General features: G+C 41.9%; 5 protein-coding genes and 1 long non-coding RNA gene across 6 annotated transcripts; 4 read left to right on the plus strand and 2 right to left on the minus strand.

The window, feature by feature from the left end:
- Positions 1-4,250: 4,250 nt before the first annotated feature.
- LOC124287620 (endoglucanase A-like) lies at positions 4,251-14,800 on the minus strand. Its single transcript, XM_046724121.1, has 11 exons — positions 14,668-14,800; positions 13,714-13,918; positions 11,777-11,947; positions 11,194-11,378; positions 10,491-10,650; positions 10,177-10,288; positions 9,517-9,667; positions 8,712-8,859; positions 6,523-6,691; positions 5,659-5,849; positions 4,251-4,343 (listed from the first exon to the last, which is right to left on the minus strand). Exons 2-11 carry the CDS (start codon positions 13,856-13,858, stop codon positions 4,282-4,284), a joined length of 1,494 nt encoding a protein of 497 aa, XP_046580077.1. The 5' UTR covers positions 13,859-13,918; positions 14,668-14,800; the 3' UTR covers positions 4,251-4,281.
- Positions 14,801-29,367: 14,567 nt separating this feature from the next.
- LOC124287594 lies at positions 29,368-35,664 on the plus strand. The gene is made up of 5 exons (XM_046724078.1): positions 29,368-29,413; positions 30,812-30,866; positions 31,329-31,446; positions 31,752-31,925; positions 35,130-35,664. The coding sequence occupies exons 1-5, from the start codon at positions 29,368-29,370 to the stop codon at positions 35,250-35,252; spliced, it is 516 nt and encodes a 171-aa protein (XP_046580034.1). The 3' UTR covers positions 35,253-35,664.
- A 10,447-nt stretch (positions 35,665-46,111) lies between these two features.
- LOC124287625 lies at positions 46,112-79,532 on the plus strand. Its single transcript, XM_046724123.1, has 5 exons — positions 46,112-46,578; positions 58,327-58,381; positions 76,621-76,738; positions 77,824-77,997; positions 78,679-79,532. The coding sequence occupies exons 1-5, from the start codon at positions 46,254-46,256 to the stop codon at positions 78,802-78,804; spliced, it is 798 nt and encodes a 265-aa protein (XP_046580079.1). The 5' UTR covers positions 46,112-46,253; the 3' UTR covers positions 78,805-79,532.
- LOC124287626 lies at positions 52,792-53,738 on the plus strand. Its single transcript, XM_046724124.1, has 2 exons — positions 52,792-52,913; positions 53,409-53,738. The coding sequence occupies exons 1-2, from the start codon at positions 52,796-52,798 to the stop codon at positions 53,690-53,692; spliced, it is 402 nt and encodes a 133-aa protein (XP_046580080.1). The 5' UTR covers positions 52,792-52,795; the 3' UTR covers positions 53,693-53,738.
- Positions 79,533-88,139: 8,607 nt separating the features above from the next.
- LOC124287627 lies at positions 88,140-93,368 on the plus strand. The gene is made up of 3 exons (XR_006901291.1): positions 88,140-88,230; positions 92,877-92,931; positions 93,280-93,368. It is a non-coding gene; the product is annotated as an uncharacterized LOC124287627 (long non-coding RNA).
- Positions 93,369-104,657: 11,289 nt separating this feature from the next.
- Positions 104,658-113,912, minus strand: LOC124287595 (uncharacterized transporter slc-17.2-like). The gene is made up of 10 exons (XM_046724079.1): positions 113,807-113,912; positions 112,973-113,133; positions 112,018-112,251; positions 110,083-110,170; positions 109,768-109,863; positions 108,474-108,550; positions 107,245-107,377; positions 106,352-106,476; positions 105,205-105,405; positions 104,658-104,681 (listed from the first exon to the last, which is right to left on the minus strand). Exons 1-10 carry the CDS (start codon positions 113,910-113,912, stop codon positions 104,658-104,660), a joined length of 1,245 nt encoding a protein of 414 aa, XP_046580035.1.
- Between the last annotated feature and the right edge of the window lie 8,508 nt (positions 113,913-122,420).

Genomic DNA, 122,420 nt, shown 5'->3' on the forward strand with positions numbered 1-122,420 from the left:
AGTCTTTCATCATCGGAAAATGTGAAGAGCTTCTGGTGAACTGTGTTTGCTGAAGTAATGCTCTTTGTCATTCCACTTCCTCTGTAGCGCCAATTCAGACGTATACATACGTGTTCAATACTTGTTGTTACAAAGTATGCTTTGATTCGTATTGTGGTTTTAGCGTTTGATTGATTCCCTTGACAATGACCATAATGACAATACTTTCTTACATCTAGGGAATTCTTTTCATATTTTAAAGTGACCACATAGACAAATATTAAAAATGACATAAAGGTCAAGAAAACATAAAACAACACAATTGACCAGGGCCGTAGGTAGCTGCTCCCCTAGAAATTTTTTACAAATTATCTTTATACATCAAAGTATTGATATAACACTCTTTAGAGTGTCATATCGCAACTGGCTCACAAAAATATTGAAAAATCAACCATTTATATTTGAGTGAAATCATTCCTTTGCCAAGGTAACATATTGGGCTGCTTAAAACCAACGGGAATTCTACAAGAGCTGAAGGCTTTTGAATATACAAGCTAACAAGATAGGTACCTTCGTAGAGAATCCTAACACTGAAATTTTCGTTATATCAAGGGCCCTTATTACCAAGCCTGTGAGTACACGTTTCCTTAACTCTGTAACTGTGTTCTTGCTAGGAATACTAACTAATCCCCAGCCAGTACAGTGCTGGATAGAACATACTGAACTTGGAAAAATTGGTTAAACTGTGTGAAAGCAAACTTTAGGAAAGCCGGATACACATGAAACAAAATGCCATGAAGTGACAAATCCTCTGAAAGTTCAAACATAAAATATGAACGTCTATTCAAGGGGGAAACATGGTTTAATAGTCTTCCAACCACTAGATATAAACCACTATATAAGTAATGAACATTTCAGACAATGTCATATCTTCAGAAACACTGTCTTGTCCTCAGATAGACTTAAACTGGGCAGATTTCAAGATATTAAAAACTGAATACAATCATATAAAGATATAATATGTATGTTTGGGAGCAATTTATTTTGCAAACTAAAATCTACATATCTTTATGAATATTAACTGTTTAAAGGCAGACTCAAATCTACCTATCATCATTCAATATTTTTTGGGTATTAATTTTATATAATTCGTACTGTAATTATTTAACATGAGACTATCAACACAAATTCTGGAAATAATAGGACTGTAGATCAACTTTGATTCAATCGAAGCGACAGAAATATCTATTACTAGGATGGAATGTTCCTTGTGGTTGTTATTGATGTTATGGTAATGTTTCTATTACCCAATTGTAAGTCTGTCTTATCAAATACAGAGTGACATTATTTTGTAAACTCCGAAACTTGACAAATAACTAAACAGTAAGTTATGGTGTCGATATTATATTTAGAAATGAAATGTTCGCTACATCATTACTTCCTATTTCCGATGACTCTCAACTTTACGTCTTTGGTGATTGTATGCATCCTCTTTGATTTTCCAGATGATAGGAGTGACGTGATATTTAAAAATAGTATCAGAACTTCACAAGCTATGTAACGGAGATTACATACTCTTGCAAAATAAAGCATTAAGTTACCATTAACCACACACAAGCTTTGGATATGTTTCCTTTTCCCATCTGGCATACTTCGTGTTCTAAATGTAACTCAAACGATGTCAAAAAGAGCACAATTCGCTAACTTGGCGGTGGTAACGGACATTTCACTCTTATTTCTACGCTTGGAATATTTTCTGTGTATTGAGATATGTTATGCAGAGAGATATTCTAAGCCCCAAATAATGACAAGTACCATTAACGTAAAGATAATTGTATTCATTCAAAGTGAATGGGTGAGATTATGCTTTGTTCTACACATGCACGTGTCTAGCTGAAAATTAGTCATGGTCATTTCCTGAAAACTGGCGACATGGCATTAGACCAAATTCATTTATCTAAAAAGAATGCATTGGCCTAACAATTTTCAGAAAATAAACTTTTGACCAATATCAATGTCCTAAGGTACTAATATCCAGGTATTTGTATACCAAGGTGCGTTAAGTAAACTGCAAAGTAAGGTTTTGCTACCGGCATCAGTAACAAACATTTCAAACTGACCTATTACCTTAGCTGTAACAAATATTCTCTTTGGGGGTTATTTGAACTGTTAATGTATGATGTATGTTGGGCAGTTGGTACCATTATTCAGCCACACTGAAAATAACATTTGCTAATTAGTTTAAGAGAAGCGTGGCGGCGACAGCATTTACACCCCATTTTTGAGAATGAGTGATATACCCTCACCGCAGCCCTGAAATCCACACCTCAATTAAAGACGCAAAGATTGCGGGCAGCCAATCTGACAGATGATCGGTACCAGAATGATACACCTAATTACATATGATTACAACAACCATTAATTAGTCCTAAAATAAGGAATCCAGGACAATGATATAGACAACCGCGAACCGTATGAACTGAAGGCATAGTGTGCAATACCTAATGATAATTAACGAACAAAAGACTTTTTAATTAGAAGGAGGAGTCAATCCACTTGACACCAGGTTAGACTCCGGGCAGGATAAACAAAATAGAGAATAACATACAAAACGATGAATACACAATCAAACATTGACTGGTGCAAACAAAAATAGTATTATATAAACTATCGACTATATTTTTGGAACTATGAACCCAATGAACATATGCTATATAATGAACCATTCTCTCATCCCAAAGATCATATGGTAACTTGATCTGACAGTGTTCATGACCATACCAGTTGACAGTGTGGCTTGTGAAAGGTCTTTCGATCTCCTCTCTTCGAGGCACAAGGTGTGGACAATGAGCACAGAACATCTAACTTGTCTGGCTATGCTGCACACACACAGAAGTACACATTTGATACCAAGTCCATGCACTATCTACTCTAGGACGACAGACTGGAGGAAATTCAAATACAGCTAAAAGTGTATAGTGAAGACAAAATCATTTTTGATATTCCTTTGGAACTGCAAATGTACGTGTTAATTTCATGGATGATTATAAATATAGCAATCTTTCTGACTGACTTATCTTGTTCAGGTGCAATGAGTAAACTGAGTGAGTGAGTAAAAATGGACAAACCTGAAGATATCATGTATATGATGTAAATATCACGTGCAATTTCTGGACTCTCAACTCAATTAAATAATACAACTATTTTATATTGATTCTTAATCTGAACAACCTGTTTCTGGTGTTCCCCGCCGTGATACTGCTGGATTATTGCTAAAAGCAGCGTAAAACCAAACTCACTCACTCACTCTGAACAAAACAGTTGTTTTGCATATATACAGATACATGTATGTCGAAACATATTTTAAAAGTTTAGTTCAGAACATTATGTACAAATGCTACAATTTTGAACAAGAAAACTTTATTAAAAATAGCATGAAAAAAAATGGTCAAACATAGCAGGGAAAAAACTTTGATACAAAATTGCAAATTACATAAATGGAGCCATTTTACCTTCAGAATTGCATTTGAGAACGCGGGAATTATAAAGACAGGGTAAATCCGAAATAGACACCCCGGAGATTTTCTTGCAATTAAAATGATTTTGTTAAGATAAGATTTGCTTTTGATATCAAGAGGACCATACCATTGAATGAAAAAAGTTAAAATACTTTCAACAAAACAACGATAAATCAACAGCATTCACTTTTGCTCACGTTAAAAGATCTCAGTTTGCGCATAAAATACAATCTTTACTGGCATTTCTTAAAAATATAATCAGTGTTTGGACCCCACTGTAGTTTATTGTCAATAATAGTGCCAAGATATTTGTACTGTGCTACAATTTCGACAGTTTCTGAATTCACTCTTGATTTCAACAAGCATAGTGCTTCTAAAATCCACGATGAGTTCCTTTGTTTTCGCAACATTTAATTGCAGGTAGTTGTCGTCACACCAGTGTACAGAATCCTTTACGTCGTTTCTGTAATACGCTTCTGTCCCTCTGATCAGACCGACCAAAGCCGCATCATCAGCAAATTTGACTGTCGGACAATCAGGGTTGCGGCTTACACAAACGTTAGTATATAGAATGAAAAGCACAGGTGAGATGACACAGCCCTGAGGTGTTCCAGTATTAGTGTACATTGTTGATGAGTTTGTCTGATTCATGTCAGGCAAACTCATCAACACGTACACTATATCAATATATATTGATATAAAAATAATAAAAATACATATAAATACTTGAACACAAATAAATACGACACATGATTATAGTTTCATGTTTATTCAGATCTAACGTCTAAGCTGAGCCACCGGATGTCTGTTCTGGGTGAAGTTTTCTAACGACAAGAGACTTGAGACCTGAAATAACAAACATTTCATTCTCAGTTGATTTATTAAATATTTCTATTTTTCATACTTTCATTCACTCATTTTTACCCATATTCATGCAAATATTTTAACTTTTTCATAACTTATCAAACGTGCATTTTCAAATAGGATTATATGTGGTATGCAAAGATATGGCAGACGGGATTAGCGCAGTTCAGAAACAGTGTATATGCTAAAACATCAACTTCTGTATACATGAGTCACAATAAGCATCCAAGGCAGTGTGCGTAATAGTTTCCAAATTGTGCTAACCAGTCGGGTTAGCTATGCCTGAAAGTTACTAGCCCACAAAATAATTGGCCCAAAATTTAATGTAGAAACAAAGCAAAAGATTACAAAAAAATAACATCAAAAACAAATATATATATTGACGAAATTAACTAGGTATTCTAGGTATTCTTAACCAAAAGTCCCTGCCACACCAGACCGGTAAACCTGATATAACGCATACAAACTAATGAGGAAGTTCCACTTTCATGTCCAAATGATTCTGCAAAAACTACTCAAAGTATCATTTGTTTTCAATTTGGACAGCATAGTGTGGGTTGTGCAATAAACAGACACCCCCGCACCCACGCTGCTAAGACCAAAAACACAAGAAACAATATCACCTAAATAACTCCAAATCAAAAGAAACAAATACAATAGAAAACATATAAACAACATAAAACGATCTATACCCCTAAAATAAAACAAACAAACAAAAAACAAAACCGAACAAACAAGAAAAAGAACCAAAAAACCCCCCACAACCCAAACAAACCTAAAGAGAAACAAATTCCCTCCACAACCCCATCTCCATATAAACATCCACAAACAACTAACAAACAAAAGAGCAGAACAAAATCTAAATTAAAAAGAAAGTTACATCATCATTTATATCCTGTACCTACAAACAAAGGTGCCGCTAAAATAGTGTCAACTAAAGCGGCCTGAGCTACCATTCGTTCACTTGAACCGTGGATCCCACACAATATTTAGAAAATGTGAACAAGTACTTTGCAAATTTAATCAAAACCTACTCTTCCCTTTTTGTAACTATCTCAATTCGCAAATTTAAAGTTTTAAAGCTTCCTTTCAAACTATAATCATGTGGAGTTATTAATCTACGTCACTCGCTTTAGTACACTGATTAGAACATCGCGCCAAAGAGAAAAGAGTGACTGGTCTGGAATGGAACAATATTGTCTTTTCCTTTGCCTACGGTTTAATGAAGACTCGTATGCTATGGTGAAAGACAGTACTTGTCTGTCTTAATCTTCCCTCGAGTATTTGTGTCACGCACCTGCAATAGCTGCCTGGAAGCCGGCGTTGTAGTCACAGGCTACCTCGTTGTTGACGTAGTTGGAACGGTCGTCCTTGTAGCCGTCACTGCTATCAGGTCCTCCTACCAGAGCTCCGAACAGGGTATGGACATTTGGTTTATGGCTGGACATGACGAACGGACCACAGGGAGCGGGTGCCCATGGACAGGAGCTGTGTGGAGAGGACTTAGTTACAATGATGTGTGTTGTTTAAACCAAGCAGGAGAGTCTTTATAACAATATACAAAGGCCTCTCAAGCCTACACTTTATTGATATGACTTTTTAAAAAGAGTTTAAACTATACAGCACTAAAAGTATACGTACACAAATCAGGCGAGGTATGTGAAGAGAGTTGCTGTCAGGTTTGCAACATTATCTACCAACATAGCGACGACTACCAAATTTTGTTGATTTCGTCGTAGAATGTCATCAAACTAAGAAACATGTCAAAGACCTACTTATATACTTAGTCTGGCAGTTTCAAAGATGAAGATGCATGACGGAAGTGCAAAGGAATGAAAATGTTATGGCTGTTGTAGGGGTTAGAACGTGTTCCATGTATACTTTGTTGAGTATTGCCTTACAGTTAAAAGCTGTGGAAGTTAAGCGCAGGTGATGGCACTGCGACTCACAAATTGTAACTTGAAATTAAACTAACTAGGTATCAATGGTTCACTGGCTGAGAATATATATTTGTAACCATTATATCAATTGTTATTTCTACTTTGTTAAAAATACTCGTGTTCTTTGAGACATATGCTACCACAGTTCCATCCAAGACAGAATAAATGATTTTAACAAGCTGACCAAGACATTCCTTTCCCGTAGGGAAGCTACCACCTACCTGGATCTGTGATGGGGACTGTGTGGAAAGTCAGTGTCTCCAAATCCGATGAGGTAGCTGAAGCCGGTGTCACCGAGAGCGTAATGGATCTGAGAAACAGCCCACTTCCGGTACTCATCGGGATAAAGACCTTCGTCGGCTGCCATCAACGCGATCAGGGCCATATTGGCTGTAAAGATATTGCAATGATTTATGTGCAATGATACGGTTTGTCATCTCTCTGACATACACCATTCAGTAGATAACATATCCGTTCCCTATATGAAACCGAAATATCACATACTAAATTCATAAAGCTCTGGTCCTTCCTGTCGCTGCTTCATTTCGGCCTGCCATCCTTCCACAGTTTTCTGTACCACTAGTGTGTTGGGTGTAGATCGTCACTTACTTCTAGAGGGCTCAGATCAACAAAACGTTTGGTTGCTGTTTAATACCGCACTCAACAGTATTCCAGCTGTATTGCGTCGGTCTGTAAATATTCGGGTCTGGACCAGACAATCCAGTCATCAACAGCATGAGCATCGATCTACGCAATTGGGATACGATGACATGTGTCAACCCATTAAGACAAAAACATGGGTTGCTGAAGACCACTTCTAACCCGGATCTGTGTTGAAAATGTTCGTAACGTTACGACCTGTCGTCGTAACTCTGTAGTTTATCTGGGCTTTGTTTTTGTTGATCGGGGCCAGGTGCATTGCAAGCCTCAAAACTGCTGCGTTCATCCACACCGCGTTGTTATTGAGTAGCTGCAGTCAGTCGGGGAGTGTGGAGGTTAGACTTTGGCGACTGACGGATATGGAGGGGGAGGAATGTTTATACAGTACGAGATACATTCTGAACACTTCGCTTGTTCATTTTCATGTGTTGACAACCTTGAATTAAACATACAAAAAACTCGACAAATACAAAAATGATGACGGATTTGAAAATGACACATTTCACTGTGACAGGATCTGTTTATTGCAGGCTTAATCACTGTTTCACCCTGATAATGATCGTTGACTTTTCAGTACGAAAGAAGTGTTAGCTGGTTTTACCAAAGTGACATCTGCAGTTGGCATGGCGTCGGACGGAACTTCCACATCAAGTTGACAAGTTATAATTGAAATAGTGTTTAAAGCTTGGTGTTATATCACAGCTTCATGATTAACATTGTGTATATGTATTAGAGTAATCAGTGATTTTATGCCGCCTTTGGCAATTACATTATATCACTAGAAAGCCGGGGGACTGCACGAATGGTACTCGCGATCGTTTCGGGATTCGAACCTAGCACTTTAACGTGACGAGCGACCGGTCTGACCACCAGTCTACCCCACCGCCCAAATATTGTTTGAGGATTTTGTCTGAATTGAATGAGGAGAAGCAAATACATGTTTTCTTCTTCTGTGGGTTATTAGTGACGCGACATTCCATGATCAGTACATCTTGAACACGTACAGATCGACTGGATGTAGTAGCTGACGTGAAGCATGTACAACAGACACTGATAAGACACTGATCGCATGTTGGAACATTGATTCCTTAGAGGTTGCTGTTTTTCTAAAGTCACACTCAGCAATCCTCCATGTATAGAACAAAGGTAAGTAAACAAGCACGTCTGGGTCATACGGTCAAACTGTTTGAAATCATTCAATCAAACAATGTACAAACAAATTGATTTAGTTGCCTCATACGACAACCAAGTCCCACAAATCCTGGGACAAACAAATTGATTTAAGGACAGCATGGGATGGTAGTTGTTGGACTCAACTCGACAAGGGAAAGTTTTAAGTCCCATTCTGGTTTGAGGTATCCTCCGCTCTCCAGGCTTTTCAAATGAACTGCAGATAATGTTAGACGTCAAACACTGTACACGTACGCTCTGACAGTCATGGTTCAAGATCCCAGTTTTAAGTCTTCTGACGAACCTCCACCAACCATCTAATCATTCACGTCATCATCATTCACCTTGTTATACAAGTGACAACAGTCCCTGTGTCTAGGACCTCCACCAGTTCAGTTCACACCTGTCCCAAACTGAGGCACGTTATACAAGACGACTCTCATGTGTGGACTACGCTCAGTTCACACCAAAGGGTTTAACTACAGCACGACAAGACGACTCTGTGCAGTGGACTACGGTCTCACCAAAGGGTCTTAACTACGGCTAGTGGGAAATGCCTCGACTAATGTACTTGACTTACAGACGTATCTGAGTGATCCCCACTGAAGACGCCATGCCAAGCCCTTGGGTGTGTACTTGATGACCTGTCCAGGGAACCAGTAGTGTTGGAAGGTATCCTCAATGTCCTGCTTGTATTTGTCGTCTCCCAGAAACTTGTAGAACAGCAACTGAAAACACCCGATGACCGGGAAGTGCATCTTAAAACAGGAATTTACCCAACATGACACGTCCTGTTCTTTGCACACCTTGCTTACTGGCACGCTTGCTTTTAATGAAAAATCTGTAAATGGCGGATAGGGAAGGTCAAACTAGTGTCATCACATATGTTTAGAGTTTTCTTATGATTTCTATTACATCTTACGTACTCGGGAATCTGTTTCGCGATTACTATCTGGCTTTGAAGAATAGAATGACTGGAAACTGGAAACCCTGTCATACAAGCTTTACACTGAACAGAACTTTTTCTATCGCCCCACTGTATTATAGAAATGTTTAATGCATCACCTACCAAAATGTCCAATGCAATTTCCTACTTTACTTAGTACCAGACGTTCTCATATTGTCTCCAGCCATCCATTTTGGTGGAAGCCACTGTGGCTGAGAGGGTAAGATCAGCTTGTGTGCTGGTGTTTAGGTGCCTTCTTCTGAGAGCATGAGTTCAAATCCCGGTTGGGACCCAACCCAAGAGGCGTACTAGAATCTGTACTATACTGATAAAGTGATATCCTAAACATCACGCACCCTGTCAGTCTCTGTACCAACTTGTCTCTGTTTCATTAAAAGATATGGAATCTAAAGAACATATGAAATGCTGGGAGTTGCACCTGATTGGCTGCCTGTTTGTCATCCCAAGACATCCCCCAGCATGCCCCATTCTGGTAAAACTCCTTGGCGTCAGTGAGGTACTTGCTGTTGTTGGTGGCCATGTACATCCACAGGCCGGCCCAGGCATGCTCGTCTGTGGTGTTGGTAGATCTGACATACAATCATAACATCACAGGTCCACATAATAACGAGGCAAGAAATACTTCACTGGAGGAAAACATATCCTTTACAAAGTATCAAATATATTTGTAAATAATAGTTCACATATGTTTTCATGTAAAGATGGGTCTGGGCTTAAGTATGTCACAATTACCTCAATTGCTCAGCCTTGTAAAAACATTTACTTTAATGCAACTTTGAGTCATTGAATGTTTTGAAGCAATCATCTTAAATGTGCGGCTTACTGATACAATTCAGTATCAGATCCTACCCTACTGCTTAGTCCAAACTGGTGAGTGAGTGAGTTTGTTTTTACGTCGATTTTAGTAATATTCCAGCAATTTCATGGCGGGGAACAGATTGTACCAATGTGGGGAATCAAAACCGGGTCTTCTATCGGCCCCAGTAAAAAATAACTAGGTTTAACACTGAAGTGTTTGTCGCCATAGGCCACTGGTCACGAACCTCCTTATCCAACCTTGTATTCAAGATATACTCACGGGTAGAAACTAGAGGCAGCTCCGACGCTGGAGCTGTACTTCCCCTTGTGTTTCATGGCGAAGTTGTACAGATCTGTGGCGTGACTCAGCAGCTTCGTGGAGTAGGCGGGGTCTGTTGAAAGAGTGAGATGATTTCAGGCCATACACTCCTAATACATTTGTAAAAAGGCATGGACGAAACAACTGGTGTTAGATCTTGTCGGTGTTGTTGACCGATGTCTCATACAGAAGTGAAATTGGATTTATTACTCCAAACAGTCGTCTAGTCTGGACATCAGCTGGGAATGCCACATGGTGTCATTCAATAAACTGACCTCTCGTCTTGAAGGCGATCGATCCAGCAGCCATTGCGGCAGCGGTTTCCCCAGCTACATCACTTCCGGGATTGCTGGCGTCGATCTTGTAGGAAGGTCTTGCCATGGTCATATCTTCAGGCCTTCCCCAGAAGTTGTGGTCTGTGTTGCCGTCGCCAACCTGAAGATTACAGCATTAGGGCGGAATATTGAGAGCGATTTGCTGTAAATCTCATCAGCAATTGAGGGAATACCTAACAAACCCAGGACCAGATATCCCACATGTATTACATCTTCTTTGACATATTCAATATCGTCATAGGTTTGTCACTCGGGCTGCGTAGTATTACTAGTTTATTGATTGTCGTACGACGTATCGGACTAAACTACGTAGTTCATTGCTTGCAATCGTCCAGAGACAACGTCGAAAAATCTTTCAATTGGATACATACTGTATCTGAACTACTATATGTTCATACTATTTGTTCGCTTTCCGTCATTATGCATTAAAACCACGTTTAATGTCATTGTATAAGAACAGTTGTGGGTTTTCAGCAGTGTTTACACACTATGTGTAGCATTGTACCCTTCAAGGCAATCGTGCCTGGGCCATCGGCAATCAAACGTTCAAAGAATATTCCATCACCGGGCACATCTATCCTGGCCTAACGACACTGGCCTTTCCTACCACCTCCTTAAAACAAAAGCAGACCAGTCCTCCCACCTGCACATACAACTCCTCCTTCCCCGTGTGACACTTAAGGAGGTAGTCCAGGGCCCACTTGATACAGTCGTACATGTTGTCCAGCTGACCGGACGCCTCGTATGCATCTCTCCAGTGGATGAGACTCCAGGTGAGGATGGTGGTGCTGTAGGCCATGGGGAAGTTGAACTTGACGTGGTCGCCGGCTGTCAATAACAGGCGCTATTTAAAGGGAGACAACTCATGGACAAACGCGCAAGGGCAGCCTTTAGCTAAATCGCTTATCCAAAACATTTTTTTCCAGCAGAACAACAACATAAATTACACCGGCTGAGGGTCGACTGAAGTTGGTTTATACCCACATCATGTTCCGCTGCTTACTGGCTTATGGTTATGGTTTAGCGCCATGAGCATGCTTACGAGCGTGGATTTGTGCGCACTATAAATAGGCAATAATATTATTATTATTATTATTATTATGTTAATGTCCGATATTGAACGTTTGCTCGAAGCCGTAAACACAACCATAAGATAGTTGTGTCCTCATGGAACCCTATAAAGTGGGATAAGTCATGTGACTATGCTCTTTAAGCGCCTCACTTACCGTCATACCATCCTCCAGTGAGGTCCTCCCCGTTAGCCCCCTTGTCCCCCAGGGCGGAGTCCCCCCTCCAGGGAATCCTGTTGGACGCCGGGAGTTTCCCGGATCTCTGAGCCTCGTAGAACAGGATGGACTTGTACAGGACATCGTCATAGTTGTACTTGGTGCCGTCCGCTGCATTAATATAACGTAAAGGTGACAGTGCAGTATCTCCTGGTTGCACAGCATCGTATTACAATGTCTTATACATTTGGCTCGGACGCTAGATCACTAGAACGCTGTATAACACGGTCACTGTAATGGTAATGGTAATGCTGGTGACCAATTATTGTTAATTATCCCTGTTGTTCAAAATAAGTGACTGTGTAAGATGCATACGTGTAGAAAAAATTCAAACGTAACTTGGCAACATCAACTGCACAGTCCCAAGTGATTTTTAATGTCATGTTGACACTAGAGGAACTACTTTTTATTACAGAACAACCTGATTCCTCCCTTTTATTACATCATGAATCATTTAGTCATTTATCGCACTCGACCGTATAACTTTTAACACGTGCAACAATTTGCAACGGTTTGCCACAAATGGCGTGATGTCCTCATGAATAAGAAGGAAGGCGTCCCTGAATGTCTCCATCCAACGCGGTTCGACTCGTGCAAACAACATTTTTATCACAAAAATGGTTTGCTACAACACTTACTGGCTTCCTGGTACAAACACTGATGTCTTTACAATTCTGCACTAATTACACCAAGAAATGGAATTGGTGGTCGATAATGATCATCGACTGATCAAAGCCAGCAACAAATGGATTGATTTAGCCATTTCATGTGTACGTACACAAGCTGCTCATACGCGCATACTGTCTCGGTACATATGACCAGAGGTTGCACACACGTGAGCTACTGGTCCATTACGCATGACGAGAGGTTGCACACACGTTGCGACCTGGTTCAGTACGCATGACGAGAGGTTGCACACACGTGGCGACCTGCGACCTGGTTCAGTACGCATGACGACGAGGGTTGCACACACGTGGTGTCCTGAGTTCAGTACGCATGACGTGAAGGTGCCTCGCATACGTGGCGTACTGTGCTCGTGGCGTACTGTCATATGATGAGAGGTTGCACACACGTGGCCTACTGGTTCAGTGCACATGACGAGAGGTTGCACACACGTGGCGTATTGGTTCAGTACGCATGACGAGAGGTTGCACACACGTGCTGTACTGGTTCAGTACGCATGACGAGAGGTTGCACACACGTGGTGTCCTGGTTCAGTACGCATGACGTGAAGGTGCTCATACGTGGCGTACTGTCTCGGTACATATGACGAGAGGTTGCACACACGTGGCGTACTGGTTCAGTACGCATGACGAGAGGTTGCACACACGTGGCGTACTGTCTCGGGACAAATGACGACAAGGGGGCCCACGAGTTACCCGTGCTTGTAGGGTATGAATTTGTCAACATTAGTGTACATGGTGTTGAAACATATACGACGATTGTATAGGTTAACACACAAAGAGTTTCGTGAACATCCAAAATATGTTCCAAATTCTGTAGTACTGTTTTGGACACATTTCCGAAATCATAAAACACATTAAATGCAAAGTCACAATGGCTATACCTGATATCAAAGGCGTGACAGAGTGAAATGTTATGTACTACAATCACATCCGGCTCAAATATTTAGCACAAAAATAATTCCTTATTATGGTGATCAATCCGACGTTTGAGACCATCATAAAATTATGAAATCGCATCCATTGCAAAACAATTGATCAAAACGCTGTACTTTAAATAGTTGATGAAGGAAGGTGTATCTCCCGGGAGATATTGTGTTATCTCACCCATGCAGTGATTGGTATTGGATAATCAGTCGATTTGTATCAAGTTCATGGAGTTCGAGATAACAGGGCGTAACGGCTTGAACTCACTGTTTCTTCTCTTGGCCACGCCGTTCTTGTCTACCCCCATGTTAAAGAACGTGGCAGTGCCCGTCACCTTGTCGGAGCCCTGGTGGTTTCCGAAGAAGCGGAGTTTCAAGGTTGTCCCTTTGTCGTAGAACTCGCTGTCCATCATGTTGATGAGCACCCACGTCTTCCCGTCAGCTGACTGCTTGAAGACTCGAGCATGTTGGAGCTGTAGCAGAGACCCACAGTCGAAACATGGGACAGTTTTCATTGAAATATATCAATATCTCGACAAATATACAGTAAGCATGAAGATGGGAAGTAAAACTAATGCTTGATATTATCTTTAACATAACTGTTCAATATCATTATGCAAATACGTACTCTTAACATACTACTTGTTTGTTATAATTTTGACAAGATCATTGAAGGTGCCGATGGATTCGGCCACAAATGAGATATTTCAGCTGATCTGAAAATATACTGAGGGAGACAAATAAGGAAAAACCATATTCATCCAATTTCACTCACGATGCAATAGAAATATTGCAAAGAAACCTGGAGGAGAACAACGGAAGACTTTGTGTGCTCCCTTAGTTGTTTCTCTCAGTATATTTTGCATATTACGATTGCGATATATTCGACACATCCATATAAGGATCAGTTCATGAGTGAGTGAGTCAGTTTAGTTTTACGCCACACTCAGCAATATTCCTATATTCCTCAGCTATATGGTGCGGTCTGTAAATAATCGAGTCTGGACCATACAATCCAGTGATCAACAGCATGAGAATGGATACGCAATTGGGATTTGTCGCCTCTTACGAGAAGCATGGGTTACTGAAGATCAGTTCCATCCCGGATCTTCACGGGTTTTGATCAGTTCATGAAGACAGAACATATGTGACAATAGAGTGTCCAGGCTGGCCAGTGTCTATTTGTGCAGATATATGGGTGGTAACTAAGGGGGAAGCTTACATCCAGCTTGGTGACGGGTATGTTGAACCTGACGACGGCCTCCCACCCCTCTACGTCCTGGGTGAGAGGGAAGTCGAACTCGGCCTCGAACCTGTTCCCCCAGTCATTGGCTACCTTCAGGACGGCATTGATGGACTCTCCCAGTCACTGAAACAAAGGCCGGGGCAGTCACTGAAACAAAGCGAGTGAGTGAGTGAGTGAGTGCAGTGGTTGAGCGGTTGTGCGGTTGAGTGGATGAGTGGGTGAGTGGGTGAGTCGGTCAGAAAACAATACGAGCATGGTGAAGGCGGTAATAAAAGGAATAAAACAGCTCGTTCTTATATAGTGCCAAATGAACTGAAGGATGTTCATCTAAACAAGGGTTTAGATACACTCATAAACTGGAAACTTCTATATACTCACCTGGGAACAATAGAGTCAGTGAGCGGGGGACCGATGAATGGAACTTGTTAAATGTTTGTCCGCATTTCCGAAGTCAATTGTAGGTATCATGTTTTATTTATTTGGCGTATAGGTAACAGTATCCATTATGTAATAAACAGAACCACCACATGATCATAAAACAGTGAACACATGTTTATGCCCGTACCCCCCAGGGCACCATCAATGTGTGTATATGGTGGACGGTGCTTCGACAGCAGAATCTCGCGCCTTGGCCTGTGACAATGAATGCTACGCTACATCATCGTCAGCGTTGCTCCTGAGATTCTTGCCATTAACATATCTGGTCTTATACATAGTTCAAAGTTACCTTATCGCTTTTATTAGTTTCAACAAAATCAGTAGACACATTATCGAGTTCAGGACTATATTTTGATTACCTGATTGACTAGTGTTACATACCGCATAGCAACAGTACTTCTAGATTAAGTTATGTTAGCCGTTAGACGATAAATAGTAACTGTGTTGATGGCGGATACTGCAGGGCTTTCTTACGGTGTTCGTGATCACCCAGTCAGTGGTCAATTCATGTCCCTCGGAATTTCAGTGTTCGGTTCATGCACTATCTTACAGATACTGAATGCCTGGGAGACGCCCCAAGTAATGCATTGATAACAGGTTCAACACGTAGCTGAACTGTCAGCAAAGGTATGGTGCTGACAAACCTAAAAATATATCTGAGATTCTGAGATTCGACCCCACGTCAAGGGAACACAACGGCAACATAGAACGTAAATGCAATAGAATACTCAGAACACCTTGGGAAAAGGACACCTTGACTGGCCCCAGAAACAGGTGCCTCATGGTGTAACGAGCAAAATAGCTGTGAAAGCCATATTGAATAGACCAATAAAAACAATGATGACACCGGGTGTTTACCGAAAGAAACTACCCTAGAAAAGTGACAGTCGTAATTTCATTACCTGTGCTTCACTCGTGAAAGGGTCTGCGAGTGGTTTGTATGTCCATTTCCCACTGAATGTCACGCTTGATATTTGTTGCAAAGATTTTCTATTAACATTTGTTTGGCATACGCAGAAAAACAGATCAATCGAAAACAAATTTTAAAAGCAACTGCTTGCATAGATTCGGTTGTCATCTGCCGTTGAAATTCCACTTTAATCTTAAGTTTCAAACGTTAAAGTAAGGATGTTACACATGTGGTTAGTGATGCGGCCATAGCTCTCCACGAAGCATTCCATTGTTAACTGAACGTTATAGATTTTATAAGAACTCAGCATGAATACAAATGTGTAGTGATGGAGCAGGTGAGGAGGAAACATTATTTCTGTATTCGGTGGAGGCTGTTACTCTCAGACAAAACATCCAAACATCACACAGAACTTGAGTGTTCGTATACCTTCGAGACTCCCATCAATCCATTAGGGTAATTTCGAGCACCTGCTATACGAATGTATTCAAGTACTTACAAAGACTAAGTGTGATTGTCAATGACATGACGGTTTAAACGTCTTGAATTTAGTAACAGTCTATTAGGTCCATAGATGTATTTATAAACTTTCAGTGTTATTGACATATGCGAAAGTACAGTTTATCTCAAGTTCTCTACTCGAGTTCTCTATCAGGTTCTAAGTTCAAACATAATCTTTCAGTGTATGTTGTGACTAACACAAGGGATTGTCAGTATATATATTGCCTAATACAAGGGATTGTCAGTATATATAGTGCCCAACACAAGGGACTGTCAGTATATATAGTGCCCAACACAAGGGGCTGTTGGCTTCTGAGTCAAGGCTCACTGACGGTCTTGAAAATGGTATGCCTAAATAGTTCCATGCAGTTCGATGTATGACGTGTAATAGGTGGGTTATAAGATGTAGGGAACTCACATAACACGCCTGTGAGATCAGTGTAGGTTACATGCAGAGTAAGTTTTACCAGATTTGTCTGGCTCTGTATAAGACAATGTATTATTGTATTTCTGTAGTAACAAACAAAGGAATTACTTCTAAATATCAAGAGTGTGATTCCGACGAGTTTATAAATCATTATGAAACAGTTACGACAATAGGTGTTTCGTGAAGGTATGCGTATCCTGCTTGGTCACAATCACATGCACGGTAAGTCACCTGACACGGAACAAGTCCAAACACCATATTACGGCAGGGATCATTCGTGTCACTGATGCCTTAAAGAGATAACGGAAGACCTACCTATGTTAAAGCCTTCCTGTGTTGTTTGTGTGGTACCCTCGGTCGTGGGTGGAGTTCGTGTACCCGCTGCAACGAAAACACACGAAATGTTCTGAGTGACAATATGGCAAGGGTTATCCTGACTTTCAGACTGATGCAGTTCCACATCCTGAATCCAAGGCTGGAACTGAACATGCTTCTAGGTTTGTGAGCACAATCCTCATGGGTTTACCTCAGTGATACATCTACATCCGCTCCCCTCCAACATCAAAGCATTGAAATACTCCCCATGGCGGCGCTAAACCCAGCTGACACTCACTACATGCAAGTTATTCGCAATATGTATTTGGAGATATAAAGCGTCTTTGTGAACGGAATGAGTGAGTGAGTGAGTATGGTTTTGCACCACTTTTAGCAATATTCCACTAATATCACGGCGGGGGACACCAGAACAGGGCTTCACAGATTGTACCCATGTGGGGAATGAGCGAACGCTTTAACCATTATGCTACCTCACAGAACGGATCTGCATTAAAAGAGAATCAATATGTGTAAATATATGCCGAATTATAATATGATCCTTCTTTTAGAAAATGTCAAGTGTTCGGCAAAGAATCTGAAATGGTTGTGAAAGTTGTTATTGACATATGTGTAAACACTTTGATCAAATCTTCTTCCGTGACAAAAGCATGGTTAGGGTGGATGAAAGGAGGCCGACCTTTGGTGTTTTCAGGATATTCATTGCTTATTGCGCTAAGAAACGAATTGTGTTTGGTCCATGTTTAACAACCCGTCTGATAACCTCTGTAACAGCCCGTCTGATAACCTCTGTAACAGCCCATCTGATAACTTCTGTAACAACCCGTCTGATAACCTCTGTAACAACCCGTCTGATAACCTCTGTAACAGCCCGTCTGATAACCTCTGTAACAGCCCGTCTGATAACCTCTGTAACAGCCCGTCTGATAACCTCTGTAGCAGCCCGTCTGATAACCTCGGTAACAACCCGTCTGATAACCTCTGTAACAACCCGTCTGATAACCTCTGTAACAACCCATCAGATAACCTCTGTAACAACCCGTCTGATAACCTCTGTAACAGCCCGTCTGATAACCTTGGTAACAACCCGTCTGATAACCTCTGTAACAACCCGTCTGATAACCTCTGTAACAGCCCGTCTGATAACCTCTGTACCAACCCATCTGATAACCTCTGTAACAACCCGTCTGATAACCTCTGTAACAACCCGTCTGATAACCTCTGTAACAACCCGTCTGATAACCTCTGTAACAACCCGTCTGATAACCTCTGTAACAACCCGTCTGATAACCTCTGTAACAACCCGTCTGATAACCTCTGTAACAACCCGTCTGATGTAACAACCTGTGTAACAACCTCTCTGATAACCTCTGTAACAATTTCTGTAATAACCCATCTGATAACAACCCGTCTGATAACCTCTGTAACAACCCGTCTGATAACCTGGTAACAACCCGTCTGATAACCTCTGTAACAACCCGTCTGATAACCTCTGTAACAACCTGTCTGATAACCGTCTGATAACCTCTGTAACAGCCCGTTTGATAACCTCTGTAACAGCCCGTCTGATAACCTCTGTAACAACCCGTCTGATAATCTCTGTAATAACCCGTCTGATAATCTATATTCAAAGTGTCTGTATATATCGTCTGATAATCTCTGTAACAGCCCGTCTGATAACCTTTGTAACAGCCCGTCTGATAACCTCTGTAACAGCCCGTCTGATAACCTCTGTAACAGCCCGTCTGATAATCTCTGTAACAGCCCGTCTGATAATCTATATAATCTCTCATATCGTCTGATAATCTCTGTAACACCCCGTCTGATAATCTCTGTAACACCCCGTCTGATAACCTCTGTAACGGCCCGTTTGATAACCCTTATCCGAATGATAGTTATGAAGGTTGACATATAATGCGGCTAGTTGTTTTCACACCGTGGGCACCATGCCATCTGCACCTAATAGGGCGTCCAACTGAAGAAATATGTGTGTATTGTTCCATTGCTGAAATCGAAATTCCGATGTGGTAAAGAAAAAAGCCGAGTCATTCAGAAAGCTCGAACATGAGTGACTGAAGGATACAGACATCATTCACATGGACTGAGGGTTAAACTCCTTATAAGGGTTGTTATGTCGTCAAAGTAGTCCGATCCTAATGAGATTGGGTACTGATACTGATGGCGGTTACAATGTACGCGGTACTCACTGTATCCTGGAGGGAATGTGACCGTGGTAGATGGTGTGGTGGGCGTGGTCGTAGGTGGGCTGGTCGGTATCGGCGTGGTGGCATCGGGCATGTTTTCAATGGTGAGCGTGGCACTAGGCGTGATGTCACCTGTGCCGTGTCCGAGGAAGGTCACGCAGAGCTTGTCGCCAGCGTGTTCGTCCCCATTGAAGGGCTTGTTGACCAGCACGTACTCCTGGCCATCAGGGGTCTGGGACTCAATATCCGCCAGATAGATCTGCGGGCAAACCATCCAAGGTCATGAATACAATGAATTAATACCCTTTGGCGAGACAACGTATTGTCACAGGAGACAAGTTGGATTTTGAATGGTCTGTACGTTGACAGAGATATTTTGAGAATGGGCTCACTATGGTTTTGTACGGTGGCAATATTTCTTTCTATAACAGCCGAAAAATCCAGATACTTTAAAATTTGAAATAAATACTGTGAGCCTTGATATGTTTTGTTGTTGTTGACATTTGATTGTTTTCCAAACGTAAGATCCTTACCCCAGTAGCCTGTTCAACACGGCGTTAAACCTCACTCACTCACTCTCACTGAAAGACCTTACCTCCAAGGATTTGAGTGGCTGGTCGAACTTTAGGTGTGCTTTCCAGGAAGTGACGTCAACAGTAAAAGGCATGCAAAATCTCCCTGGAAACCTCCGCTCCAATGGTTACCCATAGTAACAGGAACGGTTGAGGACATGGAGGACCCAATAATGGCCCCCAATAAGAATATGGCCAGCATTCTGGACCGTTCAGTCTGAAAGAAAGGAAGTTTGATTGAATATTAATTTGCGCATCAAATAAAATATTGATCCATCAATATCACACAAAGAATGGGATTCGCGCGTTGTACCCTTGTGAAAGTGAGACAACAGGTCTTCAAGGGCATAGCAATACATTATTTCACTGTACATTATGACCCAATATCATACACTTATTATGCGGTTTTGGCGTAGCTTGACATTAGTGTCAAGAAACGAAAGTGATTAGATGTCTACAAACATAGGCACAGAGATGAGGGATGGGAGTGTTTTCGTTTGATAAATAGGATTCGGATGTGTTTTTTCCTTTCATATGTTATTTACGATACTTAGGTACCCTCATTAATATACTCAGCTTAAAAGTGTCAGTGTATGACGTAGCAAACACTACATAGTGAAACTAGCCATTTGTTATCCACAATCGAACCATGTTGTGTCGAACTTCGAGACAACCTCAAAAGTGAGTTTCCTAAATCTTGCTATGAGTGATGTAATCGTGATTGTGCTTGTAATTTATGCTCAATTGGATATATCTTTATTTCAAACCGTTCGTGACATCAAGGAATAGTTTGTGTAATTTTTGATACTGGGGACTCCTAAATGAGTTCTACACATTCAGTAAACCAGATTCGAATATCCAAGGGACAAGGTTAGGTATTCTCGAAATGTTCGTAGTCCTACGAACTTCGTAAGCCCATTCTTAACACATTGGCTACGAACAAAGTTAAGAATTCTCAGGACTACGAATGTTTTTTTTAGAATATGGGCCCAGATGATTTCGAGACAACCGGGAATTAGACAAATCATCGTTCGACACAGCGAGGTTCTACAATATCGTCTTATGATCTACAGGAACGTTTACAGTAACACCGTGATGGGCAGTGATGTGCTATATTTAGACTTGTACTTTTTTAGAGAGAGTGCTGGAATGTACTAGAACCCTCCTCTGATACACAGAATATTTTCGATGGGCCTTCTTGGAATTTCCAGTGTACTATATCTCCATATCATTATGATAAATATATCCCGTCGTATCGGAGGTGACGCCACCATCTCCATCTGGTCTACTTCCGGTTTCTTAAATACAGTTGACTGGATGGCTATGTTTAGCGGCAACTGTCTCAGACGGAGCTAAGCCGTGGCGGATAACCCTAAAGTTAGTATCATATCTGGAGATAACATACCCTGGCCCAGCCGTGTCAGATAACCCTATAGTTGGTGTCACATCAGGAGATAACATACCCTGGCTCAGCCGTGGCGGATAACCCTACAGTAAGTATCATATCTGGAGATAATATACCCTGGCTCAGCCGTGGCGGATAACCCTATAGTTAGTATCATATCTGGAGATAACATACCCTGGCTCAGCCGTGGCGGATAACCCTACAGTAAGTATCATATCTGGAGATAACATACCCTGGCTCAGCCGTGGCGGATAACCCTGTAGTTGGTGTCACATCAGGAGATAACATACCCTGGCTCAGCCGTGGCGGATAACCCTATAGTTAGTATCATATCTGGAGATAACATACCCTGGCTCAGCCGTGGCGGATAACCCTGTAGTTGGTGTCACATCAGGAGATAACATACCCTGGCTCAGCCGTGGCGGATAACCCTACAGTAAGTATCATATCTGGAGATAATATACCCTGGCTCAGCCGTGGCGGATAACCCTATAGTTAGTATCATATCTGGAGATAACATACCCTGGCTCAGCCGTGGCGGATAACCCTACAGTAAGTATCATATCTGGAGATAATATACCCTGGCTCAGCCGTGGCGGATAACCCTATAGTTAGTATCATATCTGGAGATAACATACCCTGGCTCAGCCGTGACGGATAACCCTGTAGTTGGTGTCACATCAGGAGATAACATACCCTGGCTCAGCCGTGGCGGATAACCCTAAAGTTAGTATCATATCTGGAGATAACATACCCTGGCCCAGCCGTGGCGGATAACCCTAAAGTTAGTATCATATATGGAGATAACACACCCTGGCTCAGCCGTGGCGGATATCCCTGTAGTTGGTATCACATCAGGAGATAACATACCCTGGCTCAACGAGGATGGGTTTCTGAGCTTGAGCCAATATCCAGAAAGTCAATGCCCATAACATTGTGTAAGTACCATACCTCAGGTAATGGGTAGACCTGAGTTGAATCAAGTTAGTATAGTCTTTCATATGGCAAAACTAGTGATTTTGTTGACTCCTCTCTCCGACAGTTTTAACGATCACCTGAACGTCTGATAACATTCTACATGTTATTATCGATCCTCTTTGTTTTCACTATAGAAAACCTGTGAAGCAAGTAAAACAAATGTCAAAGGATAATCGACTCTACAAGAAACGAATCCGATTTATCCCTTATATGTGTACATGTTATTGTTATCTCTATAGTTTCCGTGACACTTTGGCAGTAAAGGTTCTGTCCCAGTTAGAAAATTGATGATAATGCTTTTATCAGGCATTTCTCAACACGAAAATCAACATGGTGAAAAACAATGTGGTCCGATTAAAAACATCTGATACTCCCCCCCCCCCCCAAAACAGAGAGCGCAATTAATCATTTTGTGTTTTTATTTCAAGGCATAAAAGTTTTTGTTGCTGTTGATTAATAAGAATTCCGTTCGATGTACGTGAAGTGGTGCTGTTTTAGTGACAAGAAACACGGAGCATCATGAAGAACTATCGATTTGACAAAACAAACGGTAATACTATTAAGTTGTATTGATATTTCGAACGTTTCGTCGTATTGATACAGACGGCAAGGAGTGTGTCCATCCATAACCGTTTCAGCATAACCCAACAACTTCCAACTGACCTTAGTTCAAATGTGTTAATATTTTCTTATTAAAGAAATTTGGCACAAGTTATCACAACTTAGATCGCGGCTCTCCCATAGATTTCTGTGTATGTTTGTCTACAGTGTATACATGTTACATACATTCTAGATAAGAAAGACAATTACATTAACGCTGCTTAAAACATCTTTAAAATTTGTATAACTTTTATAACTGTCAATAATGACATCACAAGAATCAAGATCAACATCTGTGAGGGCATCAGTTATATTCCAGCTGATCTTCAGTTGACTGAAACATTGATATGGATCTCCACATAGACAGCCACATCGTTTTAACCTCTTTTATGTAAATCTTAATTCAAAATCACCAGTCTTAATGCTGTATGTGTTCTGTCAGTTTCCCCCGACCATGTAGGAGGAAACTAAACATCTATCTTTTGTTAACCTCGGGGAACGTTTTCAAAAGTTTGTGTTAATGTATTATTACTTATAACTTCCAATTAACATTCTGGGGGTTGGATGGCTGGGATTATAACATTCTGGGGGTTGGATGGCTGGGATTATAACATTCTGGGGTTGGATGGCTGGGGTTATAACATTCTGGGGGTTTTCTGGGGGTTGGATGGCTGGGATTATAACATTCTGGGGGTTGGATGGCTGGGATTATAACATTCTGGGGGTTGGAGGGCTGGAATTATAACATTCTGGGGGTTGGAGGGCTGGGATTATAACATTCTGGGGGTTGGAGGGCTGGGATTATAACATTCTGGGGGTTGGAAGGCTGAGATTATAACATTCTGGGGGTCGGAGGGCTGGGATTATAACATTCTGGGGGATGGACGGCTGGGATTATAACATTCCGGGGGTTGGAGACATTTTCAAAATTAAAAATACGAGGAGCCAAAACATTAATTTAGGAAGAACATCATTTACAAATGTATTTTCTTTTATGAAAACAGTCTCTCGACACTCTTATGCGCCATAACCTTTTTTTAAGTACGTTAAAAATGGTTGTCCCCACAAAATGCCTTCAAGGACTGAGACTAGTTGAAATCTTAATGGGATCACAAGAAACAACTGTCTAAACACGACCTGGAATCACGGTAATCAACCCAGGTTCACCAGATATACTCGTCATGAAAAATAACACGACTGCACAATTAATACTAGTTTTCTTTGTTTCTTTGTCAATACTGCAGATATGTATCATGTACAATATAGTCATCCTCAACACTAACACCCCTTTCCCCTAAAACCCCCATGTATGATGACAATTACATATATACATGTATATACCCTATGAAAGCCCGATAGTGCCTTGTTTCGATACAACCGAATCAGAGGGTATGTGAATCATGTAGTAGGCGATAAATGTAATCTTGTGTTGACTTAGAGATTTAAGTAAAACGCTACACGGCATTTAGGGTACCATTTGTTAACCAGGTTAAAAAGTTCGACCTTACCTCTCTAGACCAGGAAAAATACTGCGCTCCAGAGAAGACTTTCAGGAGATAACACCATATGTCCTCGTTCTCACGGGAGCGCTATTTCAGTTTTATCTCAACCTTGATATATACATTTAGCCTTGTACATACGGGCAGGTGAACAGAGCATGATGGATATTAATGCTATCTCAACCAAGTATGTATTTGGGTTATAAACACTCATTTTAATATTTGCAGACTTTCCTAAGTTGGTCATTGCACTTCAAATTATTTTCCACTATGACCCTGCTCCGCACAGCTAATCTTGTACTCTGATCATCTGAATTCCTACACGTACATTAACACTGGTTGTGTACCAAACTGTAGCAACTGAGTCGACTGAATCGAGCCTGGACATTATCTGGAGGTCATATATTTACCTTTTTTATAGTCAACGTTCCTTTTGTCGAACCAACAGTTCCAGCCTTTGCTGTCAACAACTGTTGAAGTGTTCCGAGACATACTGATATTGCTTGAAAAGTGTTTGTCAGAATTACAACGCACAAAGCTCAGTGAAGCTTTCAAAGCGTTGTAGGAAACATATGTTGGGCTGAATTACCCATTTGTTGCGAATAATTGTTTCAAGATACACCCTCCCCTGGAAATAATTAACCCAATGCGCCAAGTGTCGTAAGAAACGATCGTGTAAGCGGGGGATCAGGGCCCATCTGCACAAAGCTGTCTGACCACTACGACCGCTTTAAAGCTATCTTTGAGTAGTGCTTCTAAGGGCACTGGTTAATGCATGTTTGTACTGAGCGGATTTTCAGTGATCGCTTGATGGTTTGTTGTTTAACGACGCGCTCAGACTTCTCCTGCTATATTCCGGGCGTCTGTTAATAGTCTGGACCAGACAATCCAGTGATTGACATCATGAGCATTGATCTACACGTTTGGGATACGATTACATGTGTGAATAAAGCCAGCCACCTTTAGCTGGCAAGTCGCCTCTTATGACAAGCATGGGATGCTGAAAGTCAATTCTAACCCGGATCTTCACGGGTGTAGACAAGCATGGGTTGCTGAAGATCTATTCTAGCCCGTTCCTCATGGGTGTAGACAAGCATGGGTTGCTGAAGATCAATTCTAGCCTTCTAGATCTTCACGAGTCTTGTTCATGCTATCAACCACCGGTTCACTTAGTCAAGGTTGACCTATCATACAACCGGGATATGGATTACTGTGACCTCACCAGGCACTCACGGTTTGGCTGTCAAGCATTGCAAAAACATCTTATGAAACATGGTTGGTACATTAAGTTAAGGTTCTTGAAGTGTTTTTGTTCTGTTCTTTGGTTGTTGTGAATAAGAATCAATAACATGCACGCAATTAAAGCCTCAGCATGTGTTCTTAATGTCGAAAGTGCAGAATATCAGCTGGTTGCACATGCAGCCTTCTTAACAATATCTTACTGCCGACGTCTGTTTACTGTCTGTTAAACCAATCAATCTTTTCTTTTTGGTAGTGGAGAACACAGGCACATTCTACACGAGCATCTGACTATGAGAGAGGTATCGACACAAGATAAACACATTACACATGGTTCTATCATACTACATGAGGTAGTAATGGCGGTCTATGTGGCACTGCATTCTGTACAAACATCGCTAGATCTTAATAATGTGTCCGGAGTAACTGCTGACATCTACGTGTTAATACTGTGTGAAGTAATATCTGAATAGGTTTTGTTTAGGAAGGCACAAATATTTGGTATTACAAGACATAATCTATCAGCCCCAAGTTCTTTAAAATATCTACCGTTTTCAATCCGAAGTCGAACGTAATTGTTCAAACGCAGCCCTGAAATTTGAAATAGTGAGTTCTTTGATATACAAATATAAGTCAAAGGATAATGTGAAATGAATGTTGGGAGTAAATATCAAGTTGCTTATAAATGTTGTTAACTTTACATTGCTCTTCCGATAGTTACCTTTATTCCCCTTCAAAACTTTCATTTTGCAAACATTTGATCGCACGTGTAAGTAGAAGTTGTAACGTGTTAATGTATCGTATTCTTTGGCTGTGGTTGCTGCAATGACTCAAGACGTATTTTCCTATCATTAAAAAGAAGTGATAAATTACTTTCTGCATCTACACAGCGCCGGGCTGATACAGCCGTTAAAGAAACAACACTAACGCATCGAGTGCATTTTGTCCCAGACAATCACCGACACACGTGTGGTTACAATGTGCTACAAGTAGGTACAAATTTACCGTAATTCACATCATCGATTTTATTCCTTGTTTACATAACCCTCAACTAACAGGACGAGGCACATAGGACTGACAGAAGTGTTGTCAACGGCAACAAGCCTGAACACTGTGAAAACAAAAATGCTATAGTTGGAGTGTATTATTGAGACATAAAGTCAAACCATTAAACGCTAAAGATTCAGGTCGTGTATACTCACGGCATCTTGTAGGGAGACGGATTGTTTCATTCAGACAGTGTGTTCACCGATACCAACGGTAGCTGTGTTTGGAACAAAACAAGGAGATATAAGTTTGATTTCAATATGGAAACAGACTTTCTGACTTTAATGTTTTGTCTTGCGAGTCTGATGTGTAAGTCAAGCAATGGCTCTTGCTTAGAGATCCTGAACATGGTCCCATCGTCTCTTTATAGCGGCAAGAAAGTGTCAGGAAGTGTGAAAATATCAAAGACTGTAGACAACCTGGCAGACTGCAGTTCTCACTGTGTGCTCACAGGCTACAAGATTTCTTTCATCTTTGATCCCAACACCATGATGTGTACCTGCCACACGTTGCCGTTGTCGGCGTTGACGTTAATACCAGCAGCAGGAGCGGTGGCCTTTGGACATGACACACTTCCGACGGGTAAGGTACTTTAACAGAACACAACTTTAACGGGACTCTGCGTCCGAATGTGTGTCTGCTTCTGGAGCATGTTGTGGGTAAATAGATAAGATCATCATAACTCTCAATGGTAGTTGCCACAGACAGTCCATACGTTCAGTAAGAATGGTATCAATGTGAGTCGTCGTAATCCACAATAGCATTATATATTTCATATATTTTATCAACACTTTCCTTAGTGGTGAGAGCTGAAGGTTTTCCTGGACATCTTCTGGGCTGTCCGTTTCCATCTTGAACCCATGCCCAGATCCAAACACCGGAAAATTTAACAGTATCATCATATATCGTTGTCACTGTCCGTGTAGCAGGGCGTGGTGCTAGACGTGACATAACGGAGTTAACCTCTTTGGTCATGTTGACAAGGCGTCCGACTTCGGTTTAGGTCCTTGGTTCGAATCCCAGCATGGGACTTTATGGCAGGCACATCCACGTGGCTTGCTGTTGGGTGAACCCTTTTCAGCTAGATATACTCTCAAGACAGGTAGCTGAGCGTCTCCATTTTATCACCAAAGGGACCAGTTTATTTTAATGCCTGTAGAAACATGTTGCTTGAATGTCTATTTTAGCTTATAAACATGTGTAAATTGTACTTAATACTTGCAATGTGTTACGGGAGTGTTATACATTCGCCTCCTTTGTCTTCCACAACCAGAAATGTTAAATCGGTGGAATATGTCAATTGGGTTCATTTCAGGATACTTCTTCTTTGAAATAGTGTCATTTTCAGTGAGGTGTAGTCACTGACTTTAGAACTCTGAAAATTTCAGGGCTATTCCTTTGATCCTTTGAGTTGTTGCTGCATGCTTTATCCTTTTGGACCTCCTCAGCACAGATCACAAGCACATCTTACTCAGATCATGGTTGACCTTGTATGTAATGTCTAGAGATGCCATACCTCACAGAAGAAAGCAAATTCTATAACTATTAAAATAGGTAGGGGACACTTGGTGATATTTGGGGAACCACGTTTTATGACTGTATGTGAATTTTGAAATAATAATTTTATTCTCAACCTGTTATTAATTTCGTGCATGCGCACCAATTTCGTGCAAACGTGTTTCATGATGTGCACATGAACATGGTCGGGATACAATCCGAACGTTACAGTGAAACTTGTCAGCATATTGCTGACGGAACTTGTTTTAAACAAACTCAAACGTTCATGAATATACTACGTCTGTCACGTCAGGAACGGCTGCGTGACATTGGCATGATGGTGGAATTTGGACCAAGACAGAGCATTGTGACAAACTCTTAACAAATTAAGAGACTACAATCACAGACGTAAAAGATAATTAACGTTAAATACGAACGCCGATCTGGTCGACAAAGCGCGACAACTGGCGCACAAGACCGTGTCATCAGAACGACTGTGCATCCGTGGTCAAAGTGCTTCTCAGACTGGAGTGGACACACGACTTGTACACATCTACACCCATGGAACCTGTACGCCAAATGTCCACGTATTTTCCCCCGAGTGTGGGGCCGTCACATTACTGCAATACGTTGGACCAATAGTTACGTTTTCGGATGAAGATTTACATTGGACTTCTTTGGCAGGTGTGTCACCCATCGAACATGTCTGAGTTATCCTTGGACGGCGCGTGGGAACTTGGCGCTGCCCTGCAGGGAGAACCAAGCTGACACTGGACATTTGATTCGGAACATGCCTCGTCGAATGTTTGGTTGTCTTGAGAATAGAGGTGGACTCACGCGATATCAATCAGTTTCAAACCGTGAATGACGTGATGAACAGTAGGTCATCTAACGTTCAACGACTAACGCAAATCTCAGAAGCCAATACACTGAAAATATACGATATCAATAGTTGTGACACAATTTTATTTCATATCCCCTACCTAGTGTATACTTCTTGACGAGGCACCTTCCAATGATATTAGCATGCCTGTTGGGCTCCACAAATGCAACATTCCTCACCTGGGGCCAGGTAAGGGGCGGATCATATCAGTAAAGTTTCCTGGGTGAGGAGTTGTTGAGTTGAGGGCCAGGCCCTTCTGTATATAGGAATACGGGCTAGGGACCAATTCACGTATGTCCATGTATAGGAAAACCATCTGTTAGAATACAAATGAAGAAGAAAGAAAATCTGGGGTCCCTGAACTCTCGAACAATCATGTCAGACAACATACCTCACAACCGAATGTTCTCCATTTTGCACATATTCATTGCGAGCTATTCGTCCTGTGAAGCACCTCAAATTCATGCGGTACAGAAGCAAGTGTTAACGAAGCGAAGTGACCACATTTTCAAGGGAAGTTTCTCTAAACGCCGAACCAAGTTTATGTAAAGAATAATAGAAACCTTGTAGAGTGGGTGAAGTCGGTGGCCTCAAAAGAGAACTTCAATGTTTCCTCTTTGATGCTCAGGTCAACTCACTTCTCACTCGAAACCGTCACAAGTGTGATTTTGTATGTAACTATGAACATGAACTCATTTTGCGTGGTGATGCTGCCCAATAGCTTGTCACAGTGCCGGACATGCGCCGCCCATCCCTCTATTACCGTCTTCACCATGCTTGAAGGTATGACCACGAATAAGTAGACTGTCACAGAAAATGACAAATTGAATTAAGAATTCCTTGCAATAGGCCTTTATACAGCCTAAGATGTATCCAAGCCTTGTTTTCATATATATCCTTTGAAATAATGTATATTGTTAATTTCTCAGTCCCTTTTGACACAAAAGTCTTTGTCACGATTCAGTAAAAACATGGCAAATTTGCAGAGCTCCCTTACGAAATGTCACATTTGCCTCCCGTGTACCAAGTTGTCCGAGTTCCAATTGCCCTGGGTGCCTGACATATCTGGGGTGTTATGACTGCAAGGCACCGAGCTTATGGTGAGCCTGATTGTGCCAGGGTCTATGGCTATTTTCTAATATATAAATTGTATAACAATAATTGTTTTGATGATGATAATGATAATGAACCGCCCTCCACAAGGAATGATCATAGCCCACATAGTCTTGGTCGAGTAATCGCATGTGTGCTTTACATTCTTGGCTTTGGGGTAGTGCACAGTACATTCGAATTGACCTGGAGTTTCACTTTGACCTTAAATAGTAAAACATCGTCATTTTGATAAGTATATATAAAATGGTAATCATTAACGGTATAAAAACCTGTGCGAGTCTCGGTTGCAGGAATGTGAGCATAAATCCTCGCGTGTGCCGCCAGTTGTCAAGTCCCTGCTAGCGACACACGTGAGGATTTTCCGACAGAAATTAGAGATTTAAGAGGGTACCATGTAGGTAGGTATTTCACAGCCACAGACAAAGGAGCCCTGATTTAAACTGGTGTGAATGTAGTTCTGTGTTTCCTTTACAGATGTCGTGGACACGTGGATCACCTCCATCATAGATTCATCTTCTGCCTATTGGGTGTGAGTGTTTTCTGACTCATGTATATTGTCAAACCAGTCAGCGCAGCGACACAGTTCTTTGACGTTTATCAGTTTTGTGAAATGCACATGAACAGTATTCAGGCTCACAGTGAAAACCACTATGATAGGATGTTAGTAATGGCGGGTTCCACCAACATCGGACAAATGGCATCAATAACTTGCCTTAACGACATAACAGAGAACACTCAAGTAACACTATTTCTTTATTATTCAGAATATTTTTTCAGATCAGTTACATAAATTTACAAATAAGTTTTCTTCTTCGATAACCAGCCAGAAATTGTATTATTGTATTGATGATATTATCACATGACAGTGAAAGTTCAAGTTACGCCAACATGAATCGCCACTTTGTGCTCAGCATAACATGTATTTGTGAAGTGATCATATGAGTTTGTAAACGTTTCGAGTCTTTAAATATGGATTGTTTTCATTGTTTAGACTTTTTAAGGACTACAGTGCAAATAATATGCTGGGAGCCGCGGATTTCTACCCCAGCTATGGCAACACTCAGAAGGCCTGGTGTCCTGGACATCTCAACGATGAACAATATGTGGAGGTGAGCCAGTCAGGCTACTATCATAGTTATCATTATCGTATAGGGTATAAACGTCATTATCATTATCGTATAGGGTATAAATGTCATTATCATTATCGTATAGGGTATAAATGTCATTATTATCATTAGCACTGCTACTGCTGTCACGACATCATCATCGTTATTCATATAATTATCATTGTTATTGATTCTTTAAAGTTATCATCATTATTAGGATAACATGAAAGAAAAGGTCTTGTTTCTGTTCAGCTAAGCAAGCTATGTACAATGTACATATGATGAGATATATGGTTTGCGGTTCACAGCTCGGAATCCCAGAACCGATCTACATCACGGAGATCCACATCTATGAGGTGTTCTGGGTTGGTGGGGTGGAGTCTCTTTCGATCCGAGATCCGAACTCTGACTGGATGGAGGTGTGGAGAACGCCTGCTTTTGAGAAATTAGAAACAAGTCGGATTTTAATCCCCAATTTCATGGTGAGTATATGATAGCCAGGTGTTTGGTAAACATAGTATTGGTGGAATCTGTGACCTAGGTTCAGTTGTGATAATCCTTGCACAATGTTGAAAGCGGTGTAAAACCCTCACCAACTCACTCATACAACATTGGCCACCCAGTGTATGCCTTATCGGTTTCTTTTATAGAATTAGATTAAGACTGACAAAAACCTGTTCACAAGAGTATTTCACACTTCATCCAATGCTGGCCATATGAGAAAACATTAAGTAGTTGCAGGATTGATTCTAGCGTATAGAATAACTGGAATATTGAGTGCGGCGTAAAACTAAACTCACCCACTCACTATCTCATCGAAGTTTCAAGTGAAATAAACCTTTAACCAGTCAAATTTCAATATAAGATGCGAATAAAAAAATTCAAATAGGTCAAAGTTAAGCAAATTTATGATTCAAAATAATGAGTGAGTGAGGTTAGTTTTACGCCGCACTCAGCAATATTCCAGTTATTTGGCGGCGGTCTGTAAATAGTCGAGTCTGGACCAGACAATCCAGTGATCAACATCATGAACATCGATCTGCGCAATTGGGAGCCGATGACATGTGTCAACCAAGTCAGCGAGCATGACCACCCGATCCCGTTAGTCGCCTCTTGCAAGTATAGTCGCTTTTTGTGGCAAGCATGGGTTGCTGAAGACCCATTCTACCCCGGATCTTCATGGGTCGATTCAAAATAAAACCTCAAGGTAGGTCGTACTTGGAGAGTATAACCACCCTATGTAGTTTTCACGTTACTCCCAACTAGACTTCCAAATAAAGTCAAGCCACGAGAATTTCCGTTGGTAAATCGAGACTGGCCATATATTTTGGCGTTGATGTTGTATATTTCTTAGCTTGGGTCAAGCTTTCAAAACGTTTTATGGTAATAGACTTCTCAACAGCCAGAAACATGATACCGATGCAGTTTCCTATTTTAACTTGTACAACATGTCCGGACTTTCTTAAGTTGAAGAGCTGACTTGATTGTGCTTACTTTTGACGGGGGCTACAGGTGGGACAGGATGCGCACATCTTGATAATGGAAAAGGTTTTGTGCTCCTTGTTTCTAATAGCATTTAGGAATCATGAACGTCGCGTGACATGAAATATTCTAAATGTAAATGAGTCAGTGAGTTGGCTCAATGCCACTTTGAACATTATTTCCCGTGTATGACCACGTGAGTAGAACCGTACTGGGAAACACTGACCAAAGTCATTTGAAGTACAGAAACTGTCAAATTAAGGCGATAATCTTAATAGTTCTGAACATACTAAAGATTTCACACCCATATTGCAATCTTTCCCTTCCGCTCAACCGCTAACGGTCCAATCTTAGCACTTTGGTAACTCTCACACCTATAGACGTTGACCCGTGAAGATCCGGGGTAGAATAGGTGTTCAGCAACCCATGTGCTTGCCATAAAAGGCAACTATGCTTGTCGTAAGAGGCGACTAACGGGATCGGGTGGTCAGTTTCGCTGACTTGGTTGACACATGTCATCGGTTCCCAATTGCGCAGATCGATGCTCATGCTGTTGATCACTGGTCCAGACTCGATTATTTACAGCCCGCCGCCATATAGCTGGGATATTGCCGAGTGCGGCGTAAAACTAAACTCACTCACTCACTCACCTATAGACGTTAACTCATACAAGCTTCACTATAATGATTAACTAAAACGCTGACGAACGAGCGGTATATATCTGTATTATATCTATTGCCATGACCTGTAATACATGTATATTATGCATTGACACATCAGGTATATCCACAAGTGTTTAATATGTTATTGTAAAATACTTGACGACGAGCTTGTTGGATGAGATGATAGATAATTCCAGTTCGATTTTTAGACTTTCTGCAATCGGTGTGGAAGTATTGTTATTATAAGAGCGCTATGTTTGTTGTACCCAAAATGAACACAAACGGATGCGGGTAGAGAGGCTCAACGTTTATTTTCGTAGTGTGTATGTGTGGCAGCCTCAATATTTATGGTATAAGGATTCACGATAAATACTTGAGGACACTATGTGTCCTTCCTTCAGAAGTAAGAGGCCAAGTGAGTGTAAAATCTGAACATTGAAGTTAAGCTGTAGTCAGCTTGGGCTATTAGTTGAACAGAACTGACCGGACGCCCTGGAGCAAAGAGTGTTGTAAGTGTGACACTTAGGATATGCAAACTGAGAGTAAAGCTTACTGTGGGAGCTCTGAAATGAATGTTTTACTACATAAAATGTTAACGTATAAAACGTAACTAATATTCTTACATACCAATAAGTAATATACTAACTAGTATGCTATTCTTATTGTTAAACATAGATGTATAAGTAATTAAATGGCAAAACTGACTGACTGACTGAGTTTGGTTTTACGCCGCTTTTAGCAATATTCCAGCAATATCACGGCGGGGGACACCAGAAATGGGTTTCACTCATTGTACCCATGTGGGGATTCGAACCCGAGTCTTCGGCGTGACGAGCCAACGCTTTAACCACTTGACTACCCCACCGCCCCTTAAATGGCAAGAAGGTCATACAGCTTAATTGTAACTCATATATAACTACCTATTCTCTATTAAAACACTATGTACATATATACAAATATCTTACACATCATGGATGCGATGACAGAATAGCTCCTATTTTCTGACGTAGAAATGAACATATTTCATGGCACTAACCCTGTTACCTTTCTTCGTGAACATTCGTGTTCGATATCAGTCTGAGCAAGCCTTGATATACTAAACTACCCAAAAACAGTCTTTCCTGAATGGAAAAAACAACCAGGAACGGGTTTAAACTGAGCTCTGTCTTGAGCTGTCACAAGTCGTAGTTAAACAGGGAACCAGGGAACCAGCACGTTGCTTATAAATTTTGTTTGTTTGGGTAACGCTGCACTGGGCAATAAATATATAGATAAGATAAGACGATATTTTAGTTACGTGTCACGCGGTATACATACAAACAAATAATCACAATTTAAAATATACACTACCCGGCCAGCTTGCCTATGAGACACGAAGAGTCTTGAAGTGTTAGCACTTCGGTAATAATATAGAGGCACCAATCAGCTGATCTAAATGCAACTTATATATAGAACAGCAGTATGTATGAGTAAATACACAGTGTTATTTAAAGAAACCCCATGTATCTGTCTTTAATTGTGTTCAATGTTCTTTTAACCTAGCCTCCAGACTTCAAGTCTGACGCAATAAGGATTGACCTTGACCTTTCGGTCCAAAGTGTCTGGTCCGAGTTCGACGCCGTGCGAGTGGTTGGCACCAGGATACGCACGCGTCACGGCCTGTGACACCATTTCACAAATAGTGCTGTCGGATTGGAGACGTGGAGAGAGGGGCAGCGCAAGTTGATGTCATCGACGTGTCGTCACAAGGACTTTGCATATCCTGAATACATTGTAGCCTGACATAACAACTGTCAGCATGTACTGTGAAACTTTGAGAGATGAGAAACATGGTCCGTTCATAAAGGGAGATGGGGCAATGAAATAGTTTTAAATATGTACGTATGAAATGTGTTATATATATTATCTAACACTGCACATGACACGGAATGTATTTACTGTTCCATATTTATGTACGTGAGTATAATGCGACCTGCCGTCTGACTGTTGTGACGCTGTTGAATCCGCTGAGTTAGCATTTTTATGGAAATACAGTATTGATGTATGTACCTACACGGAGGACATGTCACAGCCTAGACACCTGTTCCATCAGATCGGACTTCCTCCGACTAAAGAAGATATTACTGAAACACTGTTGAAACAGCACAACTCAGTCACGTTCAAACGTTTGCTAAGTCATGAAGCCAACATAACTGACTTATTTTCAGCAATCGCCCCCTCACCAAACTATCCAATATACCCACAAATCCTCTCAGCCAGAATAATAGAATATACCTGTAATCAGGTTTCTAGATACCTTGCAACAAATTAACAATGCAGTAGTTTTGTTACCCTTAGTTTATATAGTAATACACCACCAGGGCAGGCTGTGTTGGTGAGGGCGTGTTTGCCCGGAGTTGCATCCTTTAGGCGGGCAAGAAGCCTCTATTATCCTCTATAGGGTCCGTAAGTCTCGCGAGGCGCTACTTCCGCTACTAGATTTCCGGTGACAAGCGAATACGCAAGAACCAGTTGTGGTGCCAAATTGCGCGACCGCCTAATATGACCTTACTAGACCGGACCAAGTGCACTACCATGCTTGGCTGTCACAGCTGGTGACAGTCGTAATAATGGGATCGTTTGGGGACGATAAGATCGAAAAATTAGTATTCCTTCAAGGATTATCGGTTCCTTGAACGGGTTCCTTGAGTCAATTCGAAAACGTACCTTTCTTTAGCTATAATATATTTTTGACAACCAGTGCAGTTCTATCGCTAAACGTGTTTCTTTTCAGTATCACGGACAGTGTTTGTCACAAAACATATTTCGGGAATCAATGACATGGTTAACGTAAAATGCATTTGAGTAATCTGTATTTATATTGAATTAATAAAACTATTAATTAATATACTGCTATTCATAAAACAGCCATGTGTTACAAATTTTTCAAGTTGATGTTCTATTCATATTTTGACACATTGACTCTGTCATTTCCCTTTTCAATTAAAGTATGTAATTCCAAAGTAGAATATTTTTGTTTGTTTAATTTGTTATTTATTTTCTAAATACATTTGTTATGCTGCAGCAATATTTTGTAACTATTCCGAATTAAAAACTATTTTTTACATTTTCAATATATTTATATTTGTTAGGAACTATTTGAGATCAAATAGTTCCTAACAAATATCAATAGTGATATGTTAAAAAATAGTTTTTTTAATTTGGAATAGTTACAAAATATTCAATAGAGACAATTGGCTTTATGCAATGTAAAATGCATGTGTATAAATACTTGAGGTTCTGACAACTAGTTGGTATGCTTAATAATTTTACTCTCTTCCAAGTCCAAGGGATGACTGTATGCAAGTTCAGGTGACAGAATGACTCAAAGATACAAGAGTCATGAGAAGATGACATATCCCCCCGGCCCCCACATCTTTGAAAGAACAAATCATCTGACAGTTACTTAAAGTCCAGCTTGATTTTAGACTAAGTGCAAATCGTTTCCATGGAAATCATGAAAAAAATAAATGACAAAAATCGGCAAATAGCAAAAGGCACCACTTCAAGATCTGACTCACATATCTGCCAAGTTTTGCTGAAAGATATTAAGAAGTTTTCCAGTTGTGCTCCGGAAACGAAACCTACCCCGCCCTTTTGAGACTAAGTCCGAATTGTTTCAATGGAAACTGAGAAAAATAAAAATGACAAAAATCTGCAAAAAGCAAAAGGCACCACTTTGGGATCTGCCTCACATATCTGCCAAGTTTTGCTGAAAGATATTAAGAAGTTTCCGCGTTGTGCTCCGAAACAAAACCTACCCCTCCCTTTTGAGACTAAGTCCGAATTGTTTCCATGGAAACTGAGAAATCATTAAATCACAAAAATCTGCAAATAGCAAAAGGCACCACTTCAAGATCTGCCTCACATATCTGCCAAGTTTGGCTGAAAGATATTGAGACGTTTTCGAGTTGTGCTCCGGAAACGAAACCCACCCCTCCTTTTGGGACTAAATCCGAATCGTTCCATGGAAACCGGGAAAAATAAATATGCTAAAAATCTGCAAATAGCAAAAGGCACCACTTAAAGTTCTGTTTGATATATCTACCAAGTTTTGTTGAAATATATTGAACGGTTCTTGAGTTATACTCCGGAACGAAGCCCACCCTCCCTTTTGGGACTAAGTCCGAATCATTTCCATGGAAACCGAGAAAATAATAAATCACAATTATCTGCAAATAGCAAAAGGCACCACTTTGTGATCTGCCTCACATATCTGCCAAGTTTGGCTGAAAGATATTGAGAAGTTTTCGAGTTGTGCTCCGGAAACGAAGCCCACCCCTCACTTTGGGACTAAGTCCGAATCGTTTCCATGGAAACCGGGAAAAATAAAAATGCCAAAAATCTGCAAATAGCAAAAGGCACAACTTTAGGATCTGTTCGATATATCTACCAAGTTTTGTTGAAAAATATTGAACGGTTCTTGAGTTATGCTCCGGAAACGAAGCCCACCCCTCACTTTTGGGACTAGGTCTGAATCGTTTCCATGGAAACCGGGAAAAATAAAAATGCCAAAAGTCTGCAAATAGCAAAAGGCACAACTTAAGGTTCTGTTTGATATATCTACCAAGTCTTGTTGAAAAATATTGAACGGTTCTTGAGTTATGCTCCGGAAACGAAGCCCACCCTTCTTAAAGACTAAGTCCAAAACGTTTCCATGGAAACCGAGAAAAATAAAAATGACAATAATTTGTAAATAGCAAAAGGCACCACCTTAGGTTATTTTTGACATATCTACCAATTTTTGTTGAAAAATATGGAACGGTCTTTGAGTTATGCTCCGGAAACAAAATGATTACGGACGGACGGACGGACAGACGGACGAGGCGACGACTATATCCCACCGCATTACATGCCGGTGGGATAACAAGAAATAAATTGTTTGTTGTTTTGCAAATGTGAAAGAAAATGCATTATAAAGTTTACTTTGGATAGATGACAGGGATCTGCATGTGTCAAATTGTTTCTTTGCCATGCTGTAAATATACTGATAATGATATATTGAATACAGGGATTGGGATGGAGACCTTCGACAATTTCAGGATTATTAGCCATTTTCTGAATTTAGAATGGGCCACTGCCCTTGTATCAATAGTAAACTTCAAATTTTAAAGGGGCATTTTTATTCTAATGTGCAAAATGGCCCCTGTCTTTCCCAATGCCTGGAATAAATAGTAGTTCTTGTAACATTATAATTTTTTTTATAAATATATGAACTTTCCCATTTATGGTGACGTTTTTATTCCCACAAGAAGTCATAGTGTCACAAATCAATCAACAGCACGACAAAATAACCTTGATGGCATGGTTACAATTATTTCGGTTACTACTGTCAGATATTAAAAACAAAAATGTGAAAACCCTCAGCCATATGAATATTCATCATGAAACAATTATTTATCAAATTATGTAAATATTATTTTAGAGGTGATATATAAAAACTGGTTGTTGGACAATATTTATTACACTTTGTACCAGATGTCTTGGAGTGAGTGAACTATGTACTATGATCTAAATTACATGAGTGTTACTTAGTTCTTGGTTATGCAGGGGTGAGGTTCTGCTGTGCTGTAAGCAAAATATGAAGCAGCACACAGCACCTTCAAGTCACAATTGGCAAAAATGCAAGACCAAATACACTCAAAATATGGAGTAATCACTCAAAGACATTTCCTGTATTGTAAAATATACTGATCAATACATGGGGAAACTAAATGTGCATATATACTATGTCATGACAGTAGATTCTGCAGACACTGGCTGATAGCAGCATGAGTATGATTACTTGTCATGTAATATAGTGTTTTTCCCCCATTATTAGTAACTTATATATTCCAAATATTCTGCCAATGAGGCCAAGGTTGGTAACTGGTTTTCCATATTTTCCACTATACCGTTAGACCAATATGTTTTAAAATAATCGAAAAGAATAATGTGTACTGGTTATTGTGCTATGAACCAGTGTTGTAATCTTACAGCAAATAAAAGCAAAGAATTTCATATTTCAACAAAATTCCATGTCATATAGAATCACATGCCTATGCCATTGATTAAGTTTAACTTTTCATTGGTAAGCATTTGTTTTCATGGAAACTGGAGTAGTAGGGTAACCTAGTGGTTAAACTGTTGACACTTGTCACACTGAAGGCCCGGGTTTGATTCCCCACATGTGTGCAAAGTGTGAAGTCCATTGCTGCTCTCCCCAGCATGATGTTGCTGGAATATTGCTAAAAGCAGTGTAAAACCCAACTCTCTCACTTGGAAACCTTTGCTATATACACTGAAAATCTAATCTCCTACATCCATCGTTGTATATTTACTGTCAAATCAATATCATGGCTAAAAGCAGAAATCTCCGAACAATTCAAGTTGTGCTTGCTTAATCCACACTTAAAAAACAATAAACAAGTTTTAGAACTATTCCGCAATTTTATTCCAAAGACATAATTACTCATAACATATCAAGCATTCTTTGCATTTCCCAGATGCTAAACCTGAAAAAATACTGTAACAGTATCATCTGGAATACAAATGTTCTTTCATGGTCACTCATCTAAATTCTCACTGAATTATCTGAGAGTCCCTAGATGTCACAAGACTTTCCACAACACCTTGCTGGTTACAAGCATTTCCTAATCCAGCAAGTGTCCAAAGGATGATGTGTAGGGCTTTAATATGTTTTATAACTGTACATACAAAACTTCAATGACTTGCTGTTTCTTCATTTGCAATGTATATTGCTTGAACACCAGATGTTAAAAGAAATCTGAAGATCTGTTTCAGTTTGTGTTGCTCTTGGTGTCAATGGTAATTGTGGTGATAAAGAAATCTATTCCTCCTTCTTTCTCCTCTTAAAGATGTGCATCTGTTCCAACTGAAAAAAATACATAACACAAGTGAGACCAAGTATGATATACTTAATAAAATGTAAACAGTTCCTTACAATGTTGACATCAAGATATTATTGATAAATTGAGCATGTGGATGTTAAGTTTAACTGGACATGCTGCACCATAACCAAATGCCAAATGGGATTGTAATAATATATTAATCAAGCTCATATTACAGAATACATTTGCGAGAGACACCTATTCAGAGCTATTGGTATCAATCAAAGTGAGGATATAGTCATCATTATTTACGCGCTATTAAATTATTATTTAATTCATTACATATATTTTTTAATTTTTACACCTGGATTTTCATTGCACATTAAGTTATCTTCTGGATAATTCCAACTGCAAGATACTTTATTTATTAACACAGTTTTTTGGGTACACATGCATTATACCGGATACCTGCCTGCCATATTTTATTAGGTCCCCTTTCCGGGGGACAATAAAATCCCACTGTAAGATATCAAATGCAATCAAACGATTCACCAATCTGCACACATGTCAACTCCACCCCTACTGTGCTTGCCATGCTTAAAACAATACCAGCCTTTAAATGAAAACAAAGAAATCCATGTAACAAACTTACGTCGACTAATGAATGGGCCAGCCTGAAGACGACGCTGTGACAACTCTGCATCTGTTTGGCAAATATTCACGTGCTGTTCATGCAACATTGCCTTAGTGCTTTAGCAGTCATTACATGGCATAGGTTTCTGATTCACACAGCGAGTGTCGAGTATGATTATCCACGGCATACCCCATGTAACAGTGTTATCGCCATTGCCGAAAAACGTTGTTTGTCACCGGAAGTACTAAACAACGTAATCTCTCGCGAAGTGCCGTGACCTACTTACGGGCCCTATACAATTCTTGATTTGTCAGCATCATACCCCATTGTTAATTTGTAGTACCTGCACCTCTTAATACTTTCATTCCATCTAAGGCAGGCACACCTTCATGCACCTGGAATACTGTTCAGACCGACCTTCAAACAAGTCCACACCCTGTGTAAAGACAACTTGGATATCGGATATTGTCAACTGTAATGACGGAAAATTTGTTATTGAGTAGCTAAGGGCGAACAAGCGTCAACATGTGTTGTTCACTCTCATCTCGCTAGAGGTTGCAGTTATTGAAGCAGGTCGTGTAGTGTTCCCTTGTGAGGAATACGCGAAGACGTCTCCATGTAGTTCATGTTGCCAATGCATCCTGTAAGAACTAGTAATTATTCTATCACTTTAACTTTACCTTGTGTTGTGTAAGTTTACAAGTGCAACCTCGTTCCCATGCTTCATGTAGTTTCTTGGAGATGTTCCTGCAGTTCATCATTAAATATATATCCGTGTCCCTGTGTGGATTATAGGCAGTACATCACAGGTGTAGAGCTGACAAACGCAGGTTGATGCGCGATCTGCCTTTTCATGCCACCCTGATCTGACATTTGATGAAAATCAAGGGCAGGTAATTCGAGATCACGAGGGGTGTGCATCCTTGGGTTGATTTAAGTTTACCCACATGCAAGCACGTTTGATGTAGAACACCTCCAAGAATTTGAGGTGGGGTGGGGGTGAGAGGATGATGATCTAGGCAATCTAGACAATCCAGGGATCAACAGCATGAGCATCGATCTACACAGCTGGGATGCAATGACATGTGTCAACCCAGTCAGCAAGCCTGACCACTCGATCCCATTAGTCGCCTCTTACGACAAGCATGGGTTACTGAAGACCAATTCTAATCCGGATCTTCACAGGTACTAGAGAAAGACTAAACCCTTTAACCCTTTAAGCGTCAAACCCTTCAAGCCCTGTTTGTCCCGTCTATTTATGTACATCTAATCTCCTATCCTATCCTTGTTAGGCATTTCCGTCTTTCATAATATTGATGTTAACAAGCAAATATACACATATAAATAATTACTGATTATGGGTACAGAATAAGATATTAAAAAAAAACAAGTGAGAAAGTTCGTGTCCTTTCCTTTGAATATGTCTTTCATGTTATATATGAAATGTGACGTTATTGAAGAGGGAACGCCTGCAGCTACGGCCGTTCAAAGGAGACGTCAGTGGACAGGTTTACAAATTGGTCCAGTCGCCTACGGGACTTGCTGTGTTTGTCGGGTACAGGAGGGCGAAAGTGGCATGTAGAGAAGGAATGAGGAATGGTCGAAGAAACATCCCCTCTGGGACAAATCCCCGATCTAGTCAACTTTCGGAGCAACGTTTGAAGGAAGACCGCGAGGATGTTACACACTGCTAACTCATATTACTAGCTTAGCCCTCGTTTTAAATATAACTTTTGACCTCAGCGGGCACAAATAGACTTTAGGAAATGAATTTTTGCATCAGTTTAGAAGAAGGAAATGTTTATACAACCAAGTGGATAATTTTAGATAACGGAGACGCTGAGCGCCATGGTGACGACGTAGCACTAGCCCGACGTCGCATCTCCTGGCTCTCAGTCTAATCTGTCTCAACCTGTTCTGTACAGTTTGACCGGATATCCTCCAGGTACCCTGGCTGCTGTGCTCTCACCCATGGCAGGACGATTACGCAAATGTAGTGATCTTGGGCTACAGTGGTGACTCGAGGTCTGCCTGTACAGGGAGGGTCATTTGTTATACTTGTTTGGATGTAACGAGCTGTAAGCCGTGATATCGTTCTTAGACGCCTGCATTCTTTTAATGACGATGTTCCGTGTCGGATTTGACCTTGAAACTCCTTCAAAACGAATGCCGATTTCAGTAATCTGGATTTGTATAGCCAACCAGACAGTGCAAGCTCTTTGCTGCACAATTTCAACTGGAAGGTGATTTCTGTTGCGTTGTGGTGAGGAATTTTTTATCCTTGTAAGAAATCTCATCAAAATCAACATTTTCAGGTAAAATCGAATTTTGACTTGTACAATTGTGTAAAATCATGTTATCAACACTTTCGTTACATATTTTGACGATTATTTGACCACAATAGGTAATTGATAGATTTTAAAAAATACAAAACGCCTGTGCGTTTCTTTTTTTGGATAGTATATATGTGTAGTATTGTAACCTTCCTCAATGTCGAAATTCTTTGTACACAAGACATCATATTGATAATAGGGTGGCATAGACGTAGTTACATGCCACAGTTGAGACAGTAGGAAATTAAGGCATTCGTAGTAATTGTCAGTTGGAGCAAAACATTCAAGTGTTGCTGTAAAGTCGAATACTCGATGGCAGCGACTACACATGAACGACTGTATTCCTGCAAACTGGTCAAATGAGTGAGTTAGTGAGTTTAGATTGACGCCGCACTCGGCAATATTCCAGTTATAAATAATCGAGTCTGGACCAGACAATCCAGTGATTAACATCATGTCATCGATCTACGCAATTGTGACACGATGACATGTGTCAACCAAGTCAGCGAGCCTAACCATCCGATCCCGTTAGTCGCCTCTTACGACAAGCATGGGTTACTGAAGATCAATTCTTACCCGGATCTTCCCGGGGGTGATCAAATGAATGATACAAAGGGGAATAGTGTTCTTTGCATTTCTTTGTTTGTACACATTTCGTTTCATTGATGACATACAGAAAATGAGACTTACGCTTGTTTAGTTCGAACACCCCTGTATTGTACACCCCTGTATTGAGCCTGGAACATCTCAAACCACCAAGCGTGTTCCTGTGAACAAGGGAGGCAACCCTTTGTTCCCGTAGCTGCTATGACTTTTGTCCATTTTGCAAGCATTGAGATGGGTAGATGAACATTACCATGAAGCAATTATCTTTACAGATTCTATGGCAGCAATCAAAGCTATAGAAGCTGGTGCAAATGGATCTAGAGATGACATTGTGCATGAGATATTAAAGTTGGATACATCTTTAAACATGAAGTACATTGCATGCGACATTGTGTGGGTCCCAGCACATGTTGGAATACATGGGAATGAGATTGCAGATAATTTGGCCAAATCCGGGTTACAGTTTCCTGAAGTTGATTTATTTCAATTTCAACCAATCCCTAAAGATTATGAAAATGTTTTATCAAAATCTTTTACAAGGAGTTGGCAACAGTTGTGGGATACAGGTACTACCGGCCGACATATGTACAAACTTAGACCATCACTAAAATCTGGTCATAAAGTTCGTCGTCGTAAAAGGCGTGATGAGGTTATTCTTTCACGTCTAAGACTTGGACACTGTGGGCTAAATGCCTACAGGAGTATTATAAATAAGACGGTCTCTTCTAAATGTGGCCATTGCAATTTGGAGACGCCTGAAAACATCGAACATTATCTAATTACATGCCTTTGGCATAACAACATAAGACAAAATCTCAGAAGTGCTGTACTTGAGGTTGATGATGTATTCTCATTAGAAACAGTTTTGGGCCCCAATATCATGTATGGGTGTGTGCAACGGGCAGTTTTAGATTTTGTCTCGTCATCTGGAAAATATGTTGTAATGTAGACAGGCTCTCGAATGGCTTAGACAGATTTAGTTCTGTGGTTTTAAAGCATTTTAACACTCTGTCATCTGAACCTACTGCTTTTTAATTGAATGAGTATTTCATGTTTCAGAAATGGAAGTGATTTCTTAAGGTTTTTAATCCGTAACACGAAGCAGAGGTTATTCCATATATGAATACATCTATCCAAATTAATAGTGTTGTCGTTTCTTTTATCTTAGCTAAACGATTCCTTTTGGCAATGAAATTACGTATGATTGTTTATTAAATCAAGTCAATGTGTTGGGCGCAAATAGGCCTCTTATTGGCCCACGTCTCCCTAAAACTATAAAACCAACCAACCAACCAAGCTGCTATGACTGGCTGTTCGCTGTTTTTTAATATCTGGCGTGATAAGTGCCTTTAAACATTAGGCTACCCCTATGTTTATTGTGAAACCAGTATCTGCAATATAGGTCTAAGCTTGAGTCATTTATTAAGACCTAAAGTGATGACCTAATTTGGATTTTGAAGAAAACGTAATTACTTCAGTTCTGCTCCTGTTCTGCTTCAATGAAAAAACGAATAAAATCAATAAACGAGTGTATATGAGGAGGATATTTTGTATGGTCTAGATTTCACGTACTTGTTGGAAAACAAATGAGATGATTTTGAGCTGAAAAAATGTAAAACAACAGTTACTAGAAATGGAATTTCGAAGAGTGAAGGAAATGATGGAGAGAGAAGAACAATTAATAGAACCGGAAATACTTACAATACAAAGATAGAATTCAAATAGAACGAGAGAGTTTTGAATTCATATCTCGACCCTATACACTTGTAGTCGGGTTATAATTGTTTTGATTACTGCTTAATGGAAATTCATTGCCTATGGTCATCAGTTCGTCATTTGAATGGTGACAGTCGTAGCATCGTACAAACATACACAAAGATTACTCGGCTCTCACACAGATGATCTGCTACCAGTAAACCGTAACTACTTGTCGGTGTATTAATATTTGGAAGTGAATTTTTTAAGTGGATCAGTTTTAGTTCATTAGTGAAATGAAGTCATGTCGTCTATCCAGAGTACACATACCTCAATTGTTGGAAACAATGCTCAGCGTCTTGACAGGTGTACAACACTTAAAACCTGACTTACAGATCAATACAAACAACTGACAGATCGATGAAAAACAAGGATACGTATCCTACATCAGTAGACGCTGTGCGGTTGCAGCGAACAGTGCCTGATTACGCGATATTGCCTTCAGATATTGGGAATTTAGATTCTGAAAATGGATATGTGTATGTGTAGTTCAGTTCTTGTTCTGATGATGTCTGTGTTGGTACACGGATCTAGCGGCACCTGCCTGGAGGAACTCAACTGGGTTCCTTCTCCTTCTTACAGTAACAAGAAGTTTGACGGAACAGTTAAAGTCTCAAAAACAATCAGTGGTACATTGGAATGTATTTCTTTCTGCATATTCAGCGGAAACAAAGTTTCTGTCATTTACGACACAACTGACCAGCGGTGTACTTGCCACAATTTGCCGTTGTCGTCGTTGACGCTAGCCGACTCACAGGACGCTGTGGCATTTGGGGAGACCAGCCTACCTGCAGGTAACAAACACAATATACATCTGTTATGTCGTATGTAGAGATGCACCGACAGCTGTCCTTTTTTCACAAGCACAAGCACGATGCACTCTTTCCACCACGATGAGGGGCGGTGGGGTAGCCTAGTGGTTAAAGCGTTCGCTCGTCATGCCGAAGGCCCGGGTACGATTCCCCACATGGGTACAATGTGTGAAGCCCATTTCTGGTGTCCCCGCCATGATATTGCTGGAATATTGCTAAAAGCGGCGTAAAAGTAAACTTACTCACTCACTCCACCACGATGACGCTAGACCTCATCACAGCAAGACCAAGGAATTTTTGAATCGCAATAACATCAATGGTTTGTCTGACCAACACAATCCTCGACTCTATTCACATCCAACATTTTGGGTATCCTCTTGGACGAAGAGTGAGACTCTGACCATCCACGGTACTATCTACGTGGAGTGCATAGGGGTGATCCCCAATGACGTCATCCGCCGGCTTACGTTGTGTATGAGACAACGCGGATAGGCTGTCATAACTGTAATTATCGGTCGTAGAAAATATTAGGTTCATCCAAGTTTACAGAAAATATAGCTGTGGTCAAAGAGATGTGGGTCAATAATTGAAAGAACATTAATACTGGTATAAATGGTTGATATTCCTTAAACTAAATTATATGAACTCAAAGGACCATTAATTTTAGTTATTTATACTCATTTCGACTAAAATATACTCTCCCAAAAAAGAAACGCATCATGAAAATAGCAATTTCATGTAGCAATGAATTAAAACGTGATTGATTTTACAAAAGGTTTTGCTCTATTTATGCGTCCTATGGTGTTTATGTTTTGAAACATCACAACAAAACGCACCATCCGTAAAATACCCGTATTTATCAGCAAGATTTTCAATTTCGGCGTCACAGTTGAAATTCCTATATGCATTTCTTTTTTGGGAGAGTATACAATGCAAGTAATATGTACAAAAGAAACATTTCTTCATTTCGTTATAAGCGTAGTTTATTTATTAAACCCCCATCCCGCTAATGCCAAGCTGTATTGGATTTTCGAAACAAAGAACCGTCAATGGCCCCGAGTTCTTGTCAGAATGGTTATAACACTTCATTGGTCCAATGGTTCAGAATACAAGAGGGTGTGGCATTATGTCACGTAACTGAAACTATATTTCGCTGTATACCCGATCTACAATCTCGCTTACACGATCTCATGTCTCGTATGTGTGTATTTTAAAACCCATATTCCATCTTCGCGATTCAATTGTTGGAACGCCCAGTTAGGTTTCAAGAACGGACAGTTGTTGTCAGTTGTGCATCATCTCGGAACGACATTTCAGTGAATTCCCACTTGCAGGGTCATTATTCATAAGGACTGTGGCGTTACTCATACATTTCATTCTACGAAATACCACATACACCATGTACACGGTAGGCTTATACAGTTAGTTCACTGGGGATCGGAATATTTCACACAACACAATCAACGGATTTCAAATCATCGAGAATACCTTATACGTGTTTACAAGTTTGATTTCACATTACGGTGTAAGTCAATCTAGCATTTAATGATTATTCACACTAAATACTCTCGGATTCTCCAGCAGGAGGTTTAAGGTGTGGCGCGGTGGTGAAACAAGCAGTGTACCAGTATTGGGAGATCACCGTCCTGTGCTTACAATCTAGAACTATATATATTCGTCAATACCTGACAACTGCTGCAACTCAAGCCCTTGTTCGAGCTCTTGTTACATCTAGGCTTGACTACTGTAACAGCATCCTTTTAGGCCTCAGTTCCAAACTCCTTGATAAGCTTCAGAAGATCCAAAACACTCCCGCCCGCATCATCAGCAAAACTTCTAAACGTTCCCATATAACACCGGTGTTGAAAGAACTGCATTGGCTACCAGTTAGGGCCAGAATTGACTTTGCGATCCTCTGTCTGACATGCAAGTGCCTCCATGGTTTGGCTCCCTCCTACTTGTCTGACCTCCTACATCCGTATGTCCCCGCAGGCAACTTGCGCTCAAACACACAAATTCGACTGGTCATCCCATCCTACAAACTGAAATTCTTTGGACACCGATCAATCTCTTACTCTGCACCTGTACATTGGAACTCTCTCCCATGTGCCCTTAAAAGCTCTGACATAATTGACATTTTTAAATCCAGACTTGAAACCCACCTTTTCTCAGTATATTATGTATAACTTCATCTGTAAATACTCCAGAGTAAATATTCTGTAGCGCTTTGAGCATGCCTTAGGGTGTGGAAGGGGCGCATTATAAATATGCATTTATTATTATATTTAACCTCACTAACTTCAAATGGAGCCAAACGCGTTTAAAACATAACCTAACTACCCATTGAAAACAGACACTACGTCTATGTTCAGTCTACCATAACAAAATGGAAGTCTGGGGTAAGCAGAAGTATTTCTTGAAGACACACAGGTTCATTGTCTGTAATGGGTTGTCGATTTCTGATCTAGCGTTTGAGCTCGCTGACTTGATTGACTGCATGTCCCATGCGCTTAACTTCGGTGGTGTGAAGTGCGCTTTGTACAGTTTATACGTAAATACATATCACTTGAATGTGCTTACAGACCGTATCGAACCAGTTGCACTACAAGGAATACATACATGAATATACATGAATACATGAAAAGGACTATTTTTTTGCTGTGTTCATGCAAAAGGACACAATTGAATCCCCCATGGCATTCAGTCTATGTGACTACAAATTTAACCCTAATAACCGCCCATGTGATCCCACGTTCATTTGCTACTGTTACGAAGTGGCTGACTGAGTTCAATAGATGATATATGGAAGCCAAGAGAATGGTCAGAAGAAAACTTCGAATGCCATAACTAAGAAATCACACACACGTCACACAGACGTAGTTTCTATCCACAACGAAAATAAGACCCTAGGTGTTTTGATAATAATGTCTACATAACGGCCTGATCTTATCTTGACCGCATACATCCCATACCGTGAAATTAATGTTCTTATACTCCACGGTTTCACACAGACAGTTATGGAAGCTGCTATCAGTTGGCAACATTCTCCAGAACGACCTCGGCATTATTTTGCATACCATAGGTTCATAATCTTAGTTTGATTTCAGTGAGAACTTCCTTTGTTTTAAAGTAGACACAGCTGATTTATTTCAGCGTTTATAACCATGGGTTGTCCTTGGTTTCACCTCTATCACACTATCACAACAGTGGAAGTATCTAAAGCCTGAAGAGCATGAGACCATCTGCTGCCAGGGCCAGGGTGAGTCTGCCTGGATTTCAATGGAATCCTACTTAAGGACTACTTACACAAAATGAGTCCTTTAATGGCAGATATAATGCTAATTTACCTTGGCAACTGTGGGCGATCGAGGCTTTACACGCTGAACGCATGCTTTTCCATCAGGACAATGGAAGTGTGTACAAGTATTTTCTCATGATTGAAATACTAAATGTGCAACTGAGCCCACTGAACATTTCCGAAGAAAACAACTGTTAGGGAAGCATTATGCAAATGATGATGACGCCGTTTCTGGTACCAGAGACTGTGAATAGCACCAGGGAGAAACCTTCTATAGCAACGGGACTTAGGCTCGCCAGCAGCGTTGGTGGGATGGGGTTACATTCAAAAACAAGTGGCAGTACTACCCATGGACGACCTACATCATGGCCACTATTCTGATCTTCTGTTCATGTAAAGTGTGAACACGTTCAGGTCTAACATTTTAGAACTGTCCATGAAGGCCTGTTGTTCCATAGGGACAGCGTACCGACCGACCGACAGACAGATGTATACGTTATCACCATGACTGTCATGCATCATTGAAGATCCCAGATTTGGCAGATGTGGCAGGTTTCCATTTTCAAGATGGAGGTATTTGGCGAGCATTGTGAAAATGAGTAATTTCTGCTGTTGTGGACCTTTACACCAACAGGAAGAAGCCTTCTGCGTCGACTCCGCGACACAGTCACTAATATTTTTGCGCAACAATCCCTCTTATCAACAGTCGTCATGATATGACATTCTTAATGCCATGAAGGTGGCGGCGTTGATCCTCTAGCACATCGTTCAACACGCATCATGCTTTCATTGCACAACCTATTCCTAATGAATGGACCTTCACTTCTGTGAACAGAGGCTATATTCTCATATTTGTCCTGGTTATCACCAATGGTTTTCCTTGGTTCGGACCTTTCTAAATTACGAAGGTGACACGGTGCGATGTAACTGAAGCTGTTCAGCTGTCTGTACCACTCACAATCCAATAGTACATCACTTTAAAACAAACACATCATTCATGTGCCCCTTAACTCATTAAGGCCGAGAGACGCATATATGGGGCAAATTAATCAGCTCCTCACAGCTCCTCTTACGAGAGATCCCACCTTTAGTATCAATCAGAAGAAGTATTTAAAGTGTTTTGATAACAATTGCTAATCATTATCATAGGCTTGTACAGCGTTTAGCAAATGAACGCATGTCGGCGAGAAAGGGGATTATGATGTTTTTACAGAGGTAAGTGCCTGGTACTCTTCCTTGGGAATGGATACTAAAATACTTCGTATGCACCTTGATTGAATTAGATGTAGGTTGTATAAACACACGATTATACTTGGTCTCTCGAATAGTTGAAATTGTTGAACTTACTAATTTGAAGTTTACTGAATTGTAATGAGTTGTTTTCCAAGCGAAAGTTCGTAGTGCTCTAACAACAGATTCAACAAATTGTTAGTTAGAGCACGATGAGCGAAATCGAAGAGTGCTTTAACTAACAATTTCAACCATTAGAGCATCCGAGTGCATATGCAAATCATATGAATCAATCTTTCATTAGAATCATATATTTACGGATACATTTAATAAAACGTTTGGAACTATTTTGTTGATTCCTGTGACAGCTGAATGTGTGTAAGGAATAGAGGCATTTTGGGGCTCATTGAACATTTAACAGAGCCCTAAATGAGAACTATAAAATGAGCAGCAAGAAATGCCCGTGCATTTCATGCGGACTCTATCATATTTTAGACGCATTCAGTGGCTTGTGGACCAACAAATTGGGCCCTTGACGAGAACCATAAAAAACGCAAAGCACGATATGCACATGCTTTTCTCGCCAGCATTCGACATTCACATGTGCTCCGGTGTAGTCATGTCGGATACCGAGTCGGACGAACTAATTCCCTCATCCCAAAGCGTTTTCGCTTCACAAAATGAGTTTAATTCAAGTGACGATGAACTGATAAGTAGTAGCTATGACGCAATGGAACTGTCGCAGAACAAGGTAAATCAGTTACCACATTGCAGTGATATTAGCGATGATGAAGTGTCTTCAGATTTGATAAATATGGATACAAGTGACTATTTCAATGTTTCGTCAAGCACGTCGAACAATTCTGTACCAGGGAACGATTTACTACACCGAAGACAGACGACGAAATAGCCAATTTGTCTAAAAGTCAACTTCCAGAACGAACGAAGAGCTCGTTACGCTGGGCGTGTAGTTTATTTGAAACTTGGAGGGTGAACAGAAACAGAAATATTATACAAGGAAATACACATGGACAGAGATTAAGCGTTATTAACCATAAACTGGAAGAGCTCAATGACGATGAGCTGAACTACTGTCTGTGTAGGTTTGTGTCGGAAGTTCGCAAAGTAGATGGAAGTGAGTACCCACCAAAGACATTGAGGCAACTTGTCTTGCTCATTCAAATGCATTTGGGCAATTCAGGGAGACCTGTGAAACTGTTATCGGACAAGATATTTATTGAACTTCGTAATACGTTGGACAGTGTGATGAAAATGGAATCCCGTAAAGGCATTGGTATGCGTACAAGACAAGCAAACGTCATCACTTTCGAACAAGAACGTATCCTGAGGGACAAAGGTATTCTGGGTTCATCGGATCCTTCCACTTTGGTTGATACCATGGTGTACCTTCTTGGTTTAAATTTCGCACTAAGGAGCGGAGACGAACATCGTCATTTAACTGTTGATCAGCTCGAGATTGGTGAGAATGAGCAGGGGGAATGCTTGAGATATTCCGAAAAAGTTAGTAAATGCTTTCAGAGAGGGCTGAAGGACTTTAACGTCGAGCCGAAATCTGTAATAGCTTGTGGTAATCCGACTGAACCAGACAAGTGCATTGTACGAGTATTCCGACAATACATGTCTCTTCGACCAAAGAACGCTCCTGATGATATGTATTTACGTCCCCTTGTGAAACCAAGAGATGATCAGTGGTTTAGTGTTCAGCCAATAGGGAAAAGTACACTCAAACAGACCATTGGGAGGATGTGCAGAAGTGCAGGATTTCAAGGTAAATTATTTAGCTTGCATATTTACGATCATTCATGACCGTTGCATAGGCAGTGTTTCGTGGGGAAAAAACGCGCTAACATTTTGAAGGAAAGTGGGAGGGGGTCGGCATATTGCCTGTAGTAGAAGCCTATCTAAAATGGGAAGCATCGTTCGCCTTTCTGTGCACACCTTACGTGCAAATGAGAAAAACCCTTTGATTTTTGGTAACAAATAGAGATGGCAATGGATTTGAATCCTTGTTATGGCGTGTCTGTAATTCTATAGCACTGAGCATTAACAAAAGCCCTGTAAATGCGGTTTGTGTAGTCTTTAAGTGATACCGACAAAAGTCACGATATACATTTGTTTTGGGATGATACACGTATGTAGTTCATAATTCTTAAAATGCAATAGTCGACAAGCCTCGTGGTTTTTCTGGTATTTGTACAGTAGCAGCTAAGAAGAATATATTTTCAGTTCGAATGCACTAAGCTATAACAATGTTTCTTTTCAGGATTCTACAGCAACCATTCCCTCCGTGCGACGTGCGCCACGAGATTGTTTCATTCAGGAGTTGACGAGCAGCTAATTGCCAAGACAACTGGCCACAGGAGCAATGCAGTGAGGAAATATAAACGGAGCAGCACTGAACAGGAAGCAGCTGTCAGTGACGTCATTCAAGGAAAGAGATTGAAAGCGGAACCAAAGGCCGATGCTGGTTCTGTGACCAGTGTCGGTGGAACAACTACTGCGACTGATCATGTTCACATTTCACTGAATGTAGTCGTGAATAAATGATTTCGGGTTCATTTTGTAATCCCTGAATAAAGTGTGTGAAAAGGCATGTTTGTTGTTTTTTTTAAAGTAGTTCCGTCCGTTCTTTAACTAACATTTTGGTTAGTTAAAGCACGGACACAAACAAAGAAGCTATGCTTTAAGCGAATATAAAGTGATAAATCGCGCCTTTGCATCGAATACATCTATACATGTCAGTGTTATTACAACAATGAAATGTTTTACTACGTTTGTTACAAAAGACAGTAAGTTGGTAATTCAAGACATTGTCACACATGGACAGAAGTAATATCATAAGTTATTACATGTAAGCCATACAAAGGTATTTCAAGCATTTTTGTTCAAGCTGTTGAAAGTTTCATGTTGATGTGAATTGTCAGTTGTCTATGCAATTTACATGAGCATTCTGTAAAGCGTTTGTATTTGATCTGTGTAATTATCAAATCCGGTGCAATTATCACGTGTATCAATCAACTCAGCCTCTATTGATCCATCGTCAATAAAAGCTGGATAGTATATCAGTTACGGTATCGATACACATGCGTATAATCATTCAAGCAGATTACAGTAATGAGATAATTGAACGCCTCTTTCGACCTTGAAACAACAGCCTCCGGTAGAATGCATATGTAGTTACGTCCTTGTTGAAAGGTTTGTCCCTCGACAAGTGTAAAATAAACAGATGCGCTGTTATATCATTTGACATCTTGCTTTATGGAGTCACGCCCCTCTCTGTGATGTTTATACATACATGCACATCTGTAATCTTATGAACCTCGTTTGCATTCAGTAAAGATATAGGCACGCCCACCTTCATAAATATTGGGGTTGGGGGTGTCAACTGCAAGTTTATACACTGTAAGAATTCAGTATAGTGTCACCTCGTGAATTCTGTAATGCGTGTACTCTAGTTTGGATAGTCATTCGTATCAAGGTGAAGATTATATTTATGTATATGTACAACAAACCATTATGTTTTATGTACTAGTTGTGTGCATAAAATGTATATGAAAATATATACTACCTCTACTCAGTGGTTGGATTTCAATCGCTTTGTTTTACTTATCGAAAAACACTAAAATGAGGACAAATAAACTCGCCAAAGTGACTATCTACTCTATTTGTCTTATGTGTATATTTAATACATCGTTACCAGTGTGTATGTTTACAATACACAAACTGTTACATGATAGCTTGAGTTGATAAAGCCGAAACCCAGCATATCGACTGGTCAAGGATATAGCCAATAACCAATCTCTATCCAAGCTGCTGAGTGACCAAACGTGCTCTTCGGAAATTTCGCCCACGCCCCATCACCTGTCCTTTCCTCTGTGACAGGTATCTCATGATACGATTGGTCGCAGATAACATATGACCAGCCACTACATTGAACAGTTGAGATACCGAACGTTCTATTCGGGAAATTTGATGACGCCCTATCACGTGACTCTTTGTTTTATGTCTATGCAAGGAATATGTAGTATACATTTTGTATATGTATGTTTGTATGGTCACGTATGTTTTCTGCATTAAATCTGTATGAATAAATAAAGTGCAATGCTATGAATGTGCTTTGTGCTAGTCACAGACTAGCGTTATAGTACTTTCATTAAAACAATTCGTAAACACTAGAAATGTATCGGCAAAACCGCTATTTTCGTCGAAGATTATAAAGTATGAAAGTAAATTCTTCTTTACAGCATGTCATTGTCATAGATGTTTTGTAAATTTAAACCTCACACAATGATATAAGAGAGAGAATTTGTTAACGTGTGTCTCATCTGTTACATACGAAGAATACATGTGTATGCATATTGTGATAAAATATAAATGTACAAGCCGACAAAAGGTCTACAAGAGAAACTTGCAATAAAATTACATAAAGCTTGCAATACACGACATGTATTCACACCTGATTTCTTTCAACATATATCTTTACGACACAATTAAACAATCAGGACTTGTTTGTACGACTAGACAGTTTCCTGTGATCCCCGAAACCTGCCAGGGAAATCAGGTGTGACTAGCACTAATTAGTCTCGGCACAGAGAGTGGGCAATCAGCGAGGGCTTCCAGGTGTTGAGTAGTGATGGGGCTCTCGGGTTAATGAGTTAATCCTAGTTGAAACGGTGTCAGCCCGATCTGTCGACAAATGAAAAATAGGATGTTGCTAACCGTCGACAGAACAAAAAACCCGGAGTGTCGACATCGCGTGGTCAACATACCGTGACGGTGTTAATTAATGAAAGAGAATGTTTGCTTAGTGGTTTGCAAGTGGCTATGGTGGTTATGTTCGATTCATGAGTAAATGAATTAAGTAATTATAGAGAATGTCTTTTTAACTATTTGTAAGACAATTAAGGTTGCAAACAGACTATTATTTTACGTTATGCGAGTGGAAGGATTACCATTTTGGAGTTTAACATGCAAACAAAATACCCGAAAGAAACAGAGAGCTTATAAATTATTTTGGATATTGGGAGTAGAAGGATTATCGAAATGCTGTTGTAAACATTTATTTGGATACATTTGGATTACGTTACTACCACCTGGGTAGAAGGTCCATGGACTCTGCCAACTTGGAATCATTTTGAAAATGATGGACACAGAACTAACAATAATTTGGAAGGTTTGCACAACAAAATCAACAAGTATGCCATAAAGACACATCCGAATGTGTTTGAGGTTGTGCGAATGCTGCAAAAAGAACAGTCATCTACTGAAGTTAAAATTCAGCAGATCCAAGGACAGCAGAGAGATCCCGTCCGTAGACGTCGCTACTGAACCATCGACGCTAGGATTCAATCCTTGAAGGCCGACCTTCTTGCCGACAGACTTACCGACTTGAACTACACAGACCATGTGTCAAGAAGAAATATCTGGACTCATCTTTTATATATTTATTGCTTATACACCAGCATAAATCACTTATTTCTATAACACACACACACACAAATATATTGTGTGAGATTTATGAAATATATATACAAATATGTTGTACTGTGTGACATATGATACATACATGTTGTTATATTGACTAAATAAATATATTGTCTTCTATATATATCTCACTCTGTTTTTAATTGGTTTGTTAATTTCGAGAACACTGGGCGTGAAGTCACTCATGTAGAACATCATCTCCCTTTCCCCGGACTGTCGACAAGTTGTTTGGATGGATTATTTGTTGTTGTCGACAGTCTGGGTATAAACCGTTGAAATCAGAATCAGAGTCCATTGTACGTAGCAGCCTGTGTTTAAGCCTGTGTTGTGAGTCACTGTCAAACAGGGATGATACCTAGGTGCCAGGTGTCCTGAACATATCTTGAGGCACCGGTTCCACTCGTCACACACACACATGTTTGCACTTAACCCGGCGTAAGTTCCTAATGACCCCGAGTTCACTTTTTCACGTGAACTGGTTGTAGTGACTTCTATATATCAAACAAAACATGTGTACTGATGACTCACGGTTGTATTAGAGTGAGCTAGGCTGGTAAAACAAACATGGAATATGATTATCTCTTTCTCAGCTGGAGTCCTACCACTTGAGGCACCGCCCGGTTGTATTAGTGAGTGAGTTTGATTTTACGCCGCTTTTAGCAATATTACAGCAATATCACGGCGGGGGACACCAGATATGGGCTTCAGATATTTTGCCCATGTGGGGAATCGAACCCGGGTCTTCGGCGTGACGAGCGAACGCTTTAACCAATAGGCTACCCCACCGCCCCCGGTTGTATTAGAGGAAACTTCACACTGTGACGCAAGATGTTCGTGCCAGGCTGTTGGTGTTTTGTATAGAATCTCAACAGTAGCCTAGTCGTTAAAGCGTTCGTTCGTCACACCGAAGAGCCGGGTTCGATTCCCCACATGGATACAATGTGTGAGGCCCATTTCTGGTGTTCCCCGTCGTGATATTGCTGGAATATTGCAAGTGGCGTAAACCTCAACTCACTCACTCAATTATCCGATGCTGCCACGCCCATCTCCATGGATACGTAGCATGAGTATACATAAAATGAGTATTTGGAGTGGTGGTATTGGCTTGCATTAAGTCAGTGTTATACAGAATGGTACTGGTGCTGATCGGTTGAGTCTCCCCAGTTCCTGATGTGCCATTGATCAACCTTATCACTGTCGCCCTGACAGCCGTGATAATAACTGAAATATTACGGCGTACAGCAACATGCGTCCATTCCCCGATGTCGCCCTAGACCCAGCTCAAATCGTATAATGCATACTACCCAATATAAGTATGTCATGTTACCAGACAAGGCTGTCTGCCAGAAGACTAACGATAATAGTTTGAAACAATCGAATGTTCTCTGATTTCGTTTCAGCAATGCATGTTGAGTGAGTGAGTGAGTGAGTTGAGTTTTACGCCGCACTCAGCAATATTCCAGCTACATGGCGGCGGTCTGTAAATAATCGAATCTGGACCAGACAATCCAGTGATCAACAGCATGAGCATCGATCTGCGCAATTGGGAACCGATGACATGTGTCAACCAAGTCAGCAGCCGATCCCGTTAGTCGCCTCTTACAACAAGCATGGGTTACTGAAGACCAATTTTCTCACCCGGACCTTCACGGATACAATGCATGTTGAAGCATATTGATCACGAGTTATTGTTTCAGATGCTGTCGACACCTGGATATCAACTATCATAAGGGAATCATCTCACTTCAGCACGTACGTACACATTTATCTTCAGATTGTGTTTACTGTCGATGCGATGTTAAATTTAACTCACTAACTCCCTCACTCACTCATATTTTGTTAATAACTTCAAATTACTCTATATTATCTTACCTTCATGTAAAATACTTTAATTTCATTGGTCAATGACGGTAGTAGGGTGTGTCGCATTTGCCGGATTTTGCCTTATGTTAAACCTATGGGAGCTCCGCTGGCGGTATCAACTCTGATCTTTCTTTCCTTCTTTTGATGTAGCTTATCTCGTTGACTTAAGATAGGGGTCGCCGGCGCTCGCCGGAAAAGGCAAACAAACCGCGTCGCGCGAGGTATTGACACACCTACCGTCTTATCTGGCACCTCAACTGTCGTATTAGTCGGAAACACTAATGAGAATGAATACGGGTCGGACTCTCTTTTCTAAATGCACGTGCTCATGCTGTTGATCACTGGATTGTCTGGTCCAAACTCGATTATTTACATCAAATTGCTGAAAAGCATGTATCGATATCATGCATGTGAACAGCTGCGTTTTGGTGTAAAGATTCGTTAAGAATTCGCCAGTTTTCACTGTTTTATCATTTCTTGAACTCATGACAATAATCTTTTCAACTGTATTTGTTTTACAATACATCAGTTCATGTGTAAACAGGACCTTTAAACAGTATGGAATAGTTTGCAATATTTAGTTGCCTGGAGTAATTGGCTTTATTCACACTAGTGAGTCTAAACTTTTGGTAGGAAGTATATTGTGGAGGGCTCCGCGTACAGCGACTCCATCTCAGCTTGAAAACGGAGAGAGAAGTCTCCTTGCTCGGGTGGAACCAGAATTAAAAGACTGCATTAAAGTTGAAAAGATATTGTTCTCGGACTCTAGCATTACGACACAATATGTAGACGGTGTGACCGGAGAATAGAGGTATATTATGTAGATGAAAACTTTTTAATAGAGTAAATGTTTATCTTAACGTTACTGACATGACACCGTCAATGTTTACAATAGTACGTATATGTGTATATCTCTTCTGGGTTTGAGGAGATATAGAACTACCATTTGACCCTTGGTCAAGACTTTGCTTGTCTCTGTGTAGTTTATGGATTAACCAGAAAATGGAAATAAAGGAAAGTGTAGTTTTCTCTTCACTTCGTTTAATAATAAACTGATGTGCAAAAGAAAGTACACAGGTTGTGTTTCTTCCAATAAGATAAAAATAACAAAACCTTTTGATGAAATGGAAAATGTATGTTGAAGCACACTGCAATACACATGTTTTAAAAGCAAAATGACATTGTAACAATAAACATCGATGTAGTGATGACCACTGCAGACGGTTCCTACGATGCTGGAAGGTCAAGGCCATTCCACGCAGCGGTCGGTAGGCCCATACATGCCAGCAGGATGAAGTCGTCTTGTCACTGTGAATCGGCTTACGCGATGACCCAATGATGTGGCTGCTGATGACGTCACCGTCAACATCCAGTTGCGTAGTTGAATAACCCGCAGATAGCGATCCTCTAGGGGTGTTGTGACTCTGGAACTTCCACTTCTCGGTCGATCACATGTCTGGCCTGTCGTACTGAAACGGTTAAACAGCCGAATTATGGTTTGTCTTGTGCAACCCAATGTCCTTGCAATATCGCTGTTGAAAGCACCCATTTGTGTCATTCCTTTGGCCCGTTCTCGTTGCGCCGACGTCAATCTTGGCATTTCCTCGTGAGATTTCTGTCAAGTGATTGTTCAGTCTTCACGACAAACAGGTTTTATACTCTCTGTCAGAAAAGTGCTGGTGCATGGGACAATAATCACAATTTTGCAAAGATTCGTGCAAAACACGTACAAATGTTTTTGGTTGCATTTTGGCAAATGAAACATGATGGTTGCGTTCTATACAATCAATGTTTTTCAATAATTTTATTAGTTAGAACGCATATTTGGGATTGCAACAACAATTACACCTGTGTACTTTCTTTTGCACGTCAGTTTATATCATAGGGCTGTGCACCTAAGCAGCGATTTATTTCTTGAAAAAAATAACTTCATGATGTGGTGTATTTGGAAATTCCCACTAACAATAAAAATCGCGATACTTGGCTACTTTTTCTGTGCAAGATCAAGAATTCGCCAATCAACTCGAGAAGAACATGTCTTGTTGAGGGACATCAGATTCGGCAATGATATGATACTGGATATTATGAAAAACCATTTGTACAACAAGTACGTTCGTTTAACCTCGGAGCATGAACGTTATACCGGTTTTAGACTTTCCATGGTTGATAATGTGCGTGTTTCATTAGGTATGCTGATAAAGTACTATGGAGTACTTCTTTATGACGCTTCGAAAAGGATGTTCGACTACTAGACAGGTTAGATGTTTATTTTGTTACACTTTGCTATATAAATTTAATTCATGAAGATAGTACACATATATATCGGCTGTAATGTCACTATATGTCGAGGACGAAGATTTATTACTACCTTGGTTTGTTAAGATCGATCGACTTTTAACATTTAATCCTATCCAATCCAAAAATATAGATAGTGCTAGTGAAATCAGAGAGGTTTTTATTTGTAATAAGTGTCCATATCGGTGTTATCAAGAAGTAGAAGCAAATCACCATATAACTCAACATCGCCGATATTGTAATGAAGTAGCGGCGTACAGTAAGGTATATGGCAGAAGCAAAGTACCCCCATAGCTCAAAATTGTCGATATTTTACTTAAAATCTATTGCCGTGATAGTAGTCAAGACGTAAGTTGGTTTTACAATCACCGAGTATCGCTTGTACGTCGTGTCGTCGAGGATTAACGGTGTTTATTGTGCGGTTAGAGAGTAAGCACTGAAAAGTCAAATACAAACGGAAAAAAAGGATGTACGTTATCGCCCCTGATGTTTAATCTCTATATAAATGATATCATAACTGCTGTGAATAGTCTGTCTATTGGTGTCTTCATCAACGACAACACTGTTGGTATTTTAGCTTCTTGCCGAAAATGAAAATGATTTACAACTTTAACTGGACTGCCTTAATTTATGGTGTCAAGAGAATCCCATGTGTGTGAATATTAATAAGTCTAAGGTTATTCACTTCAGGACTGCCAGTGTAAATAGAACTACGTGTGAATTCAATTGTGGAGACAAGCAGGTTGAAGTGACTGAATATTATAATTATGTAGGACTCTTGCTAACTGAACATGGAGACTACACGAGAATGGCGAAAGCGACAGCAAGTGCTGCAAGTAGAGCTCTCGGATTGCTAACCACCAAATATAAACAACTTGGAGGCATGCAGTTTCAAACCTATACCAAACTATATGACACCATAGTGTGGTCGGTCAGTGAATATGGCGCTAACATATGGGGAACGCTCAAGATGCCATGTATAGAAACAATACAGAACCGAGCTATGAGGTTCTTTCTTGGATTGAGAAAGTTGGCCCCCAACAACGCTGTGTGTGGAGATATGGCCTGGACCCCTCCCCTAGTGAGGCAGTGGACCAGTGTTTCAAGACTTTATATACGCCATAGAAACATGAATCGAGACAGAATTACCTACAAGATATTTTAGTGGTGTTACCAGTGGTCTACGAGAAGAAAAATAAAAACTCAGCGAACTACATATGGGTCACATTATCAACATTGAACATCGTTATGGAAAACAATATGTTGTGAACAGTATTACCACCAAGATGTTTGAGACTTTCAAGGTTGACTGGGAAAGAAACGTCTCAAGACCGGATAGCAGTAATGGAAAGGGCGGAAATAAGTTGAGAACGTACACAACCTTTAAGAACGCTTTCACTGTAGAGCCTTATGTCACAGCAGAGCTACCCAGAAGCCACATGTACAGATCGTCATTAGCCAAGTTTAGAAGCGGAGTTGCGCCCATAACTATAGAGACCGGACGCTACTCCAACACTCCGTACAGTGAGAGATTATGTCATCTATGCAACAATGAAGTTGAAGATGAGAAACATGTTTTGTTAAGACGTACAGTGTATGAAGAGGAAAGACGTAATCTACTGTCATGTTGTTCTGTGATAAATGAGGATTTTAATAACTTAGATGATATTCAGAAAGTTGGTTTTATGCTCTCATCACCTAATGTTATAGCCCAGAGTGCCAAAACGTGTAATAATATTCTTCGTAAGCGTCATAAGATTTTATTTCATTGATTTCTTTTAAAACCTTTAGGTAATTTTTTATCAAAAGGATATTTTATAGAGTGACTGCAGTTCTTAACATTTGAATGTTTTTATATATGTTATAATTGTAAAGTCTCTCGTAACTCTGTACAGGGTGGCTCGTTACTTTTACGCTTATATTGTCTTAAGTTATGTATAGTTTGTATCATGTATATATTATGTATGTACGTTTTCATCAAAATGACTGTAACGAGGTGAGACTATAATAAACAATCTGTCTGTCTGTCTGTCTGTCTGTCTGTCTACAGACGAAACGGAGAATAGACGCAAGAAGATTTGTTTATACATATGAGACACTATCACAAACTGGTCACTCTAACTAGACATGAGTTCTAAAGGTACGTAATTACATTCAAATACTTTATTTTTTCAAGTACAATTAACATTACAACCTTTTATATGTAAATGGTTAATTATAATTACTTCCAAATGTAATTAATTAAATTACAATCACTTTCATAAAATAGAACAATATTATTCTTAAATCAAACATTCTCCTAAGCTTCTAGCTCTTATCAATAAGTAAACAAAATAATATACAAAATAAAGTTTGGAAACAAAGTCTTTCATCCTGTATCTGACTTTTGGCGTATACAAACTATAACACAATCGTACAACAATTAAATTTGAACAGTTGGCACAATTCAAGTTTCTTATAGACGACCATAAATAGAAATGTATTTATTTTTTTGGGAATAATTGACAATTTTTGGATAACAACGATAATAAGAACTTATCGTAACTGAAATTAGTATGACATATGTCCTTTATTTGTGTCAGTCATTACAAAGAGTGATGAACAATGTGAAAACAACTGGGGGAAAGTCATTGTATAAATCCAAATCGTTGTAGAGGTTTCCTAACTCCACACCCAGATAGACGTGAATCTGTATTGGGTAATGAAATGGTTTCGTTGGCTCATGAAACAGAGGCGCCTTGTTAGACGCCTGGGATTGGTCAGTACTATATATATATTCGTACTCACAGAGCATAACACATTCATTTCGCGAATAAGTCTTTTCTTTATCACATCACTCGAGGACGATATATAGAAAATGAATAAAACATCCTGTCCAGAATGTGCAAGGACATTTTCTAGAAAGGATGTTATGTTGAGACACAGACGTACTGTACACCCACCACCGCCGGTTGAAAGGAGGACTGTAGTGAAGCGCAGATTTTCAATATCGCCACCGCCGCCATCTTCGACAACACTCAAAGAAATGTCTAAAAGACCACTGCAGTTGCCGCCACCGCATTACGCAAAACAGCATGAACCTTTTAAATTTAACATACCTTCTAATGGGATTATAGTAGGACCTAGTGGGTGCAGTAAATCTATGTTTGTGTATCACGTTTTGCAGAAAGGATTGATTCATCCCAGACCAAACACAATTGTGTGGTGCTATACACAATGGCAACCTCTGTACGAAACCATCCTACAGACTTTGCCTTACGTCAGGTTTGAAAAAGGCATTCCTTTCAATCTCAACGACGAGGGCTTCTCTGATCCACGCCAGAACAATGTTCTTATTTTATGCTTAAGATATGCTTACGGAATCTAAGACCGATAAGCGCATATCTGAGGCTTTCTGTCGAGTTTTTCACCACAAAAATATTCTACTCCTTCTGCTAGTACAGAACCTCTATCCGAAGGGGAGAGAGTCACGTGACATAGCGCTTAATTCTCATTATGTCACATTGTTCAATTCACCCGTGGATCGACAACAGGTCGTTTTGTTTGCGAGACGTATTTATGGCAACAATAATATGCTGATCGCTTCATGACGGTGTACAACGAAGCGGTTCATAAACCATATGGTAATCTTACTATTGACTTGAAACCATCGACCGTGGAGGCTGACAGATTGACACTCAATATTCTACTTCCCACTGAGGTGAAAGAGACGTCAGACTGTGACACGGATGTACAACAACCGGACGATAACCTACAACTAGCAACCAGTTTATGGATATATGTCGCCGACACCTGAACCCATATCAGAACGTGCTTTGTAATGCTCCCGGACAGTCGACGACGACTCATCATCCGCCTCCTGTACACGACAATCACGGACAACATTGAAAGATGGGACTACGATAGGAGCGAAGCGGGGAGTGACGTCACTATGCCTTCGTGTGACGAATGCGGTCTCGTCATTGATAATAATCACGATGTTCAACGCCATGTGAGGCCTTCGTGTCCAGAGAACAATGATGAAGGAACGCTACCAATCATCAAGAAGAAGGAGAAAAGACCACTAATTACCACCACCACATCACCACCGCCACAGGCGAAGTCAAAACACCAACATCTCAACTCCGCCATCCTCGATGACACAAGTGACAGCGATAGAGAGCGAGAGATAAAGGGGTTGGAATACATGAAACAATGTAGTGAAGAGATTGCCGATCAAAAGGAGCAGTTCGAGCAAGAAGATCGAAGCGAGCGCTTTATTGAGCGAAAATTACATAAATGTTGGAAGGAAACCTTCGTGAGTCGACTAGTTACAGCCATCAACTACACTGCATTGTTCTCGGACGGCCCATTATTCCAACCCATTTTGAATAAAGTCAAAAACCTTGACCCGGATACCAAGAAAGAGACGGTTTCCAACAAGATTAAAATGTGGATGAAACCCATTGTAAAGACATTCTTTCTCATGTGGACATGTCTAAAGCGGATATATTTGATCCAACGACGATACTGACAACGATACTGATGAGTAGGATAGAAGAGTTGTTATAGACAGTTCGTGAACAGGACTAAAATGTTTGCCTTAAATTGTCAATCCTGTTGAAAATAAATAAGGAAAAAATCTTATCCATTGTAACAACCTGGATCTCCTGTAAGCTTCATTCTTTTATTTGAAGATGAGAAAAAAACGGTAGTAAACTGAACCATATGTTTCTGTTGTTATATGCCATCTTCAAGTCGATATAAGATGTACGTTTATCACATGTTATCCAAGTGGGGAATCGAACCTGGTCATTGATGCGACGAGCGAATGCTTTAACCACCAGACTACCCTCACCGCACACGTTGGACAAAATTACCCGCATCAATTATAGTCTATACAAGACACGATCTCCCCAAAGTGTGCATGATTAAAACCGTCATATTTTCAAAGAAGACCGCAACAAACATAATGCCTGCCCATTCTGTTGACATCTGCGCAATTTATTGTCTTTGATCCAGTTTTCATGGACTTTGTGTCCTCGTGTAACCTGTGTGTCTGATGCTATTTAAAGCACGCACATATTCCGTTTAGCCTGTCATACAGCCCATGCAAGTCTGGAATATGTGGCAAGTCTTCCAAAGTTATGAAAAAAATAAGTAAGTCTAGGGGTGTTTTTTTACGATATGAATATAACTTGGGAGCCATTTATGTTCATTTCGGAGACTACTATTTCATTGTATGGTTGCTCATGGCTGTTTTTCAATGTTTTGCCCAACTCTCCCCAGCGGCCTTTGGATAGTGAGGGAGGACGGTAGGGTAGCCTTGTGGTTAGGCGTTAGCTCGTCACGCCGAAGGCCCAGGTTCGATTCCCCACATGGACCTAGCGTGATATTCCTGGAACAATTGCTCACTCACTCACTCACTCACTCACTATTCCAGCAACATTTTGGCGGGGATCACCAGAAATGGGAATCACACATTGTATCCATTTGGGTAATCGAACCCGTGTCTTCAGCGTAACGAACGAACGCTTTAGCTACTAGACTCCACCGCTACTCTTCTAGATAGACACATTTCCTAAAAATTCTAAATAATATGCTTTCCAGAATTGGTGTAAGTGTCCATAAACGGCACGTACAGACTGTACATGAAGTATATATTCGGTCTGATTTCGGTTTCACATTAAATAGGGCATTTCTCTCAACATTACTATCTATCAGCCCTCGGGGAAACTACCTTATAATTCGAAAAAAACACCAAAACAAAACAAAAAGAAAAACGTATTTAGATTACAATATCAAATTAAAATTCGAATGAATAAATGCAACGTGGCAATAAATCGATTCACGCGCCCTCTAAATTTTATGCTGAACATTTTTTTCAAGCGAACCCTACAGAACTATGTCCCTTTGATCGCTCTTTACGGATATCCTATAACTCATTCCTAGACAAAATGACGCTAATATCTGGCGCAAACACATACGCGCACCTTGTGATAGAAACCAGTTCGTCAAACACCGGCAAGACCGTGTGCGACAGTTTTCGATGTACGGAGGAAGTGTTTACATTCCATGAATGGCAAGTGTTCTCTGTTTGGAAGCTGTTCGCCTCGAAGTTTCAATTGTCTATTTCAGGCAAAGCGTAAGGGATAGTAAGTCTTTCATTGCATCAGTAGGAAGCTAAACGGAGTGCATATGCCCCAATATATACTGAACATCATTGAAAACGCACCAGTCTCAAATTGTCCATACTTTCATCAAGATGGATTTCAGCATGACAATGATTAATGAATATAACTAACATGAAGTCGAAGGGCATGTCCAGTTGAAAAAATGCTTTAGAAACAAATTCCTGTCCACAGTATGACACTTAATACCAAAATACATCAACATGCAGCCACGCCATGAAAAAAGCGCGAATTTCATTCTGAAATCATACTGACTGTGACATTAAATGCAGGTGTATGAGAACCGATTCTCATTGCTTCACTAACGATTGTGAAACGAGGACAGAGATGCCGAGGTTAACACCTCACGAAAGAGAACGTGCACTAGGCATGATTCAGGTTGGCACCAGCAGCAGGGATATTGCTCGACAACTTGGACTTGGCCACTCCACCATCGTTAGGCTTCATAGACGACATCAGTTGACAGGCAGCACCCGTGACCTTCAATGATCTTGGCAACAACGTGTTACGACGCTCCATCACGATCGCCATATTGACCTTGTCCATATCAGTGATTGAACACTGCCGACTGCCAAGACTGCTGCACTAGTTCAAGGTTGACGTGGGGGTCATCGGCGCTGTCTCCATGCGACGCCGTCTCCTCGCTACAGGGCTCCATGCTCGACGTCCTTACGTTGGACCAATTCTGACTGACAGACACCGTAATGAGCGTATATAATGGGCTAGCATGCATTTTCAGTAAAGGTTACAACAATGGCATGGTGTGGTAGTCTCTGACGACTCACGTCTTCATCTACGTAATGCTGACGGCCGATTACGTGTTTGGCGTAGACGTGGTGAACGTTATGCTGATGAGTGTGTGGTTCAGACAGACCTTTGGGTGGTGGGAGTCTGGGGTGGAATAAATTACAATCACAGGACTGCCTTCATGTCTGTCAAGGGAGAGTTAATGTCCTTTATTACCGTGAGCAGATTCTTCAGAATCACATCGTATCTGTCTTCAATCACCACCAAGATATCCATACTTTTCAACAGGACAACGCACGGGCACACACAACAAGACTTTCCATGCAGTATCTGGCCCAGCAACACATCCAGGTTATTCATTGGCCAGCACAGTCACCAGATGTATCCCCCATGGAGCACTGGTGGGACGAAATTGGTCAAAGTCTTTCGCGGCGACAACAGATGCGACACATCCAGGAACTTGAGGCTGCACTATTGCAGAAGTGGAATGCCATCCTCAAGAACTCTATTCGGACGCTTATTGACTCAATGAGGAGACGTTGAACTGCATGTGTCAGTGCAAATGGCGGTCACACGCGATATTGACTTTTCGATTTGACCCCACCTGTGTTTGATCCTTTCTGTGGAACATTTCAACGAATGAGCGTATTTTCTGTGTTGTTGTTTTTATCAGTCGTCCATCTGTTGTTATTCACTCAAAACATATCAATTCCTTACACGTGCTTTTAATAATGTGAACTTTTATAAGTGGTGCGTTTTCAATGATGTTCAGTATATAGACTATAGGCCAAACTATTGTTGAAAATGTGTGAAATCGTGCCTTCAAGGTTATTATGGTGGTGTTTTCACTTGTAGTTCTTATACACTTTGTATTTTGAAAACTTCACACCTTGGTCAACATTGATGGGAAACTCGTTGAAAGAGCTACAGGAACCATTTACAACATTTGCATAATTCCGTTGTATATCCCAATACTACCGGCGATGTCAGTGTCACCAGTGTTCAAATGTTCTAAACGTACACCAGAGCTGCCACAATGATGATGAAGGAAAACTTGTATTCCTGTTACAAATTCACGAACCTACGAGCTCGTATTGTCTGCGTACTTAGAAGTCACTATCTGAAATAATCTTCTTGTGTAGAATCGTCCTCTTCGAAAATTTACAGCCCACTCATGTGCAGACATTTAACATCTGTATTGCTGTCTGGTTTTATCTCACATTTCGAGTCGAACAAAGACTGAAGTTATTTACAAAAATACAATACCATTAATGTTTTCAAATGTGGTAGCCTCTCTCACTCACTGCATTTGTTTGACACAGCAATTGTCAGGTTGGTTTTAGGAATATCACTGCCATTATCATGAATTCTCACATTCTCCTGGCACCACATGATAAAAACAAAAGTTTCAAGTTGGAAGTAAATGCTATGACCACTTGCAGGAATTTGATGCAGACATTAAGGATATTAAAGGTAAATAAAATGATGAATTACCAAGAACAGGTTGTTCTCACAAGATTTGCATTTTTACTACCTTTCCTCATATGATGTATAATTGTTGCTGTTTTACTCTAGTCAGCAGCCCTTCTACTTATATAAGAGGAAACTTCTCACAATGTTCGTAATGTCCTGACATGTTGTTTAAGATTTTCTTTCTTCAACATACGCTTGCATATGTTTTCCGAACTTTTTGAATGGAACTTTACATGTTACAAATAATGGAGACATTTCATGAAAAATTATCGTGCAAATGTTCTGGAACATGAATGTCTCCTTCCATCAAGCCAAAACCCTCATCCTTCTTCACGCTTTCGAGTAACATCTTTTGAGTAACCGTTTTGTCTCTACGTTTCCTAGGGAATGGGTGCTATCTCTGATCAATAAATTGTTAAAGTTCTTCGTTTCTTTCACACATTTTCCGAAAATCGCTTCTTATATCCGAAGTGTCCTTTTATTGATGAAGGTAACTACCGGATGAAATATAGCTTGTTGGCATTTCCTGACCTAAACAGTACACATACGAGGCATTACAGTCTAATCCCATGCAATTTGGACATGCCCTATGCTTGTTTCCTGTTATGTATGTTTTACGAACACAATGATATCGACAACAGACTATGGATGGTCCCCCCCGCATACACCTTGTTTCACGCTTTCGCAAAGGTCGCTTTTCCTTTCAGATAATAGGACAAACTGTGAACCCTCTTTCTGAGCAGTTTGAATAATCCTGGCTAATCCTGAAACGAATACCGTTTCTTTGAGAATGTCTGTACATATTTCAATCCAGCAAAACCATTTTAAAAGACAGATAGCTTGAACACCAGGAACAACATTCAGGTTATTGTACCATATCAATAAGTCTTTGAGGAAACACATGTCGTTTTCCTCCCATACTTTTTGTAAATCGATTTAATTTTCTTGAGCTGTTTTGGGAACCTAATTCCACCTGTCCATGCTCGCGGACAAAAGCATCGTGCCTTTTTCTGTCTGGATCCTCCAAAGTATTCAAACCTTTCAAAGAAGACCAACATGCGTTGATCGGAGGAAGGTTTTCTTCGTCTAATTTCTTTTCATCTTCTAGGTATTCATAGGGTAAGAAGCCTTTGGATTGTGAGATCTTGAAAGTGGGCAGAAATTTGCTGTAACTGGTTCCCGGAGGAAGGAACTATGAAAGAACATCCAGTATCCTAAATTGTTCGGTTGTAATGCATACATGCTAATTATTTCTTATGGTAACAAAATTAACAGAGGACGCCAATTCTGTACTTCTCACAATGTTCATTAGCGAGTTTACTCTTCCACAGATTCAAGTCACATTTGCTACTATTGAAACCCAAACTGGGAAGCTGCCTATAGTACCTGATAAGAGTTTTCTGCAAAGATAGAAGTTTTTTAAATGTTCGATCGTCACTGTTTGTTTAAAACAAAAGAGGGGCACTGAACATCCTCTTCGTTTAATTCAATCCATTCATTGTAATTTACCGAAATATGCGATGTTTGCTGTAATTTACGCATCATAGCAGTATACACATTGTCCTCGATAAACGGTCGAAGGATGAAGAAATCGGTTCGTCTGTATCTTCTTCTTTTTCATGACTGCGTCGTGTCTGCTGTTTATGTTATGTCTCAGTTGTTCTACTTGTTGTTGCAGCAGATCATTAATGCCCGGTTGCAATTTCAGTTCAGTTAACCTTTTAGCTTCATTCACAATAGTTGACAGATGATCTATGGCATTCGTCAGTAAGTCGGATATATTTGAATTTATAGTGTATTTTGCTTGTTCATAGCCAGGAACATTCGAACTGACTGATATTGAAATCGGATAATGAGCTGTCCATTTCGTGGATGCTGCATCATCTTCTGCATATGTTTGTAACAACAGAGACTCTCCATCAATCAGGGCATTATATCCCTGTCTGAATCGGGCGCATGAATAGATCAGTTCTTGAAGTTGTTCGAATATTGTGACAAGTGGTGAGAAATATCCACCCGGATATTTGAGATTGCTTCTCTGACAACAGGCTGGGTTTTTTCACGTCTTTGAGCCCGATTGTGAGTTTTAAAGCACATGTCACAATGTCTTCGTTTGTATTCCTTTTAGAAAAAAATCTGGTACATTTACTATGTATGACATATGTCCCTCAAAACTATTCAGATTCAAAGAAATGATGTTCCTGGATGGTTTCCTCGTTGAGATATATAGCGGAACACACGTTTGTCCGTTGTCTTCCAAACGAAAAACATTGACACATACATTGAAAGTCCTCTCAAATAAATTCATATCATTTGGAACTCGAATGCCAGAAAATGTCTGTGGAGAATATTTCATCTATTTTCACTCTCATCCACCTTTTGACACAATTTCAACATTGTACGTCTTCTAGGGGGTAGATGAATGTAGTTGGTTCTTTTCAAATGCCATTGACGGTTGATATATTACTGATGATATGCTAAACACCTGAAAGCGCATAAAGAATCAGTCTAATTGTCTCCTCTCAATGCTACAGAGCGTTTGCACATCAACCATTTCTCTAACTTTACCTTCTCATATCCAAGATCGTAACTTGTTCGAAATACTTTGTATAAAACATTCGTAATGAAAACAGGGGTTCCATTTTTATTTGGTTGCTGGTGTAAAACATTATTATCAATACTTTTCTTATCAGTTGCTTTCACAACCTTACGTAGAGATGTTGCATCATCGTGAATCAAACGAGGTCTGTTGAAGATAAACCTATTTTGATAGGGTATGAAATACCTGTATTCCGCTGATTCAGTATGGCGTAAAATCAGTCCGAAAGAAAGATTCACTTTAAAGAATTTTCTCCGTGTTGAAATATATATGATGGTTGCTCTCCGAAATCGATAGAATCAGGATTTTCATTTCCAGTCAATGGAAAATTGTACGTACACACAATATCTCTCGCTTCAGAACTGCTATATCTCCTGACTATAATATCCCTGTGAGTGTCGTACGTATCCTGAAGTGGTTCAGCCGTAAGCAATCGTCTCCTGTGATCGTCCTGACTCCAAGGTTCTGGTTGTAACCCTTCCCTGATTACATCGCCATTTGTTGATGTATACGACGATGATGTCACCATAACAATTTATGATTCAATTGGAAACTTGCATTTGACATAGTCGACCTTTATGTATGTTCTCTATTTCCTTTCTCTTAGAAGTGTTGTTCACCTCGTCAGATTTCCACCGAGCTTGGTGTTGTCTGAAATTACGGGAATTATCAAAACATTTTCCGCATAAATAACACAAGTGTACAGAAACTGTTGACGTATTACATTTTTCTATATGAATGTTAAACTTTGTTCGAGTCAAAAATTTATATGCATGTGCTTGAACAAGGTGTCGGTTCCTTCAACTTCTTGCCACACATTGTGATATGGACCGACATGTCGTGTTCATTGTCACACAGTGTGCCACTTAGATGACATAAATGGTCACTAGAGATTCCATCACCAGCAGCCACTGCCCTCGATTGGCAATGCATAATGTGATTGATAAAACATCTCCTGGATTCGATATTGAATGACATGTCATACATTCATAAAAACTATTAACGCTATAAGAGGAATCAACAACATGCTGATTAAATAGGAGGGTGACAACTGGAAAAAATATCACCCACTGCCATGGTAACCGCCAAACTCTCCGTCGAGAAGCTGTTTCGCTAACAATCGTATGTCGTTATAATATGACGCATGCCGTGTCCGGAGCTCGAAAACCGTTCGATTAGCTGTTTTTGAGTTCAGTATGTAGACATTTCTTTCACCGACTTTCACTACTTTTTCAAAACTATTTTATACATTGAATCCTTTGCACAGTCAACTTAAACACAATTAACCATTTTTATAGAAGTTTTAAGATTGTCAGAATATGTTTCACTGATTTAAAAAATCCAGTCGAGAGGCAGACGCCATTTTGTTTACATGTCATATAGTCGGTAGCGATCTTCCAAATAAAATAATATGATATTTTGTACATTTAACATGGCGGTAAGATAAATGCGTTGTATGCTTCTCCCTCGGGTAATACGATCTGATGTACGCCTCTTTGTAGCAGTGTCATCCCTCGCATACCGGCACGGGTAACACTGCTACAAAGAGGCGGACATCAGACCGTATTACCCTCGAGAGAAGCATACAACTTATAACGTGCATCTTGTTGCTAAGCGATACACCCAGCAACATTCTGCAAGCGCATGTGGACCGGAGAATCAAGTGACTGACATCATGAGCATCCACCAACGAAATTGGGATACAACGCCTGACCACCCGATCCCGTTAGTCGCCTCTGACGACAATCACGGGTTGCTAAAGACCAATCCTGATCTGAAACATTACGAGTCCACTGATAAAGGGGCTGATCTAATACATTAGTATCTGTATCAGAGCTCTATTGGTTCTTATGAAAGAGATGACGAAATACAATCTACTGGGGGCCACAGTTAGGTATTTAGTCAATCTATGTAGGAGGGTAGTTTAGTTTAGTTCTCTACCATGACCGATACCACGATCGATATAAAGTTTGATTCTTAATTGATAATATATATCTCACGAAGCATATTATATCTGAAAAGGAACAGGACTGGCATTGAGTCAGCATTCAAAGAATACTTCCACAAAACGCAAAAATATAATTTGATTTACACACGTGCTATTCGTTATCTCTCAGGTGAGGTGAGGTGAAATTGGGTTTTACGTCTTACTTGAGAATATTTCGCTCATATGACGACGTGCATACATGTGTATGTGTATGTGCGGCTGCTTGTACTAGCCCTGACTTAAGCTGGTTTTATAGTACTAGCCCACTGAGATACCATGTCGCAGTGAAGCATGAATACCCCACTCAGACACATTATACTGACTCCGAGCCGACCAGTCCTTCTTGTACCCATTAATGCCGAGCGACAGGCAGGGACCAACAAGTACCAATTTTTAACGTCTTTTGGTATGACGCGATCGGGGATCGAATCCACGACCTTCCGCTCTCCGGGCGGACGCTCTAACCACTACACGACGGAGGCGGTCTCGTTATCTCTCAAAGTACTACAGCTGGAATATTGCTGAGTGCGGACATTTCGTACCCATTCTTATATTTACAAACAAATTACTACATAAAGCTAGAGATTCCTTGTTGCAGGAGTTAATGACGGTTAAATAGACTTAATGAAATTTGACAACATTTATTTGAACTTTCATACAAATTATTGCCCGATTAGAAGTCAACACCTTGTGACATGGCCACACTTGATTGCAATCGCGTCAAGTGAGTTCATCTCAAGAGATATTCCACTCAAGCAGCGAGAAGTGACAGTTCCTACACAAGACTTAGTAAAACGGAACTGACATCACACAACATTTATCAAATAAAAATCGATTTAGCGCCTCTTCCGTTGAGACCGCCTCAGTGGTGTAGTGGATAGAGTATTTGTCAGGAGACCACCTCCGTGGTGGAATGGATAGAGCGTCTGTCCGGAGACCACCTCCGTGGTGTAGCGGATAGAGCGTCTGTCCGGAGACCACCTCCGTGGTGTAGTGGATAGAGCCTCTTTCCGGAGACCACCTCCGTGGTGTAGTGGATAGAGCGTCTGTCCGGAGCCCACCTCCGTGGTGTAGTGGATAGAGCGTCTGTCCGGAGACCACCTCCGTGGTGTAGTGGATAGAGCGTCTGTCCTGAGACCACCTCCGTGGTGTAGTGGATAGAGCGTCTGTCCGGAGACCACCTCCGTGGTGTGGTGGATAGAGCGTCTGTCCTGAGATCACCTCCGTGGTGTAGTGGATAGAGCGTCTGTCCGGAGACCACCTCCGTGGTGTAGTGGATAGAGCGTCTGTCCGGAGACCACCTCCGCGGTGTAGTGGATATAGCGTCTGTCCGGAGAGCCACCTCCGTGGTGTGGTGGATAGAGCGTCTGTCCGGAGACCATCTCCGTGGTGTAGTGGACAGAGCGTCTGTCCGGAGACCACCTCCGTGGTGTGGTGGATAGAGCGTCTGTCCGGAGACCACCTCCGTGGTGTAGTGGATACAACATTTGTCTGGAGTCCACCTCCACCTCCGTGGTGTAGTGGGTAGAGCGTCTGTCCTGAGACCACCTCCGTGGTGTAGTGGATAGAGTATATGTCCGGAGACCACCTCCGTGGTGTAGTGGATAGAGCGTCTGTCCGGAGCCCACCTCCGTGGTGTAGTGGATAGAGCGTCTGTCCGGAGACCACCTCCGTGGTGTAGTGGATAGAGAGACCACCTCCGTGGTGTGGTGGATAGAGCGTCTGTCCGGAGACCACCTCCGTGGTGTAGTGGATAGAGCGTCTGTCCGGGAGAGCACCTCTGTCCGTGGAGACCTGTCCGGAGACCACCTCCGCGGTGTAGTGGATATAGCGTCTGTCCGGAGAGCCACCTCCGTGGTGTGGTGGATAGAGCGTCTGTCCGGAGACCATCTCCGTGGTGTAGTGGACAGAGCGTCTGTCCGGAGACCACCTCCGTGGTGTGGTGGATAGTCTGGGAGACCACCTCCGTGGTGTAGCGTCTGTCCACCTCCACCTCCGTGGTGTAGTGGGTAGAGCGTCTGTCCTGAGACCACCTCCGTGGTGTAGTGGATAGAGTATATGTCCGGAGACCACCTCCGTGGTGTAGTGGATAGAGCATTTGTCTGGAGTCCACCTCCACCTCCGTGGTGTAGTGGGTAGAGCGTCTGTCCTGAGACCACCTCCGTGGTGTAGTGGACAGAGCGTCTGTCCGGAGACCACCTCCGTGGTGTGGTGGATAGAGCGTCTGTTCAGGGATCGCCTCCGTGGTGTTATGGACAGAGCGTCTGATGTTTGATGGATGTCCCCTGGCCTGTTAACGTTCGGCATTGAGGGGATGAAATAGCCTGGGGCTGGTTGGCTCTGAGTTGGGTATTCCTAGTACACCTTTTTAACCAACAACGGCGGACGTTGCCCTGACAAACTCAGAATCATAAAACAGTTGCAGCACAACTCAAAAACAGTTATACGCTTTTCATCCAAACCGAGTACATGTATTAACCAAGGCCTGAAGTGGTGCCTTTTGGTGGAAATGATTTCTATGGTCCGTTTCCATGGCAGCACGTTTGATTTTGACTATTTGTGTTGAATTGTGTTTGTCAGGACCATATGTAGAAGGTATTCTTTCATGAAACTGTGCACAAACAAAAAGAAGGTTGTCAAGAGCTGCTTATTGCTCTTTGGGATTTATAAAATGTGTATTGTTTCCTTTGACTTTGATAATGGTGTGCACAAAGTTACCAATCTCAATTCCATGTAAATGTTTTGACAGCTCAATAACTATATTGGAGAGGACTTCTCTCATCAAGTTGGACCTTAAGTAACTATCAGATGATTTGTTCAATTCGGCTTGAAATATGTGCACAGCTGGTTGTTGCAGGTGGGTCAGCAATTATCCGGCGACGAAGATGAAAGGTCCCCCCGACTACTATCCCTCATACGGTAACACGGAGAAAGCCTGGTGCCCGGGCGCGCGGGACTCCAACCAGTATGTTGAGGTAAGCTTTACTGCCACAGCAGTAGAGATCCATTCTATCCTGGCGACTCTCCTGTGACGTCATTACCGCCGTCGGTCCTGACTTTATCTGGGAACAGAAGTTGTCTTGCAGAAGTTTGTGTCGTACGAATCGTTGTCATATCAAACCTGGGCCAACTTGACCGGGCTATTTGTCACTGAATTGAAAAAGAATTCAAATACAATATACTGGATAATATTGTTTCAAACTCCACGTGACCGCCTCCGTGGTGTAGTGTTTAGAGCGTCCGCCCGGAGATCGGAAGGTCGCGGGTTCGATCCCCGACCGCGTCAAACCAAAAGACGTTAAAATATGGTACTTGTTGGTGTCTGCCTGGCGCTCGGAGTCAGTATAATGTGTCTGAGTGGGGTATTCATGCTTCACTGCGACATGGTATCTCAGTGGGCTAGCACTATAAAACCAGCTTCAGTCTGGGCTAGTACAAGCTGCCGCACATACACATACACACGCATGCACGTCATCATATGAACGAAATATTCTCAAGCACGACGTAAAACCCAATTTCACCTCACCTCCCCGCACCTCATACTCCGAGGGCACATGTATCAGTATTATTCAGTAGGGAGCGTCACGTTCGTCGAACGTCGAACGAATGCAAATATGCGCATTAGCATGAACAGATACAACACATAAGGTTTATACTCTGAGTCAGTAAAACGGATTTACCGGACATTATGCAGTTTACAGTTACGAACTATTAATTAATCTTGTTGTCGAGGCGACTCCATTATGTATATCTGGACACCACTTGGCAGAAATCTTAAAATGTCATGACTTGACTACATAATAATAGGGAATCCAACAGCGGCCCTTTATATTATTTCCCACTAAGCTGTCCATTGACTTGGTTTAAGAAGATTACTTATCGGCTACATCAGCCTCAGTACAAACTAACTTAAGAACAATTTATGTAGTCATTTTTGAAAAATGTAAAGAAAACTTTTTTTTAAATTACATTTTGAGACATCTATTTTGTGAATCTCTCTTAACTTAACCCTAACTTGTCTCTTTGACTAGCACCCGCTTAGATACTGTTTATTTCCCAGCTTGGCATACCTGAGGCTATCTACATCGCGGAGATCCACATCTATGAGGTGTTCTGGGCTGGTGGCGTGGAGTCGGTGTCAATACGGGATTCGAACTCCAAATGGATCGTGGTTTGGAGCACTACCACTTTCCTGAAGCTACAGAAGAGTCGGATTTTCATACCTGCGTTCATGGTAAATCTTAAACTTTTTCTGATATTAACAGTATTTTTTATTAAACTGTTTTTAATTTAAGGTCCATATCTTCCAGATTCATGTCTTAAAATTCTATTTATTCTTTGTACTCAAGCTTTGGTCTCATTCTAATTCTACGCTGGGCAAATTGGTTGCTGTAATAGTTCCCTATTTGTTACGAGGGAGGAGTGCAGAGAAAGGGACAGCCAGGTGTTAGAGAAGCACGTGCACAAGTGCCCACCAAGTTATTGATTCATTAGCCTGTGCTGTGCCGTCTCCATCTTTATCGCACACCTGGCTGTCCCTTTCTCTGCACTCCTCCCTCGTAACAAATGGTGAACTGTGTCAAAATTTTAATGATAGTTTCTTAAAGAACTTTTTAGGTGGAGTCCGGAAAATTTTCAAATATAAGAAAGCTGTTGGGTATTAGTAAATGATAAAAATGTGTACTATTTATATTTATGTGGCAATTTTGTACAATGATAAAATTTGCAATTCATCGGTCCGTTTCTGACTCCAACGGACTGTAGCCCACCATGAATCGGCTATTAATGGTATAGTTATACCACCACTGAGTGGTTTCTCGGTGGTGTCGACTCGTGGCGCTAACATACTACAAACTTACAACAATAGGGTGTGTGCAACTTTTCATGAATCGATTTGTTATTTATTTCCCTTCAGCCTCCGGAATTCAAGAGTGACGCCATCAGGATTGACCTTGACCTTGGTGCTACTGGCGAATGGTCCGAGTTCGACGCTGTGAGAGTTGTTGGGAGTAGGACTCGCAGAAGGATAAGCTTGGTGTAGTTAGAAAGAGAGTATGTGATTTGGACACTGCTGACCACCACAGCTTGCCCCAGATTGTCTGGCTCCGTCCGGTGTCACAGCGTGTCTATTGCAGTGTCTGTACACCAGTAACAAAATGTAACTGAGCAGTGGCCAATAGTCACTGGCGCTCTTGCTGTTTTGATTTTTATGTATGCAAATATTTGATTGTCTGTACAGGCATGGAAGAAACACAACTGTGGTTTGAAGATTTACTTACCCTTTATGTTAGATCAGTTAATTTGCTTCCTGTGCGTCATAGAGCAATCTTCGTGTGTAGCACTGCCTCGCTGATATTGGTAAAACCTGTCGTAGAGTGATGTTGTATATCGGGACATGCTTCATACCTTGTCACAGTGATGTTGTATATCATGACACCCTTCATACCTTGTCACGGTGATGTTGAACATTTACATAAACATGACACTGATCATCAATCTATACATATTATATAACCATGGCTAAGTCTTGTATAAACGTATGAAAGAGTAGTCTATTTGTATATCATGTAAACAAAACCCTTTCTACATGCATAAAGAATATCTGCTTAAAGCAGAGTCGATTGCACATTTCTAACAATTCTGTCACGTGAGTATGTATTTGTTTCAGCAGTCTTACAGCTGAACCGTGTCGTATGTAAACAATCGAGTCTGGACCAGACAATCCAGTGATTGTTGTAATGGCGTATGACCTTTCGTCAATAAACAATGCCAAAAAAAGGATTCTTTGTTTTCATGTTGAAAGGTATCCAGAGGAAGGTGATTGAGAGCATTCGACCTTTTGTAGAATCTCTAATCGGTACCTCACAGTATTCAGGCTCCCTTCAATCCCAATCATTGGCGTCAGCTGTTATCTCATCCCAGATGGGGGTGGTGGGGTAGTCTAGTGGTTAAAGCGATGGCTCGTCACGCCGAAGACCCGGGTTCGAATCCCCACATGGGTACAATGTGTGAAGCCCATTTCTGGTGTCCCCCGCCGCAATATTGCTGGGATATTACTAAAAGCGGCGTAAAACCAAACTCAGTCAGTCAGTCAGTCAGACATCCCAGATGATAGCGCCCCCACCTGAGAAACGCCCCCCTTTCAGAACACATTGCCTGATGTAACCCTCATGTTTGAGCCTCAGGAAACATGTCCTGCCTTCAGGTCGGTAAGACAGGAGACATGACTCAATGGTGTAAAGAACCCTTTCTCCACTCACATACCCCCATCGTAAGGCTGAGACGTCCACGTCATTTTCTGACGTCAGAATTGGCCGTCAGCCGTGGCGTCTTTACGGATGCCGTAGACGAGTACACGTCGTCAAACTATTTCCGCAGACAACTGTCGCCAGGTATGGTACGGGTTGTGTAGAGGTGAGATGAGGAACAGTGGTGTTTTTCTGACTTCTGTACTTTTTAAGACTGTTCTGAGTAGACATGATAAGCGTCTGGTAATCTGGCCCGAATATATGCTGGTGATTTTCTCCAATATCACACGTTTCGTGGACATCTGCTTGGTTGCGTTTCTTTAACCATTCTAAGAACTATTTCTCTGGTTAAAGTTCGAATTTTTTCATTTTTTTTTAACAGTGGTAGATCAGGACAAATCAATACAGTTTAGAGTCATCTAAGTAATGGGGAGAGGAGGCTCCATTTGTGATTGAAATTATTTATTTTATTATTTATTATTGATATATGATTTTCCACAAAGAATATTTATTTTAGAGTTTTTACATATAAAGTTAGATTGGGAAGCATATTTTTAATACTGCATATGTGAATATGTCTCTTCGCAGCAATAGTGATGTGATTTCGAAAAATGATTCACAAGAATGACCAATGAAAATATTTCAAGCCACAATATCTTTTGTATCTGAATGTATACACATAGAAAATAGTATCGCAACCTGTATATAACAATTTCTATTCATAGAACAATTAAGTTTGTTTATAAGATTATGTTGACCCTTGTTGACCTTACATTAAGTTTAGATATACACGATCAAAGGCGAGCATCACGTACAATAGCTGTACCCGTCATTAAGCAATATCAAGTTGTACGGAACCACTTACAGCTTTGATAATTAAAAAAATCAATTGATTTCGTTGCTCAAAGATGGTAAGTTATGGTCTATATTTAATTGATGGCACGAGATGTTGGTGGTCATCCATCTGCAACCTATGATGTGAAGGACAGTCAAGGTTCAGACCGACCACAGTAATGTTCAGCCCCTAGGGAGCATACAGCCCTTCTCAGGTTCACAAAAGCCTCGGTAATCTGATATGTATTCAATATTCCAGAACCCGATTAGACAAACTATGAACGTTACATCTTCTTGAGCACGGTGGTGTAGTGGTTAGCACGTGGCCTCTCACGCCAAAAGATAGGGTTCGAATCCCGGTGGAGACACCAAAATTTGTGACCTTATACTGTGTTGTGTCCCTGGGCAAGGCACTTCGTCCAGATTGCGCTCAGTCCACCCAGATGTTCAAAATGGGTACCTGAGAAGCGGATGTACGGACCTATACGGCCGCGCAAAGCGCTTAGTAGCAGCTTTGAAAGTACAATTCCGTCAGGGTAATACTGTAACGCCAGAGAGCAGCATCGTGTTGGATTCTAGGCGCAAAAAATTAGCATTATTATTCTTATTCTTGCTATTGGACACATGTAAATTATGTGACACAAAAATAGCCCGTGAAATGCGCGTGATTAGACTAATACAAGACCAGCCGCATGTGAGTATCAACCCGTGACTGCTTATTTACTGTTTAGCAAACATACAATGAACTGTTTTCACCGCACTGGCAGTCATGCACAGCAGGAATTATAATTACAATTGTCTCCATAGCTTTCTGTATATTTGGTCCATGAATCATGCATTACAGAACATGATCTGTTTTTAGACTGATTAAGATAGCTTTAAGTATGTCTCTTAAGATATTACTTGCATCCAGCAAGCATCTCGGCTGACTGAGTGATCAACACGAACAGAATGAATAATTTAGTAGCTCTTAACATACATTCCGTGCAGCAATAGAAACATCGGTCTTGCTTGTATGTGGACACCTGCCGGTACAAAGGGAGCTTGTTTGTTTATCACTTGGGTTAAAAACATGAAGAGAAGAAACTTGTTTCTGCATAAACAGATTCCGTTGGAGTATATGACAAAACAGTGGTGACCATTATATCCGATCACCAGGTCACAGAACAGGTTACAGTCAATGAACGATATGAGTAATTCGCCGGAAAAACACAATGTTACCAAACTCCTCCACGATAGTACAAAAAACCCGACACGAATAGGACTAGACACAAAATTACCCGTGCAGATACGACACATGCCCATTATTCAGCTGATCAACATCTGAGGAGAAACGTGAGACAGCTTTCAGTCATCCATCCACACACAACAAGATGCACATGTCACGGACAGCATTTATCACATTATTGATCTCGTGGTTCGTCAAAACATCGTATTCCACGTGTTGGTGTTTAATCGGGTAATTACAGACAATCTCTCTCATCTCATACAAATAGAAATAACTGCGTTTGTACTGATTGGAGAAGTTTGACCATGGAGGCGAACCAATTATTACGGGACTGTCTGGTGGGCTTCTGTTTTCACAATACGACCACAGCTGTGCAGCTGTACAGTTATCCTGATGCCGGCCTTAGTACACAGAGACATAGAATTGAGTGAAATGACGATATTAAAAACAAAACTGGTATTCGGTATGTCAACACCAAAGGATCCGGTGGTAAGCCTTTGATGGTTGCATGCCATTATATACCGATGGTGTGGATCGTTACTTACGTTACCATCACATACCATACCTGAAGTGAGTGAGTGAGTGAGGTTTTACGCCGCTTGTAGCAATATTCCAGCAATATCACGGCGGGGGACACCAGAAATGGGTTTCACACATTGTGCCCATGTGGGGAATTGAACCCGGGTCCTCGGCGTGACGAGCGAACGTTTTAACCACTGGGCTACCCCACCGCCCCTCACATACCTGTAGAGGCAGGCGCATATGCCCTATTTTCTTAATCTTGACCGTATATGGGCACTTCAACCATAATGAAGGCTGAAACTTAGTGTGCTTAACAACCTCCATGAAGGATAATAACAAGGCTGACAACACCACATATATAATAACATCTGATTAAAACAGGGACAATGCCACAACGAAAGTTGCTCATTCACAAATCAGATCTAAGCGTTGTAATTGGTGCCAAACAAACTGAGAAATGACGGTCTTTGTGCATTATGTTGGCAGACAAGATGGTGTTTGATTGTCATGAATCAATACGCTAGGACTGACAATTGACGGATAAGGATTTGACATATACGTATTAAAAACTGAACCATAAATCTGAAATGATGCAGTTATTTTTCAGAGCCGGAGGTTTCAAATCATATACTGAACAGCAAAAGAAACGCAAGTCTGGCTTTTTGTTATGTTTTTGAATAGAAGACAACCAAAATTATGTCTAATCATTTATTCTATAGAAAACACTGTCAATTTAACAGCTAAAAGTTACTGTTGACATTGAATTGCAATAAGTTCAAATTGACCACAGTCCGTCAAATGGAGATTTCCCTGAACGCGAAAAGTGACAGTCTCTTTAGTAGCGCGAATAGCCACCTTGAGCTTGCACACATGCCGTGTAACGTGGGATCATTGAGTTCACTAGAGTCTGAAAGAATGCCTGAGGCAATTGGTTCCGCTCAAACACCAATCTCTATTCCAATTGTGCAAGTGTGAGTGGCTGTCTACCTGCAGCAATCCTCCGTCCAATTACGTCCCAGAATGTTCAATGGGAGCCATATACGGGGAAAGAGACATCCATGGAAAAACGTTAATGTTGTTTTGTGCCAGATAATCCAGATAATTCCAGCAGCCCGAAGACGACACCTAATCCTATCGCTTGGCACTACTCCCCTTGACCCGAGAACTAAGGCTGCTGTTACTGTTGCTGCTTGAGTTCGGTTCCTTAGATGAGTGAACCGGATGAACCGATCTTGCGCATGAGTTGTCACTCGTTGCCGTCCGGTACGGGAACGATCAGCAGCAACCTGCTTTGCTGATGACGTTGAGCAAGTCGTGTAATGGTGGTAAGATGACATCCCAATTGTCTAGCTACAGCGGTTGCAGAGCTACCTCCGTGCAACTCCGTGCCAATGGGCATTCCCCTCTGCTCAGTCGTTAGTCTAGGCATCGTTTGTGTGGCGTGTTCACCTCTTAGCGTCAATACTGGACTGTGTTTTGACACAAACCTTTATAAAGGATACCTCAGAGTGAAATGCATGCTTCTCATCCAGAACCGTCGATGCACGTGCTAAAACTATGATTTTGCTGCGCTGTTGGTGTGTTTGTGCGAATGGTTCGTATGGACGTCCAATTTCATGACATCATCTCATCGGGGATCATTACGTCACTTTACCATGAACGTTCCATAAGCATGAACGCTTACCTTCATGAAACTTGCGAAACTTGCGTTTCTTTTGCTGTTTAGTATACTAACTACTTCTGATCGATACAGAGGATTTGACAGCCGCATCAAAGAAATGTATTCTCACAACAACACAACTCAGTGGGACCATAATCTAATTTAGAACCGTTAAATCTAAAGGTTACGTAGTTTCAATGAGGCTCAAATATCGTCTAAAACTAGTTATGAGCAGTATATTGATACAACGTGATTTCTCCATCCCTTGGATGAATTAGTAATCATTGTGTGAAGCTTGTTATCGTAAGTAAGATTGTTTGCCTTGTAAAGAACCAGAATACATGTCTTCAACGTACAATTATATAGATACCTGGTTCTTAATTTGTCCTGTTATATATACAGATATGGGGTAGTACCGTGTGAACACTTGGTGAGTTTTATTGTTCTATTTGGTCTACCGAACAGTGGATTGTTGATTCATGATCAATATATATTATCATTAGTCGTCAATACTTGAATGTCCAAAGGCGTCAAGAAGAAATATCTGGACTGTCTTTTATATACTTATATATATTTCAGAAGGTACTGATCAATACAATAGATTATATCCAGCAAATGAGCTGTATTATTAACGGTAGTGTTTCTAGTCGCCACAAATACTATGTTCTTTCATCTTACCCTGTCGAACTAGCTGGGGGTTATATCGGCCATACCTCTGTCACACACAACAACAGGAAGTATACAGCCATGTTTCATGGTTCCAGAATACGTAGCAAACAAGAAATGGTAATCGATGGTATCATATATTTGGATCTTAAGTCTGGTGTGTTTCCGCGACTGTTTTCTACCAGGTAATATTGCAAGAAGGTCAATTATGTATTGGTGACACAGTCAGCCGCTATCGGTAAATATCTGTAATGGGTATAAAGAACAGAGAGTTATGATATGTTGTAAACGGAATAATAATCACCATAGGACAAGGTGGATATCAGGTTCCAAGTTTTCATTTGAGAATGAATGAATGAATATTGTTTTATGCCCCATCAGAAAAAAAAATGTTTCAGAAAGGGCGAAACAAAGTGAGCATGACGGAGTACCTGGCCGTGTGTGACGATACATAGAACAGAGCATTTCTGGCATTCGTAATAGCACATCTGAAAAGCGAGAACTCAAATGCCTGTGAGGTCGACGGCGGTGGCTTGTACAGTTGAAGGTCCAGCGCGTCGGGTCCATCCATTAGCTTATCACTTTGTCAATTCAATGTCAGCTGTCCTGACAGAAATTGTTTCGACCCTGTTTTTCTAATATGGCAACTACGTCAGTCATATCTATTGACGCCCATCAGCCATTTTTTCTCAGACCGACATGGAACATGGCACATGTTTAAATTTTCATGCATATAAATCTATCCTTTGTTCTCCTCACATTCAATCAAAATTGCTTCTGTAAACATCTCCATAGATATTGCCTTATGAGGTTTCTCCATGTACATGGGCGGTGGGGTAGTCTAGTGGTTAAAGCGTTGGCTCGCCATGCCGAAGACCCGGGTTCGAATCCCCACATGGGTACAATGTGTGAAGCCCATTTCTGGTGTCCCCCGCCGTGATGTTGCTGGAATATTGCTAAAAGCGGAGTAAAACCAAAGTCAGTCAGTCAGTCAGTTCTCCATATACTAAGATGATGTTTCTTCAAATACAATGTAGTTAGATTTTGATATCAGTTAATGGTAGTCACGCAGACAATTTTTATATCAGTTGCGATATGAACTGCAAATAACTCCTCAAAACATCGCCTAAGCAGCTCTAGGTTATTGACACATGTTGTACACGTTTCCAGGAGAAACATCATGTTTTCTTTGTGGAGCTAAGAACCTATTTGGTTGAACCACCATTGACTTTCCCGCTCTGGAAGCAGACTTCTCCTCAGTCTGTATTTAATGATTAAAAAATCATGGATGAACGAAGTGTATACAAACATTTAAAGTGTCGAAAAAGACCCAAGTACAACACACCTGATCTGAAAGACGCTGTATTTATCTTTCACCGTCATCAAAACATTTCAAACTGTTATATGTGTGCGTATCGCCGAAACCATTGTGGTGATTGTCAAGTCAGTCGTTGATGATGTGGGGAAACTGTATCAGAGACATGTGTTCTTGAATTATAAACACTTCTATCCATTACTGGAGAGTTCATATGGCTTTGAGAGTTCACATGACTAGACATGTGCGTTGACATTAGAATAGGGTAAGTAAGTTGGAACAGTATTATAGTTGGATTCGAACCAAGGACCATACCATTATAGCACGCCCAAGGGGGGAAACTTAGGAAGACTTGATTCCCTTCTAGTGAGGGATAGGATGGTTAGCTGTCTTAAGTGGCTTTGTGTTCTCTGCTCTTACTTGTCACGTGAATACAGTTGATGTTTTATAATATATTGATAATAATGATAATAATAACATTTGCTATGGACTACTTCGATGGTGTGGCCGGTAGGGTAGCCCCGTGGTTAAAGCATTTGCTCGTCACGCCGATGATCCGGGTTCGATTCCCCACATGGGTACAATGTGTGAAGCCCATTTCTGGTGTCCCCCGCCGTGATATTGCTGGAATATTGCTACAAGCGGCGTCAAACTAAACTCACTCACTCAGTATAGTGTGGTGCGTTGTTATTATATTTTATGCATTGATTTCAAAACCTAGTAAATTTGATAGTACGATTGTTAGTTGTGTAACATCTCATTGTTGTTGGATGGGACTGGAACTCCTTCCAATCTATCGTTGGCTTAGATGCCAATATTTGTTTTTATCTCTGATACAGTGATGTTTATCATCAACATTTGTTTTCACTGATTAAAACACGAATCATGGCCCTTGTTGTAGGTGAAAGAGCAATTGCACTCAACCACACCGACCATATCGGATCTGTAAGTAAACAATCTGTATGTTTGAACACAATAGCCGACATCTGTCAATACATTGGGAATCTGTATAATTGCTCGTCAATTCTGAATAACTATTTCCACCGCTACAAGAGCAAGAATGACAACAAAAGCAGCTAATCAATATTGATTGTTCAAAATTTTTCCCTGACTAATAAGACGCCATCAACAAAGACGATATTTGTCATTGATGGATTGATTAAGGCCATTTAAAGTTAAACTGGGTGTTTCTTGTCACTTTGAGGAAAATTTTTGTTCTGTACAAGTCCAGTTTTAATGTCAGTAGAGAATGGGTGGATCTTACCGGAAGCTTAATACTCTCCTGCCTACTTAGGTAAAAAAGGGAAGACGACAGGGCGACCTTCTGTAAGTCAGGACAAGAAGTGGTCTTTCAGGCCTTCAGAAAACCCTTTCTCATGTCATGACCTCGAAACATTTACTTTTTTCGTGAAGGACAGAAAACCAGTTCTGCTTGTCCATCGAGAGCACTATTGATTACCAAATATCCGCAGCTTTTGAATTTTAGCTACAAGGAAAACAAATATAGCAACCCTGATACTGTGAACAAAGGTTGATGTAAATGTCCCGTGGTATGATACTGATCACAGAGCAGGACACCAATGGCAAACAGCAGGCGATGGCCATGAGGTTGTTAAACTGCCATTTAACCCTGGAGGAACACTATCGTTTCAGTTATCTGTGGTCAGAGAAAATGAACTGGATTATTGTATTTTATCTGACATTGGTGGCACTGACCGCCGGTAACCAAACCTGTGTGGACTTCATGTCCACAGTCACATTGAAGTCCACTGGCTATGTATATGCTGGTGCAGGGAAAGCGTCTGTAATAGCTGAAAGCAAACTCGACTGCATTGCCTACTGTTACTTTAAGGGGTTCCACATCGCTCTGACCTATGACCCAGATACCCTGAAATGCAAGTGTTATAGCGTGGAGGTGACGAGTTTAGACACCTTGGCTCCAGCTGCGGTCTTCTATGAGGCAACTGAAGAAACTAAACAAGCTGTTCTAGCAGGTAAGAGTACAACTATATGTCTGTCACGATGTTGTCAGCACAGTCTGTCATGTGTTTTCCTTCATTGAAACATGCATGACCTATGGTTATAAACCATTTGTTCCAGCTTCACTATACATGTTCTTTTTCCTAAAAAGGCCTATCTGCCACCATTAACACCTGTTCCATATGTCACAGCTGGGAATAGACCTGGTAAACGTACAGAGATCCACCCTTGTGTGCGCCAGAAACCTATGGTCGTTGCCCGAATCTTAGATTCATTGTGACTACGGGTTTGTCAAGGCAATCCTAAGCTCGTGAACTGAGCCAAAATTGTAAACATCTAAGACCAATATGTGTCCTAAGGATATATGCAAATATATCCCATCACACAATTCCTCATTTTGAAGTGGAGCAGAATTGATTATACACCAGGAACCAACATTTCAACTTTTAAATTCTGTGAGAAAATTTCTGTTCTGTGACATACATGTATATATGTCTGCCAGTTACTCCGATGTGTACTCTTCAGAAAAAAAAAGGAAATGTATCAAACGTATTTATGTGTACATAAGTCCATTAAGCTTGAACACAGATGAAGGAAATTCGACTCAGGGATGAACATATGTATTGTTGTCATTGTCAGCATTAATTCAGTTCCCTCACTGCACATGTGTGGAAACAAGGGGACGTTCAGGTCAGTACCTGGTGACACCACCCCTTGCTGTCGTCACTGCTCGACACCGCCGTGGAAGGAAATTGCATGAGTCGTCGGATGTTTGCCATTCCTCCTGTATCCCGTCATCAGGTTCTGCAAGTGTTTGAGGACGATGGTGACGTTTACGGACGCGTCGATCAGGTTCTGCAAGTGTCAGAGGACGATGGTTACGTTTACGGACGCGTCGATAAGGTTCTGCAAGTGTCTGAGGACGATGGTGATGTTTACGAACGCGTCGATCAGGTTCTGCAAGTGTCTGAGGACGATGGTGACGTTTACGGACGCGTCGATCAGGTTCTGCAAGTGTCTGAGGACGATGGTGACGTTTACGGACACGTCGATCAAGTTCGTCCCATAGATGCACGATCGGGTTCAGATCAAGGGATTTGGAAGGCCAGGGAAGGACATTGTCGTTTGCATTTGCGAGATAGGCACCTGTAACAAGAGCTGTGTGGGGTCGAGCGTTGTCGTGGTGAAACAGCTCTCTCTGGCGGTTAAAAAGTGAGAAGAGGTGATGTCGCAGGATTTGATCGATGTAGCGATTTGCTGTAAGATTTCCTTGAAACACCACTAGCTCTGATCTACCCGTGTAGGACATGGTTCCCCACACCATGACGCGCTCTCCACCTAATCTGTCCACCTGTCGCACGCAGTTTGGCGCAAAACGTTCGTAACGACGTCGATAGACACGTTGTATCCCATCCCGTCGTTACATGGGGGAAACGCGATTCATCGCGCTGAACCAAAGGCGTCGCCTGTTTTCTCAGACGTGTTTTTTCTGATGGTTTGGTCGGAAATTCATCGAAGACCAGTCACATGTCCTGCACTGTCCGTTGCTGAAGCGAATCGGTGACGTAGGTGAAACATCTGGATGAATCGGCCCTAAGCAGGAGTTGTCACGCTTGGTCTTCCACTTCTAGGACGATTTTGGGTCGAAATGAGGCGGGTATATCGGGTATTTTCAGCATGCACTTTTCGTGTTTAGTTTTCATTATTTATGACAAACACATTTTGGGATGAGGTTGCGCGCAATACAAAAAAACGCGACATGATTAAGGGGATTCAAACATAGGAATTGTCTTAATGAATATTATCAAAATATATTGAAATGAACTGCTGAAAACGTCTGAGCGTTTCTTATTTTTGAAGAGTGTATATCTGTCCTTTGAACATGACAACTTTGCAGATTTAGATACTTTGTGGCATACGTAATCACATATGCATGACAATAATTGACATAATTATGGCAATAGTTTTAAATAGAAGAACAGACGCTACACGTCATGATCAACCAAAATAGAAGTCTGGCAATAGGCAGATTACCTTTCCAAGTGTTAAACCGTGTTTCACGTTGCTAAGTCTGCCTGGTTCAACCTCGTATTTACTCACAGCAAAACTGTCTTATTTGTCTGCGTTTTCATATTTACCTTTTGTCAAGTAATGCCTGAATAGTAACAATGTTGGATCTAAATTCACTTGTCTATTCAGGGGATTACACAATAACAAGCAATCTTTGTGTCTGATATGACAGAGGCCAGCAGATACAGAAATACAATGTTAGTCATGAAAAGCTACCGTCCAGAATTTGCTATTTTGAACTATTCACGTCAGGATTAAAGGTGGCGTTTCACAACCTCAAAAATGCATGCACTGTTGTCATTTTTGTTGAATTATCAGAATAGCAGAAACACTATACGTGTGTTTTTTTTAAGAAAATATTTTGTCACGTAGGCTCCCCTTGCAGCTCCGACACGCTGAACCAAAGGTTTGTTTCAAAAGGCGATTTCGCAGCTACGACACGCTGCATCCAATAAGTCGATTTCCGGAGCGAGTGGTGTCAGCATTGGACTATTTAAATACTTACTACCAATATTTCTTTTGTGATTACACAATGCCATTTAAAAAAATGATCAAACGTAACATGTTTTATATATGGGATTACACTTTCTTATAGTCCGTTTGGCTCAAAAGCGGACCGATGAATTGCAATCTAACTCGAAAACTAATAAACATAAAATACTCAATGAAACGCTGATCATAATAAAAAATCATACCAACTCTGTGAGGTTTTTGCAGAATTTTTGTCCTAAAAATAATAAAGTTGTTTAACAAACTATCATTAAAATATTGACACAGTTCACTATTTATTACGAGGGAGGAGTGCAGAGAAAGGGACAGCCAGGTGTTCGAGAAGCACGTTCACAGACAAAGTTATTTATTCATTAACCTGTGCTGTGCCGTCTCCATCTGTTCACAGAGTTGGTATGATGTTATGATCAGCGTTTCATTGAGTATTTTATGTTTATTAGTTTTCGAATTAGATTGCAATTCATCGGTCCGCTTTTGAGCCAAACGGACTATAGTAAAGTACAAATTCTAGTGCTTTTTGAGTTGAGTCCCATCCGGGATTCAAACTCACACCCTCAGAGTCAGGCACCTAATCGCCAGCACACAAAGTCAGCCACCTAACCCGCTCATCAGTGGAAGTCGGACAACTGGTAGTATAGACTGCGGACTTTGTGTACCCCTCTGATAAGTGTTAATTGGCTATGATCAAAAGGTACTAGAATTTGTACTTTACTAAGAAAGTGTAATCCCAAATATAACACATGTTACGTTTGACCACTTTATAAATGGCATTGTGTAATCATAGCTTTCGGCCGTGGGAGCCGTGCCAATTTACACTTATCAGAGGGGTATTTTTGTGGAAGTCGCGGTGGCTGAGCGGGTTAGGCGGCTGACTTTGTATGCTGGCGATTTGATGCCTGACTCTGAGGGTGTGGGTTTGAATCCCGGATGGGACTCAACTAAAAAGGTACTAGAATTTGTACTAAGAAATCCCAAATATAACACGTGTTAATATTTCTGTTCTCTATCATAAACTGACTCTATGTATATCAAGGAAATGTGGTATTCGAAACCAGAAACAAATTAAACAATGTTTTCAGTTTAGATTTTGCATAACTCACGTACACGTATATTGTATGTAGCCCATCTCCCAGTGTTTTTGCTCATTCCGTGCAAGGATCTGGTGGTTTCGGGTGTGAATCCAGGTCTACATACATATGGAAATTATAAAAGTGACATGCTAAATATCTTTTGGTCAACTGAAATATTCGATTTGAAATAAATATATTTATTTTGTTTCCACAAAATACCGTCCAAACACATTTAGCCTCAAGTTTTACACACAAACGCGACTTCTTCTTCTTCTCGACCAGCGTTTCTTGAAGCAATGAATCCAGCAAATATTTCGCCTCCCCATCAACAAAACCCATCGAAACTTGATTGGTCTTACCGTAACGTTTAAGTAGTGTGAGCGGATCGCTTTCCCAATTTTGCGCAAAGCAATTATTGTGCGTGAAGAATTCTTGTGTTGCCATTATAACGGTTTTATGTAGTCTCCGGTTTTATGCATATATTTGCAGTATTAGATCCTGACACATGATATATGTTTATTTAAAACATCACACAATGTTTTAACGAGAGCAAAGTAGCTTGTTACTTGGCAACCACGATATGGTAGTCGTAGATTCGATCAACACTCTTCATCAAAGAACAGTGGACATCATCCAGATACTCACGGCTTCGACCTTCCTAACATGGAATGTTCAGTCTAACTGATAAGCCGTACTTTAACGACAATACTGACAAGGTTCCAGCACCTACGTAAAGACCAGGGTTCTCAGCAACCAAATAAACGTATGGATGTTGTTAGAGGCGACTTCCGGGATCGGGGGGTCAAGGTCACTGACTGACTGTCATGTTATGGTATTCCAATTGCGCAGATTACTCACTGGTTTGTCTGGTCCAGACTATTATTTACAAACCGCCGTCACATATCTGTAATATACCTCACTGCACGTAAACAACAAAGGAAGAAGTAATCAAACACTATGAGAAACACAATATACATGTACCTAACATCGGTGTGGATGTCTGATTGCAGATACAGTGGATACCTGGATTTCTAGTTTGATCGGGGTATCATCTGAATACTCATTGTAAGTATTGAGTCAACATACAGGTGAGAGCCTATTTCTCTGTTGCATCATATTGGACTGAACACATCTGCTTGTAAAACTGACATCACTCTGACCATAAGCGGGTGACCAAGAACATAATGTGTCACCTGACACGCCGTTTAAAGGTCACCAGTCTCAGGCCATCTGATGAATGATGGTAACCTAGTAATTAAGGTTTTCACTTATTAATAATAACAGAAATAAACTGCACACTCTGCGGATGAGTATACACGGGATTTCGGCTTGACGAGCGAACGCTTAACTACTGGGCTATCTTGCCTTCCCATCCTCACTAAATATTGTCAAGACTGATACATGTTTGTATAGCACAGCATACGACTACGGCGGCCACAACGTCATTGGTGCTCCCAACTTCTACCCCAGCTACGGCAACACCGACAACGCCTGGTGCCCTAATTACCTTGACGCTGATCAGTTCATAGAGGTAAGTTTACAACCCTGAGTGTCGTAAATACAACCCTGTATGGTGTGATTACAACCCTGTATATCGTGATTACAACCCTGTATGTCGCGATCGTGTATACAACCCTGCATGTCGTGTATACAGCCCTGTATGTCGTGATTACAACCCTGTATGTCGTGATTACAACCCTGCGTGTCGCGATCGTGTATACAACCCTGCATGTCGTGTATACAGCCCTGTATGTCGTGATTACAACCCTGAATGTCGTGATTACAACCCTGTGTGTCGTGAGTACAATCCTGTATGTCGTGGTAACAAATCCATGCTTCATTGTTGCGACCCAGAATGGCGTGATTACAACCCTGTGTGTCGTGGTTACAACCCTGTATGTCGTGTTTACAACCCTGTAACCCTGTGGGTCGTGGTTGCAACCCTGTATGTCGTGGTTACAACCCTGTAACCCTGTGGGTCGTGGTTGCAACCCTGTATGTCGTGGTAACAACTCTATATTTCATTGTTACAACCCAGAATGTCGTAATTACAACCCTGTATGTCGTGGTTACAACACCGTGTGTCGTGATTACAACCCTGTGTGTCGTGTATACAACCCTGTATGTCGTGTATACAACCCTGTATGTCATGTATACAACCATGTATGTCGTGTATACAACCCTGTATGTCGTGTATACAACCCTGTATGTCGTGTATACAACCCTGTATGTCGTTTACAGAACCCCGCATGTCGTGATCACAACCGTATATGTGTCGTTATTCAAACCATGTATGTCATGGTTACAACCTAGTGTGTCGTGATTACAACCCTATATGCCGTGATTACAACACTGGATGCCGTGGTTAGAACCGTGTGGTTGCAACACTGTATGGATGTACAGGTATTAATATCCTACCGGCAGATGGTTACTACCTGGAAGCATGTGACAATACGTTATGGGGATGTAAGTCAAGAATTACCACTCAACCCAGCATCCTAGTGGACCAGCTCTCGTGGCAGTGTTAAGTACTGGAATTACCATTAAGATAAGCAACAAGCTCGCTTTGTGGAACGGGACACGCCACGTGGAACCTTTCGTGTTTGGAACCTCAACCCTTTATGAAAAATGCATTCCGTTCACGTTTCACTTTCTCGCAAAGTTTAACAACTGTAATGAAACATAGGTTTAATGGTGAACCTCTATTGATGCTAAGATTCCATACATTCGTGCTTGCTAATATACGTGGTCCACGAAATTAGGTGACGTCACAATTTACATGAAATGTTAATCCCTAAACGATCAATTCTCCCCAGCTCGGCATACCTGAAGCTATCTACATCACGGAGATCCACATCTATGAGGTGTTCTGGGCTGGTGGCGTGGAGTCCGTGTCAGTCAGGGATTCGAACTCCAACTGGGTGTCATTGTGGAGCACCTCTGCCGTCAGTGCCATCGAGGAGAGTCGCATCTTCGTGCCGAACTTTGTGGTAATAATATTGTTCTTTACAGGGGCTCTTATGATTTTAAGAAAAATGGAAGAAATTCAATTATTAACTGCGACCTTACAAGTAATACTGATTGAGTGATGTGTGAAATTACGGAATTCTGTGAAAAGGGAGTAATGTTTAAAACGGCAATATCGGGTTTCCCTCCCGTTGGACTAATTAAACTCGTACTATATTGTATTTGAACTTGTACTTTATCTAAACAATCATACAGACTCACGTGGAGGAATAATAAGCATTCTTTAAATTATATTTGTATTCCCAGTTGTGAACATTTGCGTCGGTAGAGCGTACGCGGGTTACGTAAAGTGCCTTATACTGTCAGGTAATGTTATTATAAAATGAATATTCTCAGAGTAAATAACAGAGAAAATATCTTTGAAAACGTTTTTATACATTGGCTTTTCATGAAGTCCATCAAGGTGAGCGCTATTTGCATTATTCATTACAAGAATGGAAGAGTAATATTGTCATTAGTGAAAGTAGTTTGCAGACTCGCTTGGATGAATAAAGAAGAGTGTTGACGCGTCCGTGAACGTGTGGTTTGATGATTTATAAACTATGTAATTGTAAATAGAAGGTTAACGCTAATGTTTATTTAATTCTGTGTGGTCCTCTAGTTGCCTAATCAGTTTTCCAAAGCAATTTGTTTTTTAACAGTGTTTGAAATATTCCGTCGATCCAATATTAACGTTGTGAATCTCGTATAGAATCATTTGTACTCAGTTTGTCTTGGCCATGGAGTAGATATATTTTAGGATAAAGAATTCCTATTGAATGACAATGGATGTGGACAAAGGTCTGTGATCATGTCAATAGCAGTCGCACGACTTGTGCATACATCCAGGAGGGTATTCGACTGGTGCTTTGTTTCATGGGTGGGCAGAGAGGGACACGCGTCTCGCAATTCTCCGTGCGCCTTTTAGGCGTATCAGAATACTACGATCATGGGTTCGAATCTCCATTAGCTCTTACTGATTGAAGGTTTGTTGGCACCACATCCGTGGGTTCCACAGAGTGCTTAAGGTCCACATCCCCCAACTTCTTCTCCAAGTGATATTAGCGGTATCAAATCAAATCTCAGATATTGCTTCAGATGCAAGATTAGAAGTTCAACCTATGACGCTAAATAGAACTTTCCTTTTGCGGGAATATAGGGCTGAAACATATATACGCTGGGTTGTGGTCAAGACATAGAGTCATGTAAATATAGCATTAAGATCATACGTTGTTTTACAGTTTCGTTAGTAGGCTGACAAATTCACTTACCATGGGTTAAAATCCAAGGTCAACCTTGTTTTCTCCTGACAGTACCTTACAACAGTAAATATATCATCGTGTCGTTTCCAGTCATTGAGACACGGAAATACTGTTGGAAGCTGAACTAACCCTACTCACTATTGAGTTAATAAACGTGGATCTGATTGAGTGCCTTGTTTACCCAAATGGCCACAGTAACGGCAGTTTTCGTTCTATTTCAATTTCAGCCACCGCCCTTTAAGTCTGATGCGGTACGCCTCGACCTTGACCTTGCCACCATCAATAACTGGTCGGAGTTTGATGCCGTGAGAGTGATTGGAACCCGGACACGGTGGAGGGTCTAGCGGAGATGTGGAACCAGTTATCTCCGACTACATGACGCCGTCATCTAATGACTAAGCACCATGTGAATCCTGATCCTTTGGGAGTTATTGTTTTCGTACATGTATTATAACACACAGGAGTGAGCGAATCTTCATCTTGTGTGTAGGACGTGTTTCCTGAATAAATTTAGGAACTGTCAGTTTAACCCTACATGCGGCGTTCTAAGCTTCATCATCTGTCAAAAGTAACCGCCATAACTGGATGGGTATGCAGTGTTAAAGAACCGCATTATTGCACTGTATTCTTCTCAAATACACACCGTCAATCCTCAAATCGATGGTGGAGATATGTTCAGTCTCCTGGACAAATATTTATATTAATGAAGGCATCATTGTCAAGCAAGAGTGATATATTACAACAAAGAACAGCGCAGAACAGAACAGTACTTCACTCTTGCTTGACAACGGTATAAGAATCTATACCGAAACGTTGCATCGTCATATTATAAAGAAATTGTCATCCATAAAATATCCCATCTGTATTATTACTCATCGTGCCTGAACAATTCAACCTTTTTAGGATTCAAGTGAGTGAGTGAGTGAGTGAGTTTAGTTTTACGCCGCACTCAGCAATATTCCAGCTTTATGGCCGTGGTCTGTAAATAATTGAGTCTGGACCAGACAATCCAGTGATCAACAGCATGAGCATCGATCTACGCAATTGGAAACCGATGACATGTGTCAACCAAGTCAGCGAGACTGACCACCCGATCCCGTTAGTCGCCTCTTACGACAAGCATGGGTTACTGAAGATCAATATTCTAACCCGGATCTTCACGGGTTTAGGATTCAAGAAATCTATGAAATTATATACTTTCTTCTTCGGTTTGAGTACACAAAAAGAAAATTCTTACATTTCCTACATTTCCTGACTTGAAAGCAGTGGCGATGCAACACTTGAGGCATACATAGCTCACTGTAAAAACACTTGTAAATCCTATTCTACTCTCTGGATCCACTGCCTATATTCTTTCCACTTCAAGGTCTGCTGTCAGAGGTGAAATAGCTTTAGAAAGAAACACGACAGCGCCGTGGATTAGAATACTTAGATATTACTCTCATCTGTTGACACTCAGCTCCACTTGACATTGGTTCAGACTGTTTGAGACATAGAAAACACATACAGATTGCAAATGTATCGTAGGCACTTTGCTTTTACCGCCGCCATACAGCTCGAACATTGCTGAGTGTGGCAACAAACCTTGCAGCCAGTTAGATTAACATGGAGATTTTACAGACGCTTCATACATGGCAACTATTTCTCATATCGAAGAAAGATGTTTTTTCACAGACAACGAGTTGCAGATTTAAGACAAGAATTACCCACATGGCTATAAACTCAGAACGTACAGAAATGTCAAGCAAGACATACTGGCACTGTATTTACAGTGGACTATGTCCAGCAATGAGAAAAACATTTGGGCCAGATTAAGATGCTGCACGTAGTTAACCTCAGGCAACAGAAACAGGCCGCTGTTCCGGTGACGCCCCTACATGCCTGATGCTGCTGTGACGCCCCTACATGCCTGCTGCTCCGGTGACGCCCCTACATGCCTGATGCTGCTGTGACGCCCCTACATGCCTGATGCTGCTGTGACGCCCCTACATGCCTGATGCTCCTGGTGACGCCCCTACATGCCTGATGCTGCGGTGACGCCCCTACATGCCTGATGCTGCTGTGACGCCCCTACATGCCTGATGCTCCGGTGACGCCCCTACATGCCTGATGCTCCGGCGACGCCCCTACATGCCTGATGCTGCGGTGACGCCCCTACATGCCTGATGCTCCGGTGACGCCCCTACATGCCTGATGCTCCGGTGACGCCCCTACATGCCTGATGCTCCGGTGACGCCCCTACATGCCTGATGCTGCTGTGACGCCCCTACATGCCTGATGCTGCTGTGACGCCCCTACATGCCTGATGCTGCCGGCGACGCCCCTACATGCCTGATGCTGCTGTGACGCCCCTACATGCCTGATGCTCCGGTGACGCCCCTACATGCCTGATGCTGCTGTGACGCCCCTACATGCCTGATGCTCCGGTGACGCCCCTACATGCCTGATGCTCCGGCGACGCCCCTACATGCCTGATGCTGCTGTGACGCCCCTACATGCCTGATGCTCCGGTGACGCCCCTACATGCCTGATGCTGCTGTGACGCCCCTACATGCCTGATGCTCCGGTGACGCCCCTACATGCCTGATGCTCCGGTGACGCCCCTACATGCCTGATGCTCCGGCGACGCCCCTACATGCCTGATGCTGCTGTGACGCCCCTACATGCCTGATGCTCCGGTGACGCCCCTACATGCCTGATGCTCCGGTGACGCCCCTACATGCCTGATGCTGCTGTGACGCCCTACATGCCTGATGCTCGTGACGCCCCTACATGCCTGATGCTGCTGTGACGCCCCTACATGCCTGATGCTCCTGGTGACGCCCCTACATGCCTGATGCCCGGTGACGCCCCTACATGACGCCCTGTGACGCCCCTACATGCCTGATGCTCCGGTGACGCCCCTACATGCCTGATGCTGCGGTGACGCCCCTACATGCCTGATGCTGCTGTGACGCCCCTACATGCCTGATGCTGCTGTGACGCCCCTACATGCCTGATGCTCCGGCGACGCCCCTACATGCCTGATGCTGCCTGATGCTGCTGTGACGCCCCTACATGCCTGATGCTGCTGTGACGCCCCTACATGCCTGATGCTCCGGCGACGCCCCTACATGCCTGATGCTCCGGTGACGCCCCTACATGCCTGATGCTGCTGTGACGCCCCTACATGCCTGATGCTCCGGTGACGCCCCTACATGCCTGATGCTTCCGGTGACGCCCCTACATGCCTGATGCTGCTGTGACGCCCCTACATGCCTGATGCCCGGTGACGCCCCTACATGCCTGATGCCCGGTGACGCCCCTACATGCCTGATGCTGCTGTGACGCCCCTACATGCCTGATGCCCGGCGACGCCCCTACATGCCTGATGCTCCGGTGACGCCCCTACATGCCTGATGCCCGGTGACGCCCCTACATGCCTGATGCTGCCGCTGTGACGCCCCTACATGCCTGATGCTCCGGTGACGCCCCTACATGCCTGATGCTCCGGCGACGCCCCTACATGCCTGATGCTGCGGTGACGCCCCTACATGCCTGATGCTCCGGTGACGCCCCTACATGCCTGATGCTGCTGTGACGCCCCTACATGCCTGATGCTCCTGTGACGCCCCTACATGCCTGATGCTGCTGTGACGCCCCTACATGCCTGATGCTGCTGTGACGCCCCTACATGCCTGATGCTGCTGTGACGCCCCTACATGCCTGATGCTCCTGTGACGCCCCTACATGCCTGATGCTGCTGTGACGCCCCTACATGCCTGATGCTCCGGTGACGCCCCTACATGCCTGATGCTCCGGTGACGCCCCTACATGCCTGATGCCGCTGTGACGCCCCTACATGCCTGATGCTCCGGTGACGCCCCTACATGCCTGATGCTGCTGTGGACGCCCCTACATGCCTGATGCCCGGTGACGCCCCTACATGCCTGATGCTGCTGTGACGCCCCTACATGCCTGATGCCCCCGGTGACGCCCCTACATGCCTGATGCTCCGGTGACGCCCTACATGCCTGATGCCGGTGACGCCCCTACATGCCTGATGCTCCGGTGACGCCCCTACATGCCTGATGCTCCGGCGACGCCCCTACATGCCTGATGCTGCCTGATGCGGTGACGCCCCTACATGCCTGATGCCCGTGACGCCCCTACATGCCTGATGCCCGACGCCCCTACATGCCTGATGCTCCGGTGACGCCCCTACATGCCTGATGCTCCGGTGACGCCCCTACATGCCTGATGCTCCGGTGACGCCCCTACATGCCTGATGCTCCGCCCCTACATGCCTGATGCTGACGCCCCTACATGCCTGATGCCGCCGGTGACGCCCCTACATGCCTGATGCTGCTGTGACGCCCCTACATGCCTGATGCTCCGGTGACGCCCCTACATGCCTGATGCTCCGGTGACGCCCCTACATGCCTGATGCTCGGTGACGCCCCTACATGCCTGATGCTCCGGTGACGCCCCTACATGCCTGATGCCTGCGGTGACGCCCCTACATGCCTGATGCTCCGGCGACGCCCCTACATGCCTGATGCTGCCGGTGACGCCCCTACATGCCTGATGCTGCTGCGACGCCCCTACATGCCTGATGCTCCGGTGACGCCCCTACATGCCTGATGCTCCGGTGACGCCCCTACGCCCTGATGCTACGCCCCTACATGCCTGATGCTGCTGTGACGCCCCTACATGCCTGATGCCCGGTGACGCCCCTACATGCCTGATGCTCCGGTGACGCCCCTACATGCCTGATGCTGCTGTGACGCCCCTACATGCCTGATGCTCCGCTGTGACGCCCCTACATGCCTGATGCTCCGGTGACGCCCCTACATGCCTGATGCCTGATGCCGGTGACGCCCCTACATGCCTGATGCTCCGGTGACGCCCCTACATGCCTGATGCTGCCTGACGCCCCTACATGCCTGATGCTGACGCCCCTACATGCCTGATGCCCGGTGACGCCCCATTGACGCCCCTACATGCCTGATGCTCCGGTGACGCCCCTATGGCTGATGCTCCCGACGCCCCTACATGCCTGATGCTGCTGTGACGCCCCTACATGCCTGATGCCCGGTGACGCCCTACATGCCTGCCCCTACATGCTCCGCTGCCCCTACATGCGACGCCCCTGACATGCCTGATGCTCCGGTGACGCCCCTACATGCCTGATGCCCGGTGACGCCCCTACATGCCTGATGCTCCGGTGACGCCCCTACATGCCTGATGCTCCTGTGACGCCCTACATGCCTGATGCCCTGGCGACGCCCCTACATGCCTGATGCTGCTACGACGCCCCTACATGCCTGATGCTCCGGCGACGCCCCTACATGCCTGATGTTCCGGTGACGCCCCTACATGCCTGATGTTCCGGCGACGCCCCTACATGCCTGATGCTCCGGCGACGCCCCTACATGCCTGATGTTCCGGTGACGCCCCTACATGCCTGATGCTCCGGCGACGCCCCTACATGCCTGATGCTCCGGTGACGCCCCTACATGCCTGATGCTCCGGTGACGCCCCTACATGCCTGATGCTCCGACATGCCTGATGCTCCGGCGACGCCCCTACATGCCTGATGCTGCTGTGCCTGTGTTAGGGAGAAACTCCCTTCTGTATAGACTGACCTATGTATTTCGGTATTATACACCAACAGTCCAGACATCCGTATACACTCACTAACTCCACAGACCTCATCAAATAGGAACAAAAATGTAGTGAGTGATCGAATTCAAAATATTGTAGCAGAAAATTCACTTGGTATGTAAGAGGCAGAAATGGCATATTTCTATAATTAGATAGCAAAATGTTTTTGCGAAGTTATTCATATGTTAACATATGTCAAATGTACAGGGCCCGGATGTTGCGCTCCTTCAACCGGTTCTGGCCACTAACAGGTCTCAACCTAGGCATTGTTCGAACTGTTGGAATCGATTCCGTAGATGCACCAATCGAATATAGTTATCTTGTTGTGACGTCTCACAGGATAACCAGCCCATGGCAAGTCATGAATATTGCACAGCTGTATTTAAAGCTTCCAAAGAGTTGATATGGTTTTCCGATGACCATTTATACTTCATGTTGCGCCATTCCTATTTGCACTTTTCCTACGGCGCGTAGATTGAGATGTTTCAGCTATTGCGCAATCTTTAAAAGTGGTTTTATGTGGTTATTCCCTCTCACCCAGTCCTATGTTAATTAATCCTATCTATTAAGGGTTAGGATTAGTTTGGCCCCTCACGGTGTAATGGTAGCAAGTTACCTGTGAAATATTATCTTTAAAATGTTAAACCCTACTTTGAGGTTAAAAGGAGAACACAACAAAGTCTTCATCTGGACTAAGCAAATTAGACCTATCACTTACCTATTGGTATATTGTTTGTAAGAATTCATACTCAAGGTTTATATATGAAAGCCCGTAAAATTGTTGCAGGTGAGATCATTGATAACAGGAATTATTAATGAATATATGTGATGTCAAAAAGAAGTAAATGTCACTTGACCATGGCGAATGCTAAAATTGCAAACAAGAACTCGTTTCATTCAAAATGGACGAGGAGAGCAATATTTGATTCACATGAGATACAAGTTCAGTATGAAAACCAGAAAAAACGACGTTTATTCACTGGATATGCTACCAGAGAGATTGCCGAGCTACAATCAAAACCAAGGATTGTATTGTGACCATCTACTCCAACCAACACAACCATCAACCAGATGGGAGCAAGATCTCTGCAGAGACCATCATTGCTGACCTTCGCGAACCCGTCCGACAGACACCTCGTTCGATTCCAGCCTTTTATCAAGAAACATTATCAGGTAATTACTATATATTTGCTGATCCATGATTACATGTAGTCAGGAACATGTGTGTTAAATATTTTAAAACACATTTAAAAGGATACAAATCAATAGATCACGATCATTTGCATTCATGTGTTTCCTACTTACTAACCTCTTTCTTCACTGCAGATTTGAAAGCCACAACTACAGATGCTCAAGTCATCAGCAAGATTCCCATGTTGAACAGCATCAAGTCCGCTCTGTATGATCCAGAGCTATAGACGTTCAATCCCCACCCAATTATCATTCCCAGATCGACCTGCCAGAACTCTACACCAAGACATCGGGTGGCGAAGATTTCCTCATTGCAGCCGATGGCGAAGATGCCATTGGTATTTTCAACTTTAGACAACCTTCGTCACCTGAGCCACTGCACTGATCCGATGGTAGGTGACCAGATGGTGGACACACGAACACGTGCAGACACATACTTGCGGGTATATAGAAGTGACAAAACCCTTTCCACATTCACAAGAAATGCAAAAAGCATTGTACAATGTACAATCGATTGTACAGCTGTGACTATATCATGGGCATGAATACACAATGCCATTTAGAAAGTGGCCAAATGTAACATATGTTATATTTGGGATTACACCTTAGGAAAGTACAGATTCTAGTACTTGCTTGGGTCTGAGTCCCATCCGGGATTCGAACCGACACCCTTAGAGTCAGGCACCTAATGGCCATCACACAAAGTCAGCCGCCTAAACCGCTTCCTGGACTTTCTTAAGAAGGTGTAATCCATATATTTGTTTCAACAGTGTTACAGCTGTATGATGTTGTTTGTACTGACTGACTGACTGAGTTTAGTTTTACGCCGCTTTTAGCGATATTCCAGCAATATCACGGCGGGGGACACCAGAAATGGGCTTAACACATTGTGCCCATGTGGGATGTTGTTTGTAAACAAATCGGGTCTGAACCAGATAATCTAGTGATTGTCACCATGCGATACGATGATACGATGATGAATCACTATGAAATATTGATGATACCAGGTGTTCGCGAAAAGGTGAGCGTATCCTGCCCCACCGGTGGCACCCGTCATAAACATATGCTGAAATAATTCGGGAACGTATGGTGTAAGTCAAATTAGGGAATTGCACAGGACGTAATTTTTCCTCCAAATGTCTACCATAAAACTTCTTGAAAGTTTTACTGAGGCCTTGAATGTTTTAACCTGTATCAACAACTTCTGATCAAGAGTGGCATGGCACTATAATAAAAAGAGCACCATCGATTGTACCTCAAACGTTGTGAAATGTAAACAGCAAAGGCTGGAGCTGTTTGAATATTGCTAGACATGAAAGGGAATATGAAGTTCCGTTATTAAGATCGACAACTCAGTCATGTCTCAGGACTCAACCTATGTGTCTTCACTCACTCGATATTTTGCTTGTATCAAATGTTTTTCATTTTATTAAGTCATTGTAAAACGCTAAATTTAAGATACCCTTGTAGATTGAAAACAGGATTCAGGTGTATGGGCAGGAATGTATTGGATGTAGATTAACCACGAGTCAGGTAATGCGATTTCGGATTTGCAATCGTTATGTTACAATATCTAAACACTAACTAAACTGTGTGTTCAGGAGATAAATTTAAGAGGGAATGTAATACTTAAAGATAATAATGTGACATTTTTTAAACATGGAACGCCAAATTGAATGCTAGAAATTAATCGTTCTCGACTATCTGAATCTGCAAAACATAAACACATACAAAGAGTTCCAAATTGCATATTGTAGCACTACACACAAATTATAGTTATAGTTGCAGAAACACAAATAGTCTTTTACTGCTTATACTGGCAACACAGATTCTTCACGCACCCACACAGACACACGCACGAACAGACACACGCACGAACAGACAGACGCTTCCAGCTTCCCCAGCCCTTATTGCACGTCACTTCTGTATCAAGTAAACTCTTATTCAGATCACAGGGGCTTGTGTTGCTGAAAATAATACGCCAAAGGTTAAAAAAACGGTTCACTATGCCGATTTTGATAATTTTGGATTTAATCGAAAGGAAATGTATTTTGCCACCAAGCATTCACTCAGAAACGAGAGGGGGTGTTTGTCAGCTTTGTATGCGTTACGTCCCTTTACGTATTTGTTATCGATGGCTATCAGTGAACGAGTGTTGGACCTATTATTTTCTGCAATACGAACCCCTGTGATTCAGATATTACAGATGTGTTGAAATGCGTATAGTGTTCACTTCAAGGTTGTCATTGTTGACCTCAAGAACGCGACTCGACACCGTCGGGACTTGCTCGTGTCCCTCCCCGACGACCACCTCCAGCTGGTCCACGGCCCAGGGCTGCACCTCCCCCCGGGCCTGGGTACCGAACACGACAGTTCCCAGGAGACAGAACCCCCCACACACGTAGAAGACGTTCTGCCATTCCTCCTGGGTTTTCTGGGAGAAAGCAGAAGTGGGTTCTACACCGAGCCTCTAAATAGCATTACGCAGCATTTCATATGGGTGAGTGAGTAAATTGGGTTTCAGCCCGTCTTTGAACATGATTTCAGTATATCATGGTGTGTCTTCAGGGGGAGGGAAGCCGGAGTAATGCAGCTACTGCCTTGCTGACACCTCGCCAGGAATCCTGACAAACCCAGACACATAACAAGGGCGAAGGGGATGCGAACACACGATCTAAGTCTTCCCATATCTAAAGCACCTAAATATGGACCCCTAAGACGATTGGGCCAGCCCCTGTAATGATCTGGTGAACGGGACCTGGAATTCCGTGAACTATTGTTTCTTATCTTTGACAGGGATTACAGAATGTTCTGTTTATATTTGATCCTAATCTTCATGGATCATCATTTGTTTTTCTTATATGTTTAAAATAGCAACCAAATATCTATGTATAACAACTCGTCATATGTTTTATACTCAAGGTGCTCCCTTAACACCAGGTAAATCATAATAATTGTCACATTGGAGTATCGTATCTTGAGACAAACTTTTTCCTTTTGAGCTGAAACCCAATTTCACGCAGGCATATCGCCAAACATCAAACAGAAATCACAGACTTACATTTGGAGTCAAAGCCCCTGCCACCATGGGCCCCCCCAACACCAGCGATCACCGCCATGATGGAGTTGACTACGCCGAACAAAACACCGCTGTACCTACAACACGAGTGAGTGAGTGTGTAAGTGGTTGGGTGGCTGAGTGGTTGAGTGAGTGAGTGAGTTGGCATTTAGATTACCGTTTGTATCGTAAACCCGATAATAAAACAGCCATTCGTTTTTTTGCTTCTCTAATTTTTAGCTGTTTGGTTGAAATTCTCTGGTACCAACACGGTTATAATGCATACATATCATTACCTAGGCGCAAAGTCTACGATGTTCACCAGAAAGCCGGCAGCTCCAAAACCAATGAACCACATAGCACATGTCAGGAGAGCCACAGCCACGTAGCGGTTGTCAGCGTCCACGAACCCAGTACAGACAACACACACACCTGTCCCGATAAATCCTGTTGGAAGGAATCAGACATAAATATCTGCTAAAGGTACTTTTTATTCTACTATTCATCAATGAATACGTCACAAACATGTTTTACAAACACTTGACAAAGATGATACTAGGCATTTAGGTAAGGGTATTCTGCCTCACAGGTTTCGCCCTTCAAAATCACCAAAAGACGTCTGGCAGCTGGGAAGTCCTGATGTCCCGTTGCACGTTATATAAACTGACTGACTGACTGAGTTTGGTTTTACGCCGCTTTTAGCAATATTCCAGCAACATCACGGCGGGGGACACTAGAAATGGGCTTCACACATTGTACCCATGTGGGGATTCGAACCCGGGTCTTGGGCGTGACGAGCCAACGCTTTAACCATTAGGCTACCCATTAGGCTAACCAACACCAGAGCACAATATGCCATATCTATACCATTGGATATATCCACACCAGGTTAACACTAGATGTTGTAAACCAAGAGTAAAAACAGATGCGCAACATAATTTAGCTATTTCCGTATGTACGTCATCCACATGTCACTGTCACCAAGACTGCAGTCTAGGTGTCGGCTTGATGAGGGTACCGGACCAAACAATCATGAACTGAAAATAAGACCTTGAACATCGGCATTGTGACCGGCATTGAATCTGTAGTGAGACTTTGGTATTGACAACGTATGCGATGGAGCAATACGCTACACAACACACAAGAACAGAAATCAAAGACAATGAGAGAAGATAAAGTTCTTTCCCACGCTTTGAATGTATAAGTGACACTGACCGATAGTTTGGAAGATCCTCCGTGTGGCCGTAGTGCTGAGGTATTTCCTTGACCGCAAGTAGTCGGCCAGCTGACCAGACACCACAGAGGAAACTCCCTGGCTCACATATGGAACGGCAGAGAGCAGTCCGTTCTGTACTCAACACAATAATGTTCACCTTAACGACCAACAATATATCTGACAGCGTTCGCGTTGTACATATATATACAAATATGTTGATTCCATACCCACAAGCCAGACACATTTGTATTCCTGATATATTCCACAACAAAACCATGTATCTTTGCGAGCGCGCGCACGCATGCACGCACGCACGCACGCACGTACACACACAAATGTACTAAACTTTATGAAACCATTTGTATATTAAGACCGTATTCCCATAGCCGGACTATATCTACATGCTATATACACCAAATGTGCATGTATGTGTGCATGCGTGCGTGCGTGTTCATCAATATTTAATACATATGTAAGTTTATCCAGTTTTCAGATGCACTATATTTTTACACAGGCCTACTTTTAGGTACATCGATAGTTTAGACAAAATGGTAATACAATCATTTATACGTTTATACATAATACACATGTTTGGTTCTCGTGCCCCCAAATTTAGTGCCCATTTCAGATACACCCATTTGTATTACACAACCTATTTCCACGTTATCCATACTTCAGATACATTCTTTTGTCCGATAGAAGCATATTTAACAACCAAATTCTTTCAGTACATGCACTCACATATATTTTTTCATACATTATCGACCCGTGAAGATCCGGGGTAGAATAGGTCTTCAGCAACCCATGCTTACCACAAAAGGCGACTATGCTTGTCGTAAGAGGCGACTAACGGGATCCGGTGGTCAGGCTCGCTGACATGGTTGACACATGTCATCGGTTCCCAATTGCGCAGATCGATGCTCATGCTGTTGATCACTGGAATGCCTGGTCCAGACTCAATTATTTACAGACCGCCGTCATAAAGCTGGAATATTGCTGAGTGCGGCGTAAAACTCAACTCACTCACTCACTCACTCACTCATACATTATCATTAAATAAAGAAATAAAGAATTTACACATGTAATGTTACATGTCGCCCAATGTGTATCAGAGTGAGACACTAACATTAGACGTGTACTATTTGATGCAAGTACCTCTGTTATGTCAAATTTGAGGATTTCATTCATGAAGGTCGGTCCGTGTGTCCTTAGAGTTTGAGTCACCCACTCTGATCCGACATGCCCGACCAAACATGCCAAGGTGGCTGCTGACGTCATCATTGGCACCCATGGCGTCGTGGAAACCTGTAAGTGTAAGGACATGTGCCCTCAGTTGACGGCTGTGAAGAGACTGCGCATGCAGGGTGGATAAATCCAGAGCAGTGAGTGATACGACAATTTGTTTTGATCAAATATGTGCATACGGTGGACTTCAGTGAACGTTTACGTTGAAACGTTGATGTAACCTAGTTTTTGAAAGTCAGCGGTTAACTGTTTCATTTTATGCCACAGTACTGATATCCCAACCATGTTTGGCGGGTTGTAACCAGGTCTTGTCCAGGGGATGAGCAAAGATCATTATCAAGCAATGTCAGGACAAACGTTGGCCTTGCTGGAATCTCCATGCGGAGATATTCGTCATTCGTGAGGACGTATATGTGAGTGAGTGAGTGAGTAGTGTTTTATGCCTCTTTTAGCAATATTAAAGCAATATCACTGCTGGTGACACCAGAAATGTGCCTCACACATTGTACCCATGTAGGGAATCGAACCCAGGTCTCGGCGTGACGAATGAACGATTTAAGAAGCTTACATTATACATGTGCATATATGTATATTAAGTATGTTTTTCAGTAATCAGGTGGATATTTTGTCATCTTCAATGCGCAGGTGATTATAGTTCACAGTGGCGCAAAACCCAGGTACTCAACTTGGTTGTCCCCTTCAAACCATCCAGGATGTAGCGTCTCTCTCCTGGTGAGATGCGGGGGTGTTGGGAGGGAGTGCTATACACAGTGATACACCATACCCCACACCATAACACACCCACCCCACCTGTACAGGTAACACAAATACATAAATCGTCAGAATCATCACTACAGCAAGAGTTCAATACTACACTCAGCATTGTTCCAGTTTGATCGTTTACAGTCAAACACCGTTGTGTCGAAGCAGAAGGAACCCACGTAAATACTTCGAGTTACACGAGGTTCGACTGAGCCGAAAATTACCATATATGGAACACGCGGTGACCGAGCCTATTCTTCGAGATAACCGTAGTCTTTACACATGGAGACTCGACACATCGTTGTTTGCCTCTATATGACACTTAATGTTCAACCGCTGTGTTTCCAGTTGACAATATGAATTCATAAACACGTACAATAGATAACACATCCAGATAACACATCCATCTTTCGATAGAGCTAACATCTTGATAGAGCTACATCGCTAAATGCAACGTGGTACCTTTTCTTATCAGAATTCCTATCAAACAGATAAATGCGTATATCATACACAACCTGATATATAGAACTGAGAAGGCCAGCCATTGTCAAAGCCGTACTCGCAGAGAACTCCAGATAACGAGAAAGCTGCTATGCTCCCAATCTTTGTTCCTGCAATATAATTACCATACAGAGTATGATGTCAGAAGTAGCGGGAGATTCTACGATAAGAAGATATTGATATATGGATGGAAGATCCGCGCTCTGAGGCCGACGAATTAAACCACAGGTGTGGGAGAAAAATGACGTCCAAAATATATTTATGTCCGGAATAATTGCCAAATGAAGGTTTTCAGAAGTCTCATTCTGCCAGAGATCAGGAAGTTTAACCTGAATAGCAGATGGCTAACAGTTTGGTCCTCTCTAGTGGCGGCGCCCAGATCCCCCACATACAGTGCATTGTAGGGAAATATACGCCCTGAAAACAATATGGATTGCATCAGTAATGATTGTGAACAAGCCTGCTGACAAACTACTGCTTAAGTGATCCAAAAAATCGCTAACACCAATACATGACAAATTGTTTTAAAACAAGCTATGAAGAAATGACAGTAGGCGAGGATCTTTATGACTTTAACGTCAAAGAGACGTTAAAGGGGGACAACTCAGTCGTCAGTGCAGTGCTACGTATCACGGCCAGGCTAATACAATGATGGGCATACAAATATGTTGATAACATTGTTTTAAAGAGTAAAATGTTGCCATAATATATACTAGGCAGCAAAAGAAACGTCAGTTTGGAATTTTCCTTCGCAGAAACGGATAACTGTAAACTCATTTAATGTTTTGATTGTATATTTTTGACAACATCTCCAACTTTACCTGAGCAAAGACATTCCTTCCCAAACTCAGAATGGAACCCAGGAAATGGTCTAAAAACGCAACCTGATCTCGGAGATGGTACGGTGTTCTCCATGTTTTCATGCAACTCATGCTGCACGTGCTGTTCACAAGGACCCGCCCTATAAAATGCACCCCCAAAACCTGGTTGAAACATTTACATTACAACGTCAGCAGGATGCCGCGACTCACGACAGCCTAGAAAGACTTGAAGCTGGCCACACTGCACAAGCCGTTGCCAATCACTTCCAGGTCAACGTTCGCACCATCTACAGGCTGCAGCAACGTTTTCGGGCCACCGACACCACAAATGATTGCCCCAGCACTGGCAAACAAAGGGTGACCACTAGACGACAAGACCGCCATGTTGTGCGACAGCATGTACAGAATCCCTTCATGCAGGCATCCGAAACAGCACGCCAGACAGTGGGAACACACGGAAGACCAATCAGTACTGATACAGTACGCCGACGTCTTAACAGCGGGAACCTCCATTGCCGTAGACCTTACCGTGGACCTATCCTCACCCCTCGTCATTGGCGTGAACGTATACAGTTTGCCCTACAACACCAAAAACTGGCGATACAGGCAATGGAGAACTGTTCTGTTCACAAGATGAGAGTCGGTACTGCGTATCAACTGCAGATGGCAGAACAAGAATATGGCGACAACGTGGCCAGCGTTACTCAAACCAATGTGTTATGGAAAGAGACTCATGGGGAGGTGCAAGCATCATGGTATTGAGTGGAATAGGCCTGAACCAGAGAGTGGGTCCTGTGGTGTTCCAGAACCTTGGCCTAGGGAGAGGAGGTAGCGTCACAGCGGTGCGCTACATCGACCAAGCTCTCAGACCCCACGTCATACCACATTTCGCACGTCACCGGAACAACATTTTTCCAGCATGATAACGCCAGGGCTCATACTGCCAGAGCTACACGGGACTTCCTACAGCAGAACGGTGTCAACATTATGCAGTGGCCAGCCCTTAGTCCTGATTTAAACCCAATTGAACATCTTTGGGATGAAATTCAGAGGAGGCTGAATAATGTCATACACAGCCGATTTATTGCTCCAGGCCTTTCTCAGAGTGTGGTTCCAGGTGCCAATAGCCTTCATCAATCGATTGGTGCACTCGATGCATAGAAGCTGTGCTGCAGTTATTGCCGCTCGTGGTGGTCATACTGAAGTTAAGAGTCTGAATGGATTGCAAACATTTACGTAATGTCTTGAAATTCTGCTGGTTATTCATTGATGTGTCAAGATATTGTACACAAAAAATGTTTTTGATCAGCTTATTATGTCCATTTCTGTAATAATTTGATGACAGTACTTATCTAATTTTGAATTCGTACTGACGATGTTTTTGCTGCTGAGTATAGTAACTTTCATTACAACTTCAGCATTTACAACCTTTCACTCTGTCACCTGTGAAGCGCCCAGTATCACACGCAGCACGTACACCAAGTAGATGGATGTCCGGGCGCCGATTGGTAGAAGCAGTGAGGAGATTGAACCAATCAGCATTCCGATAAGCATGACGTACTTCCCGCCATATCTGCCAGCCAGAATCCCAGCGGGAATCTGTGTGACCATGTAGCCATAGAAGGAGGCGCTGAGGATCCCTGCTTGCTCGCTCTTGGACCAGAAGAATTCCGCATGCTAGAAACCCAAGGCATAACCATTTCTCACATTAAATATATTCAACTGTTGTGAGAGGTTCAGGTATATCTAGAGTGTTAACCTATAAACGGGTGAGATGTCATTTTAGTGAGTGACAGTTTGAGTGAGAAGTTAAACTCACATTTTCACACATTTTCGACAATATTTTGGCCTATATAATACATATTGGGGCATATGCACCCACTTTAACTTCCTATTGATGCAAAAAAATACTTATCCCTTACGACCTGCCTGAAATCGATAATTAAAACTTCGAAGAACAGCTTCCAAACAGAGAACACTTGGCAAATATGGAATGTAAACAATTGCTCCGTACATCGACAACTGGCGCACGCGGTTATGTGGTAGCTTCCTGAGGGCTGGTAGTTTGTATTATTGGGAGAAATGCATTATTTATTTTTAGAGAAGTGTTGTGTGAAATAGTGCCTTTAAGTTGGCTACGGGTACGCCACCAGCAATATCCAGTATCGTGGGACTCCACAATAAGACGCACATATGGAAGTTGATGCTTCTGTTGCTAGGTTACCAACTGGCCCATGTGTATGTCAATAATGAAACTTTAACTTCATTTTCCAACGTTTTACACGAGTGGCCAATAGTGTGAGCACAGACCAAACGCCCGGACCAGACAGGTGATGTGTGGAACCATATGATACAGACTCTAAATGATAATCAACCATTAACGTTCAAAAACACCAACCTCTGAAACTGGTGATGTGGTGTTGACGTCGGTGTTGACGTCGGTGTTGTTGACCATGCACACGATCGCCATGCTAAGACCTGCTCTGTTGAACTCCAGCATCACTCCTCCCATGAGGCCAACCAATGCCAACAGCAGTCTTTGTGAACGGAGGTACCGGTCTGTGATGAAACGTGGGACTAGGTTCGCAATATTGCCATTACATCAGTTTCCATATGGCGACCGTAGTTGAAATCGGAATTACATAGATCTGATAAAGGTTCTGATAATCGATAAACCTGACAAATTCCTTTGAAGCCCTCCCTTGACTGTATTCACGATTACAGTTAATCTTGAGAAAACGAACATTCTAATCCGGAATTCGCACATGGAGGCACACATGAGGTACTTGGAATCTATTCTGCTCTGTTATTGCCCAGGAAGACACGTGGTATCTATTCTGATTGGGGCGGTGGGTAGCCTTGTGGTAACAGTGTTTGCTCGTCACGCCGAAGACCCGTGTTCGATTCCCCACATGGGTACAATGTATGTAGCCCATTTTTGGTGTCCCTCGCCGTGATATTAGTGGAATAGTGCTAAAAGCGGCATAAAACTAAACTCACTCACTCACTATATTCTGATCCGTTCCTCTCCAGACTTAAACTTTGAAGAGTCGTATGCGTTGGTGTCATTGATATTTGTATTTTACATGTTTCTTTATGATCGAGTAACGGGGAACTATTTTACATGGTTGCTGCTACTGACATTTAGTACCAATAAGCAGACACAGTATAACAGACACAGTATAACAGACACAGTATAACAGACACAAATACACCAAGTGCTTCCTCTAACCTTTAGCTTCTGGTGCTTCATCGCTGTTTTCCAATGGTGTTTGCTGTTTAAGAGACCCATTCTGGCAGAAACCATTAACATCTATGGCTGTACCGTTCTCTGCCATAATGAGAGTGGAAACTGAAACATTGGACCTAGTCTTTTAGATACTAACGGGTCTAAGACTTAGTGTCTTTTGCCAGCAGCTATAGAAAATGAAACTTCCCGTCTTAATCAGTGCAGGTTGATCGGTTACTGCCTGATTGGTCGGTTACCGCGGTGCGTCTGATTGGTCAGTTGACGTGGGTGGATATGATATAACACAAAGCATTGGTCATGACGTCGCTTGTCGATGAAGTATTTTGCGAGGGGGGTTAGGTGGGTGGTGCTGTTGCAGACCTGGCATTTGTGTCATATTTAGTATGTGTATCGAAAATATTTTTTTCAAAATGACAAACTATTATATTGTAAGGGAAAGCCAAATTCTATAGATAGTCAACTTCTTTATTGCAATGAGTGCGACGTTTCGGCGTAGTACCGTTAGTGCCTCCACTGAAACGTTGCACTCATTGCAATATAGAAGTTGACTATCTATAGAATTTGGTTTTCCTTCATCTTTACAACGTCTAAAGTGCCTCTCAAAGAAGTTATACTAGTTTTAAGTTTTAAATGTATTTTGGTACAGAGACGAATTGTCAAAGGTGTTGTAACTGTTAAACGTTCAATAACCATTCATATGTCAACCCCATCTAGTGCCATACCAAGTTCTGGAGGTTTTTCTACTGCGGTTTCATTGTCCCTAATTCTTCTTGTAATTCAATTACTGCAATAACACCCGGGGCGGTGGGGGAGCCTGGTGGTTGAGAAAAGTGTGAAAAAGTGTGTTCGATTCCCCACATGGTTACAATGGAAATCCCATTGCTGGTGTTCCCCGTCGTGATACTGATGGAATATTGCTAAAAGCGGCATCAAAGCACACTCACTCACTCACCAAAACAAACAGTTACAACACTATGATCACAGGGTTAACCAAGGTTGCTTTACTGTTTTTATATATCGGAAATACAAAAGTGTCATCCATGTTGGAGAAATTACAATATTCTTATTACATACTCTTTTGATCGTCCTCACAAGTACTCATCGGGATTGGACTGTATACATAATCACCGTTATTTAAATGAAATGTATCACTCACCACCATACGATAAACCGACAGTCTGGTATACTCTCCTTGAAGGTTGTCACTCAAATATTTGACCTTTCAAATAGTGACGTCAGTGACCTGAATTCGACTGCACGAATGCACGGGCGTCTTAATTTGCTGTGTTGAAAACAAATCATGTTTAACGTTTTATCGTCGACATCTATACTGACCTAATTTGGAAGCTTGACCACTATTGCTGCCAGGTGAATATATAGAGATACTACACGACCTTCAGTGTAATGCCATTTTTATTAAACGAGTTAATGATTTTGTATCAATACTGAATCTTTCAAGAGTTCAATAAAAATAGTTTTTAACGAAAGCGAGTTTAGTATTCTGTTTAATACTCTCCAATATAAATTGATAGAATCTGCCTACTATCCGTTGCATGCTTCTCTCGACTGGATTTTTAAAATCGGTGAAACAGTTTAAAGCTGTTTTAAAAATGGTTAAAGTTGAGTGTGCAAGCGATGCAATGTATCAAATAGTTTAAATAAAGCATGTTTGATATATTTTCCAGTTGTCACTTTCCTGGAGAGTTGATACGGAAACTTGTTAAAGCGTCATTGACCAATGAAATTAAAGTATTTTACATGAAGGTAAGAGAAAGAGTGATGACTCTCAGCCTTCCGCGAGTCAAGCAAGGTCTAATACCATTGTGGCAGAGGCATTAGCGTTTTGACGTCTTAACTGTAAACCCGTACGACGTCATACGTCTAGCAGTATTACACCAGTGTAATATTGCCGTAAACATATTACACTGGAGTATCTTCCACGGACGAGCAATAAAATTATGACTTACTTAATTGCTATTACCACTGTTAATGTATTATGATGATGATGATGATGTTGATGATGATGAGTTCATTTATATGGCGCCAACTCCATACACCATGTGTATGCTCATAGCTCTACAAATATACTACAATATTATCTTTGTCAATGGCACATAAACAGAAGGCAGTAGATTTTAGTCCAGGTATGACTGTCGGAAGAGATTAACTCCCGATGTGCCATGGTAGAGTTTCTGCCGCCTCTTGATGTAGGAAATCACGATTGGCATGTTGACGATATGGGCTTGCATTGCCGTCCATGAAGACCTGACATGTGTTCAGAGGATGGTCACAGTATCCAGAGGATGCTGTGGTACAACAACCCTGTCTAGGATGTCAGTGATGTACTGTTGTCCATTCAGATTTCGTCTGATCGTCACATGATCCAGTTTACAGCCATCCCCACATAATCAACGAAACCCTTTCAAACGGTACTTGCTCCAAGATATTCCATGGTGCATATGCAGTCTTTTTTGCGGCGCCAAACGCGAGCTCACCCATAAGTCAGGAACAAAAGAAATTGACTTTCGTCCGACCAGTGGACTTTCCCCCACGACCTAAGATTCCAGTGACCTCGTGGGTGACACCAAGCTACACGTGTTGCTTTATACTCTGATAGGTCGTCTTCCTCTCTACCTGGCCAATTTTAGATGATTTTAGACCGTTCTGTCGGGTAAACGACGATTTGGGAGCAACCCCTAAGGGTTGTCACTCGTGGTCGACCTGAACGCCAGCGGTACTTAACGGCATTAGTGTGCCGATCTGATGATAGCCGATGGATGCAATTAACATCTCTTGCAATAGCCCTCAGTGATACGCCAGTATTCTGCATACCCATATCTTGCCATTGTTGAGCAGTTATCAGGACGCGCCATGTTTTGGTTATGTAGTTAACGAGCTGTTACAACAGTTTACTAAAACTTGGTATTTGCTTTGATAGTATGTTTGGTGCGATCTAATGATCAAACTAATTATGATATGCATACAAATGGTTATATGGGAGTTAAAATCATAGGAGTTGCGATCATTTTTTCCATGTGTATATTTGGTGAAAAATGCAATCATGGTAATTTCAGACCAATAATACACAGAGTAATACAAAGGAAATACATACTAAGAATGATTTCAAATTGTGTTTTTACCTGAGAAGTATTTCGAATTTCGACTGGGAGTTATGTATAAACTGGGCTGCTCCTCGACGCGCTCATAATCCCTTTCACACGCGGTGTGTCCGTCCTTGGCTTTGAACGTCGTTATACAAGCAAGCTGGCCTGAAAAATACTGTGCGTGCGTTATTGCGAGTCCCGGAATTACCAATGTATATGCTTCTAAAACAGTAGGGGTTAGTCACAATTACATATTAGTTTCTTATAATAGTTGTACTATTATCATGGGACCCTCAATTATCGCGGTAGTTACTGTTGTCGCTATCGTTATTATGAACGCCCACTGACATCTGGCATTTTTTTATACTGATCCGCAATGAAAGTTTTTTTCAGATAATTTTTTGGGGAAATAAGCGACAAGTATTAATGATGCACTGAATGTTTGCAATGAATATTTAAGACATGTGTAGGATCAGTTGTTCGAGTTCAAATCCTCTTCATGTTTCTGGAAGCAGAGAATTAGTGAAAAGGCATTTTTTATCATCTGTTGAAATACAGCAAAGTAATCATGAAGAGGAAAATGCACGTGCACTTCTTGAGGTCTTTCCCATACAATGAACGGGTATGGAAAGCTCAGGAGCCAGTTTACAAAATGCCACGGCTGTTCAAATCTGCGCCAACGTGAACGCGCTCTGGGACTCCTTGAAGCAGGCACTTCACAAAATGCCTTTACTTGGCGCCTTAATGTTAATGTCGACCATAAACCGTCTTGTCAGTCGTCACCAGATGACATGGATGGTTGCCGACCGCCCTCGACCTGGACGATTTCCGGTTACAACGGCCAGACAAGATCGACAGATTCGACTGATCGCTTTAGAACGGCAACAACGACAGCAGCGGCAACGATTGTTAACCATGGAAGGAGGATCAGCCTATCGACAGTCATAAGACGCCTGAGACGAACTGGACTGAACTGTCGGCGTCCATACCGTGGCCCTGTGTTTCAGCGTGCTTATAGACGCCATGGTGAATTTTATGCGGACAGGGGAGATCGATTTGGTGGTGGCAGTGGGAGGTTTGGGGGGCTATCAACGCACGTTTCAGGTGTGACCTGCTTATCATCCAAGGTTATCTGACTGCACAGCGTTATGTAGATGAAATTCTGAAGCCCCGTAGTCGCTCCTTTGCTACGCCTTCACCAACATCCTCGACGTCCCCTCGCATTCCAACATGACAATGCCTGTTCTCATGCCGCCAGGGTGACACAGATTCAGATTCAGATTCTTTATTGACCTTTATCTTTACAGACAATCGGTAGTACATACAAACACGAACATTGGTACAGGTGCATGACTAGGTATTGATTATAATGGAGAATGTACAGAAAATTACCTTACACGTCACTATTTAATTCTGGACTCAAAAAAGTCCAGAAATTCTCCGCACTGTGGGCACTTTCTGACAAGGGATTTGACTAAATTAAACATGCAGTTGTTATGAATATATGCCAAGGATGAAAAGATGAATTTTTTTTTTCGAAAACTTTAAATTTAAACTCACTCGCCCATGGGCCTGTAAATGAATGAGTGTATGTTTATAAGCATCGTGTCACAAATTTCAACTCATTTTGACTTAATTCGACTAACTTAGAACGATATAAAAAAATCTCGCCCATGGGCGAAAAATATGTTGGCCCATGGGTGAGAATATTGACTTTTACTCAAAATACATGTTTTTCCATGTTTTGGATGTTGTAAATTAATGAGTGTATACCTATGGGTATCATGAAACATATTTCAACTCATTTTGATTTAATTCGACTCACATAGGGCGATATTAAAAAATCTCGCCAATGGGCGAAAAATATGTTGGCCATTGGCGAGAATGTTTAATTTCGCACAAAATTCATGTTTTGGAGGTTGTAAATGAATGAGTGTATGTTTACAAGCATCACGATACAAACTTCAACTCATTTTGACTTAATTCGACTAACTTAGAACAATATTAAAAAGTCTCGCCCATGGGCGAAAAATATGTTGGCCCATGGGCGAGAATATTTATTTTTACTCAAAATACACGTTTTTCCATGTTTTGGAGGTTGTAAATGAATGAGTGTACGTTTATAAGCATCATGTCACATATTTCAGCTCATTTTGACTTAATTCGACTAACTTAGAACGATATTAAAAGATCTCGCCAATGGACGAAAACATTTTGGCCCATGGGCGAGAATATTGACTTTTACTCAAAATACATGTTTTTCCATGTTTTGAAGGTTGTAAATGAATGAGCGTATGTTTATAAACATCATGACACAAATTTCAATTCATTTGACTCAATTTGGCTAATTTATAGCGATAATAAAAAATCTGCATTATTTACGGTAACATGGATTAGCTATCACACGATCACTCAACCATATCCATTGCCGGTTGAGCCCAACCATTTTCAACTATTGTTTTCTTAAAAGTGGCTTTCCCAGGCTATAACTATCAGCACACCCCAATCCGACCATGTGTCATTAATTACCTGTCATGAGCTATCAGTTTTATTGAAAGCTCTCGCCTATTGTTTCATTACTTAATTGTTTCACGGATAGGTATGTAGTCACTCCAAATTCACCATATGTGCGTCTACCTCTCAACCTAGCAATCTCGATGCACTTTCTGTTCACTATCAAGCCATCTATAACATCACCTCTCTCGCCAACCACCTGTCTTCTCAGAGGTCCGCGCGCCTCTCTATCCCTTCATTATTTCACACTTATTCTACCTCCCAACAACTACTGTCTCCTCCGAGGTCCGCGCGCCTCCAGCCACCACCGACCCCGCCACCTCTCAAGCACCAACCATAACAAACTCCACGGTCAAGGCCACCCATAGCCCCTCAATTACTACACTCGCTCAGCCTGCCTTGCCCCCTCAATGCTCCCATACCACCCCTTCACCCCACCCACCCTAGAAGGACTTACATGGTCCCTTCACACACCCACATCAGCAAAGCGACCGGTCACCCCTACCCCACCGGCCGCTGGCCGTGGCCACCCAAGCTGGGACTAACAATCGCAAGTGTGCGCCATTTCTTCTTCTTGTGACTCTGTGTAAATAGACGACCTGTAAATAGACAATCAAATAATTCAAAGACAATTCATCACATTTCTCCCAGTTTATTTTGTTTACCTTTCATTTGTATATATGTTCATTTGTAATTTGTTTCTATCATACCTAGTTATTGTGTACATAGCCAAACCACGCACTGCAGCCCACAAAACAACTCCACATGCCTCCCTCCCCGCCCCCTCCACATGCATCATGGCCTCCCCTACCCCAACTCATCCCTATTCTCCACCCCTACCAAAGACTTTCCGCCACACACATCCCCCCACCAAGTCGACCCAATACCAATAAACTTCGGAATCGACCTAGAAACCATCCTTCCTGACCTCCAAACCACAACCAATCCCTCCCAACCCCCCACCAATCTCCAAACACTCAAACCAAACCCTCCAAAACAGCAAAAAGACCACATATCTCACCTAACGAAAACACCCAATCCAACAAAAAACAATGTGCCCAAGAAACACCCCACCCCCAACCCGAACCTATCAAACACATCCTCTTAGCTTTCGCCATCAACACACACACACCTCTTAACCACACCTACTCCATCTAATCAATAAATTCGCTCTTTGCCTCTAACAACAACATATCCAATACAAATACATAAACAATTGTGTCCGGGGCTTCAAAATTATATTTCCTGACAAACAATCCCTCACTAACACCACCAAACACGCACTCATTGATGGAAAACAAATAAGCTGGGAGCTGCCATGATGGCAATCATCTATACAGGGGGTAATCCACATTGATGCCAGGGAATCACAAACAGATATAGAAAACTACATAGACATTGCAAACACTATCCCAACACAACCTAAAATCACCCAATACCGCACAATCAATAACAAGCAACCCACCATGTACAACTCAAACACCCAAACAACCTTTCTGACCTTTGACACCACCACACTCCCACTCATATCAAATTTGGAGCACTATCATACAAAGTACACCCCCTCAGGAAAAACCCACAACAATGCAGATACTGTTTCTCTTACACACACACAACCCACACTTGCAAATCACCAATGTTATGTCCCAAATGCGGGTCGGACAGCCACACAGTAGAAGAATGTACATGGTAAAAATATTGCATTCACTGTGACACGAACGGACACACTTCAACACAAAATACATGCCCCATCAAGCAAAACCACATCCTCAAACTAAACAAACACATAAAACACACCGACCTGCCGAAACCAGCACGCATGCCACTTGCATATCACTCTCTCCTCTCAGTGTCTTCCTCCACACCATCAACTAATACTTCATCCAGCTCTAAACCCCCTCTAAACCCCCAAACCACGCTCCATCCAACCCCTCCAAACCTACCCACCCACCACCCACTAAAACTAACCCCCTGCTCCCACCCAACCACGCACAAAAATGAAATCCAAACAACCAAACAACCACTCCCCACCCCCAAATCCCGCCCAAACACTGCCCCACCACCTCCCAAGCCCACAAACCAACCCCACCTACCAATACCACTCTCCCCAAACCACCCATCACCCAAGCTATCCAACCCCACCTCCACACAGCCAAAACACACTGCCCCCTACCCCCACACACACACAAACCCAACCCCACCCTCACACACCACAAAAATTAAATCAAAACCTCAACAAGCTCATAGAATTCATATCTGCAGCCATTCTCCTCAAAGATCCCACAGCTAAAAAACTACATACCCTGGCCCACAAACTCAAACTCTACCACAAGGGTCTAGCAACCCTCCTAATTGCCATCAAAAACCTCTCTTAAACCTTTTCAACCACTAAGCTGCCCTAGCCACCACCAACCTATTGCAATTATGCCCCAACCCATGGTCTTTCTTAAACTACTGCTACAAATTACTGCAACCATGGCTATATTACAGTGGAACTGCAATGGACTCCGAGTACACGGGCATGAGCTTAAGGCACTCATCGCCCAAAATAAAATCTCCCCCCCAAATAATCGCTCTGCAGGAAACCAAATTATCACCTAAACATGCCTTCAAAATACCAGGCTATATTTTAATTCGGAAAGATAGACCTCGGCCAGTAAATATCCCACTTATAACAGAGCAATTAAATTATACCACAAGACCTTTCACCGACATTAATGGAACTCGACTATCCGACTGGCTAGACAAACACAACCTAAGCACACTAAAAGACAACCAACCTACAAGATACCCACTCTCCCACCTACATTCACACACATAACAGCAATAGATATCACACTCACTACACCTAAACTTACACAATCTTGTATATGGGAGGTCCACAATGACACCTGGGGCAGTGACCACTGCCCCAATCAAAATTACCATCTCATCACATACACACCCCACACCTACAAACACCACCAACAACATCCAAT

This window comes from Haliotis rubra, unplaced genomic scaffold, assembly GCF_003918875.1.
Source record: "Haliotis rubra isolate DU_JTF1 unplaced genomic scaffold, ASM391887v1 Scf402, whole genome shotgun sequence".
Lineage (NCBI taxonomy): Eukaryota > Metazoa > Mollusca > Gastropoda > Lepetellida > Haliotidae > Haliotis > Haliotis rubra.

What these genes read in the sequence shown, in the direction of transcription:
- LOC124287595 (XM_046724079.1), bottom strand. Translation starts at nt 113,912, where the DNA reads ATGGCAGAGAACGGTACAGCCATAGATGTTAATGGTTTCTGCCAGAAT. An exon ending in TGAAGCACCAGAAGCTAAAG is followed by an intron (nt 113,134 to 113,806) that starts GTTAGAGGAAGC and finishes GTTTCATCACAG; the next exon opens with ACCGGTACCTCCGTTCACAA. An exon ending in TTCTCAGTTCTATATATCAG is followed by an intron (nt 108,551 to 109,767) that starts GTTGTGTATGAT and finishes TTACACTTACAG; the next exon opens with GTTTCCACGACGCCATGGGT.
- LOC124287620 (XM_046724121.1), bottom strand. Translation starts at nt 13,858, where the DNA reads ATGATGGACAGCGAGTTCTACGACAAAGGGACAACCTTGAAACTCCGC. An exon ending in AGGAGGAGTTGTATGTGCAG is followed by an intron (nt 10,651 to 11,193) that starts GTGGGAGGACTG and finishes TGTAATCTTCAG; the next exon opens with GTTGGCGACGGCAACACAGA. An exon ending in GCTGCCTCTAGTTTCTACCC is followed by an intron (nt 9,668 to 10,176) that starts GTGAGTATATCT and finishes ATTGTATGTCAG; the next exon opens with ATCTACCAACACCACAGACG.
- LOC124287594 (XM_046724078.1), top strand. Translation starts at nt 29,368, where the DNA reads ATGCCTGTTGGGCTCCACAAATGCAACATTCCTCACCTGGGGCCAG. An exon ending in CATTCCTCACCTGGGGCCAG is followed by an intron (nt 29,414 to 30,811) that starts GTAAGGGGCGGA and finishes TTTCCTTTACAG; the next exon opens with ATGTCGTGGACACGTGGATC. An exon ending in TCATCTTCTGCCTATTGGGT is followed by an intron (nt 30,867 to 31,328) that starts GTGAGTGTTTTC and finishes TTCATTGTTTAG; the next exon opens with ACTTTTTAAGGACTACAGTG.
- LOC124287625 (XM_046724123.1), top strand. Translation starts at nt 46,254, where the DNA reads ATGGATATGTGTATGTGTAGTTCAGTTCTTGTTCTGATGATGTCTGTG. An exon ending in GGAGACCAGCCTACCTGCAG is followed by an intron (nt 46,579 to 58,326) that starts GTAACAAACACA and finishes TTATTGTTTCAG; the next exon opens with ATGCTGTCGACACCTGGATA. An exon ending in GAATCATCTCACTTCAGCAC is followed by an intron (nt 58,382 to 76,620) that starts GTACGTACACAT and finishes TGGTTGTTGCAG; the next exon opens with GTGGGTCAGCAATTATCCGG.
- LOC124287626 (XM_046724124.1), top strand. Translation starts at nt 52,796, where the DNA reads ATGTATTTACGTCCCCTTGTGAAACCAAGAGATGATCAGTGGTTTAGT. An exon ending in CAGAAGTGCAGGATTTCAAG is followed by an intron (nt 52,914 to 53,408) that starts GTAAATTATTTA and finishes GTTTCTTTTCAG; the next exon opens with GATTCTACAGCAACCATTCC.